The sequence below is a fragment of the Ostrinia nubilalis genome, chromosome 7 (assembly GCF_963855985.1).
Source record: "Ostrinia nubilalis chromosome 7, ilOstNubi1.1, whole genome shotgun sequence".
Taxonomy (NCBI): Eukaryota; Metazoa; Arthropoda; class Insecta; order Lepidoptera; family Crambidae; genus Ostrinia; species Ostrinia nubilalis.
The window spans coordinates 15,817,364-15,961,542 of NC_087094.1; the positions used below are offsets into that span (position 1 = coordinate 15,817,364).

General features: G+C 36.3%; 2 protein-coding genes across 4 annotated transcripts in view; both read left to right on the top strand.

Moving 5' to 3' along the window:
• The first annotated feature begins 1,587 nt into the window (after window positions 1-1,587).
• LOC135073399 (proton-coupled amino acid transporter-like protein pathetic) lies at window positions 1,588-61,311 on the top strand. The gene is made up of 10 exons (XM_063967578.1): window positions 1,588-1,780; window positions 42,563-42,629; window positions 43,878-43,994; window positions 49,213-49,363; window positions 53,472-53,593; window positions 54,622-54,706; window positions 56,539-56,783; window positions 60,053-60,265; window positions 60,394-60,563; window positions 60,827-61,311. Exons 2-10 carry the CDS (start codon window positions 42,577-42,579, stop codon window positions 61,132-61,134), a joined length of 1,464 nt encoding a protein of 487 aa, XP_063823648.1. The 5' UTR covers window positions 1,588-1,780; window positions 42,563-42,576; the 3' UTR covers window positions 61,135-61,311.
• A 25,143-nt stretch (window positions 61,312-86,454) lies between these two features.
• Window positions 86,455-144,179, top strand: part of LOC135073405 (proton-coupled amino acid transporter-like protein CG1139) — a 64,751-nt gene continuing 7,026 nt past the window's right edge. The window contains exons 1-4 of one of the 3 annotated variants that reach the window (XM_063967584.1): window positions 86,455-86,567; window positions 118,958-119,109; window positions 129,863-129,946; window positions 133,392-133,542. In XM_063967584.1, coding sequence (XP_063823654.1) covers window positions 119,051-119,109; window positions 129,863-129,946; window positions 133,392-133,542 — 294 coding nt within the window. In that variant the 5' untranslated portion in view covers window positions 86,455-86,567; window positions 118,958-119,050. Of the gene's footprint in view, window positions 86,568-111,206; window positions 111,423-112,535; window positions 112,663-118,957; window positions 119,110-129,862; window positions 129,947-133,391; window positions 133,543-144,179 lie in introns of those variants that run through there. The other 2 variants (XM_063967585.1, XM_063967586.1) reach the window with 2 other exon arrangements.

Here is a 144,179-nt window from a genome sequence, read left to right on the forward strand (position 1 = left end):
ATTGTATGTTCCCAGCCTTTAATAACAACATGCCCTAGCTGGAAAACCCGCTTCAGGCATGTTGAAATACCATGTTAACCACAAACGGCATTTAGTCAAACCTTGTTACCATTTTAAGAATAATTATTGTACCTACTCGTACATCGTTAAAGAGTACCCTTGCTCCACATTTTCTCTCGAGTGTTAGAACAGTGATTTTAAAATGGTGTCGAGAAATCTCAACACTTGTTTTGTTTGGGAAAAACTGACATTTAACTAGTCTGCTAGTCGTGTAATGGACAAAAGGGACGGTCGACAGCACATTAAAATAAACCATGTTGTTTAGTTTAACCAAAAATTTCAAGTTCGATGCCGCAATGCGTTGGTACTCGTACCTACATGTTACGGTATTTAAGGAAATATTTATTTTTCCTTATCTAAAGGTAGCAAGATTTAGCATATACTTAAATGTTGTCACAAAAATATTTGTGGTATTGAATGAACTACGAATTTTTAATTGCAGGTTCTCATTTCATTGATAATTCATATAAACTATTGTTAAGGTTAATGAAGTAACTAAACAATAATACCTACTTTAACATGACAGCTCATTTATGTAAATAAAAAGGGAACAGCAGTGTAAAGACAAACATGATTAAAATTTACACAGCTGTAACTCATGCCAGTTGACCAAACTAACTTATTTAACCGATAGTTCAATTTCCTGTTAAACAATGAATTTTATAAGTAGTACATTTACATAATGGCCAATTATTCCGTCAATCAAATACTAATAAGGAATTGTTTTTGCTGTTAGGTTGCTAACCTGATTGTAATACTTATTGCAAATTATCTTTTATCTTGCAAACGAAATGCTTTAATTGGTACTTTACTAGGGAACTGCATAACCGAGCCATTGTACGGTTATTTATCGGAATTTAAGTATTTAGATCAAGTTGCTCATTAGTTTCCTCTTTACAACACTCTTATACCGCTTTATATCGTATCGGAGAGCCATCAAACCCTAGACAGACTGTCGAAACACCGCTCATACAGGCTGATAATTACCTTTAATGACCCGCGGGCCGTATGGAATGATATGGACCATTCGGCTTGAGCTCTGAAGCGCACAGTGAAGTCAAATTGTTGGCATAGTCAAAGAAAACATTAAGTTATATTTTCTACAAAGCAGTAAAAGAATAATTCATCTTACTAAAGTAATTACCAAACAGAGTAAGAGTCAACAACTTAAAAATTTCGATATAAATATGAAATGTAATAAAATTACCGGTATGAAAATAACTAATAACCATTTCACTTTTGTTCAGTCATTGATTTAAAATAGTTTTAAAATTTAAATAATGTATTGTCAATTTGCATGCTCATTATATATTATCATAGTTTAATCACATTTTATTAATTATTGTATGAAATATATTTGCAGTACTTATGTTTTACAAAGTTGATGCATTGGATAAGTGAACCGAAGGGAAAAATCAAGGCATTCGCAAGAAGATGACATACCATTCAACTTGACTATGACGCCAACAAGCCAAATTGCTTGCTTCTGTGAAAATGCAAGGGTCATTCGTGACTGGCGTGCTGCGTGCGCGCAGTGTTTCTTTCGCAAGCCCAGCAGTGTTGTGCTGGCCGTCGGAACCGACGCACGCGTGTTGCACCCGCGACTGACAGTTTACGCAACGGTTCGAAAGTGATGTGGCGGTAGGAAGGGCTCAGTGGCGGTACTCCGAGGCATATTGCCTCACAGTGTAAACAAACTTTTGAATTATTCACGAACATCGTAAGTACTCATTCTGAATTGTTGTAATGTTTGTCAACAAACGATTGTTGCGCACTACACGTGTCCTCTAGCTCGTTAAGCCGTGTGATTTTTAATAGTTTATTGCTTTGGGATCAAAGTAGACTAATTATACTAATTAATATCTGAGGAATATTTTCACATATATTATAATTTTTTCTCATGGAATTTCTCTGTGCCCGTAATTAAAGCAGTTCTTTGAGGTCTAATTAATTCTAATGAAAAGCATACATGAACATGCATGTATGCGTTATACGTAAAATTGTTATATTTTTAACTTTTAACTAAGTATGAAATTAATAGGAGCTATATTATTATCCTCTAATAGACTGTAAAACGAAAAACACATTTACTGGAAATAAAGATAGATACACCTTTAATATTTCGGCATTGAATCTCATCTCTGAAATCTAAATATGCGAAGTTGAACAATGTAGATTTGACCTTGACCTATCGTAATACTTACTTGTCTTTACCTCACAACAATGCAAATATGTAAATTGCCAAGCAAATATTTACTATAGTAAGAAAAAGAACAGAAAAAAAGAAACAGAATGTCGCTTGTCGCTTTTGTCCAAAGATTATAATTCTATTGTCTGCCTTAAGTCTTAAAAAAACAAAACAAGATTAAGATAGAAAGAAAGTTTTGCAAATATTGTTAATGCACTGTTAAATTAACAATGCACTAAGACCAAGTAAATTAACTTTAAATGTTATCTTTAAAATATTAAGAAGTAAATAAATACCTATATTTTTGTCTAAATGCATAAAACGTGACTATCTAAAACGGGGGACTATGAGGATGGATTCACCTTAAAAGAGAGTATTGTTAATTAAATCCATTTTTATTATTTATTTATTTATTTAAACATCTTACAAGCTAACAGAATATATTCCAAAGCGCTTTAAGATAAACTGTATGCAAATGCATGCTTCATTTATTCAGAAACTAGCTTTTTCCCGCAGCTTCACCCGCGTGAAATTTAGTTTGTCACAGATCGTTATAAATTATGGCCTTTAATATGTTATTCTGGGTTACAAAGAATAATACTGTAAAATTTCATCAAAATCCGTTTAGTAGTTTTTGCGTGAAAGAGTAACAAACATCCATCCAGACATCCAAACTTTTGCATTTATAATATTAGTAGGATGTAAACATACCTATTTTTGGTAATTATTTAAAAATAAAGTCTTTTTAGTATTTCAATAAGGTCATTCTACTTCAACTCGACTGAAAGATGCATAAAGACTTACTCTTTATGATGGAAGTTCAAAACTTCTTGTTTCTTCCTTTGATATGGAAAACCACGGGATTTCGGTGGAAATCGTTACATTTTTTTAAATCTAATTAACTCCTCTCAGCCTCAATTAAATCGTACGTCCATCGGCCGTCGATTTTTTGTATTCAGTACCATGCTGCCGCGTTCCGTCCTGAATGCCTTCAGTTCTTACGTGAGAAAAGCATACTTATCGTAAAACATTTTCAGGTCTACAGGTAATATTGAACCTTCGTTCGTTCGTTCGTTTCAGCCAAATGACGTCCACTGCTGGACAAAGGCCTCCTCCAAGGTTTTCCACAATGCACGGTCCTGCGCAAGTGGCAGTGGGCGGGGCACATAGCTCGTAGAGACGATGGCCGTTGGGGCAGAAAAGTTCTCGAGTGGCGACCACGGGCTGGAAGACGTAGCGTGGGCAGGCCTCCTACTAGGTGGACCGACGATCTCGTAAAGGTCGCGGGAAGAGCCTGGATTGAACCTTACTACAAAGTAATAGTGGTTAGTATTAGTCAAATTACACATTAAGCTGTTAAGTAAATAAAGGCGTTAAACGATCGATAGCAATCAGTGATAACACCAAATATTCTGTAACGCTTGCTTAAGCAAACTCTGCTTGCACAATTGTCCCAAATATATTACGGTCAGCAAAACCGCCAATCGGCTTAATACTACTTTTATCTTTATTACTTTTGTCAGCACTTTCCATTACCCCGAAAACTGTGCCAAGTAATAACATTGTAGTTTCTGTTAGACCCTAGTGTAAGCAGTAAGAAACTTAGGTCATTCCCTAAATCTTAGTACTATTTTACTACGTGCTTCTGTCATGTCATAACATCCTTTTACAACAAGGTGGGAATGTGACTTTACTTAAGAGCTTTACTTGTTTTATTCTTTTCCATGTTATCCAATCTCTAAAAACCAACATTACATTGGTGTGCCATATACTCGTAAGTATGTTTTTTGTAGTATTGTAATACGAACGGACAAAAAATGACCCCAATTTTAGATTTACCTTAACATGCTGTTGATACAAATGACAATGTTGTTATCTATATATATAAAAGAAAGTCGTGTTAGTTACTCCACTTATAACTCAAGAACGGCTGAACCGATTTAGCTGAAAATTGTCAGGGAGGTAGTTTAGAGCCAGGAGAAGGACATAGGATACTTTTTATCCCGTTCGAAATTAAAAAAAAGTCTGCTTAATTATTGCCATTAAGGCGGAACAAAGTCCGCCGGGTCAGCTAGTAGGACATAAAACATTATTTTGAACTTCCTGAATGCATAAAGTTTTCCTTAACAAAGTACCTATAATTGGGTAATTTTCATTTTTTTATAAGCACAAAGCATTACACTTTTGCATAAGTTAACTAATTGTTTTTAAACCTGTCACGAATATTACAACAAATCTATGTATGTATCTCCTCTTTGGCACTATTACTCGTACCAAAATAGAGTCCAAATTATTAGTCAGTGCACAGACAAGAATTCAGGCCTTGTGGTGACTCACAGTTATGTTACCTTGATTTTTTCTCAGTGATTGCTGTGCTAACCGTACTTTGGTGAGTCATCCAATTAGCTATGTACCTGGCACCCAGGTTTACAAGGCTGGATGGTACCATGTGCATATAAAATGCAGTTTGAAAGGTCGTCTTCGTCGAGTGAAGTCAGCAGATTTCCCGGTTTTGGATGGTGGATCCGATAACGGAGTTTGTGGATTTTTATGTGTACCATTTACGATGTTAAGGAGTTTTTTATTAAGTATTTTTATGATCTGGCTGTATAAAACCGGTTTAGTCTTAGGTATTACGAAGAATAAGACCTCAGCCAATGATCTCATTTCAGAATATACCTAGCCATGAACGAACAATGTGCTTAACGTGTGACCTGTGTGTTTACACTTTTGGGACTGAAAAATGCTCTGTCTGTCTGTTTTTATTTTTTGGTAAAAAAAAGGCTGTTGACTGGATACCACATACGGGCAAATGCAGTATGGAGGACATTCCAATAAGCCCGATCGGTACAAGGCTCATCAAAGTGCCTTTCGTAGTGAGTAGCGACCCGCTTTGTCAAAAAGGCCCGTCCACACGGCATTCCAGTCTCTTGCAAAGGGTCTGTTATTGTAACATTCACAATATTGTAGTATCCATTATTCTTTGTTACCTTTGTGAAGAGAAAATAAACATTTTTTTTAAATTTTATTCATATTGTAAATGAAAGAGTAGTCATGTCTAACTCTCTCTTGATTGTTATTTTTTCTTAACTAAACAAATTCAGGTAAATCGTCCACTCGTCAGATCCACATCGGTACTTTAATTCAAAATAGAGCTATTTAATATAGAAACCTGAGCAACTTGAAAAGCTCCCAATGATTAAGTTATTTATTTACAAGATACAAACCCCAGGAAGACCCGTGGCCGACAGCGGGTCGGTTATGGGTTTAGGGGAACCTCCTTATTTATAAGGGGCATTTTGGGCACGCACGAAAAAGATTGCCTTTCTATACATAAACTATTGTTATGACCAAGTATGGGAATTGGTAGAGTGCCTTCAGTACATTTTGTTGTATACTGGGTTCTTTAGTTTCCAAAATCAATAGATTTATCTTATACCTACTTCTTTTCGTGTGAAAAGTCAACTTTTTTCAAGTCAATAACAACCCAACGATTCTGACGTCACACTGACCTTTTGCAATACGATCAACTTGTTCTGATCTTGGGTGTACACTGTACAACCTTGTAAAGACACGGTTTTGAATTGCAATTGGTTTTCCTCAAAATATCCTGTTACTTTGTGTTTGAGCCCTCAAAGTAAAAAAGATAAGATTATGGTTACAAGGAAACGAGTGACCCAATTGATCTTTCCATTTGGGAATGGAAACTACATTTCCGGGATAACAAATATCCAATATAATATTATGACGTAACCTTATAATTTGTCATAAGCCAGGCCTCTTCTTCAAGGTGAGGATGAATAGACATTAACTCGTACCTACTGAGCACGTCTATACACTTTAGACTGCATCTCAATAACAGATATTGGCGATTACGGCCAAAAATCTGCCTTATTCTGCATAAAAAATTGGGTGATGTACTCGTAATCTGTCATAGAAAAAATAAATAATGCAGATTTTTACTGAATGGTTGAAATCAATTTTTCCTGCAGCAAGCATGGACCCGGAATGTCGTGACCGTTGCGAATTCAAAACCGACGTTAAATCTTAATTTCTCGTAGATTAGTTATGCCAATTCTTCAAGGTGTTAGACATAAGTTTTTTTTTATATCCACAATGAGGAAGCTCATGGCCTGTATCTCACCTGATGGATATTGATGATCAGGTGGAAGCGAACTTCAGCGGAATTCTCAATCACAAAGGAACTGTCTATCTTACCGTCCAGTATTGAATAGATAAAAAGCTTCTTGTCGCGGATATGTGTGTTTGTTTATAAATATTATCGGTGTCTAGTAGGTGATTAATAAATAAATAATTAATGGCAAAACTATAAAGAGGCTAAATGTAGACCTAACAACAGACATCAAGATTAAAGTGGATTCCAAAAGTGGAGCAATTTATTACTTAGCTTTGAGTCGAACTACTTCTGAGAATATTTTTGAGTAATTATATTTTTGACTCCGTTGCTATAAGCCTACTAATAATACTTACTTATAAAATACAGAAAACTTAAATTAGGTAAATAATGAGCATACTAAATACAATACTTAAGACACAAGTATTGTATTAAGTTTGCTCATTAATATTGTTTTATGTACTAGTTGTATAGTTAGTACGTGGCTAGCTTTACGGCAGCAAACATTCGCTTAATATTATTTGGAATATCTTCCAAAATGTTTTATGAAATGTAAAGCTTTATTCTGTCACTCTAAGTGTTATTACTTGAAGTACTAACCTGGGCAGCCCTCGACGGATTTAACGATCCATCCGAGATATCGACGGCATAATAATATACCTTTGATATCGATGGCAGATATTACTCACTCGCCCGAGCTATTGGATCTCCCTATGAAAGGAAGTAAAGTGCCTGGACATCCATTATAACGATCCTGTTGAAAATAACGATGTAGATTGTAGGTGATGGGCTCGATAAACTTGTATACTGGAAGAAGCTGTTAGAGAATTTAGGTTATAGGTTTTTTACAGCACTTGCCTTAAATAAAACGGTAAATGGGACTGATGGTTTTCGTTATGGACTAGTAGGTATGCCAGATCGCGGGGTCGATCCCAACGCAATACAATCAGTGACTTACATTACATTCTATTTATAAAAGATAAAATATGAAATTCGGTACAAAGTTATAACCTTTCAATTCCATAAATATCTTTACACGTGAATTACCTACAAATGAATGGTCACGTTTTTCATTTGAAAATTGGTTGTCTTGTCAATTGAGATAAATAGGTGATTGGATATTTGACACTTTCCAAGGTAGAAAGCGATTCGAGTGGGTGTTATCGATATTCAGATTAAAGAGAGTTCAATAAAATATACATCTTCACGTGGCATACTTCAATATGACATTCCATTAAGTACCGACTACTGATCTTTATTTAGGTTGGATATTTATATGTGACAGAATATTGAAATTGTACGAGTTATTCCGAAAACTGACCCTTTTAATTATTTTTGGGTAACATGACTTAATTAACTTACATGATATTAAAACTACTTAAAGAGCATCCAAAAAAGTCTATACTTATGCTGTTTATCCTTACTATTGCTTAGTTTGTTATTTAAAAACAAATGGGTGCTTCTGGGTTTCCCATGATTCTTGTGCCATTCAAATAATATTGAAACAGATAAAACAAAGCATTCCTTATTACACTTTTTTCCGAGTGAAAATCACCTTTCGCACTTCACGCGACTTGCTGATTATTCAAAACTATGGCCTTCGACAAAAGGTCGAATCGAATCCAATTTATGAAAAACTATCTAAGTACCTAGTATGTGATTCAGAATCATTCTAGTAACTAATAAATAACTGATCGATGGAGTGAAGCCGATTGAATCGATGTCATTCATCTGGGGGCACGGCAGTGCCCCCACCAAGTCGAGCAAAAAAGCGGCACGGCCGTACCATCCTTTTCTCGAAGCAATTCAGGCCATTTTCGACCGCCTGTAACTTCGTTGTGGATAAAACTAGAAGGCTTAATTTTCATTAGCTATGCAGGCATTGTAAAGACACGGTATATTTCAAATTTCATTCAATTTGAACCAGTAGTTTAAGAATTATAACGGGTCAAAGTTTCTTAATTTTGTCACTCACTGACTGACTGACTGACTGACTCACCAATCATCAAAATTCTAAGGCACTTCTAGCAGACCTAGAAGCTTCAAATTTGGAATATAAGTAGTGTTTGGTGTATGAATCAAGGAAAAACTAAAATATTTGGGGGCACGGTAGTGCAACCGCCAAGTCGAGTAAAATTTTTCAATTTCGGTCCAGTTTTCTAGATACATAACTGCTGTCTACAAAATACAAAAAGAAATGAGATCCCATCAAAAACAATACTTGTCAAAAAAACCAAGTCTCGCAACTCAGTTGTTCTACGGTAAAAAGTTGTGAGATCCATGTAATACCAAGTCCAGGCCAGGAAATCTTTAACGTTTTACATAAATATATTGACTTGGCCATCGCATGAAAACACGTGTAAATTAAATTATTTAGTGCGATGGCCAAGTCAATAATTTATGTAAAACGTTAAAAATTTCCTGGCCTGGACTTGGTATTACATGGATCTCACAACTTTTTACCGTAGAACAACTGAGTTGCGAGACTTGATTTTTTTGACAAGTATTGTTTTTGATGGGATATTATTTACCGAATTATACAACTGTTTTGTCTTAAGGTTCTGAACTGCTCGATTCGATTGCCTTTAAAAAAGGTATTATTAAATTGACGTGCATGAAAATGACGGGAAATCATTACGTGATGCGGAATGTGTGACAAGGTTCATCTGAACATTGCCAATTAACTCGATTGCTAGTGTGAATACAGTTGAACACCTTTTGGCCGCGAATTCAAATTCAAATTGGTTTATTTGTGCGCAAACGACTAAATTTGTGGAAAAACTATTTAATGTTTAACGATGACTTTACAGTTGACATTTATGAGTGATGACTATTATTATGAATAGTACTTATTAATGACTTTTTATAGCCCATTTTTTACATTTTAAATTTAGTACTATTACAACTAAATACTTAAAATACCGCAGTAACTAGCTTGATGTGACGTCGTTTTTCGTCTGTGCTATTGAACTGAGAGACTTACACGGTGAGCTTTGTTGGTTCCTTTAGAATTTCCAACATACCGAAACTCAACAGCGGAAAGGAGTAATGGAGGAGTCCATTCAGACCATTTTTATCCGTTTTCCTATTTCATGTCACTTGGGGGATGTTGTTTATCTTAGTTGTTTATACAAATAACAAACAGGTTGACTAATTTTAGCGGCTTCGTAAATAAGTCACCCACAGAGCAGCCTCGAGACCAAGGTGAGCTTGTCCACGTGTAATGTGAAAATGTTTTGCTGTGGCGCTAAAAAAACAATACCAAGAAGTCGTTTTTAGGGTTCCGTACCCAAAGGGCTACCAATGTGGACATCCTTAGTAGAGGCCTTTGTCCAGTAGTGGGCCTAAAGAGTGACAACTAGACGCCAATGCTTTGAAGATCAAACAAACAAATAACAAAATATCTCACTGTCAGCAGTACCTAGGTATCTAATGAACCATGATAAGTAAAATTTTCGAAATACTGTTTATTTTATTTAGTGTGATGGTACACAGATTCACATATTAATTAATTAATATTTCTATTGTGCGATTTTTGTTAAAAAAAAGTTATATTCTGCGTTTATGTTATTTTCGATTTACGAAAGTAGCACATTATTGTTTATTGTTTGACATTTATTCTTATAAAGAGAAATTATGCCACTTACATAGAACACAAGGTAACACTTACATAGTAAAAAACTAGGATAATAATGAGGGTTTTCGCGAATGAAAGATCCGCTAGATGGCGGGACGTAGATGTGGGGTCTGACTGCTGCGTGATTGGTGGATTTTGACATTATCTGTCAATGTCATGTCAAAAATAATGCAGCATTCATGCAGCATTTGGACTAATCAAGCAATCATGCAGCATTTGGACCTCGCGTCTACGTATTGCCATCTGGCGGATTTTTCATTCGCGAAAACCCTCATTGTTGTCGTACATAAAAGAAATAACAAATATAAAAGTAAAAATATACTCATCACTCACTCATAGACCCAGATTTAGAAGCGACTAGCGTAGCACAGTCTCAAATTCGCTAACGCAAGTATTCGCGAGTAAGCGTGCCTCGCTACTTCGCTAGCCTCCTCTTAAATACATTGAACAAGTCAATATTTTTAACATTAACAAAATAATGGTTTTTAATGTTATATGATACGGAACCCACAGGTCTGACTCACTTTTGGTCGGTTTGGTTTACTAATAAGTCGATTAATCAGGGCGGATTCTTTGAATCCTGGTCTAAATGTCAGACGAAGATCTTTACGAGGAAAGTCATTGGTCAAGGGCTTTGGAAACTAGCTTCTGTGGAAACTAACTTAATATACTATTTTTAGAATTATTTCAAAAATACCTATTAACAGGTTCATTTGTTAATCATTTAGATCTTAGGAAGGCAAGTTAATCAGCCTGTTCGATTAATGCCCGTTTTCACCATCGATCCCTCAATTTTTAGGGAACCCTATAAAAACAAAATTCCTGTTATTTGTTACCATAGGGGTCACTTAAAAATTAGAGGTTGATGGTGAAAACGGGCATAAGCCAAGTGAGACTATTATATCGGCTCATGAGGTCCAGAGGGTACCAGGGACACGTAATAAATAAATGTAATCACGCAAAACTTATCTAATAAGGTCATTTGCAAAAAAGATCTATTTATTTTTAAAACGTTATTTAAACATGAATTAAATCGGCCATTTAGTTATCCAACCTGCTTTGTCTACATATAACGGTCTAGTGAATCATTACGTTAATTGCACATGTTACAGTACTAATTAGTAGAAAATACCTATTATCTACTAATTTCTATTTTAAAAAGTGAATGAATGTAAGTACCACGTGATTAGCCGGTGTGTGTCGATTGATAATAGATGGTTAATGATAAGTACTCGATGACGATCAGCCGTCATTAGTTCAAATTAGCAAAGGTTTCTCTCATCTACTGATAGGTTTAACCCTTAAATATTTCTTCCATATTTTATTTAATACTGTTTTTAGCGAATTTAGATCAACAATTATTTTTCTTTAACAGAATTTGTTTGTTTTTTACCGTTTAAACCTTCCCTTATCTCTCACAATTTCAAGACAAAAATTTGCCAAATCGGTCCAGCTGCTCTCGAGATTTATTGAGACAAACGAACAGTAATTCATCTTTATGTTTTAGGAGGAAGATAAGTGCATTTATGCACGTGCAGTTATATGATGCCAGCAATAAAAAATAAAAACCAAATTAATAAAACGTGGTATATTTACGAGCAGTTGCTACGTGGCTGCACTTTAGTCTATAGACAATATCTTTATTGCATCATGTTGGTACATAATAAAGATCTTAAATAATCATTTTTAATCTTTTGCCAACTAAAGCTCGGTTATACTTACCACACATGGTTATATGGCTGCAATATTATGTATTTTGACAGTAAAAAAATATCTCTTCGAAACAAGCAATATTTTTATTGCATTAAAACCTTTTTCGCGGCCTCGCCATCTTGAATATCAGTTTATCACCGAAAGACTGTATCACCCTTTCAAAAAACTATAGGTATAATTCATGGTTTCCATTCAACATGGGTCTCAAATTATCTCTATACTAAATTTTATCAAAATCAGTGCAGTGTTTTCAAAGTGAAAGAGTAAAACTTCCATTAATCCACTCTCACTCACGTACGTTTACATTTATAGACATTAGTAGAATGTGGCTGCACTTTTTGAAGCAATACTTACTTACTTTATGAAATGAAGCGTACTTATGTACAACTTTAGCATTAAACGGGTCTTTATGTAAGGAAATGTATGTACAATGCAATGTAAATGTTAAAGTTGTTAAATAAACTTTTATTACTTTTTACTTTTACTTTTTACTTCTAATGTTGCACTGTGTTGCAGCCTCATATAGCAGAATATATTGACCGCTGTGAAGGTATGAGTACGGATTATCATAGGTATAAACAAAGTTGCCAAATCATACATGACCATTATAAACAGGGAAAATCCACCTTATTTATTGCAAAGTATGTACCTACCTAAATAATTTCGTTTTTCTTTTGCCATGCCGAAAAGACTTGTTTATTCTTTTGCCATACCAAAAAATAGTCGTAATTGGTAATACGTAAATATGAACGTGTACCCCAACGTGACACTTCATGCCGAATTGCAACAGAAACCTTTCTCAGTTCACTGAACCTCCAAGTTGTGCTCCAAGGCTGAACGTGTACAATGGGAAAGGTATTCGGTAGGACCAATCCATAAATAGTGTATGACATGATACATGATGATAATGGGTTCGTGTCTGACAATCATACCTACAGTTAGGGCAAAAACTTATTCATTGTAAAACCACAACTCCAAATGAGATTTTACTCATGTAAAAAGGTTACTTTTTTAGTGAAATCTTGTTATCATAAACAGCATGCAGAATTTACTTTCTAAATGTTAAACTAAAAAAATCAATTTTGAGTTCAGAACAACAAGTTCTGAACTTAAAATGGATTTTTAGTTGGATTCCTTTTAGTATAAAAAACCGCAATCCAAGATACATTTTATTACCCTTTTTAAGCATAATACGTCAAATATTTCGATTTAAGAACTGTTTCATCGGTCCCTTTAAAGAGGCGAATATGCTAGTGGCAGTATTACTATTTCTATGACATTAATCACATTAAGGCTGAGTTGCACCAACTTAACTTTCAGAATAACCGGTGCTTTTTGTATGGAGTTTGACAGATTTTTGACGTTTGTTAAAGTCAAAATAAGATGGTGCAACTCAGCCTAAGACAAATCCGTGTGAATATGAACGTGAAAAAGAAACAATCAAAATTAAATGACGGCGAATCTACTGAGTTCATTTACTGTGCGTACACGCAGTTGCACAATGCAGCACAATCAGCGCTTGATACTCCCGACTTTTAGCTTGAACAGCGCAATTACTATCTGCACTACGGCTTCGGATTACTATGATTATTTTACAATAACATTATGTCACATGTTTAGAACATATGCATTAGAGTGACCGTAATATTTTTTTGTAAGTGGAGGATATAAAAAGATGATGTAATATTATTACAAAGGTGTCATTAATATTTTCAAAAATAAAGTTTTTTTTTTAATTTGTTTTAGATTTTCGTTCGGTAGAAAAACATCGTCTCCAACAGATCATAGATCAAGCACCTACTTAGTTACATCTACATGCCTATCATTATTTTTCAAGTTGACATGTAATTTTTAAAATAATAGGTAGGTAACAAAAAACAATTTCCTCCGGAACTGTCCGAAACTATTCAATTGTCAATGTCATTGAATAGGCCAAAGTCGTTCGTGCGTCAAAAATCAGTTCAACTAATAAGTAATTAGTAATTCACGGCACCAACCACTTGACAACCGTCTTCATTCACAACGACAAAGACGACCGATACTAATGGAATAGACAATACAGCAATTTATATTTAATTGCTTATTGTATCCAAATTCCCATCAAACCGACTGATTTATCTATGTCTCTTGGCTTTTGAATAGTTAAGTGAAATTCTGCTGAAACAGAAGTCTAAACACCTTAGAAAGGTCTCAATAACTCAAATCTAAAGCAGATTCACAAATGATGTTCTGTTAGGTTGGAAATGACACTATTTACTTCAATATGTTAGGCTGAGATACGGGTCTCCTCAATGGACGGACAGTGCGAATAAATCCTTGCGCGGCACAGTGATCAATAATCAGAATTTAGGATGACAAAAATATTTTAATCTGAAATTACAATTATCTAATAATGTTATTGAAAATATCATTTAGTAAATAAATATTTCTTTATTAAAAAAATGAATTTGAGACTACAATCTTAAAAAACCGGCCAAGTGCGAGTCGGACTCGCGCACCGAGGGTTCCGTACACACCTGTAGGTATATAATATAACTTTGATTTTGTTACAGCTTAAAGGTACTATGGACCTGATTATTTGATATGAATTTCAATTAAATACCTCTACGCGTTCATGAGGAAAGTAGTAGTAACTTTAAAATTCTCATTTTATCACTTTGGAAGAATCTCTCGCGCAAACTATTCAGTTTAGAAAAAAATGATATTAGAAACCTCAATATCATTTTTGAAGACCTATCCAGAGATACCCCACACGTATGGGTTTGATGAAAAACATATTTTTGAGTTTCAGTTCTAGTACCCCCTGATGCCCTTAGTTCAATATATTAAAGAAGAGTTAATTTCAATTGGGTAAAAAGTACTAGTGCCTATTTTGTCGAATACGAAATATCATTCTGTAGACTGCCTCGTGACTTAACAGTAAATTCAGGAGATGATGATGAAATGTTATGAAGTGCTGAGTCAGCCCTACGTTTTCCGACTGAATGAAGTTTCATCTCGGCTGCTAAGCACAACTATTCTTCACTTCTGGATGATACTTCGTCTTTTAATCTACTACGCTTAGTTCTGTCACCTAAATCCATGAAAGACTTTTTCAGGCGTCCTCTACCTACAGACCCTGAAGTTGAAGGCTGTTCAATAATGATCTCCAGATGTTATTATGCATTTACACAACTAATTCTCTTTTTTTTTTTCAAATTGAGAGATATCTTTGCCGATTTTAATCAATTTCTGGAAGCTGACAAACAAAAGCTATTTTTTTAATTTCGTAACTCATTTCGCTCTTGTGTTATCAAATCTGATACTCTAATGACCTCATAGACATAGTTTAATAATATATCTTTAGATTGCTTAGTTGCAGGTTTAATTAGAGGAAGTTTTTTGAGGTTTTTAAATAAATTTGAATTTCTAACTGTACTTTCGTTTCCTACAAAAATGAAAAGTTTGTTCAGGCAGGGGTAGTTCGGGGTAATTTTTTTTATTGAATACCATAATACAGATTTCCAGCTATCTACCAGTACCAAAATTTCCATGTTCTAATATGTTCCTTGTAAGATACAGGCTTTAAAATAAAATAAAATACCTAAAATTTTAAGCTAAGTTTTGAATATTTTTTCTAAATTACTATAACAATTAACAGTTACTAAGTGTTATAGAAAATGAAGTACATACCTTCATTAATGTACACCATATTTCATAATACGCAATAATGCACTGTATAAGTCACACCAAACAGATAACTGTGCGCGAAAACAGGAAGTAAATAGAACAAATCAGTACAAATTAGCGAGAGCACTGCATTTACTAGCTGGTATCTCAGTAATGACTTACCTTTAACCGTTCATATTAAACAAGAATATGAGGTAAGTACCCCCAATCACATCGCGATGATTTGTTTTAACTACCCTCACAATGTCAAATTTGAATATTATCCACCTAATATCTCATTATTGATCACTGTGCGCGGGCGGGCGTATTACGTACCTACAATAGATGTATTACACTGGCCTACAGCCATTTTGGTGCCGGGGATTTAAGACCTGATTTTAAGTATGTCTTACATGGCGATATCAAAAATGTAATCAGTTTTTCTCTATCAGCTCTAGTTCCCGAGATAAGTGAAAAACAATTTTCACAATTAATATTTATTTTTATTAGCATTAAACATCAAGAAATTGTCTTTTGAGTGATTTTTTCGAATGAAACTTACTTGGGCAATCTCGCATGATTCCCCAACAGTAGTCGACCATCATATAAGTGTCCCATCTTCCTTGGTATCTACTCTCCATTGTTTTTATATCTTGGTGAAAACGTTTTCCTTGTTCTTCGCTTAGTTCTCCTAAATTTTGTTGGAGTGGATCTGGGTTACTGTTGAGATAGTTTAATTTTATACCCATATAACAGCCTAAATATTTGAATTGAACTAGTACATCCTTATCCTACTCTACATAGTTGTCAGCCTTATGCTTTCCGAGGAAATTTTGTAGAACTGGTACAAAAGTTATCCACGCAAGCCAATCCACATAATTCATAGAAATCTCAAATTTAGTGGTGTCTTTTATTAATAGACTTATTTTAAGTCCATTAAAACTACCTTCTTTTAGTTTTTCAGTACTTAAACCACGAAAATAATCTGTGAAATTAACTGCAAAAATTGACTATTTTTGCCATATCATAGGCACTCCAAGCTTCAAAAACTTACGTGTGCCTTTCTCCCATCGTCGCAGATGTTCAACGCATATTTTACATACAATATGAAGCAGCTACACTTAATTTTTGTGCCGAATTTCAATACCAAAGTGAGCAAAATACAAACGATTTACCGTGTTTTTAATGGTTTGACGCTGATCTTTCAGTAGTATTCACCACAAACTTATCAAAATGAATCAGGATCGTTAACACAACATCTGGACGTACTAGCCATATTAAAATAGTAACATAAAGTTTATCGATATTAATGTAATAATGACTATTTTCTAACAAGGCGGGAAAAAAATTAAAATGAGGGTAGTCGACAAACTAGAGCTGATGAGTTGAAATGAAGTATGTGAATATATTGTCCATTACCCATGTTATCGACCGTATAAACAAAAAGAGCTGCACCAAACAAAAATATTTTTTTTGCAGGCCTGTGTTATCGCTTTCAAGTTGCGATGGAATTTGAGTTAGCTCTATGGCTAACTTAGTATCATTATGTGGCTTTTATTACTACATAAATTGATAACCTTACGCCTATTTGATGACAGCGAAACGGCCATGTCACATATTTTGACTAAGTTGTAGTAGTCCAGTCAATGAATGCTTTAACGACGGTGTAGAGAGAAATCCGTGGAACACAATTTCTGACCTCGGGACTTTATTTAGACTAGTTAGGAGGTGAACATAGCAAAAGTCCCCGCCCTTAGCCCTTGAGCCGGCGGGGTGAGGGGAGTTTAAAGGTACCACTTTTCGGTTTTTCGCTTAATCCTCGGAAACTATGCGTTCTAGTGACATGACTACTATGAACCAAAAAAAGCTTATTCAATTTGCTACAGGTGAGATAGTCAAGTTTTTCTATATCTTGTATAGTTTTCGCGGCATCTGCTCTCGAAGGTCTGTAATATTGGAAATTTTATTTTTGTCTTACATATTCCCAACAGGAGAAAATCGACTAAATCAATATTGAGCAAACATTCTAGACATGCGGGAGTATGTTAAGTCTAGTTTCAGGGAGGAGACTGCACCGTGCGAATATTTAGACGAACCACTTTTGACTCCTCATCACTCAAAAACTACTGTGCATTAACACTTCAAATTTGGCACATGAGTTGAGACTTGCAAGATAAATATCAGCTTCAAATTTCATAAATATACCTCAAACGGTTATTTAGATATTAACGTTCAAAAATCGAAATTCAGTACACTAAAATCTATCTATCACCTGTGAAATGTTAAAATTTACTGGTTTTTTATTTGTTCCTTTGTATTTACACATCTACTTATCTGGATGCCAAATATGAACCTTCAAGGTCCTCTGGAAGTGGTTAGAATTTGATCTATAGGTCAGACATGTAGATTTTTGGACGTCAATACCTAAAGAACCGTTTGAGATATATTTATGAAATTTGAAGCTAAAGTTTATCTTGCAAGTCTCAACACATGTGCCAAATGTAAGGTGTTAATGCACAGTAGTTTTTGAGTGATGAGGAGTCAAAAGTGGCTCCAAGTGGTTCGTCTAAATATTCGCACGGTGCAGTCCCCTCCCTGAAACTAGGCTTAACATGCTCCCGCATGTCTAGAATGTTTGCTCAACATTGATTTAGTCGATTTTCTCCTGATGGGAACATTGTAAGACAAAAATTTAATTTCCAATATTACAGACCTTCTAGAGCAGATGCCGCGAAAACTATACAAGATATAGAAAAAATTTACCATCTCACCTGTAGCAAATTGAATAACATTTTTTTGGTTCATAGTAGTCATGTCACTAGGACACATAGTTTCTGAGGATTAAGCGAAAAACCGAAAAGTGGTACCTTTAAACCCCCCTCTCCCCGCCGGCTCAAGGGCTAAGGGCGGGGACTTTTGCTATGTTCACCTCCTAACTAGTCTAAATAAAGTCCCGAAGTCAAAAATTGTGTTCCACGGTTTTCCATCTATAATGCTTTATTGACTGGACTATAGAGTTAGAAGCTTGGCTCTACATGAGATCTGATAACGTTTTCAAAGTGCGAGCTATACGGCTCGTCTTGGCAACATTTAACATGAAGTTTTTTTTTTATTATGTACTCACCTATAACATTACTTTTGTTGTCAAAAAGGGGGACTTACTTGTAAATACAACTTTAATGCCTTTAACTTTACGGGATACAACCCTGACTGACGGAGACGAATGTCATCGTTACCTTGTCTACGGCCCAACCGTATAGAAAGTACCTTTTTGTTTATGGCTTAATCTACATTTCTCTAGGGATGTAGCCTAGTTCCTAACCAAAATCTCTAACTTTTATCAGTACCTAGTACTAAATTATATTCCCAGTAGATAGACTGTTAAATCTGTTGAGTTTCGTCCAATAACTGGAAATTAAGCAAACTTGATTACAACTTCAAGTTAGGTACATATTATAAGCAATCTTTGTTAATTTTTCAACTTACTGATGTCTGACATTAAATACTAGACATAGCCCATTGTCTGACATGTCCTCTGAAACAGAAATCATACTTTTTTCGGACTCTTTGAATGTCTGACAGCAAACTTCCAGTAATTACAACCAGTCATCACCATCATCATCATTTCACTCTTTAAAAGTCCACTATCCTACTAATATTATAAATGCGAAAGTTTGGATGTCTGGATGTCTGTTACTCTTTCACGCAAAAACTACTGAACGGATTTCGTTGAAACTTAACAGTATTATTGTTTGTAACCCAGAGTAACATAATATAGGCTATAATTTATGCCGATCTGTGATACTAAATTTCACGCAGGTGAAGCTGCGGGCAAAAGCTAGTTGGAAGTAAGCCATAAGTAGCGTCACAAATAACGATCTCCCACTTAACTCTATTTTACTTTACTTTCCATGTAACTATGAATTGTATGTTACAGTCAAAACTCATAACCGGTTAAAACCACTTTTGACTGCAAAAATCATGAATTATCCTGATGTTGTGTAGAAATATTATACGCGTAAAATGTATGCAAATTTGTCTCTACACACAAACGAATACACGCGAAAAGTCAAGCACCTACCAAGTACCTATTCACAGTTAAAGTGTTTGAACCCTGGTGGTCAGACTCCAGACTGCAATCTATTACTGGCGACCATTAATCATGTCGTTCCTTTTAATTTAAATACGTGATTTTGGGAGCCTCTAAAAAGTCACACGTCCGACAAACTTAGGCTGAGTTGCACCACCTAACTTTGACCGTAACTATAACGATAACGGGTGTTTTTGTATGGAGTTTGACAGATTTTTGACGTTTGTCAAAGTTAAAGTAAGATGGTGCAACCCAGCCTTAATGTTTTAAATTTTATTTAGCTACAGTAAATGAAAAACGATTTCTGTCGGTGCTTACGTGTCTCTCATCTAAGATAAGATCGGGATTCAATGGAGGGCATTATACAAATTAATTAATGTAGACATTAGGATCGCAAAGAAAAAGGGTCTAAATCTTCGAAAGTACCTGAAATAGCCTTTTGAAACAAAACATCTAATGTCAAGTTGCTTTTTTCACTCAAAACCAATGTTAAATAAATGAAACAAGCCGTTCCATAAGGAACATACTAAGGTTCAGTTGCACCAACTTACTTGACCGGTAACAATAACAATAACCGGTGTTTTTATGGAGTTTGACAGATTTTTGATGTTTGTCAAAGTTAAAGTAAGATGGTGCAACTCAGCCTAACTGTTCCTGTTACCGGAACTGTGACAACAGCAGTCGCGTCGCGGAATAAATAATAACTGCACGTCACCCGGACTCAAGTGATACTATCGACACGTGCAGTAAACTCACAGGCATTAAAATGTACTTTACAGCGTTATGATAGGATTTAATTTACACTGAAGTTTATAACATTTTTGCCCGTGATTATGTCGATTTCGTAAACACTAGCGTACCTAAATGCGGCCAGGAGGTAATGATTACCTATGCTGTAATAAAATGCTGTTATTTTTAATTGAAATAAAATAATCTTATCGAAAGAGCAGGATACCCGAACAAATATGAACAATAAATTCGAAGTGAGTAAATAAACCTGGTTAAAAATCACGTTATTTTCGCACATTAATGCTACTTCAATAAATAAAGTTATATTCTGTTCTTGCACTAACAATTTCGTTCATTTCTCAATTCGAGTATGAGCCTTAAAGTCAACATGGTGCGACTGATATACTATTTTCTATACTTAAGACGGCTGGCTAAGCATTATAATACCTTATGTAGTTATAACAGACGATGCTATATTGCATAAATTGTATAACTTAATATGCTGGCGCCTGTATTTCAGCAGCTAGAAATGGAAACATTAAAGGAAAAAACTCGTCGTATTAAGTACATTTTTAGGGAGAATATAATATACAGAAATCTTGGGGCCGAGATATTAGGCTTTTTATGTTTTTAATATGAAAAATATTCAAAGCATACGGAGTAAAAAATGGGGCTCACTTAACAAACAAAATGTAGGTACTAGCACAAAATATCATGTACCTATAGTATATATGTTACGGTCAAAGTGATAAATGTGAAAATTATGAATAATCGCCGGTTATTATGAATAATTACCGCATGATTTGGTAAATGTGATTAATATGAGGTCATTTATGTGTGTATAAAACTAAATAGGCGGCTTAGGGGTGGCCCAAGGGCCACCCCCGCCGCACCTTAACCTATTTTTCACTTTAAATCAAAACATTATGTTATAGGCATCATGGAAAAGTAATATTATGCAAGAAATATTCCAAACTCATTATGCCAAATTATATTAATATATGATATCAAAACGTTCAAAAGTTTGGCTGTACACGAACACGTACACAAGATGTTGTTCTCTTTTATGAAATTTGTTAGTACTAAGGTTGAATTATTAAATAATCACTGTTAAATGTGATTAATTTATCACTTTCACCGCGACTGTCGGGAATTATTCATAATAACCGGTTATTATTAATAATTTTCAATTTATCACATTAACCGTAACATATACACAATAATGTGAACTATAGATAAGTACTATTTGGCCGCCTTGTTGTGCATCATCTTGGTATCCTTGAACGTATGATTAGTAAATTAAGTCTAAACGGTTAATCGGCTGAATTAAAGATGCAAATTAAAAAATGAACTGCGCAATTGCCTTCTAATTAGATCATCGTCAAAAAATAGGTAGAGTCGGCCAATACTTTGATAACTTTTTACAAGATATTGAAAAAACAACGGAAACAGTTGAACTGAGTTCGACGCTGCCTGGCTTATAAGTCATAGCATAATACACTTAAGGCTGGTGTCGCGGAAGTCTAAGGCTACGGCCACAGAATAAGTAATAGTACACCCCCACTCGGGCGATGACGGAACGCCGCGGAGGTTTTAGTGGGTACACCCCGTCCTTTTCAGGACGGAGCAGCGCCCTTTTCAGGGCGCCGGGAGTACTCCGTCAGTGGTGACGGTGCGCAAGGCATTTCCTACGCGACAAAAAAAGCCGATTGAGTTTTATATGTTAGAATTGATATAGCTTAATTGTCTCAGTTATCCGAACATTTTTTCACAATGCAAAGGTCAATTTCAGTCCACGTTAATGACCGCGTGAATGCAAGCAAATTAATTGGGGTGGACTGTGCTCGTAGTAAACGTTTCGTCAAAATTGACATTCAGTTTGGCAAATTGACATTGAGTTTGGCAATGTCAAGTACATTGGCGGCACAGGCACGCACGACAATGTGTATAGTTACAGATAACAAGTACAGCAGAAATTGTTGCAAAACGGCATAATTATTACAAGTAACTGCAGTGTTTAGCTTAATGTGCCTTTTATACTTGTATTTTACTTACAAATGGCAATAATAATAACTAAGAGCTAGGGTCACCAAGTGTCCGAATAAGGCCAGACTAATATGATTAGGCATTTAAATACCTAAGTGGACAATAGAGCTTAGAAACACGATTTTGTCAGACAAATGTACAGCTATATTTTAAGGCCTGAAATCCCCAAACCCTACCAAATCCTGACCACGATATAATTTTAATATTACCAGAGGCAAACAGTGAGTGACATAACCATGTTATTGAATTTTAACTAAGGATAAAATTTCATCGGAAAATAGTTTTCCCGTTTCAAAATGTTTATTTTGTACATAACGTATATCACAGTATGAATATTCACTCTGAATTGGTCACTGTTTTTTTACTACAATGGACGCAGAGATTTATAAAAATGAGGTAAATATAAAAGTTTTATCATAAAAATAATGCTTTATTTTTTACCTTATTTTTTACTACCTGTGCCTACGACTTTGTACGCCTGAAAATTGTTTCAATATTTTCCCGTTTTCGCAACATTTTTCATTGATTCTCTGCTCCTATTGGTCGCAGTGTGATGGCATATAGCCTACAGTTTTTCTCGATAAATGTGCTATCCAAAACCAAAATATTTTTTAAAATTTGACCAGTAGTTCCTGAGATTAGCCCATTCAATCAAACAAACACACAAACTCTTCAGCTTTAAAATATTAGTAAGTACCTATAGATATTGTATTACTTATTATCACCTCTTAAACTTACACGAAACTATAGGTATTCACACGAAATTTTTGTCAATATTGGCTCTGTAAGCTTACAAGTGTTTTGTACTAATAACTAATTAAAAAAATGTTTTTGATTTCCAATTTTGTCATAAGCTGAAAATCATGTTATTATTTAAGTGTGTTTATTTTCTAAATAGGACTTAGAGCACAATCACACTGTAGAGTAAGAATGCACAAACGGAAAAGTGATTCCGGCGATAACATTATCTACGCTTTCGATTTCAACCGCTCGGAATTGACCGATTAGAACGCGATCGGTAACGAACCAACTTTTCAGGGTTCCGTGAGATGTTCGAAAACGAAACGTGTCTGAAATATCACATTTTATTTTAAAATAATTCAATCTTTAGAATTTATTGCATAGAAGCAAATATCTATGATGTCACAAATCATAAACCCAATAAAGGTTTAATTTAATTTGCACGTAATCCATTTTAGTTCAAAAATCATGAAAAATCCAACAAGATTTCACACACGAAGCAGTAATATCCAAGTAAAAAACAAGAAATAAAAATACAAAATAACTCTACCCGTAAGCACAATAAGTGTCTAAAACTGATGACTGGACTAAAGATTAGTACCTACTTACTTAGCTATAATTAATCCGTAATTAATTTGTGCACGTTTAGTAACATACCCGGCAATTTTCCCCAAGAATTTCCTTGGAAATATTGCTCCGGGTAACCACCCATTCCTAACGTCCGATGGGCCAACACTTCTGACCAAGTTTTTCCGAGAATTCAAAGCTAACACCATTCAGTCGCTCACTTCCATCTATGAATTATTCAGGGAGTCGATTTCATCGCGCAATTTTCAATCAAGCGCATCGAATGGCCAATTTTTATTATCTCGGGGTCACTAAAAAAGTAGATAATTTCCTTCTTGTAAGATACACGACATTTACTTATATCTGTCGTTACCTTACTTATATTAATATTTATTAGTTCGTTCGTTCGTTCGTTTCAGCCAAATGACGTCCACTGCTGGACAAAGGCCTCCTCCAAGGTTTTCCACAATGCACGGGCACGGTCCTGCGCTGCCCGCATCCAGGCTCTTCCCGCGACCTTTACTAAATCGTCGGTCCACCTATTAGGAGTTATTAGTACCGCTTACCTATTTGTTGCAAAGTTAAAGAGGAGAAGGATGTCATATATTATTATTAAATGTATCCTTTGCACTCATGTTTCAGTAAAAGAAAAGACTGCAACATTCTTTCACTTTGTTCGCATATCACTATTGGCATGGGCATTTTGTGTCAATATCAGTCGGACATATTTGTTTTCAATATTGCTAAAGTTTATTGGCTCGGACTATACGAGCCATACTACTCTTAGGTCTTGAATCCTATAACCAAATTGACAAATACTTCAAAGTGGTGATACTTTACAATACAAATATTGAAATGCGATAAATGTTTGGATGATTATGGATACGATTATTATGGATTTGAAGAATACTATACTCGTAAATGCGATAGTAACACCGTCTGGCTTTGTTTCTTATCCTTCAATCACACCGACGCGTGCAGAACGCCATAGCCGGCGCGATCACGCGCGATCATGGCCAATGACAGGTCGCGCGAACTGTCATGGGTCGCTCGACCTGTCATTGGCCTTTGATCGCGCCGGCGATGGCGATCTGCACGCGTTGGTGTGGTTGAAGCTTTACATCATCACCACCTTTGAGAAAGACAATCGTTGAAAATATTTAAAAAATAGTTATTTGAACAACATAACGTGCGTCACATAATTTGTCACATGCTTCAGCTTGTGTAACAAATATGACATATACTTGTGCGAGCATTTCGAATTGATATCTATAGCGAATTTACATTGACTGCAGACGAAGTTAAGTGCATTTAAGTATAAGGTAACAAACGTCTAGCATGAATTCCGAAAACTTTTGTTCTGCGGTTAAAGTTGCTTTACCTACGTTCTCTTGGCGCAGTCGTGATAGTTGAAGGCCATTCAACAAGCACATAGATAATTGTAGCGTAAACATAAACTGCTATTGCAAATCATTAAACACCTGTGTCATAGACTTTATGTCATACTCTTTTCATTGACTATAACATGGACACCTCCACTATCGATGGTAGGCAGTCGGTATACAACACTCAGGTGTACAAATAATCTTAGTCAAGTTGGTCTTTGTCTTACTTGAGTGTTTCTGCCGTATTGGCTGAAATCTCAATACTCTTGAGATCAGATTTTTTATTGTATTCCGAAACTGAATCTACTTCGAAAAACAATGTCGACATTTCATTCTCGACTCTATACATCTCTCTCACGCATGGAAGCATCTTACGGAGGTTACTGAGACAGATAGAGATGAAAAAGTGAGGTATCCTGGAATAGACCCGGTATTTTATCAATGCTCCAGGGTATAAAAACAAGAAAAATAAATAGCGAATGAAAATAGCTTTTGCGTCCTCATTCTTATTCCATCGATATTACTTTGTTGTTGGATATCTTAAAGGTGTTGTTATACGAAATTTTCATTTTGTTTATAGATTTTATATGTGATCTAAAGCAGTCTACACAACAAGCCCGCCGATACGGGTCGTTGACTTTTGACATATCGTCAAAAATCATAGTCGTCAACGTGCTTCTTTTACCAAGCCGGGCTTGGTGTGTAGAGTCCTTAAGAAACCAGCTTGTAAACTCTTTATTTGGTTTAAGCCTACTGACCTATTTGAATCCAACACAATATTATATTCAAATTAACCCTTTTAGAGATTAAAACAAAAGCCATCAATTTAACTTGGTCAAACACAGGTCCATTTTGACGTAAAATTTGAATAATGTTCGTTAGGTTATAGGGCAGATGGAAGGTAATTTTTTCTTCTAAAATAGGTCAAGTATAAAAAGTTCACGTTGGCCAAAAGGCTAAAGAGACCTCAGAAATTATTTACGAGAGCTTCAATATCAAACCAAACAGAAGAACTAGAATAGTTTTTAAACAAAAACTTTGTGAAAGCTTTTCACCAAGATGTTTATTTTTTATTTACGTTTGAAAATTATGTATTAGATAAAAATAGAATAGACAGATATAGATAGATAATGCTACCACAAATCAATTATACTCCGTTACCTACTATTTTAAGTGGTATACGGTCTATATTGGGTATCGGAGTCACGTTCAGCAAACATTACCTATCAGACTGGCAATATCAGATCATAGCAGACTCCCCGTTATCTCCAGACCAATGCAGGAAACGTGTCTAAAAGCAATAATTTGTATCTTGAACGATGAGATTCATCAGATAATGTCTTCATTCGTAATAGCAATCTTTAAGAATAACAGACGGATCTAAACAATTTGTAAAAAAAAAATTTTTACTGTCTACAGTAAAACAAAAATGTTTAATGTAGGTAAGCACCTCAAAATGAGTTGAATGGTAGGCCGATACAGCAATATAACACTGCGGAATATTAAGTCGTTGTAAATAAAACCATGCTTTTTATAAACAAAGACTTGATCCATTTCCGAAGTAGTTTGGTGGATTAAAACGGTAGAGTAAATGATACACCATGTAAGATAACAATCTTAAACTTAAGGGCGAAATAAGAGAGCCTTTTGTATTGCAGCTGTTACATTTAATGTGCGGAACTTTATAGTGAACATCTGGCTTGCTTGCAATTTTGGTGTATTCAATATCTTGGAGTAATTTGGCGAGATGTAAAAAAGACAAAAGTTTATCTTTTTGGTCATAGTGAGATGCAAAGTAAGGGTTAAGAAAAAATCTTTGATTGTTACTTTATCCCAACAGAGGGGAAAATAGCTTTGTCCGACCTTACGCGTTGAAAACCATTGTGAAATGTTACGCATCTCACCCCGGGGCATAATACGACGATCCCGTTGATAAAAGTGTTGGATACTTTACTGTAGAAATATAACAAATGTAGCTAGTTATATTTGGGGCATGTATTAAGTGCCCTGAAAAGGATCTACATATTTATAAAGAATTGGAATTTGAATAACAGGCAGGTTGATTAAAGTATTTGAATACAATAATGTTGTTCAAATCACGGGCTTGTGCCGTAAAAAATATTATCGAACACGATTGAAGATGACAAACTTCACTATTAGATAAATAAAGTGAAAATTATACTGGTTAATGGCAATAAACATCATTAAACGAAATCAATTCAAATACATAATTGAGTTCAATTTAAAAACGCAAGTTCTCCACTATTGGTTGAATGAACTGAAAATTATAAATATTAGTTAATGGTAATAAACCTGCAATGGAAGATGTAATTGAAACATTCATGCAAAACGTGCTATTGCTATTAGATAAATATACTGAAAATAATATTACCTACTTAATAGACTTAATAGACAAATAAATATTATCTATTATAACGGAAATAATTGAAATACTCATGAATAATGTAATCAAATAGTAACATAACATAGCAACAATATTCTCGTAGATCCTAATAAATATGGATGCCGTGAATGCCACATTCATTGATATTACATTAACTTCCTACATAGTTTCAATTAACTATAGGAAAAATCTTATTCTTAGTATACTACTTAGTGATTATTACAATGCTAGTACCAGTACATTTCTGAGTATAGCTTACTCGTATTATTGACAATAAATTCACAGTATTTTTGTGTTATTTTGAATATGTACTCTTTTACTAAGCTATGAAAGGGATTTCATAAAATCGTATTCTTAAAAAAAAATTACAACATTGAATTTGTCACAATTTTCAACTCAACCACATGTTATTTAAAAACTTATTTTCCCATATGAACAAATCTATTGTTTTTGGTATTCATTAGCTGTAATACTAATAAAAACGCGACCTTAATAGGCCATTGTTTAAAGTATTTAAAAAGTTTTGACGATCTAATTCAAAGTCTGTGATGGCCGAAATGTAAAAAATCGTAGCAATCATGAAGGTATTAAAATGCTGCCATACCAAGCTTGCAAAATTCTTAGCATCAGGGATTTTAAAGTGTATACTTTAAATTAAATAAATTAGTACGGGCCCGCCCTCTCAACATGAATATGCGGTAAATTGCCTGGAAACAGTGGCGATATTTCATTAACGAAACTCTTTGATGCCTTTAATAGCTCTTTCCGTCCCAACGTTTGACTCTAATAAAACTTTAATTTTAAAATAAACGAGAGTCAAAGACCTCGTCTTGAATATTTTCTGTGTCTTTAGTCTTTTTGCACCACCAATGATTTGGACTGTGGTTCAAAATCCAAATCGTGAAACTACAGAGCACTATTGCAGAGCTTGTACCAAGTGTCCAGTCAAAGGGTATATAATCGTATTTAAATACTTTTTGTAAATACATTTAGATAACTGAATCCCACAAAAACATTTTCATGTTGACAAGGCGAGTTGGTTGGGTTGCATTGTAAATAAGTTATTAGATCTCTCGCAGAGCCAAGCTTCTATCTCTACACGCCATGACTCTACAAATCCTTACCAAATAGGTATACTTTACACCTTTCTTAGTAAAAATATGTGGCAGAAAGAGCTACCTAAATAAAGTCATAAAAAACAAGAATTTTGAGCAACGAAACTTTTAAAACGCGCTGTTAATTTAATAAAATGTTAGACCTACACAAATTATATCACTTTAAAACAATATTACTCATTGCTTGCAGAGCGACATTTTAGTCCCCACCTTGTGATTACGTCATTGCACAAGATCTTCATCCGTGATCCGTGAACGACAAAAAACAAGGTGCTTTTATTACTCAGAGCTGATTTGTAAGTATTTACTTTGTAGACATTGAGTTAAAGTTGCAAAAAGTTAATGCCAGTTGTTAGGTAATTCAACGTAAGTACCGACGATTTAGGCGGTGGAAAACTTATGATAAATGGAAATGTCGTAGGTAGTCTGGAAAAGTTCTCTGTGGTATCGAGTTCTTTCCCAAGTAAATGTAAAAGTGCCTTGTGATTTTGATTAAGTAGGTAAGGAGAGGACGTTGCTTAGAGAAATAAGTATTTTTAACTTAATTATACTTATAAATAAACAAAAAACAAAGTTTTATGTATAAATCAAATATGATATTACTTAACTTCAATGACAAATTAACAATCTCAGCATCATTAAAATAATATCGTAATTGAAATGCCCATTTTCCTACGTTTTTTCGATTTCCATGTTTTACCTATAATTCCTGTGTTTAGCTTGCCTTTTAATACTATTTTCAAAACCTCGGTTTCTATATAACAACAGAAATATACACAAATAACAGGTTACCACGAATATCTATTAATATTCCAGCCTTGTTTCATGGAACTGAAAATAATATAAAACATTCTAATTTCCAATATAATATACCTATCTATTATTGTTTTTTCGCGAAAAAAACTGTTGTAAGTTTTCGTCATGTATTCCTTAAATGAAAAATTTCATTTACCCTTGGGTGTCTAGACGTCAAATGAACCATCTGTCTTCGGTCGTCGATCTGAAGATATTGATACACTGTGAATTTCATGAAAAGACTTATGACGCGCCTTGTGAACTATTTACATCAGCCATTGACGGATTGAAACACTTGTGTCTTGTTGACAATCCTGTCTGTTCCTATAAAATATGTCATTCAATATATTGTACAAGACGTAGGCGTATACTATACCTAGTTATTAGTCTAAGTAGTGCCTACATTTTTGGACTTCACAGGAGCTTCTTCATCTTCTTTTCGAATAACTTAACGAATCATAAAAGTTTAAAGGCCTTCAAGCAAAAAACGAAAGAATGATCTGTGTTACAGGAACAAGCATCTTATTAGCTAGCTCACTCTACAATAGATTGCATCTGTACCCCTAGTGTGAAAAGAAACCACCATAGACCACACAGCATGTAGGATAAGGATTTGTAGAGTAATATTTCATTGCTTTTCGACATACAAATAAGTGAATTAGGTTCAAATTATGGTTACATTATATTATAATTCCCTAGGGCCCTATAAAGCCTGACGCGACGGTTTAACGTGGCTTCCCTCGACCTAGGTCATCGGAATTAGGTGGGAGGCTTATTTATATTAATTAACAACATCAAATACATTAAGTGTTTAACGTAGGCATTGATTAAACGTAGCCAGTCAGATGTCGGTAGGGAATAATTAGATTGTGACGAAGCGACGGTGTAGGTAATAATTCTAACGTGGCATGCCACAAAATTTCGACAAAATAAAACAAAAAACTAAAATGGTAACAGCTTTTTAGTCACTCCCGGATGCGGTTTTGTTCGAAAATACTTGTGTTACACAAATGTTTGTTGGGTAACATTTGCTTTTGCTAACGAGTATTATGATTGAGTTTGTGCTGAAGAAATTTAAAAAAATTGCGATAGGTTTGATTTTATTGAATAATAATTTTCAATAAAGGGTTCACTAATCTGGGGGCACGGCAGTGCCCCCACCAAGTCGAGCAAAAAAGCGGCACGGCCGTACCATCCTTTTCTCGAAGCAATTCAGGCCATTTTCGACCCCCTGTATCATCGTTGTAGATAAAACTAGAAGACTGAATTTTCAGTATCCATGCAGGCATTGTAAAGACACGGTATATTTTAAAGGATGATGGGCACAAATGTATGGAAAGTGGTACCCGCTCCAATAGCCATAACCAATATATATTTTAAAAGGCCTTTAGATGTAGGAAAATGTCTGCTATGGGGCCAGTTCTAATTCACGTTTTGAAAGCAGTAATTCCACTAAGTATTATAATGAAAGTATAACACAATCATCCATGTATACGAGTATGTATTATGACTACATTCTATTAATATAACTAAAAGAAGCATTGAAAAGGAAAGGATTATACCTACGATGAACTATCCAAGCTATTAGCCCTTTATTCGCTTTCATCATCATCATCATGATCATTTTAGCCATAGGACGTCCAGTTGAACATAGGCCTCCCCCAATGATTTCCACAATGGCCGGTCGGTGGCGGCCTGCATCCAGCGCCTTCCCGCTACCATTATGAGGTCGTCGGTCCATCTTGTGGGTGGACTTATTGGGTCTTGTGGGTTTATTCGCTTTAGCAACCCATAATAAAACCCTTAAGAAGTAATAAAACTTCAACCCCTTTATACACACCAGGTACACCCTAGTTGAACTCTGGCTTAAATTGTCATTTGGTATGGAAATGTCATTTTAATCCAAGGTTCTTCCTAGGTGTAACTTTTTATTAATAAGGGGGTAGTACTTCTTTAAATAAAAATATTTATTTCACAACTATCCCCATCAATAATATAATTATAGAGTTAAGGAAGGATGCTGGAGCAGTAAACCCTTCCTGCCTCGCATAACCTAAGTACCATACGATGGACACGTATGATACTTCTTCTTCTTCTTCCTCGGTCCCTCACTGATGAGGATCGCTACCACAGATAGTGTTCCTCCACAGACTGCGGTCATAAGCTGTGTGGACCGCACGATGCAAACTCCCGCCCACCGTCTTCCTCACCGCGTCCGACCATCTCGTCGGTGCCCTGCCCCGAGCGCGTCCCCCTTCATACTGTATGATACTTATCTAGGTTACACAAAAATATCTTTATCTTCGAACGCAACCAGATCTGGGGCTGGTGGCCATAGTAAATGTTGTTCGTCTTGGTAAGACCTTTCAAATGACACTACAAACATAACTATTGGAGCCGGGTACCATTCTGCAAAAAAGTATGTATATCTTCGTACACAACCAGATCTGAGGCTGGTGGTCATAGTAAAAGTTGTTCATCTTGGTAAGACCTTTCAAACGATACTAGACACATATCTATTGGAGCCGGGTACCATTTTGCCCATTGTCCTTTCATTCAATTTGAACCAGTAGTTTAAGAATTATAACGGGTCAAAGTTTCTTAATTTTGTCACTCACTGACTGACTGACTGACTGACTGACTCACCGATCATCAAAATTATTCTAAGGCACTTCTAGCAGACCTAGAAGCTTCAAATTTGGAATATATGTAGTGTTTGGTGTATGAATCAAGGAAAAACTAAAAAATTTGGGGGCACGGTAGTGCAACCGCTAAGTCTAGCAAAATTTTTCAATTTCGGTTCAGCTTTATAAATATTTAACTACTTACTTAAATAACTTTGTAATACCATATAAATATAAAGGCGCACGGTAGTGTCCCCGCCAAGTCGAGTAAAATTTTTCAATTTTGGTCCAGTTTCCTAGATACATAACTGCTGTCTACAAAATACAAAAAGAAACGAGATCCCATCAAAAACAATACTTGTCAAAAAAACCAAGTCTCGCAACTCAGTTGTTCTACGGTAAAAAGTTGTGAGATCCATGTAATACCAAGTCCAGGCCAGGAAATCTTTAACGTTTTACATAAATATAATATTGACTTGGCCATCGCATGAAAACACGTGTAAATTAAATTATTTGGTGCGATGGCCAAGTCAATAATTTATGTAAAACGTTAAAGATTTCCTGGCCTGGACTTGGTATTACATGGATCTCACAACTTTTTACCGTAGAACAACTGAGTTGCGAGACTTGGTTTTTTTGACAAGTATTGTTTTTGATGGGATTACCTTTTTTATTGAGATAATTGACTCTTTCTAAATAAATATTTCGGTAGGGTAAAATGTGCATTATAATGAAAGTACTGATACCCATTTAGCCCCAATCTATTTTGGATTTTTGGACCATATCTTTTTCATCACCAATTTTTCTCCACACTTTTTATTACAGCTCGTCTACAAGTCGCAAGACTGTGGCAACCAAATCACAGTCACGTCTAGCGGTGGAATTACAGAACAATCGCGAGTCCTATTTATCCCCAGTCAATCTCATGCAATTGGCAGACATGTAGGTATACTAAGATAAATGTAGTCTCTACCAAACATAGGTAACGGTTGTTTGTAGTTATCGAGGTCAGTTATTATAACCTAAGTTATTCCTATCGTACTAATTTCAGCGTATTTAATTCCAAGTTTGTGTCTTTGTGTGACTTGTAGTGCATTCCTGGGACATCCAGTTAAGAATTAGACATTTAAAAATAACTTTAGGTCACAATGAACCTCTTCAAAGCTTTGGAGACGTAAGAATCCAAGAATTTTATTGTTTCTATTTATTACAATATCTTATTTAATTAATAAATTTCTTGCTTGATATTCAAAAGCCTAAATTCAAAATTTCAAGACAGACATTATTTATTAATAATTAATCTCATTTATATCAAAACATTATCCTTATCAACACCATTTCCTAATTAGCGGCCGCGTTGAACAATAATGAGGAAAATCAAGGAAATTCGTGTACCTACTTAAATTTTGGCCTTGAGCGCTGAACAAATAACAGGCACTTAGTTAAACAAGCTGTTCAAAATTAAAAAAGGTCGGCATTTTTAGTAATAAAAAGCAAGACTTTTTGTTCTGGCTTGCAGAGGGTTCTGTACATTTTAAACGCATTTCATATTAATCAAATGTACTCACGGCCACACTGTAAACTATCCATTTCCGTTTTTGCTCTCGCTCTCATCAAATGGTGATTCTTTGCGATAGAACGAGAAGACATGACAGGCAATGGATAGTTAAAACAGCAATATCTTCTAAACTTTTCTTTCTTTATAGTTGTCTCTTAAACATTATAAGAACCGCATTTAATAGTATTTTACGGCTTCGGGGTCGGTGTTTTACAATTACAATCATAAAAACCCACGAAACCTCCCACAGACAGAACTCATTTAAAAAAATATCTATGGAAATCTCATTTTGCATTTCAAAACTCTCTCTCAAAATTGGAATTTTGCACTCGGGTATTTTCCCATCAACACCGAAATTCGTAACGAAGCTTAAAACAGAAAACTTTTGTTCGATTTTTAACGGGACTATTCCCACTTCTCGTTCCCACCTTTATCAGAATTCAGTGCCGTATTTTTAGGGCCTTCGCCCACGGCGACTTTTTGTAGCGATGCAGTCGCGCTGCTGGCGCGTTGGCATTACTTCTGTAGTGCGTTGCAAATGCGATCAACGCGCGTTAGTAGTTAAAAGTCGCCATGGGCGAGGGCCCTAAGCATGCAACTTTTAGTGTGAACCTTGCGTTATGGCCGCCACATATTTTCACTTTTATGACTTTCAACACCACACTATTCGTAGCCATTTGGGCGTGCCTGATAATCGCTAAAGTAGACCAAATGTTATAGCCTGTAATGACTGGTCAGCTCGAAATATAGCAGAAAATGACAGCTTCGCGACTTGGTACTGGATATTAATGTTTCAATAATCTGGTCGCTATACGAGTTATAGGTCTAGCCACAGAATACATAATAGTAGCAACAGAAATTGCACTCCTTTGTGTAGGATCAGATGCCTACATTTTAACGGTAATAATAATAATGCAAAATATCCAACGGACATGGTGCATTCGAAATCGCACCTTACTACTACGCTCACAAGAGCGCAAAGGACAATGTTCGTTCTCCATACATTGTTCGCCTAAGAACCAACAATTTTGACATATTACTACCCGAAAGCGAAATAATACGATTCTGTGTGTAAGAACAATGATTCCTGATGGACACTTGCCATAAAATTAATGATTAAGAATATTAAATCACAGCGATTTTATAATATGTCGTTTATGATAACATGGCGTCTAATGTATTGTGTGAATGTATGAACACCGATTCGCGAAAAATGTTTTGTATTGTCATCACGCCGAGTCGCAGCCAAATTGTATAAAATAATAGAACAAGTTTTAGAAATACAACTCGGCATTCCACTTTTATAATATGCCCACATATTGCACGTAAATAAACAACATGAATCGTAGGTTGTTTCCACCCTTGTCATCTGACACATGAAATAAACTCCTATTGTATTATAGATATCGAAGCCGAATCGTATATAATAATATAATGGGTTTTGGAGATCACTCGGGGTTCCACTTTTATAAAATACCTACATATTGCATAAAAATAACACGCATCATGAGTTTTCTTTTCACCATTTACATCTGACACGAGATAACAAACTCCTATCTCCATGACTACCGTCGTAGTCTATGCCAAAGACTACAATATTTTAAGCAAGAAGTTTCAAACCTTAGCGGCTACAGTAACCCCTGGGCCACATACATCGTGATAACATTCGGTCGACACCGGAACGAAGTCTTGCGATTATGCAAAAAAGCACCGTATTCTAGTGCGGCTATATCACGTTCAACCGGGGTTTTAATTCGACTAAAGTCCTGACTAAAGACTGGAAGAAAATACGCCGCATTGTATGAGCACTTCGTGTTCGTTAAAGCGGCTTCAGATCTAGAGCCTACATAGTTTTCTTTCCAATAATATCAGAAAGTAGCGCTGCATGATCTTTACAACAAAAACGGCAATAGTTATTAAGGTGCCAAAATTATATCATTACTTTGACACGGTATTATACACGTTCGAAGATTTGTCATTTTCATTCATTTCATCATCATCATCATTTCATCCACAGGACGTCCACTACTGAACATAGGCCTCCCCCAATGACTTCCACATCGCACGGTTGGTAGCGGCCTGCATCTAGCGCCTTCCCGCTACCTTTATCAGGTCGTCGGTCCACCTTGTGGGTGGACGTCCCACGCTGCGTTTTCATTCATTTATTATTTTCTTAAAGTGCCGGAAAAAAAATAGTTTCTAGCTGTCCCAGCAACTTCGTCAATAAAAAGTTGTCTTGTCTTATCTTTAAAATCGTAATATTAATTTCTGAACGTATCCTGTTTGACACCTAATAATATTATTTGACATAGCTGGCTCGGCGAATTTCAGCAAATTAATTTTGACATTGCAGAATATGACTTTTGATAGGTTTATCATAGAATTCGGCGGGGATATCCTCACGGAGGAAGTTCGAAAAATAGCGGAACAAGATCTTATAATAATGCAAGGCCGAAGCTGTAACGCGCGTGCCGAAGCTGTAATGTCTGGTAAATACTGGTAATACGTATCGTTCGTTCGTTCGTTTCAGCCGAAAAGACGTCCACTGCTGGACAAAGGCCTCCCCCAAGGATTTCCACGAAGACCGATCCTGCACCGCTCGCATACAGGCACCTCCCGCGACCTTCACCAGATCGTCGGTCCACCTAGTGGGAGGCCTGCCCACGCTACGTCTTTCGGCTCGTGGTCGCCACTCATGAACTTTCCTGCCCCAGCGGCCATCAGCTCTACGAGCTATGTGCCCCGCCCCGTCTATGTCTATATGCGCTACGATTACAGGGTATCATTTTGCATAGTCGCAAGACTTCACTCCGCTGCTGTCAAATCAATGTCGCATAATGTTATCGCAATGAACTTTCCTGCCCCAGCGAAAGTGTGTGGCCCTTGGCCAAATCACAGAAGCCTATGCGAAGAAAGAGCACTTGAATGACAATGAAAATCAGGGTTACCATTTTATAAGATCTCCTCACTATTGAGGGTAACAAAGTAACCTTAATAATCTAGCCATTAATTACATTTATTACCTATACGAGAAAGTAAAGCAACATGCGGTTTTATTTTAATTTGTAAAATATTTGTAACAGTTTGTTCTAAGTTTAGTTTTACAACAGTATTGCTGTGAAGCTTTGGGAAAATAAATAAATAGAAAAAATATTAACATAAATATTTATTTAAGTTTTTATGTTCATTATCATAATATGCCAAGTTACACTGTGTGACAGTCTTTGACACTAAACAAACTCTTCAGCTTAATAATACCTACCTACAGGGCGTTTTTATAGTTACTCTTGCTGATGAAACAAGAAGGGTGATTCTACTACTGAAATACAACTACTTTTCTTACAGGACCAATATCAAATTCTCAAAAAAATTCACATCCTCGTGATGGTGATAATTTCTATGGAGAGGTTTTTTTTTTAATATTCGGTCTCTTGGGATAAGTTATTCCATTTGAGCAGTAGCATTAATCCTTTTTATTTGATCACATACAAAAATAACACAAGTGTTTAGGAAAACTTCTTCTTTGGTATGGTATCACCACGGAGTTATAATGGCGGCAACTCTGTATCACTGACTTGTAACTTTCAAACAGTATGAATAATTAGGGCACCACATTGGTTTTCTTTCTGAAAAAAGGCGTTCACTTTTAGTACTAACCCTTTAGCACTATTTCATTGAAATAAAAATACATTAAGCACAGAAGACTGAAATTGAGTCAACTGACGTGACATTTATAATTTGTTGACATTATGACAGTTTGACAAGACTAGGGATTGAAAAAGTTTTAATTGAAAAAGTAAAATGACAATTTATTAAAACGATTCACAAGGATATAATCGATTAAAAATATTTATAAAATGTTCTGATACTTGCCTGTAGCGATTATCCAATCCTGGTTTCTACTGAAAAACTACCTCGTGGCAAGATTTTAATAAAATAATAAAATCTTTATCTTCTCTTTCACAGTCTATAAAAGTTCATTTGGTCTATTATTATACATGTGCTATGAATGAGGGTTTTCGCGATTGAAATATCCGCGAGATGGCAATACGTAGACGCGAGGTCCAAATGCTGCATGATTGGTGGATTTTGACATATCTGTCAATGTCATGTCAAAAATAACCAATCATGCAGCATTTGGACCTCACGTCTACGTATTGCCATCTGGCGGATTTTTCAATCGCGAAAACCCTCATTGGCATAGATTATGAGAGACTGGCAACTATACTAGGTTGATATATGTTTCTCTCACTTCAACTGGCATTGGATTCAACATCGGATTCTGACACTTTTACAGTTATGATACCATGAATATCAGTTTATGGTCCTAATTATTTTTATTTTATTTACGACCTTCGACCAGTTGGACACTTTAGATAGCTTCTTGTAATAGTGTCAATATCTTTTTAGCTTTTATAGCAAATCTAGTCTTCAAAGCAGTTTAATCGATTTATTTTATTTTCAAAATCGATATTTTATTGTCTATGATGGCCGCAGGAACATCACTATACATGGACTCCCAGCAATAAAGTACGCTAATGCCTCGTACAGATTTTATCGGCAAAAATTATGGAACTTGATAGGTTTTAGACCATGCCACGCACCAAAACGTCCGGAAGTTGTAATAGTATTATAGAATAAACGTTAAAAGACTTATTTATTTAATTTTTCAATGCTTAAGTGTCCATTAGAATGAATGGGTGCTTAATGTATTAAAAAAAATAGAAAATAATTATGATGGGTTAATGTTTTTGGGCGGTTTTTAGGCGGTTTCTGACAATGTCCTTTTTTGTGTTCAGAATTGATCTACCTCGCAGCTCAAGCGTCAGGGTTGTATAAGCAAAGTAAAATAAATAATAACTTAATTTTAAGAAGCATTTATTGTATTTACGATTGGTAATCTTTAATCTAGTGGTGTTTGTATAATCGTACCATCTCTAAAGTACCTATTAATAAACTTCAGTGTTGCAATAATTCGAAATTGGACAAATAGTTTTAAAAGGTGTAGTGTCGGAAAATAGACACGGTGAAGTAAGTTAATGTTTATATTAGCTACAATAATTTTTTTGCTACAGTTTTTTGTCATAAGTATTTCAAAATTATTTAAAAAGTGTAGTTTTTTTTAATTATTTAAATTAGTACAGTTAATTATTATTCCTAAATACTACGATTTTACATTAAAGAAGGATAACAGTGCTGTTGGAACAATAAACCTTGATTGTGACGATGATCGACCGAGCGTGTTAGAAATACGCGTGTGCTCACAGGCGCGTGGCTGCCCTGACTGATTTGCAACTTGAAGTTGTCGCGCGCTGTAGGTAATTATCTCGGCCGGCATAGGCGAGTGACGGAGGCCTGGTCTAGCGCTTAACTCAGTCAGTCCCTGAGGTATGGGAGCGGCACCGAAGGGTGCTTTTGAGACGTCAAACGTCAGTGACACTTCAGATAAGCTTCAGATTTGTATGGTCTGTCACTTCATAATAATGGGGCACACTGAAAACCAGCGTCGTGCCCTCCCTCACCGGGGGCCACGGCATATGCTGAGTGGGGTCCCATTGCGATGGGCATCGCTGTGCGACAGGGTGGCACTGCTTAGTTTACTTGCTCTTTCATTGCATGTTTTATGTCACCTCTGTCTTATTTGCTTTTTTTTTATTTTACCTCTTTTGTCTTTTGTGATGTCCATGGCAATAAATGTTTCTTTCTTTCTTTCTTTATTTCTAATATGTCAATGTCATCCCTCCCGTGCCACTGCCATACCTCAGGTACTGACTGACTTGTAGTTTTCATACGTGTTGCCTGAGGTGACTACGAGATACTTAGCCTTACTTAAAATAGTCGTTTAGATGAATTTATTTGCCATACTCTTACAAAAAGATGAATCTATTTATTTATACTTTGGCCTTGTTCAAATTCAAATGGCGTATAAAGGTGTAGCTTTCATAAATAGACTTCGTGATAGGTACTAAAGTCACAATACCTATTTATAATAATTATCAATGTTATTATCAATTATAATAATACTTCTTTTGTAGTTATATGACATACCGTACGAATATAATTCACTAGCTTTTGCCCGCGGCTTCACCCGCGTAAAATTTAGTTTGTCATAGATCGTCATAAACTACAGCCTGTATGTTATTCTGGGTTATAAACAATAATACTGTAAGGTTTCATCATAATCCGTTTAGTAGTTTTTGCGTGAAAGAGTAACAAACATGTTCACATCCAGACATCCATACAAACTTTCGCATTTATAATTAGTAGGATACACGAGTTGTTGGAAAGCATTCATACAATTCCAAAGATCAATTGAACCGTATTTGTTTCAAGTTTGTAACGAGCTTGGAATTTGTAAAGGTCTATAATTACTCAAAATAATTGGAAAGTCAGTCTTTATAGGAGTGCCTAATTTATAGGTCCTTTGTTTAAAAGCTATACGGCATGTAGACAGTCGTTGTGGTAAATAGAAAAGTTTGATTATTAATTAAATACAACTCGTAGTAGGGGAGACCGAGGTGAGTTGTATCAGAGGAGAGTTGTGACATTGACGATTTTTTGGAACTTATTAAGTACTAGTAAGCACGTACCTAACAGTGCGCTTCAAGTTTCGAGCTAACAAATGCGCGCTGTTGGGTGCTCGCTGATTGTTTGCATTTTTACCAGTATTTAAGTTTGAGAAATGGCACATGTAAAAAAAAACAAACAAAACCCGCAATCAACAACCTTTTATCGCATACTACACAGTTTAAAAAATCAGAAATATTGGATGTAGCTCTACGGGCTAGAGGTAGTAACGAAACTATGATTTCATATACGAAAAATCTCATCGTGATTCAAATCATGTTTTCATATTAAGTATTTAATTACCAAAACCTTGAAAACTGGCCATATCCGTAAAATCTATTGACATCACTAATTAGACAAACACTGCATATATTTATTTAGATTATATTAATTAAGCATAGCTGCCTAACATATTATTTGTTTTAAATGTCAACAAGCGAGTTTTTTATAATAGGATGTAGGATAAGTTCATTAGTCGATTTTTTCGTAGAATCAGTTCTTAAATTATAGGTTTAAAAAAAGTTATGTAATATGATTCTAATATTATTCCGTTGAGATCCTAGAAGATATCATCTTCAAGGGACAACAACAGTAGGTACATTGTAACTAAATAAGTTACGCAATAAAAATATTTTCATTTTCTTACGTCTTACAAATCTTTACAAGCAACGTTAATGCAGTTTTTTCATCTTTTCCTATAAATATATTTGCTTTAGTATTAATTACTATTATTAGTTCTAAGCATGACGCAGACATAGCTCATGGAACAGAACTAACAAAAAAAAATGACAACCTAAATTAAATATACAAACGAAACGGAGTAAAAGAGTCATAATACCCAAAAATGTAAACCATTTTAATAAAGTGAACATTAAAAACATAAATTATAAATTTTACGAGCCACGCTAAAACCATAATACTTTCATAGTCCCTTTAAAACGTAAGCCAATTTCCAGAGGCAATAAAAAATTACACGTTCGCGTCAAAATTGGCCAAGTTAAATCTGTCTTTGACTTTTTATTAGCAGCCGAAACGAGATAAACCGGTTTTGCATTAAAACTCCGAAATGACGTTGTTTTAGTGCTGCCATTTATTGTTATCGATAAATTCATTCGGGACGTTGGAAGACAATTGGAACAAAATATCTATAAAAGGGAGTAACTCTAAATTACAGTCTATCAATATCAACAGTAAAATAAAATTAAGCAATAATGTGCCATTGAAACGGACCTTGGAAAGGCAGCAGGAAAACTTATTAGCTTGTTCTATAAAATGACCTAGTTAACTTTATTTTCCTAAATATTGTAGGTCTTAGCTAAGCGTGTTGTATTTTATTGCAAAGTAGATAGTATAGAACTTAATTTTCCACAAAGCCACATTATGTAACTTTTAATTAATTAATTGTAGTGACATAAGTGTCATAAGTGCCACTTGTGGTCTAAATTGAATAAATAATTTTGATTTTGATTTTTGTAGATTGGCAAGGAAATACTAAAAAAATTACGCTTTCAGCCAGAAATCTACGATTTTCAAGGTCAACCATATCGATATCCATCGATAGGTTCGTTACATCACTAGTTTGTTGTGAAACGTTTATTGCCAAAAAAGTGCGACCTCATTTATCACCTTAGGCTGTTGAACGGAAGAGATGTACTTTTTACTGGATGTGCCATCTTTTTAGTGCCACAATAAAAAGGACAAATTCTAATTTGTTTAACAAACCTAGACCGTCATTTGGGTAGGAGCCTAGTGCTACATAATCTCATAAAAACAAATTTTCTATCTGAAAGATGCAAAAACTAGTAAAATACAAGTATTAACATTTCGGTGAAGAAAAGACAATGCTAACAACTTTCCCTTGAATTCTCTGAACTATCTGAAAATCAGTGAGTGATCAATGACAAAAATAAGAGAGATATTTCGGTTCCGAGTATTAAAATGTGTGCAGATCCCTTTCCAAAGAGATGCTAATTTTTAAAGTTTATTTAATAAAATAATTAACTTTAAAAAAAAATAAAACCGACTTCAAATGCGTGAACACAAAAAAAAACTAAAAATTTAAAATATCGCGTATAAAAAAGTTCATCCCCAATTTTCCACCCTTGGGGGTGAAATATTTTCTTCAAATTCGCATGAAACCACCCTTTTGATAATACCTATTCAACAAAAAAATAATCGTTCAAATTGATTTATAATCGGCGGAGATATTGCGTATAAAAAAGTTCATCCCCAATTTTCCACCCTTGGGGGTTGTTTTTTCTATTATTAAATTTAAATGGGACCACCCTTGAGGTATTACCTATACGCCGAAAAAAGATTTGTTCAAATCGGTTCATAATTGGCGGAGTTATCGCGTAACAAACATAGAAAAAAAAAAAAAAACATACGGGTCGAATTGAGAACCTCCTCCTTTTTTGAAGTCGGTTGAAAAACATACGGGTCGAATTGAGAACCTCCTCCTTTTTTGAAGTCGGTTGAAAACATAAATAATAAACGCAACAAACTCATTACTACAACCCAAACGAACGCCATTTCAACATTCTCTATATCTTTGTTTCAGAATAACCTGCCAAAATGGGGAAGGATGAGAAAAAAGGGACACTTGTCCTCGACAACTTTAACTCCACGTAAGTACCCGCAAAAACTCTACCGATCCCTTTGGGCGCGCGCCGCCTGAAGTTCGCTATGTGAATACAAACTTGTCGAACTGTATTTATTTATTGACATAAATACCTACGGTATGCAATTCGTTGCGTTTTCACTAAAGTGTATATAAATTGTAGTTCACTTTAACCCTAAGTGGACGACTGAAACCGCAGTAACAATATTGATTTCTATTGTGTCTCGATTCCTTGATACTTGAAGGGTTAAAATAATTTGCTTTGTCCTTAATCAAAATTACCTTAAGGTAAGAATTAGGTATTTTACAGGCACACTAAATTCCAACAATTTAAAACATAGCAGTATGCCGTATTTGTAATATGAGACCGCCACGGGGAAATTTCATCTAACTTGCTCCGAGCAGTCTACGTGCTATGAGTAGGTACGTGATTTATCTAGCTCACTTATTTAAGGCGCCAAGACAATCAATCGTGGAAGTAGGATATTTATTATAATAAGTTTTGCCACTAACTTAATAAAATAAATATTTTATGCTGTAATTAGCAGAAAGAGGGAACGGAGACCGTGTGTTTAGTAATATTATTATTTATTTTGATTGCATATGTTTTAATTAAATTGAGTATTTGAATGATTTATTGTTTTTGATGTTAATAAGTATTTCATAATACCGTTATTGGGACTCACAGTTTATTCCTGCTTAACAAGTCAAACTGCAATAAAATTGTTAGCAGTTAAGTTATTATAAATACAACCAAACATCAAATCATTCATTTCTTGTTGCCAACTTAATAATGAGTGATTAATGCATGAGTATATTAACTGTTATGTTTTTTGTACTTAGTAATTGATATAAATATCTAGTGAGTACACTTAGTAATTGTAGTCTACAATATTTAGTGAGTTTACCAAAAAATATTCCTTGCTTGAGGAGGCCCTAATGAAGGTAACATATTATGTTAACGGAATATTTTTTGTGATATTGAGCCAAAAATTATAACATTATCATTATAATACGTACTTAATGATGATATGTGTTTATTTTATCCACAAAAAGTTAGATAGGAATATTTATTCGAAATAAAATAAATTACAATCACACAAGACGTATGTTATGTCAGAAGCTTTATAGTATAAAATAAAATAATTTATTACTGGTGAAAATATAAAAGATCGACAATTTTTTCTGTTAATGGTTCGCTAGTGGAATAACACAGATGCGTATACTTTAATAATCTTGCATGTATTAATTTCAGGGCTAATCTAGCATCAAACCCTGGCTTCCAGTCGACTCTCAGCCTGGGTTCGAAAGAGGTCATCAATGAGAAAGCCTACAACCCCTTCGAGCACAGAAATGTAGAGCATCCGAACTCGTAAGTATTTATGTACCATCGGCAACAGTGTTAACTATCCATTGCCTGTCATGTCATCTCGTTCTATCGCAAAGAATTACCATTTGATGAGAGCGAGAGCAAAAACGGAAATGGATATTTAACAGTGTGGCCGTGTTGTACTTACCTACATTTTACTTACTACAGTAACCCGCAGAAATAAGAATCACACATTTCAAATTGCAAGAACTTTTAAGTATACCAGAGATATTTACGTAATAATAAATCTTTCTTTGGACAATTTCACACAGCGCCAGCTAGCCCCAAAGTAAGCAACTCAATGCTTGTGTTATGGGTGCTAGCTTAACGGATATATGTACTACTTATATACTTTTTTTTAAATACATACATATTATACATAGTAACACCCAGACTCGTCACAGAAATTAAAATTCATCATTTCAATTTCTGTCCGGCCGGGAATCGAACCCGGGACCTCTCGGAATAGTAGTCCGCTCTGAACCACTACACCAAACGGCCGACTGATAATGTAATAAAAAGTACTTGATACAAAGTTTCAAAGAAAGCTGATAAAATTTGTTAAAAAAATATTTTAAATCTCTAACTTCTATAGTTAAGAAAAAAATTAAATTTTAAAAGTGTAATACTTAGTTTTGCAGGTCAGTATATTTGAGTACAGCTGCACCCGTAACGTCACCGTCAACGACAAACGTCAACAGTTACCTTATATTTCAACCGCATTGCTCACAGTATATCCCTTATATGGTTTACCAATTTAACAGTACAAGGAAAATATAAAACTGTAACTTTTGAACTATCTTCCTTGTTAACTAACATTTTATGTATTGCACAATTAATTATAGGTACCATTAATGCTCGTATTTAATATTTACATGTTTTGTCTAAAGAGCAAAACATTAGCACAGCACATCTTATAAAATTAGCCTGTAATGTTGCCTATACCATGTTTTATGCAAAAACAATTAATTAATTTTATTTGATTAATCGGTCTAATATTTTTTTACAGTAGCCCAAACTCCTAATAACGTTACTAGGCTAAAGTTATCTGGGGGCACGGCAGTGCCCCCACCAAGTCGAGCAAAAAAGCGGCACGGCCGTACCATCCTTTTCTCGAAGCAATTCAGGCCATTTTCGACCGCCTGTAACTTCGTTGTGGATAAAACTAGAAGGCTGAATTTTCATTAGCTATGCAGGCATTGTAAAGACGTGTCATTGACTTGGCCATCGCACTAAATAATTTAATTTACACGTGTTTTCATGCGATGGCCAAGTCAATATATTTATGTAAAACGTTAAAGATTTCCTGGCCTGGACTTGGTATTACATGGATCTCACAACTTTTTACCGTAGAACAACTGAGTTGCGAGACTTGGTTTTTTTGACAAGTATTGTTTTTGATGGGATCTTGTTTTCTAAAATGTCAGTCAGGCGGTCATCAAAAGCCTAAAGCTCTCGCTAAGTAATTTTGTATTAACCACAATATTGAAATGTTCGAGACCACATTTTTTCCGTTCTGAAGCATACTTTCCTTTCATTTTTAAATTGGTTATCCGGACCGGATACGGAAAAGAAAATTTTCTGCTTTGGTTTGCATGACAAAACCCGTAAAAGGCATTGTCCTTTGAAGGCTTGAGCGCCGTTGTGAGCTCGGAATCTTTTTTCAGTTATACATTGTTAATGTAATATTCGCCAGACATGCCGATGGTTCTGTATATTTTCATCGTAATATTCATACAAAAATACATTTTTCATTTCTTCCAAGTTTGTTATACCTACTTGTTATATTTTTACAGAGTTCGCGATATCTTTAGGATCTAAAGGGTTCCTCGTGGAACTCACTGCGGTACTCTAAAAATGAGCAACCGCGTGGCTTAAACGCTTTCATCGTCATCTTATTAGACTAACCTAATCACAAGTCCACCGCTGATAACACTTCATTAGTTTTAACACGTATTTCATTAATCTACTATATAAAAATAAGTCAGGTTTTCCTTCCTGACGCTATAACTCCAGAACGCACAAACCGATTTCCACGGTTTTGTATTCGTTGGAAAGGTCTCGGGCTCCGTGAGGTTTATAGCAAAAAAAATTCAGGAAATTTTGACAAACGAAATTCCACGCGGGCGAAGCCGCGGGCGGAAAGCTAGTTACAAATAAAAGTGACCTAGAAAACACAATGATTAAAAAGTACTTATTAAGTGCATTGTACACACGACGGCACATCTCTTTCTGTATACATAATTACATATACGTATGTCTTGCCTGCTTGTATACCTTTCTTTCAAATAAAAACTATTCTATTCTATTCTAGAGTAAAATCTGTATCTTATACAGTAAATAGATGTTATTGTGCAACGTTACAAGTCCGATGTGCGGTCGACTGTACATAAGTAACAAGAAATAATCTACAACTAACCTTTTTGAGGTATCAGCATCAGTACCTGTAGACAATAAAGCATTCATTCATTATTTTGAAATCTGTAAATTACAAAGTTTTAAGTAATAAAATTATTAAGCTTAAAGTTTTAATTAGTAATTAACTAATAAGATCGTGCTGCTTTGATTTATAAATAGTTAATGAAGCTGCCAAACGCGTAATAACAAAAATTAGATTTTCAAAGACTTTTAGACCTTATGCAAAGTTCATTAGTGATTGGTAGAGTCAAAAAGGCACTCAATTTAAGCCTATTTCTTTAAAATAGTGCCACTAAGAGCCAAAACACACAATGCGTTAGGGCGCTGCACCGCTCGATGTCCGCCCTTGCACAGGCATTTTTATGTAAGACACCGCTTCGGTGTCGCACTGGCGTTGCAACACATCGTGTGCTTTGGCTCTAACAATGTGACGTCATTTTCGTTAGCGTATATCGTTTCAGTAGGCATTTAAACGTTCGTTTGTCGTGTACTACATCCAAAACCGGTTTACAAAGTTGATTGCCTAGACCTACCGTAACATCATTCGAAGTTAATTCACATTTACCTTATTACTGTATCTTCAAGGTGGATTGATATAAATGCCATATTTATAGAACCAGTACCGTTTATCAGATATGACCTGGTGTACTTACATTAATTCTCGTAATAGAATTCACTAAAATCAAGTCTTAATGTAATCTCGTTAAAATAAATGTCAGTAAAATCCCTGTGTACACTTCAAACGATAAATAAGCAGTTATGTTTGAACTCTCAGCAGCTAGGAAGAGCAATGGAGAGCAAGGTAGTACTGTTTTTCAAAGCATCATTGAAACTGTTAAAAAAGGTATATCATAATCACCGACATTTATATTGCAATCACCATGGCAAAATCGTTCGCAAATATGTATTCCAACAGAAAATAAAAAAAGAAAACAAAGAGGCAATGAATTTCGTGTCAAAAGTCGCCAGCTTATCATTAATCAAAACACACAGCGTGTCCCGACTGTGATTTTCAGCGGCTGCCCTCAGCCTTAAATAATTTGTCTTAAATGCTGCGACTGTTGCTAACCAGTATAATACTCACTATGGAGGCGACTATAGTCCTGAAGGCGAAAATACCTCAAAGTTTCTTAAAATAATAGCTCAAATTCCCAAAGGCATTGCCGTTTCTATTTTAGAGTAACTTTAGTTCGATCCCCGTCGACCAGTGGATTTTGGTGAATCCACTCAACACACAAGCATTTATTTAACTTATCAGGAATCGTCCAAAGTTTCTAAAATTATCTCAAAGGTCCAGAAGCACTTCTATTTCGATCCCCATCGACCGATAAACATTGTGGTGAACCCACTCCTGACATACACTAATACTAGCTGTGCCCGAGACTTCTTACGCGTTAAAATAATTTTAATAATTAATTTTTTTTCCCATTTTTGCAACATTTTCCTTTACTGCTTCGCTCCTATTGGCTAATATTATATAGCCTAAATACTTCCTCGATAAATGGGCTATCCGACACGAAATGAATTTTCCAAATCAGACCCGTAGTTACTGACATTAGCATGTTCAAGCAAACATCCAAAAAAACTCTTCAGCTTCATAATAATAATAAGTATAGATTAGCTTATCATGAATCGCCTACCACAGCTGACCAACACTAGTCCCCATTGGGAATGTTGTGTTGTTAATTAGAAAACTTTGACTTCAGAAAACTAAGGCCAAAGCTCGCCACATTCGTGATTTTAATGTTAATTAAGTCAACGACTAAATGGCGTTGATCCGACTACAGCTTAGTAGACTAGAAAGGCCATTAAAGTTTACGTGTTTACTATTTACTCTATAACCTATACCGTGTCTGAAAGTAAATAAATGATTTGATTAACTTATTTAGGAAAAGCTGGTTTGATTTTTTCTATTTGTTAGGAAATTGTTGCCATTGTGAAAAATAACGATTGCCGCTTGGTCTAGCGGTTTTCGAGTCCGAATTTCCATTCCCGACGGAGATAAATGTCATTATGGTAAGCATATCCAAGTCCAGGTATAAGACTTGGATACGTTATGTTTATGTATGTTCATCAATATGTACGAGTATCTATTTATGCGCAATGTATTAGTATCTAGTCAGCTGCTTAGTTCGTGACTAAATAATTAGTGAAATAATCAGAACAAGTAAAGCAATAGGAAGCTAAAGTAGCCATAGTATTAAACCCCACTCCATGACAGAAAAAAGTCACTTACAAAAATCTACTGAAATCAGTTTAGAGAATATTATGGGATGACCCCGCGCACCTAGATATCCAAGCAGATCAGATTTATATCTATAAAAGCGAAAGGTCACTGACTGACTGACTCACTGACTCATCACGAAATCTCAGAAACTACAAGTGCTAGGTAGGAGTCTCAAATTTTGCATGGGGGTTCCTTTTAGAACGTAGGTGCTCACTAAAACGGGATTTTGCAAATTCAACCCCTAAGGGGGTAAAACGGGATCCACGCGTACGAATTTGCGGGCGGGTGCTAGTCTATATAATAAAAGAAAGTCGTGTTAGTTACTCCACTTATAACTCAAGAACGGCTGAACCGATTTAGCTGAAAATTGTCAGGGAGGTAGTTTAGAGCCAGGAAAAGGACATAGGATACTTTTTATCCCGTTCGAAATAAAAAAAAAAGTCTGTTTATTTATTGCCATTAAGGCGGAACAAAGTTCGCCGGGTCAGCTAGTTTATTATAAAATAGCACTTAAGATGCGACAGTGGAGAGCCTGATGTGCTTTAATCCATAACTTAAATAAATTTCATTTTCCAGAACAATCGGTTCGCTGGTGCATCTCTTGAAGTCCTCACTCGGGTCGGGCATCCTGGCCATGCCGGCTGCCTTCAAGAACGCAGGATTGGCTTTCGGAGCCATCGGGACCATGGTCGTGGGATTCATCTGCACGCACTGTGTTTATATTTTGGTAAGTTCATTCGCTTTCAACATCAATCATCAACGTGTCAAAGCTGTATGTTTTGTCCCGCGTTCCTGACTTATATGATTCATATAAGATTTTAAACTATCGCGTCCCATTTCAACTAAAATAGTTAGACACGGGTCTTAACGCGACGTTTATTAATGAGTTACATTATGTACTCACGGCTTGACGTTTTAGCTGCTATGCTGCAGCCGTGGTCACAAGTAGACTGGCGGTTCGCGGCGTCGTCTGTTCGGGCGGGCTTGAAAATTTTCAACTACCCTCATATTGTCATTTGTTACACTACCACTAGTGATTAATAAACGTCGCGTTAAGACCCGTGTCTTACTATTTTGTACGATCATGGCGGACACCGTCAGGTTTTAAGTGGTTATGCCCTGCCACTCTGGTAGGTAGAGCCCCACATAACCCACTAGTTGCCCCTGCGGCTGGTATGTTATGTTTGTTTTATAAACCACAGAATTAGGTGTCAAATCATCTTCTTCGAAAAAAGTGATGAAGGATTACCTACAAAGATTTTTACAAAAAATATATTAGTACAAGAGGTAAAACATTACGCCAGCTAGTAAAACGTGGGTTAACTTGACATCCCATTTGATCCGGAGTAAGCAGTAAGACGAGACAATAAAATCATATTCTTGCTATGAAACACCATTGTAAGTACGTGTTTATATGGTCGCTTTAAACATGCCATTGAAATTAAAGGCGTGGCTTCTCTAAGTGTGTAAAGATCACTAGTCAGCCTTGTAGCATACCAGTCGTTAACAACTTGAGGTCGAAAACCCCAAAAAGAATTTAAAATGTTAAAATTCATTTCGGGCAGAGCTGATACGTACAAATCAATATAGTTTGTATTATTAATGGGAAAGTTGTATGTTTGGTGTTTGTTTTTAATTAGTCTACACGGTTCTAGTGAATTTAGGTATGGAGTTAAGATAAAATGTACCTTGTAGAGTAGATGCACTTGAGTTTCTTTTTGACAAAATAAAAACTTGGCTCTTACTAATTTACTTTAGTAATTTGTACTCGAATCATAGTTGTATTAGTTACTAATGAAGTAGTTGTGAGTCACTTTCATATAATGTTACGGCAGTTACATAGCTATTTCCCTGAGGATATACGAGTAATTACACCAAGGCCGAAACCATTTTATAAAAAATATAATGAAAGATAATTCCATCATAAGAAAGCGATCTAAGGTCAAACCAATATCAATTCAAGTAACAACACATTCATATTTCCTTGAATTGACAGAATGTATTCATTACCTACCTGGGGTTTTCCTTGGCTTTGTTTGCACTGCTTAGTTACCTACCTACTTAGTAAAATATTATTAGGAAACTCAAAATTGTTTAAATAATTATCAAAACTGGAGTTCATTCAGATGATCATTAATGTTATTTGAAATGAAATATAAAATAGGCATCGGTGTTACCCGTATTCCAATATTTAATGTGAAATTAAATAGTTGTGATAGGTTTCATTTTGTTACGAATATGTATTGCCATAATAGTTGAGTAAGCTTCATCATTTCTATTCAAAATGAAAATGAAAGATTATATCTGAAAATCCATATTTTGGGAAATTCGGTCATTTTTGGTATCTTTAATGCGCTGTCAACTGTAAGTATGTGTCAACTGTAAAGACAAACGTGGAAACACAATAGCCATAGAGGAGAAGAAAAAGAAGAAAAAAAGATTAACCCTAAATGAAGGCAATGGTAAAGGTAACGATGAAAACGTTGTATTTGAGCTAAAGAGATGACCAAATAAAATACAAACAGATCGTTTTATAAAGCTATATTCGTCTTTTACCATATGAGTACAACCAAGGTCGCCAACCATTAAGCTCACATTATTTTATAGATAATCGTAATTGATTTCTGCAATCATTTTGTAAGCTTCGGTAACCATAGTAACCCCCTCACGATACTTCGCGGTCTTTTGGGGAAGCCTTTGATTAAAGATGGCAAATTCTTTTCAAGACCACATTTTTTTTTGTATTCAAACGATACATAATAAGGAGTTCAAAAATCTAATGAGCACCTTTCTTTGCAAATAACAAGGGTTAATGAAAATGAAACATCATAAAATGCTACTAACCACATCACTATTACTACTGAAAATTAAACAGTATACCTATTTTGTATAGGTGGTTAGCTTGATCTCTCTATTAACTACATTTTCAGAACGCACAAATAAAAGAATGCTGCCTACTAAGATATATTTTTACAAAAAACTATAAAAATATCATGTTGTTAATGACTGACTTTACCATAATTAGGTATACAGTGCCCGGTTTCGCCAGACTTTCAGTGCTTTCAGCCTTTGTTTCATCCGTAATACAAGTCCACTGAAGTTACTCTACAACTTTAACTTTTAGCGTAAAACAAACTAAACAAGCGAAACCTTATCCATCGGGTTGTTTATAATAATATTATATTTAGTATGAAATAAACCTAAACATAATTAAGTATTTACATGTCTTATGCTACGGACGAGGGATTAATAAAACGAAAAGGAACATTTAATATACAAGGTGGAATTTTGAAATTCCACCTAGAGGGAAAGTACTCTTAATACTGTAGATAAAAAATACTCAAAGAAAACATGGCTTTATTTTTGAAAAGAAGGAGAACTGCAATCAAACATTTCCAATTTTTTTCGAAAATTCACCACTAATACCATACAATTTTCTGTAAAGACTTACAATAATTTAAGATCCCATCAAAAACAATACTTGTCAAAAAAACCAAGTCTCGCAACTCAGCTGTTCTACGGTAAAAAGTTGTGAGATCCATGTAATACCAAGTCCAGGCCAGGAAATCTTTAACGTTTTACATAAATTATTGACTTGGCCATCGCACTAAATAATTTAATTTACACGTGTTTTCATGCGATGGCCAAGTCAATATATTAAAGATTTCCTGGCCTGGACTTGGTATTACATGGATCTCACAACTTTTTACCGTAGAACAACTGAGTTGCGAGACTTGGTTTTTTTGACAAGTATTGTTTTTGATGGGATCTCATTTCTTTTTGTATTTTGTAGACAGCAGTTATGTAGAAACGCAACTCAGCAACTCAGCTGTTCTACGGTAAAAAGTTGTGAGATCCATGTAATACCAAGTCCAGGCCAGGAAATCTTTAACGTTTTACATAAATTATTGACTTGGCCATCGCACTAAATAATTTAATTTACACGTGTTTTCATGCGATGGCCAAGTCAATATATTAAAGATTTCCTGGCCTGGACTTGGTATTACATGGATCTCACAACTTTTTACCGTAGAACAACTGAGTTGCGAGACTTGGTTTTTTTGACAAGTATTGTTTTTGATGGGATCTCATTTCTTTTTGTATTTTGTAGACAGCAGTTATCTAGAAAACTGGAACGAAATTGAAAAATTTTACTCGACTTGGCGGTTGCACTACCGTGCCCCCAAATATCATTTCTTTTTGTATTTTGTAGACAGCAGTTATGTATCTAGAAAACTGGACCGAAATTGAAAAATTTTACTCGACTTGGCGGTTGCACTACCGTGCCCCCAAATATTTTAGTTTTTCCTTGATTCATACACCAAACACTACTTATATTCCAAATTTGAAGCTTCTAGGTCTGCTAGAAGTGCCTTAGAGTTTTGATGATCGGTGAGTCAGTGAGTCAGTCAGTGAGTGACAAAATTAAGTAACTTTGACCCGTTATAATTCTTAAACTACTGGTTCAAATTGAATGAAATTTTAAATATACCGTGTCTTTACAATGCCTGCATAGCTAATGAAAATTCAGCCTTCTAGTTTTATCCACAACGAAGTTACAGGCGGTCGAAAATGGCCTGAATTGCTTCGAGAAAAGGATGGTACGGCCGTGCCGCTTTTTTGCTCGACTTGGTGGGGGCACTGCCGTGCCCCCAGATTTCATGGTTTTTCTTTAATTTGATTTATTAAGTTTGTTAGTGAGATTGCATCCTTATCAATCCCTAAAAATCGATACAATAAAAATACAGGGTGTAATTTTTATATTTTTTTTAATGCAGTTCTATTTCTTATTTAGATAAACAGAGCTTTTATCTATAAACATGGTGTTATTTTAGGTAAAGACGTCGCAAGAAGTATGCGTGGACGCCAAGAAGCCGTCGATGGGTTTCGCGGAGACCTGCGGAGCTGCCTTCGAGTTCGGCCCGAAGAGGCTCAGGCCGTGGGCTAACTTCGCCAGGTATAGCACTTTTGTTTTAAGACTGTATTCTGAATCTCAAGTATGAGCTGACGTTAGAACGTTGTTACATAGTTCGTTCGTTTCAGCCAAATGACGTCCAAAAGCCTACTCCAAGAATTTCCAAAACGACTCTTACTGCGCAGCCCGCGACATTTACCACCTATTGGTCTGGCAGAATTATCGTCTTCCAGCTTTTTAATCATGAATTTTAGCGTAACCTCAGCGGTAATCAGAGTCGTCGCATCTTCGTGTCTTCGGTCGCGAATAGTCGTGCGCTTGTTTCTTTACAGTCCCGCAAATCCCGCGGGATCCCGCACCCGTAATCCCGCAGCACGCGGGACTAAAAAATGATGCGGGTTCCCGGAATACCGAGATCTCGGTATTGCGGGATTGGAAGCCCTAGTCTGCCCACGGTACGTCTGCCTGCTCTGGGTCACCACTCGAGAACTTTTCTGCATCATAAATGTTACATAGAGCTAATTTTTTTAACCAATACGAGGAATATATTGGTCTACATCACCTTTGATTAATAGAAAACTTAAGAAAGCAACCTCAGGAATGAAGAGTTTATTCCGAAAATTTAACCCCCAAATAAAATATCGCATTAAAAGGAGAGTTGTTCCCTTAAGAAATGAAGTAAACTTTGGATGTTCTGTGTGTATACTTGCAAAATTGATTAACTTTTTGTTTTGCTCGCTAAACAAGATTTTATTGTTTAATTTTGTACCATCGCTGTTCAAAGTACTTTCAGTTTAAAATTAGAAAAGTTCCTACTCAAATTATGATCTGTGATATACTTATTTTAAACGTATAACACCATGCTTTAGACAAGATTTAAAAACAGGACAAAAATTAAGTTAAGTTCTGGAAAAAACAGGACATTATGCGACGTGATACTCGTAGTATTCTTACGATTAGATAAATTAAAATGTATCTAAATGTACAGATGAAATTCCAAAAACATAGAGCACCCCCTATTGTTTTTAACCAGGTGGCAACTGTTTTTCATCGTTTTCCTTTTTTCACAGAACGTTCACAGACTACGCCTTAACGTGCACATATCTGGCGGCACTGTGCGTCTACATCGTGTTCATAGCTGAAAACTTTAAAGAGGTAAATAATACTTTTACGTTATGCACAATTTAAGATAATTAAACTTTATGTAATTCCAAACTTTCAGGAAAATAGTAAATGGCAATGAATTAAAAAGTCAATTATCTGAACTACGTTTAGGGGCAGCGATATTACTCAAGGATAGTAAAAATGTCCACATCATGTCTTTAGTGCATTTTGTCAAAGAAGATACACCGTAATATCGCTTTTATGTTACTTAAAAAGGTATTGTAAGGGCTTTATCTCCAGGAAAACATATTTTACCTAAAAGGAAGTTTTAAAAACATGTTTATGTAAATGTGACTGTTATGCGTGAAATAAAGGCTGTATTATTATTAAGAAGTTCAACATGTCTTTTCACTTGAAAAAACGCAAAATCACGGATCCAAATTTTCACTTAAAGTAGTCGATCATTTCAAGTGAGAAAATATGTTCTGCTGATAAATATTGAAAGAAAAGCTAATAGGTATCTTACATAAAAATCTACATTTATTTTTAAGCAGCTTCATTTTTGAATATTTCATATTCTCTATCAGCACGTCTATTCCATAGGTATTCTAATTTTATTGGATTTATTTGCAGCACTTTAGGGTCAACATTTATATTACTTGCACTGAATATAAATCAGTGAAAAGCAATATTCTTTTACCAATGTGTGTGCTTCGCACACTGACCTTAATTTAAGTGAATCTAAATGTATCTAGGCTAAGTTTTATTAAGTAACTAGCTTACCGCCCGCGGCTTCGCCCGCGTGGAATTTTGTCTGTCACGGAAAAACTTTATGAATTTTGTCTCTTTCAAAAACCGGGATAAAAACTATCCTAAGTCCTGTCCCGGGACTCTCTCTATGCCAAAGGATGATGGGCACTTTTCTATGGAATCTGGGCGTAAAACCAACAGAAATGTAACTACTATTATTTGTTAGGACTTAATATCAGAAATATATTTTCATATAAATAACTACCAAAAACTCCCGGGTTTGCTTAGAAATTGACATAATGTGTAATAGTAATAGGTGCTTTATTGCGCAAACAAAAAATATTGTTAATTATTATAACTACTTATCTACTTACATTTTAAATACATCAAGTTATTTATCCATTATTATGTCCAACAGTTCAGGAGTGGGGCCAACAAATGGTATATTTAAACCATGTTCTACATTATAAGCGTAGGACCATACCTAGGTACCGTTTAGAGAAACGACATGAACACAGTCATGTTTCAATGGGATTTCTACCAGTTAAGTTGTAGTGTTGTCGCATAATCGATTCTTAATCGATATGGCCAAATAACGATTTATCGATTAAAAATTCTATTAATCGATTTTATTGATTACCATCATTACTATCATTTGATTGTTAATTCAATTCCTTATTTTCAGCAATATAATCGATTATTGCAATCGAATAATCGATTATGATTTATTCGGTATACATACTTTACTAAATCGATAGAATCGATGGTAAGATATGATACAATACTCTCAATATGATCGATAAAAGCAATCTAATTGACCTAATACTATTTTTATTACCCTAATGTGATGTGAAATACTATGGAAACTTTGCATATTCAACGACCTCTATCTCCGTATCCCCGCGTATTTCAGGATTGTTGTCATAGTAGGAAATGAAGTACTAGTATTAAGCTTTAATTTAGTATACATAGCTTTAATATAGTATAAAACTGGTAAAATCGTCGAATGGTCGTGTTTAGCAATGAAAACTTTGACCTTTAACAATTTCTTGTCTCTTTTGTAAAAAGACAAAAGCTTTTTCGAAAAACCATCTGACTTGGCCAGCACTAAAATGTTATTCTAATCTCCACAGGTACTGGACGAGTACATGCCAAACTACAAGCTATCAGTTGAAACATACTGCGCTCTCACCCTAGTGCCCCTCGTGCTCATCTGCCAGATTAGGAACCTCAAGTGGCTGGTGCCATTTTCGGCCATCGCCAACGTTCTGCTGGTCATATGCTTCTCCATCACCATGTACTACATCTTCAGCGATCTCCCCAACCCCAAGGACAGGGAGATGGTGGCCAGTGTTACGCAATGGCCGTTGTTCATCAGGTAATTTGTCTCGTGATCGTTGCAGCTTTTACGTCTTTTTAGAAAATAATGTAACAGAAAATATGAATATTATTCATGAACTAAAACGGTTTAAAAATTCTACTTACATGATTATAAGGAGGATTATAATATAGAAAGGACTATAATGTATATCCCGCTGCTTCTTATTTACTGCATCCATTGCTATAATAGAAATACACTGGTCTTAAACTCAGCCTTAAATGTCGCTTTAAGACCCGTGTTTTTTTATTTTAGTTTGAAATGGAACGCGAAAATAAATAATAAATAAATAAATCTTTATTTTACTCACACAAAAAAATCGAACAGAATTACATAGTGAATGTATAAGATACGTTTGATGTTCATTCTTGTGTGAGTCTGATGCCTATGCTAGGTATTTAGTATAAGGTAAACGGCTACTAGTTCGTGATAGTACGTAAGTTCGTAAGTTTTTTTTCTAGCTCAAATAATAAGCAAATGGAATATTATTTATAAAAACTATTCATTACTACAAAATCTCTATTATTTAAGCTATCTAAAAAACCAAGTACCAACATTGTGGCGCCAAAAATGAGAGCAATACGAAGCTTCAAACTCTCAGAGAGCCAAAAACATCCGTGCGGCTTGCAAAGGTTGCTCTCACCGTAAGGTTAGCGCTCCAACTTCTTAAGCTTATAAAAAGGCGAAGGAACGTCCATTTAAATAAAACTTGTAATAGTGGTTTCATGTGTTCCTTGACAATTGATTTGGCTTAGAAAAAAGTTATATGAAAACGTAGAATTCCTTTAAAATTGCGATTAATTGACTCACGAAATAGCGTACATATTATTTTTCGGGTGTCCCCTATTTCGTGACACTACCGATTCAAGGATATTATGGATAACATTTTGATGCTTGGTTTTTAAATAGTTATTTATGATAAATTAAATGTAAGTTATGAAACAAATAATGCATTTATTTAAGTTTCTCATGACCTAAATTCGGTATATGTTTCGTTCACTAGAATTTATATGACACGAGTCTGAAGTTCACATAAATAACCAATTTTAAGATAAATTAGCATAAGTAGTACCAGCATAATTTTGGTTTTATTTCGATTTATTTTATTTATCTTTGTTTATTTGTATTGTATATGGGATAGATAATAGTTAACTGACACATTTTGACAATAATCCATGAATTTTACTTGGGGAATTTGGAATAATCAGTATCACGAAACGAGGAACCGTATTATTGTTAGTTTTTTCCAAGTTCGTGATATATAAATGTATGGTGTTAGGTACTTTTATGACACATACCATCAAAATAAATCGACATATTTTTTAGTTTTTAATACTTACCTACCTAAGAAATTAATTAATTACTTACTTTTTATTATGAGTCATTGGCGTATCTGGGGTTATTTTCAGGGGGGGGGGGGGGGGCTACGCTCACTTGAAACAACTCCAGGGGTGGGAATATGGGGAGAAGGGGGGGAGGGGGTTAGTCCCCCCTTATCCCCATAATCCCACCCCTGGCATCTAATGGCTTGTGTAAATATTTTCACATACTTATCGTTACAAATAACCAAATCAAAATTGTATGGGTACGAAGAGGGGGGGGGGGGGGTAAGGCCCCCCACATTTCTAATGGTTAAATAAATATTTTCACATATCGCTAGAAATTACAAATCAAAAATTTATGGGTACGAAGGGGGGGGGGGGGGTAAATTTCCTCCCCCCCCTACATTTCTAATGGTTATATAAATATTTTCACATATTGTTAGAATTAACAAATCAAAATATTATACGTAGGTACGTACCTAGCTAGACTAACATTATTTCTTATGAATATTTCAGGTAAGTAATATCGTCAATTTCACATAATAATAATTTTAAATTTATTAAACCCTTAATCATTATTAAAATATCCTAACTGGATGCATAAAACCTTATCCCGAAATAGGGGACATGAGTTCACGAACTTAGAAACAGAGCAAAATTTTGTCACGAAACAGGATCCAAACAAGAGGTCCACAGAACAATTAATATAAAAAAAAGTTCAAACTATATAACTATAAATTATGTATTAACTTACTGTCAAAAGACCAAAGTTTAGCATAAAAAAGTTTTCATACTGATATCATGCTTGGTTATTTTTAAATAAAATGTTAAAGTCGTAAGAGTCTTAATATACCGAAGTAGGGGGCACTTACCTTACCTGTATTACAGGTCATCAGGCTCCCACCACCTCAGGTCACTAATAAGCTTTTATTTTACACTTTAATATTAACTTACTCGTATCAGAATTACAAGAAATACAAGAAATATGTGTGTGTGTGTGTGTGTGTGTGTGTGTGTGTGTGTGTGTGTGTGTGTGTGTGTGTGTGTGTGTGTGTGTGTGTGTGTGTGTGTGTGTGTGTGTGTGTGCGTGAATGTGAGTGCTTCTTTAGAGAATGTTAAGTAAATAATATATTAACCTATACTACCATAATAATAATAATTTCCTATTTGTTTTGGTATTTATGTTAACACTGTTATCAGCTTTTCGGTTTCATCATAGCTCAAGTCCATGAGCCACTCTGAAACTTTCTTTTTACACTCACGATGCAGAAGAGGGTAGATGGCTACCCTCACCATCTATTTTAGCATTATTGTTGTAGAGTCGGTTTCCCAGAAAACAAAAGAATCTGTGGGCAAATTTTGTTTGGAATTGGACGGTGGAGCATACAGTACCCTTCCTGCGCTTGTCAGCGTTAAGAAGCGGGTTATATGGGAAGAGGGCGTGTTTGCGAAGTATGACAGCAAGTACAAACAGTTGTCGGACAGTTAACACTTTCCAATGTTTATATACCTCTGTTGTGGGATGTAGAATGGGTAAGAATGCACCAACCTTGAGCACCGCTCTCTGCGCCCTCTCCACTCTCAATAAATGAGTTTTTGCAGCACCACCCCAAGAGGAGATACAGTACCCTAGGAGGGATTGGCAAAGAGACAAATAGATTGTCCTTATGACCTTATAGCCAGCAACATGGCGTAATGTTTTAAATATATATATTAGTTTCCTTATCCTGGAAGCAAGAAGATTTAAGTGGGGTTGGAAGTTGAGGCAGCAGTCAATCATGACACCCAAATACTTCACAGAGTCAGTAACTAAAGTTAAAATCATTCATTGCTATGTTTGAAACTTTCATAATATCTTACTAACTTAGCAAAAATGAACTTTCCAACATCCAATCTTTCCTTATTATCAGACGATGGCAATAAAATCGTAATCATTTTCCCTAACAGCACAGTAATCTTCGCCATGGAAGGCATCGGGGTGGTGATGCCTGTTGAGAACGAGATGGCCAAGCCCCAGCAGTTCCTTGGCTGTCCCGGCGTGTTGAACGTGGCCATGACCATAGTCATCTCGCTGTACGGCATTGTCGGGTTCTTCGGATACTTCAAGTATGGCGACGAGGTCCGAGGCAGCGTCACGCTGAACCTCCCACAAGATGAAGTGTGAGTTGATTTTATTCCTTTGAACTTATTTGGCTTTAGGTATGATAGTTTCTGTGGGACTGAACATGTAGTAAAAACCTTTCAAAAGTAGTATAACATTTAACCAATTTAAAATTATTATATTTCAGACTCGCCCAAAGTGCCAAGATCCTCATGGCTCTCGCGATCCTGTTCACATACAGCCTCCAGTTCTACGTGCCCATGGAGATGATCTGGCGTCAGCTTCACACCAAGATCGCTGTGAGATACCACAACATTACCCAGATCTCTATCAGGACCGCTGCTGTGGTTGGATCAGGTAAATACTTAAAGCTTTTCAACAAAGTGAATCTTACTTTAAAAACTTTACATGCGTATCTTTCGAAGGTGATGTAGTAAAACCAAAAGTAATTCTTGCATTTAAAGGGTACAGCAGCACTTAAAGCAAGACAACCTTAGGCATTCTATAATACCTGAAATTTTGCAACATGTATGTGAAGTAATGATGGCCCTCATCATGTCTAATCCATGTCATCTATGTCAGTTTTTTTTAAACCAATGACGATATGTTTTTTATTCCAGTCGCTCTGGCAGCAGCGTTCCCCGACCTGGAGTTATTCATCAGCTTATGCGGAGCCATCTTCCTCTCAACCCTGGGACTCCTGACTCCCGCCATCGTTGACACCGTCCACAACTGGGAACGCGGTCTCGGTTTCTTGTACTGGAAGTTATGGAAGAACATCCTGATCGGATTCATCTCTCTGATAGCCCTTTTCGCTGGATCCTACGTATCGATCAGGAGTATGGTTGAAAAATTCGGTCACTCAGAAAAAATTGTGCCAACGGAAATACTGCCAGCAATTTCTGTTTTCAATGACACAAGTGTGTGAGTTGCTTTCCATGACAGTTGGTTGTGAAGTATTATTTTGACTGGATAGAGATTGTCGTTGACTTATTACATTCCACTAATATAGAAGGCCTCGCTAAAAGCTCTACGTTGTCCAGTGCTATAGAATACAACACCTTTTTAAATTGCCTAAAATATCGTGCTATTTATTGTACGATATTTCTCTGACAATGGCCATCTAAAGGTAGGTATGAATTGAATAAAATAGTAATTATATTTTTTATAGTACATGCCTTTGTGTTGAATAGGGCTGGAATCATCTCTAGATGAGTTTGACACTCACTTTAACAACAGACCTTTTTTAAATAAGTATAACTTACCCTTATTTTTTATGACAAATAAGACATTTTTAATAACTATTTTGTAAGTGCATGTCATGTTACTTAGACATAAAATAGACTCCAGGTTGTGAATAAACAAAGTTTCTGGTTGTGTATTTATTTGAATGACTCAAATCGTTTTCAAATATAAAAAGAAAGGAATACTTATTCTGTGAATTGATAAATTATGTACTGTCATCAAAATTGTATACAATTATAATACCTAATTAGTTAGTATAAGTAATATCTAAATTGGAACGTTGTATTGGCTCAAGTTTAAAAAACTCAATACAAATTCCAAATTTTAATCCTCGCTTATTTAGTTCCATATTAAAGATTTTATGTAATATGACATAATTTAGTCTATGAGACAAATTAGTTAAGCTGGAGTATATTTAAGTTAAGTTAGTTTTAAGTGTAACCTGAACATTTTACGACGAACAAGTAATTTTAGGACTTTTATTCTGAATCGAGTCAAAATCAATCCATTCCAATCTTCAATTGGTTGTAATGTTGCATGTAACGATAACTACCTATGTCTTGACATTATTTTTCAGTTTGTTTTGTTGTAACATATTTTTATTTGTTCATTGTTCAACTCTTATATTCACATATTTTCAGTACAATTTAAAATAGTTACCAAACCACATTTTACATTTTCATTGATTTTAAACTATAATATTATAGTGGGGCGAACTTGAGTGTAATCTCTGTAAAATTTATATGACCCTAAAGGGCCCACGCCTATTTGAAAAAATTTACTTTACGTTAAAGTTTGACACATTGACAGTTTTTGTATTTGAAATATATTTGAATCGACATTCTCGCAAAACATTAATTTCAAAGTTATTTGATGATTGAAAAGACGGGCCGTCACATTAATAAGTGGGTTTGTAACATTAAAATTGTTAAAAACATAAGTATAATTTTATAATAACTTTGTATTGAAATGTGATATAATAATGAATTTGTGATCCGTCCAAATAATGCCATTTCAAAATATTTGAGACGTTATCAAGTACAATAATGTTTTTATAATAATAAAATCCTGTTGAAAAGTAATAAAAACGAAATGTGATACTTAGTTTTTTTAGTATTTAGATTGTAACGCTTTAGTAACTATAATAAAAATATTATGAAGCAACTTTTTGTTTAATTTAAAATATTCCTAATACCTTATCGCAGCGCCACCTTCTGGGTACATTATGAATCCAAGCTTGCCAAGAATCTGAAAATGTATGAAAATCGCACTTAAGCACGAACTCGTGCTATACACGTGTTTCACGGAACTCCGTGATTTACACGTGGAATTTGGGATCCATGTTAATATCCAGAAATTTTAATGGGTGCTAAGCTCATAAGATATGGCTCTGGAAAGTAATCTCTGGATCTTAATGCTTTAAGTAATATAACATACTTCTGCTGCCTCGCCGCGTTTTCTCGGCTTGAAAATTACTTGGCACGATTCTACGTACTCCGCAACTAATAGTCCCTTTAACCCTTTGTGGTAAGCTAAATATTTACGCTTATGTTACGAGTGGGTTCACAACAATAGTCCAGCGCGGCGGGTTTCAAACCGACGTTCCTCAAATCTCCAGTCAGGCAGTCCGACGTATTGTCGCATCTGATCTTTAATACATTTATTAGTTAACCATTGAGTATAACGTCAATCATTATTAGCATTATAATCTCATCAACCTTTGTCGGGTAAATACTGTTTTGTTTTAACATTTTGAGCGGCGCCTAATCTGGATGGTCGATTAAAATGGATGAATTCACCAGCTGGGCGGAACAAAGCGAAACTAATGAGCGACCCTTGTTCAGTTTGTTTACAATAACTGTTTACATTATGTAAAGGGAAAATTATACAGCGGCGAGATTAAGGAAGCTGTATGAATGAATCAATCAATCAAGGGTTAATAATGTCGATTGTGAATATAAATAGTTTATGTAACTAATAATAGTAATTTAAATTCAAGTTGTTTGTTAAAGAGGTATTATATTACGTCACGTAGGGTTGACAAAACTGTCGTCAAATCAAATCGTCAAAACAAAGATGTCGTCTGCGGTGTTTCCGGACGGATACGACCTGCAAGCTTTCAAGAGGAGAGCGTATCTTCACCTTAAAGGCCGGCAACGCACCTGTAACGCCCCTGGGACTGCGGGTGTCTATGGACGACGGTAATCACTTACCATCAGGTGATCCGTCTGCTCGTTTGCCTCCTGCCACATTAAAAAAAAACTGATATAAGGTATGAATTACCTGAGAGTTTGACATCACTCATGTAATTTACACCGCGATCGTGAGGTACCTAATCCTGCTTGGATTTAATATCTTATGCATCAAAATCAGAAACGCTAAAGAGCTGGAAAAAGGATACCTAAGTATGCACCGTTACGTCTCTACATATTATGTTAATATAGCGATAACCATTTTTATCGTGAAATCTTTCTATTAAATCTGGTTAGATATTTAACGTTGAATACAGACAAGTCGCTTACACAATTAAACCCCTTAATATATTACATTTCCCAAATAAACCTTACATCTAAAACCAACCCACGCATTCAATTCAGAGTTTCTTAACAAATCTTACAAAAACTTATTTAATTTATTGCTTGACAAAGGCGCGCATGAATGGGGCAAATTTAATTTTCGAAAAAAGCCTACACAATATTCAGATGATATTTCGAAGTATTTTTGTTGCTAAGAGACAAGAACAGCCAGTCCCAAGCCGAATTCTGGGTAGTTTGATTGTGTTAGGAAACGCGAAAACTTCATATTCGCGGATGGAGGGTAATAATATAATCAATGAAGCCAAAAATATCTCGAGGGTAAAAGCGAAAATGGCTGAGAACTTATTGGTTATTGGTACCAATCATCGGAAAATTTTGCTATAATATACGTAATGAGAATAGAAATGGATCAGCATGTGTTTCGTAATTACAATAAATATTATCTGATCTGTAATCGAGATATCCAGATGAAAATCTAGATCGTAACTCGGTCGGAAAAGCTTAATGCTTTGTCGAAATCTTTACTTCGTTTCTTAATCATATAGAACTCTCAGTTCTCAACGTCGCTCGTTCCGCACAAGAAATGTAGAACTGAACATTGAAATCCTTGGGTCTAAAATTCATAATAGGTTCAGCATTAGACGTAATTTGAATGAAATGATGATGATTGCTATTTGTGCTAAATTTAGTTTTAATGAAAATAAGAATTATGGAAATGGAAATCCTTGGTAGAGGCCTTTGTCCAGCAGTGGACGTCATTTGGCTGAAACGAACAAACGAAGAATTAAGGTAAACGGCTACTAGTTCGTGATAGTACGTAAGTTCGTAAGTTTTGTTTCTAGCTCAAATAATAAGCAAATGGAATATTATTTATAAAAATTCTTCATTACTACAAAAACTCTATTATTTAAGCTATCTAAAAAACCAAGTACCAACATTGTGGCGCCAAAAATGAGAGCAATACGACGCTTCAAACTCTCAGAGAGCCAAAAACAGCCGTGCGGCGTGCAAAGGTTGCTCTCACTGTAAGGTTAGCGCTCCAACTTCTTAAGCTTATAAAAAGGCGAAGGAACGTCCATTTAAATAAAACTTTTAATAGTGGTTTCATGTGTTCCTTGACAATTGTATTGGCTTAGAAAAAAGTTATATGAAAACGTAGAATTCCTTTAAAATTGCGATTAATTGACTCACGAAATAGCGTACATATTATTTTTCGGGTGTCTCCTATTTCGTGACACTACCGATTCAAGGATATTATGGATAACATTTTGATGCTTGGTTTTTAAATAATTATTTATGATTATTTAAATGTAAGTTATGAAACAAATAATGCATTTATTTAAGTTTCTCATGACCTAAATTCGGTATATGTTTCGTTCACTAGAATTTATATGACACGAGTTTGAAGTTCACATATATGACCAATTTTAAGATAAATTAGCATAAGTAGTACCAGCATAATTTTGGTTTTATTTCGATTTGTTTTATTTATCTTTGTTTATTTGTATTGTATATGGGATAGATAATAGTTAATTGATACATTTTGACAATAATCCATGAATTTTACTTGGGGAATTTGGAATAATCAGTATCACGAAACAAGGAACCGTATTATTGTTACTTTTTTCCAAGTTCGTGATATATAAATGTATGGTGTTAGGTACTTTTATGACACATACCATCAAATAAATCGACATATTTTTTAGTTTTTAATACTTACCTACTTAAGTAATTAATTAATTACTTACTTTTTATTATGAGTCATTGGCGTATCTGGGATTATTTTCAGGGGGGGGGGGGGGGCTACCCTCACTTGAAACAGCTCTAGGGGTGGGATTATGGGGAGAAGGGGGGGGTAAGTCCCCCCACATTTCTAATGGTTATATAAATATTTTCACATATCGCTAGAAATAACAAATCAAAATTTTATGGGTAAGAGGGGGGGGGGGGTTAAGTTCCCCCCCCCCCTCTACATTTCGAATGGTTATATAAATATTTTCACATATTGTTAGAAATAACAAATCAAAATATTATACTAGACTTACATTAATTCTTATGAATATTTCAGGTAACTAATATCGTAAAGGAGAATGGGCAAAAAAAACCCAGGCCCGGCGCCAGTCGAATGTATCTCAAAAAATAGACAATATTGAGGACATCATTAATCCATAGTAGCTTATCCAAAAATCGATGGCTAAATGTGAGATATTGCTATTTTTTTCCACAGGAGTAGTTATGGATTTTTGCAATGGATCTTTGTGGACCTGGCAATGCTTTTTGTCTTTAAAACTTGTATGCCTCAAGTTGAAGAGCTTGTACGAAAACGCTACAATGTCAGTCCGCCTCCAGGATCAGAACTCGAAACCCATCCAGCTGCAGCGAGGGGTGAGACAGGGAAATGTCATATCTCCGAAACTGTTCACCACCGCCCTGGAAGATGTTTTCAAGCTTCTGGACTGAAGCGGATTCGGCATAAATATCAACGGCGAGTATATCACCCACCTTCGATTCACGGACGATATCGTATTCATGGCCATGGAGGATCTAAGCACAATGCTCGATGGCCTAAGTAGTGTCTTTCAACAAGTGGGTCTTAAAATGAACATAAACGAGACAAAAATTATGTCAAACATTCGTGTTGTACCCACTCCTCTGAAGCAATATCTCACTTTTAGCCATCGATTTTTGGATAAGCTACTATGGATTAATTATGTCCTCAATATTGTCTATTTTTTGAGATACATTCGACTTGCGCCGGGCCTGGGTTTTTTTTGTATGGACTGCGCCCATTCTCCTTTCACATAATTATTTTATTCTAAATTTTTATTATGGTTTTTAAATTTATTAAACCCTTAATCATTATTAAAATATCCTAACTGGATGCATAAAACCTTATCCCGAAATAGGGGACATGAGTTCACGAACTTAGAAACAGAGCAAAAGGACAATGACCAAAAGTGGTCCAAATGTCCACCACTAATGAGACCTATATTGGCTTATAGTCCATTAAATAGAGATTAACTTTCAGTATGGGACGAAAAAAAAATAAGCTGTCAGTAAAAAGTTATGACCGTATGAAAAATTGTAGTAGTTTACGCGTTAATCTCAGGAACTACTGGTCCGATTTGAAAAAATATTTTTGTTATGGATAGCCCATTTATCAAGGATGGTTTTAGGTTATATAACATCACCCTACAACCAATAGGGGCGGAGCAGCGACCACCCGACCATAATTCCAATATTGTTGTCTTTCTTCTGAGCTTATGTTTTTTTCTTTTAGCGAGAATCTAACACGGCACACTAAGCGACATGACATAACATGCATAGATTAATCCAAAATGTGCGATGGATAGAACGATATCAAGAACATTTTTCGGATGAAAAGGTAAAAAACATGACTTTTCATTCAGTCATAACTTTTTACTGACAGCATATTTTTGATTGCCGTTTGGTTATAATGAATCAGTATTTAGTAGACTATTTTACTACATAGGTCTCGTTAGTGGTGGACATTTGGACCACACTCCATACATTTTTGGTCATTGTCCTTTTGTCACGAAACAGGATCCAAACTAGAGGTCCGCAGAACAATTAATATAAAAAAAAGTTCAAACAATATAACTGTTCCGAACGGCCTCTTTTGATAGTTTATGGTTTATACTTTTATATTTTTCTATATGTCACTTGTCATCTTTCTGTCTCTTCTTTATCCCTGTATTCCTGTATCTTCCCTTAATCCTTTCATTATAGCGCTTTCCTTTCCTTGAGCCTGGGTATCATTTATCCCTTTTCTATCCCGATTCCTAACATTTTTGGTCCTTCTTCCGGCAAAATTTATAAAAAAAAAATTCAAAATTTATTCCCTTAATTTTTTCGCTTACCAGCCATGATCACTCGGGCTCAAAGAAAAGCGCAAAGCCAGTCGGGTATGGCCGAGGCTACGCAGCCCATACGGGGCTCCCCTCACGCTGCCGCACCCGACCCCGCACCAGTCGCGACCGCCCCCGCGGCGGCCGCCGACGCGGCATCTGTTACAGGATCGTCATCTTGTTCATCGGCCACCGTTCGAGCACGCATCCTCGCCGTGCAAGCTAAGTTCGCTCGCAGAGCTGCCGATGCAGAGCGAGCGCGCGTGGAAGCTGAACGCGTGCGTGCCGCTGAAGAAAGAGCGCGGTTAGAAGCTGCCGAAGCCGTGGCGAGTGAGCTTGAGCTGCAAGCGGAACTCGCCCATATAGAAGCCAGCTTCAGCCGATCTCGCTCCAGTCGTCACAGCAGCCGCAACTTTACGGAGTGGTTGGAGGATACGGCGCCTTCAAATCAGGCATCGTCTACCAGCAGGTTTGCCTCTCCGGGTGCGCCTATCTCTGCGTGCCCAGGTAAATCTGCCCTTGTTAACGTGCCTATTTTAGGACTACCTGGAGCTGCCACCGGGGATGCGCCTACCTCTGCGCATCCCGGCCGTTCCGTTTCTATGGTTCCCGCGCCCCTTGACCCAACCCTCCTGCTCGCCGGTCCCAGTGTCCCGCAGGAACACGTGTTACCTGTCCGCACTTTATCTGAACGGCCCATAAACAAATCGTTGTGCACCACAGCCATCGGTTCTTCGCCATCTGTAAATAATCATCCATCACAATCTGTAATTATTATACCAAATTGTAATTATTGTCAACAACAACATTTGATTGACAACTGTCATAAATTTCGTCATCTAGACATTATGTCAAAATTCAATTGGGTCCGTAAGGAAAAAGTTTGCACTCGGTGCTTGAAAAAAGGTTTTCACACTTATAAGTCGTATAATCCAAATACTTTATGTCAAGTCTCCGGTTGTAAATACAGACATCGACATCGATATCATGAAAAATTACGCGCAGTCGACGTCCCTTGTGCTCCTTCCAGTCTTAATTCTCCTCCATTATCTGGCCCAGGTCTGCTGTCTTCGTACGATGTTTTAATTTTCCGAGTTCGAGAGGATAGAGATTCCTGTTCAATTGCCATCAAGGAGATTAAGATTGGATCCCAATACAAGGACGTACGACACTTCCCATGTTGCGATCTTTCCTATTTGCCGTTTCGATCATCTTTAGTGCTGCATGAGGTGCAAAAGCCAGTGCATTTTAAAGATTTTTGGTTTTCGACTATTCCAGAGGCACCCGCTCTTGTGCCTTCTGAGCTCAAGTTTGTAGATAGTAAATAAGTAGATAGTTTTTGGGTTTATCCGGTATCCCATACCTAATCAGTAGGATTTCAATATTTCTCTTTGGTTACTAAGGTCAACCAACACATTATCCCACTTCCAATTTAATTTCGTGTATGTGTTATGGCTTAGTACACTTGTTTCCATTAATATTAGAAACATTGTTATTTTTTGTTTCATTTAGAAAGACATTAAAGAATTAGTCTTCATATTTATTTAGTTCTCACTTTTTTGTTGGAAGTCGAAGAGGTTTCGCCATTAGCAACTTCCATTTGTATATTATCGGTATTTAAACCATTCATTTCCATTATCTCACCTATATTATTTTTGTGTGTACGGATCCGTGCCGTTTCAGCCAATGGTTGCATTTTTTCGTTTCAATAACGATCGCGCATCAGTTCATCAGGCGCTTGTAAGGTAGAGCTAATGTGTGTAAACCTTGCACGCTCCTAGCATTTCAAACTGTGCAATCCTAAGTTTAAATTTATTTTTAATCTTTAACTTTGGCTACTCTAGTTTTTTTATTTGTCTTAACTTTTGCAAAGTAAAATTTCGACGTGTGGTTCTGATTTAATACCAAGATGGTTATTGTGGCTCTCGGTAGTATCTAACTGCTTTTGAAAATTGGATGGACCCTTCTGTCGTCTTGAGTCGGAAGTCTTGGGTGGAACGCATCGAGCTAGTGGATTGCAGACGTGTCATGACCACCAACGCCTTGCTCACGGCATACCAATATGGTCGTTGATGGGATTATTGGATACTGAAGCTCCATCGGATTTACGGCTCGCCATCTTCAATTTCGTCGTATCCAGAAAGGGACCGTTCGTAGCCAGTTGATGCCAATGGTAGCCGCTGCAGCGTTGACACTCCGAAATGGTTGGAGAATACGGCGCCTTCAAGTCGGGCATCACATATCTACAGCTCTGCCTCTCTGGGCGCGCCTATCTCTGCGGGCCCAGGTAGAGCTGCCGCAGGTTTCCCTCTCCGGGCACGCCTATCTCTGCGTGCCCAGGTAGACCTGCTACTTCAAGTGTACCCGATTTGCAATCTGGAGCTGCTACCGGGGATGCGCCTACCTCTGTGCATCCCGGCCGTTCCTTATCTAAGGTTGCTGCGCCTCTTCCTTCAACTCTGCTGGACGCTGCTTTATTTACGGTTGCCACGCCTCTTCCTTTCTGCACGACGCCTCATCTGTTCACCTGACTGCAAGACTCCACCACCCCCTGACCCGAAGCCAGCACATTTCCCCCTGACTCGAAGCCATCACATTTTGAACCACCACGTCACGTCATACGTCGTTAAATGAACTTTTAACTCTTTTGGTAGCCCACTTTAAGGCCGGTCGTATCAATCTCTCCCGCTCTCTCTCTTTTTTCTTGATATTCGTATTCTATCATTGTTGAGAGAGAGGGAGAGATGTTACGAACGGCCTCTTTTGATAGTTTATGGTTTATACTTTTATATTTTTCTATATGTCACTTGTCATCTTTCTGTCTCTTCTTTATCCCTGTATTCCTGTATCTTCCCTTAATCCTTTCATTATAGCGCTTTCCTTTCCTTGAGCCTGGGTATCATTTATCCCTTTTCTATCCCGATTCCTAACAATAACTATAAATTATGTATTAACTTACTGTCAAAAGACCAAAGTTTAGCATACAAAAGCTTTCATACTGATATCATGCTTGGTTATTTTTAAATAAAATGTTAAAGTCGTAAGAGCCTTAATATACCGAAGTAGGGGGCACTTACCTTACTATACTTATGACGATCAGCATGAGACCTCATCAAGCCTTTGATTGAGAAGCAATTTCAATTTGGGATTTAGTTGAAATCAGTCACTGTTTGGTTAGCTATTCGTAGGTACGTACTGCGTGTTTTGCTAAATTTTATATGTACCTAGATGGCTTCATTTGAAATGTCCAAATAAGTTATTATTTTTAATGAATTATCGAACGTGCGAGTATTCTTACAGCAGTTTTTATAGAGCAGCTGGGCTGGAATAACATTTTAGATAATGCCATTGCATGGTTTACAATACCAGTGACCGACTCGACAATACGATATTTGTATTTTCGTCTATTTCTATCATGCTCACTCATCATAAGGTCCTCATATGAGTAAAAGTGACAGATATAACTTAAAAAATATGAACATCGTTGTACAGAGTACCCCGCAGGATGAATATTCAATCACGAGACTTTTCGGTTCCATTATTACTCGTATATTTTCACATAAGATTAATTTCTTTTCACACCTGCTGCGACACTGTAAGAGGTATTCCAGCGCACCGTCTCTATTGTGTAATTTTAAACTTCTCTACAACTCTATATTCGCGAAATTTTAATCACAGCTAAGTAAAGCTGCTTAAAGTGTAGCATGTAGTATGCATTATTTTTTAAGTAGGCTTTTGCAAAAATTAAAAATAAGTAATTTCTATTATAATAATTCGTTTCGTCTTATAATTTCGTAAACGACCAATGCAACGGTGTATTATATTTCAATCGATGTTTTATAGATATTTTCAGTACATAGTATCAGATAAATATAAAGTTAATTTGTTTGACAATGGTAAAATCAAACTTATTTGCCACTCAAAAAGGAGCAAGACTGGAAACTTAATAATTGTAAAGAGTTTAGATGGCAACTTTTTAATGGAATCCCATTCGCAAACTCCATCCCACGGAAAGCGATTGCGTTACACAATATGAGAGCTGAATGATATTAGCGATAGCGAGTTATTATTTTATCCCCTACGCATTGGTTCTAGTAATCCATTACCCGCGGGCTTTTTCCCAAAAGCTTATATTATAAGGCTTTCTCAGAACAGTGACATATCGAGGAACAATAAGATTTATTTTATTACTAGCGGCCGCCCGCGACTTCGTACGCGTGGATCCCGTTTTACCCCCTTCATCTATCTTACGCGGTTAAGATTTTTTCATACAAATGTTTTTTCCCGCTAACTCCCGTTCCCGTGGGAATTTTGCAATATCCTGTTGTAACTAAGCTTTAGGTTTACTAAGGTACTTGCATGCCAAATTTCAAGCATCTAACTTAAGCGGTTTAGATTTTTCATACAACGTGATTTTCCCGCTAATTCCCGTTCCCGTGGGAATTCCTAAGTATACTATAACCTGCCCAGGAGTATGAAGAATAATTGTACCAAGTTTCATAAAATCCGTCGAGTAGTTTTTGTTTCTATAAGGAACATACAGACAGACAGACATACAGACAGACAGACAGACATACAGACAGACAGACATACAGACAGACAGACATACAGACAGACAGACAGACAAAAATTTTACTGATTGCATTTTTGGCATCAGTATCGACCACTAATCAGCCCCTCATAGTTATTTTGAAAATATATTTCATGTACAGAATTGACCTCTCTACAGATTTATTATAAGTAGGTATAGATTAATCTTTAACCCATATATGCCCAAAGGCACGAAAACGACCCAATGGTACATGTTCTCTTGCGATGCTAATTAAAAAAAAACTGTACGTTTGTTTTCTGTTTTAATGCCACAAATATAATCTTGAAAGAACTTCCTATTCAAATATAACATTTAATAAGTTCATTCGCCTCCAGTTTTTTTCGAATTTGACATTGAACTTCAAAGATTTTTTTGTTGTTGAAATTAGTGCACCCAGTCTCACAAAACTGTAAGTATTCTTTTATGTATTCTGTTTTGAACGATTATTGCGATTGAAATAATGAAATGAATATATTTCCAAGGTAAATAAGTAAGAAGTGTTGTGAAAATATAAATATGTGCTTTGTTATTTGTTACAAAAGTTCTGTTGGTCGAAAACGACCGCATGGGCATATATGAGACCAGAATGTAGGTTTTCGTAGTATAAAGTATTTCAAATAAAAGTAGTGTTTATTATATAATTAGTTTATAATTTCATCAAATTATGGCAAATAGTGTAAAATAATGATATTTGGTTAATTTAGGAACTTGTATAATTACACAGTTAGTACAATTTAGCCATGAAATGCTGCAAAACACTTGTTTGTTTTTGCACACTGCACAATTTCTACGAATCTGACCGGTGAGGATCAAATGCTAAGCACACATACCGCCTTTTAGTGGTATATTAGAGGGCATTGTGCGTGTTGAAGGTCCAGGCTGAGTTCGAGGAGATCCATTTGTTAGAAGCAAATTTCTAGCACTTTACCTTCGAATCTCTAAAGTGTTTACAAATGCTCCAGGTGATCTCGCTATTATGGCAGAGTTATTGATGAGAAGGAAAAAAACGGTTTACGGTATTCTCACATGGTTGATTGATGTCACCGTCAATAATAACTCTGGAGTTTCGAAGGTAAATTGCTAGAAATTTGCTTCCAAAATATGGATCTCCTTGAACTCAGCCTGGACCTTCAACACGCCCAGTGCCGTCTAATATACCACTAAGTGTAAGGAGGTATGATGCTGAGCATTTGATCCTCACCGGTGAGATTCGTAGAAATTATGCAGTATGCAAAAACATTACTGTGAAGAAATGCAGTAAGTGCGGTATGAATTTCCATGAAAAATGTTTTGTAGCCTAAATTGTACTAACTGCATTATTATTCAAGTTCCTAAATAAACCAAATATGATTATTATACACTATTTGCTATAATCTGTTCAAATTTGTGAACGAATTCTATGATGAATACGACTATTATTTGAAAATACACTATACCACGAACATCTATACAGTGTGAGTCACGTTAAAGTGTACATATGAAAATAGATGAAACTAGACCTATTTTTATCGATAGAAAAGAGGTCAAAATTTTTTTTAGATTTTTTTTAAATTTTTTATAGAATTTTTTTTCTTCCAATTACTTATTGTAAAGAAAACGTAATAACTTTTAAACTAAGCGGTATATCCTGATAAAATAAAAACTGTAATAATGCTAAATAACAGGCAATACTAAAAAATACATAAAATATACAAAAAAGGCCAACAAATAATAAAAAATGATACATTTTAAAAAAAAACTGCTTTTAAATTCGTGTTTTTTTGGTTATTTGATCAATTTCTCCGAAAAATGCCCCTATAACTGGTGGTTATTATTACTTTGTATTATTCTCTATCGTATTACCTTCGTAAAACCAACAATCGCATGTCTCTATCCCTATCACAACGTTTGCAATGATCGTTTGAACTAAGCCTCTCCGGGCGCGCCATTCAACGCTTCGTTAACAACGAAACTGAAAATGGCTCTAGATTTGTAATTTTGATAAAGACAAGTTAGATTTCAAATAAAAACAAAAGATTTCGAAGTAAAATAAGCATTTTAGTTAAAATTAAATTTGTCTCTACCTGTAGCGGAGAATAATGTTGTGGCAGGCCTTTGTTCAAACGATCATAGCAAATGTTGTGATAGGGATTAGAGACAAGCGATTTTTGGTTTTACAAAGATAATACGATAGAGAATAATACAAAGTAATAAAAACCACCTGTTATAGGGGCATTTTTTGGAAAAATTGATCAAATAACCAAAAAAACACGAATTTAAAAGCAATTTTTTTTTCAAAAAGTATCATTTTTTATTATTTGTTGGCATTTTTTGTGTATTTTGTGTATTTTTTAGTATCGCCTGTTATTAAGCATTATTACTGTTTTTATTTTATCAGGATATACCGCTTAGTTTAAAAGTTATTACGTTTTCTTTACAATAAGTAATTGGAATAAAAAAAAATCTATAATTTTTTTAAAAAGTCTCAAAAATTTTTTGACCTCTTTTTTGTCGATAAAAATAGGTCTAGTTTCATCTATTTTCATATGTACACTTTAACGTGACTCACACTGTATTCTAGTCTCATATATGCCCAGGCGGTCGTTTTCGACCAACTGAAAAAAAAATAGTTTTAAGTACTGAAATCCAAAAACTCATCGTGGTTCATGATTAGGGGCCTATATAGAGTAAATATACCAAATTACATAAAAATCTGGGACCTAAATAGTTCTGGGCATATACAGGGTGTTTGGCGCATCGTGTGCCAAAATGATTTGGCGGATAGAATGGGCCATTTCCTATATTTTCAGCCCCCATAACACGTTCCATGCCAGGCGGCTACTTTTAAATTAATTTTTTTAGTAATTTCACCAAAATACCCAAATCGCATCATTTAATTTCGATTTAAAAAAAAAACTACTAGGCGTAGCCGCAAAGTAAATATTTTGTTTTGACGTGCATTAATGTAGGGTTACATCAAATCTAAATTTACTGGCAAATATCTTCTAGTTTTTTTTTAATTCAGCTTTGAAATTTTCCGAAAAGTTAAAAGTGGACTGAACATTTAAGTTTACATGGCTATAAAAAAAAAAATTAAAAGAGATAGCGATCTTCGGAGTTTATCAAAACTTCTCCAGTCTCTCCCCATTCAAACGGTATACTAATCTTGTTTAAATAATAACAACAACTTCACAAATTCCTTAAATTAGTGCATTGCCTCTACTCGGACTGATTTGCGAAATTTGTGTTTATAGCCCCTTTTTGTGTGAATAGCACGTTAAACACCTAACAGGTAAAAAATAATTATCTTATGCAATGTAAAAACCTTTTCCCTATCGTTTTTCAATGTGGATTTCTTGAAATTATAGACGAAAATAATTATTTTGATCGTTTATTAATTATTACAAATATTGTTCAAAATGTCCGCCTCGGCAACGTATAGATACACTCACGACATCTTCTTCTAATTTCGACTGTTGTCGTATGCAGCCACATTTCTCTTTTTATTACTACAAAGGCGTTTTCTATTCGTTGTTGTAGTTCTTCTATTGTTTGAATCCGTTACGTACACCAGTTCTTTAGTTTGTCCCCAGACGTAAAAATCTAACGGAGTTAGGTCTGGGGAACGTGCAGGCCACTGTATAGGGCCATCTCTTCCAATCCACGAATAGAAAACGCCTTTGTAGTAATAAAAAGAGAAATGTGGTTGCATACGACAACAGTCGAAATTAGTATACGTTGCCGAGGCGGACATTTTGAACAAAATTTGTGATAATTAATAAACGATCAAAATAATAATTTTCGTCTTTAATTTCAAGAAATCCACATTGAAAAACGATAGGGAAAAGGTTTTTACATTGCATAAGATAAATAATTTTTACCTGTTAGGTGTTTAACGTGCTATTCACACAAAAAGGGGCTAAAAACACAAATTTCGCAAATCAGTCCGAGTAGAGTCAATGCACTAATTTAAGAAATTTGTGAAGTTGTTGTTATTATTTCAACAAGGTTAGTATACCGTTTGAATGGGGATAGACTACAGAAGTTTTGATAAAATCCAAGGATCGCTATCTCTTTTAAAAAAAAAATTATAGCCATGTTAACTTAAATGTACAGTCCATTTTTAACTTTTCGAAAAACTTTAAAGCTGAATTAAAAAAAAAACTAGATGATATTTGCCCGTAAATTTAAATTTGATGCAACCCTACATCAATGCAGATTCTTCTAATTCGAAATTGAAGATGGCGTGACGGTCGGACGCTTTTGAATCAGCTCCGCATAAATAAATTCATAACGCAATCAATAACGTCAAATTCAAAACATAAGTGTGCAGTAATTGTTCGAAAGACTTTTTGTGATGCGCGTGTGCAAAAATCAACTATAAACTATAAAGTGTTACTGAAGAATAACTCCTAAAACCCAGTGTCAGTGCGGTAGTTCGTTTGAGTGCAAAAATATTATTAACCGATTGGTGGTCAGTCTCAAAACTATTACAAACAATCATCTTACTACTCATACAACCGTCCCAAACAGTGTCAGTTATTCACTCAATGACGTAATGAGCATACTGGTCTTGTGGCTGTGAGCGCGGTGCGTATCCGCTGTGACCCGAGTTCAAGACCCGATACCCGATGACTTTTTGGGTTGATATTTTTCTGTGAATTTGTTTCTTCGGTTTAATAAAATAAATAAATAAATATGCGATGCAAAGCGTGTCAGAAGGTATTAAAAAATACCGACTTGAAATCTTGTTCACATTGCGAGGGCACTTACCATTATTTGTGCTTGGGTATTACGGCCGCCGCTTATGCAAAGGAATTAAAACAGTCAACAAAGGTTGTATGGAAATGTCCGGATTGCAAAGCATCAGAAAAACGGGGTGACAACACTCACACTCCGATAAGAGCACAACAAGCGGAATCCCCCAAATCGGCATCCTCCGGTAATAGTTGCCAGTTGTTGACTAGTAACACGCTGATTGAAGAGCTTAAATCGTACATCGACGAGAAATTGAAGGAAGCAACTACTAAAATCCTATCTGACGTGAGGGCCGCATTGTCATCTGAGATAAAGACTGTGAACGGGAAAATCGAAGAGCTAAAGACAAGCGTGTCTTTCTTAAGCGCTCAGTACGAAGACCTCAACAAGTTGGTGTCCGATAAATCTAAAATCATCGATAATCTACAAAACGAAAACTGCAAACTAACTGTGGAAATTAATGACATTAAAAATAAATTAGCTACCATAGACCTACAATCAAGAGCATGTAATGTAGAAATTCAGTGTATTCCTGAAAACAAGAACGAGGACATATTGACTTTTACAAAACAACTCTCCAAAGTTGTTTCATTCCCACTGGCTGAATCCGATATAATTAACTACTACAGAATACCTAAACTGAACCAGGAATCGACTCGCCCCCGCAGCATCTTGGTTAAGTTCGCAAATCCCAGGATAAAAGACGGAATATTAGCAGCGGTCAAAAAGTTCAACAAGTCTCGTGGGACAGATAGACTGAATACTGCGCATATCGGAATACCTGGAAAAAAGCAACCATTCTATGTAACAGAGCATCTTTCGCCTGAAAATAAGAAACTGCACGCGGCAACCAGGAAGTTTGCCAAGGAAAATAAGTACGAATTTGTGTGGGTTCGCAGCGGACGCATATTTATGCGTAAAGACTCTATATCAAAAATCCACCGTATAACGAGTGACGTTGTGTTGAACTCTCTTTTATAAGTTCATTTTAGATACTTCTTTCTTTGTTTTTGTTAATTTAGGCTGAGGCTTTAATTGTAATATTCAATATTAAGATCTACTATCAAAATGTAAGAGGCCTTAGAACCAAAGTTGAGGAGTTGTATGCCGCTGTGCTGCACTGTAATTACGATGTTATTGTTTTGTCTGAAACTTGGTTGAATTGTACTGTCTTTGATTATGAATTGTTGGATCAGCGATACAACGTATTTAGACGTGACAGATCTACAACTGCTTCTAAAAAACGAGAGGGTGGCGGCGTGATGATTGCTGTCCTGAGGGAGCATGAGGTAATCCGTAACTTAATATGGGAGACTGAATGTGAGGACTTGTGGTTGTCGTTGAGGGTTGATGGAAACTTTAAGGTTCACATCTGCGGTGTGTACATCCCCCCTCCAGTAAGACTTGATGAAATTGATGTATTTCTTACAAACACTACTGATATAATTCAAAATAAAATAAATGCCTCTTCGAATGTCATAATAATAGGGGACTTCAATCTTCCTAATATTAATTGGCTCCACGATTCCGAACCAGGCTACTCTTCGGCTGGGTCGTCACTTAGCACTACAGAAGGAAGTTTTGTGGACGCGCTATCTTTTAACGACTTACGTCAGTGTAATTACATCCAAAACGAAAATGGAAAAATTCTAGATCTGGTACTCTTCAATAATCCCGCATTAATATCCGTGTGCAGGGCTGAACCTGCTATAGTTCCAATAGATCCCCACCATCCCGGTATCATTATTCGGTTGGGAAGGCCCACCAGGGCTTTTGTTAGGCCCAAAATGGTTGAAAGTCTCAACTTCCACATGTCCAATTACGATGAAATAAACAAAGATCTATGTAGGGTTGATTGGAGTCCCGTTTTGTTCGCTGAAAACATTGAAACTGCCGTAGATCTATTCTATGGCTTAACAATGCCCATTATAGAAAAACACACACCTTTGCGTGCAAAAAGTAACACGAAATACCCAGTATGGTTCAGTGTTCCGCTAATAAAAGCACTCAAGGAAAAGAAGAAGTACCATAAGAGATTCAAGAAATATGGCAACCCCTTGGACAAACTGACATTCTCACTCCTACGTAAACGCTGCGACGCAATGATAAAGTATTGTTACAATACTTTTAAAAAACGGGCCGACGAACATATGAGATCTTGTCCTAAATACTTTTGGAGATATGTGAAGGAGAGGAAATCTAATTGCACTTCCATTCCAAATGAGATGCGCCTCGATGAAGTTGTGGCAAAAGGTGGACAAGGAGTGGCAGATCTTTTCTCTCACTACTTTCAATCTGTGTATGGAACCATAACAAAACACAACAATTTACCCACTCATCCCATCATTGCTGATCAAGAGCTGAAGAATAATTGCCCTCTCCTTCTTAGTAAATGCATCATAACTGAGGACGAGGTTCTGAAGTCTCTGCAGAATTTAGACTGCAATAAGGGCCCTGGGCCAGATCTTCTACCTCCAATTTTCCTCAAAAATTGTGCAGACAACCTATGCAAGCCTCTAACAAGACTCTTTCAACAGTCCTTAGAGACTGGGGTTTTTCCAAGTAAATGGAAGCTAGCCCACCTTACTCCCATTCACAAGTCTGGAGACCAGAATAGTGTCAGAAATTACCGTCCCATTTCTATACTCTCCATAAGCGGTAAAATTTTGGAATCAATAGTGTACAAACAGATATTGCCTCACGTCCAGAGACAGATAAATCCCAATCAACATGGATTTCTCCCACGTAAATCAACTTCCACCAACTTGGTCGAATATATTACCGATGTTTCGCAGGCTCTTGACAATCAGGAGGAAGTGCATGCGATATACACAGACTTTCAGAAGGCGTTTGATCTAGTTAACCACGATCTATTACTTACGAAACTCGCCAATATGGGTATACATGGCTCCTTGTTGCGTTGGTGTGAGTCGTACTTATTAAATCGATCACAGCTGGTGGCTTTTCTTGGTTTTTCGTCGAAGGCTTCACCTGTACCGTCGGGGGTGCCCCAGGGTTCTCACTTGGGGCCACTTTTCTTCTTAATTTTCATCAACGACCTCTGTACTCGAATACAGAGCAATTTTAAAATGTTTGCAGACGATCTTAAACTGTACCGAATAATCTCGGATCAACATGACGTTACTATATTGCAAAACGATATAAATGTCATAATGGATTGGTGCGAAGCTAACGACATGCGTCTTAACCCTACCAAATGTTTCTTTTTAAGACTTACTAGAAGAAAAATACCGAAAATCGCGTCATACACAATTGGAAGTGTTCAACTAGAAGAGGTTTCGGTTATTCGAGATTTAGGTGTTATGGTTGATAGCTCGCTTAGTTTTCGAAATCAATTAGATCATATAATCGCCAAATCGTCTCGACTCTCTGGATTTGTCAATCGTCAGATGAAGTTGTTCAACCAGCCTTCTCTGACGATTAAGATATTCGTCGCCCTGATACGAGGTATTCTTGAATATTGCAGTGTTGTCTGGAGCCCCTGTTATCAAGTCCATATTGATCGATTGGAAAGAGTTCAAAGACGTTTTCTATACCACCTTGCGTATTCTGACAACAAATGCCGTAATTTAACGTCCTACACTCAACGCCTTTCGCACTATAAATTGGAGCCACTGTACATTCGACGTAAGAAGTCTGACGTAGTTTTTGCCTGCAAGTTGCTTCGTGGATCTTTGGAGTCTTCTTGCACCCTCGAGCGACTGTCACTCTCCGTCCCACGCCCAAGCAGCCGCCTACTGAATCGGAAAACTTTCGAAAATCCTCTATGCAAAACCAATCTCGGTCAGCATTCACCACTCTATCGCATTGCGTCGGGCTGTAATTCTGTCCGCACCGAAGTTGATATTTTTCACGGTTCTATCGCCTCTATCAAAAACAACCTAAGTAAATTTTATTGCTGCTCTGATGTTAAATGAAACTTTAAGTACATAGGCTAATAACTTTAACATTTTCTGTTTACACAATATTATTGTATGCATGCGGTGTTTGCATCTAGGAGGTTTTACATTATTAATGCCAACTAAGTTAAGTTTATTTTATGTATGTAACTTTGTAAAACCAGTTTTGCAGACCTAATAAAAAAAAAAAAAAAAAAAAAAAAAAAATGCACGTCAAAACAAAATATTTTCTTTGAGGCTACGCCTAGTAGTTTTTTTTTAAATCGAAATTAAATGATGCGATTTGGGTATTTTGGTGAAATTATTAAAAAAAATAATATAAAAGTAGCCGCCTGGCATGGAACGTGTTATGGGGGCTGAAAATATAGGAAATGACCCATTCTATACGCCAAATCATTTTGGCACACGATGCGCCAAACACCCTGTATAGGTTAAAGTCTCAAAGTGAACTTCGTGGTAACAAATTGATATTAACGTGTGGCAATCTAATGAATCCAAAAGGTAGGTAATCCTCTTGGATAGTATGATTGGTTTTTATTTTTTTATATTTGCCAACTTTTAATTAAACTCTTTATTACGTCCTTTGACCTTCATTTTTACATCAATTTATATTCTCATTACTTACACAGACTTTTGTACTCATTTGAGCCTTCGTTAAAAATCTAATTACGAGTTTAATTATTTTGTTTTGTGATATAGAGCCTTGTAACTGTTGTTGTCGTTAGAAAAATAGTTACTTATTTAAATAAGGTACTCAATTTATACCTATACCTACGTGTAAGTCACCACTGTTTAAAAGTAATCGCCTGATAAACGTTGTACAGCAATGTTTCTTCTGTGCGTTTTTATGCTCGTACTAAAAAAAAATATGGGTAAGTACTGTAAATGTCTCTGTCTCACTGATTAGATAGGTATTGGATTTAACAGCCAATGTAGTTCCTTCATAACAGTTGGGTAAAACACCACTGTTCATTTGGTGCACACTAGGGATGTTAAGGATATGTAGTTTCGGTTATGCCTAAACTAACTGCCTACATCCGAAACTTTTAAATCGGTTACGGTTTCGGATATTTTTTTTATTTCGGATATCCGAAAATTTCGGTTACGGTTACGGATATCCATAACTTCACTGGTGCACACCAATCATGCGCAACGCTATTCGCTGACAGATTTTAATGGGTAGCAATAACTAATATGGATTTCAAAACAACTAAAATCTAATTTTATACTTAACAAGCTGACCCGGCGAACTTTGTTCCGCCTTAATGGCAATAAATAAGCAGACTTTTTTTTTAATTTCGAACGGGATAAAAAGTATCCTATGTCCTTCTCCTGGCTCTAAACTACCTCCCTGACAATTTTCAGCTAAATCAGTTCAGCCGTTCTTGAGTTATAAGTGAAGTAACTAACACGACTTTCTTTTATAATATAGATATAGATTTGAAACATATTGAGGTTTCAGGACTAAATAAATTAAGTTTAATTTGAAAAAGTATGCCTTACAATGATTATACTTATTACAAAACTTTACGAAGTAGATGCAATTCAAAATAGAACACAACAAAGCCCACTTCAGCCAACGGAAGGTACTATGCAAGGCTCACCGAAGGCCGTCGAAAGGCACCGCAACTACCTACAAAACGAACTACAAATCGTCTGTCTGTACGCACAGTGACGCAATGTGGAATGGCGTATTAATTTGTATGACGAAACTCGCTTTGAAATGAAAACAAATGTGTCGCTTGAATAGCTGAGATGTAATAGCTGCTATTGCAGCAGTACAGTTAGTGCGAAAATCTGCTTAGTATAGCCTTCGCCGTTCAACAGTAGAGCTGCGCATGCTCAAGACCGACCATTCATTGATGATAAAGCTTGACATAGTGTACCTAGGTACTGCCTAATGTGCTCATTTACTGATGTTACGTGAAAATCAAAATGGAGTTCACAGAATTTACAAGGACCATGAGCCTATTTCAGAGAAAACACACTTTATATCATATTATTATTATAGCCTATGAAATCAGCCTTGAATTTTTCATTAGGTTTTCCCCAAGAAAAATTTCGTCACTAACGATTTCCATAAATAGATTAGCACAGCTGAAAATAGTCATTTAAAAATTACGACAAAAACCGTCCTAAATGAATATCATATTTTTCTACCCAAAATGTAAGAACAGAAAAGTGTATAAAAGATTTTGCGCGTGACTGTACTAATTTCTTAATACCGGATGAATTTTATCCGCATAAAGGCAATAAAATGAGAGCAGGTGTAAAGGAAGGTACTTTTAACTCTGGGGATTACATAAAATGTATGGTGTGTGGTACCCTTGAACAAGATGGAGCGACGTATTACATGGTAATCCGCAGGTGGTAGTGGTTGAGGAGAAAACCTGAGGATGGGAATTAGTAGCATTCATTAGAGGAGACCATGACCAAAAGTGGATCGAGTTTGGCTGATAATGATGTAAGGTTACAAACAAGAATAAAGTTCAAAATATATTTACCAACCAACCAACTTATTTATATGCATACCAACTAATTAACAAAAAGTTACACGCATATTGAATAGTAGTTTAAAAAGTCATTTCGATACGAAAGATGGTTAGTGTTTCTATTATAACACTCTTAATTTAATTCAGCAAAACTTACTTTTACAGTACTTACCTACTTACTTATTTATTATTCTGTGCTTTTACTAGATCGCATCGATCGGGTAGTTTGTTGCTGTAATAAAGGCATCAATCACTTTTACATAAATATGTATGCAAATAGACTTGATTAAATTCTCCTTTCATAGCCAGGCTTTTAAGCTGTCCAGTAAAAAAACTTACTTGCCTTTTTATCCATGCTGCGCGACGCAACGGATGCTAATGTTTACCAGCCTATTATGTACGTTTATTCCTATTTAAATTCTTATGTAACGAACTCGACACTTCTAGAAGAGTTATACATAATTTATTGGCAAGTTCAATTCCTGCATTGCCTGCGTGCCTACACAAAGGTGACGGCACTTCAAGCCAAACACTGGAGTATCTTATGTAGTTATAATAGAAGTCATTTTGTAAGAAAAACGTATGATCTAATGTGGTTTTGACTAGCTAGACAAAGCAATTGTCTTAGTCGCCTGTGTACAATTTATTATGTAAAACTGATCTACATCTAAGACTGGTGTTATTGTGACCTGACAATCATTTTAGAACGTGATGATATTATTAATAGTTATAATAATTTTAGTTTCAACAATGGTAATAAAATTGAGCATCATAACTATCATTAATACGCTGTCACTATTCAATTATGTTTGTTATTATTTCGGCCTATAAGTATAAAACTAACTTTACTATCCAAAGTTTACATAAGCCCTTCTCTCTTAACTAAGTCTAGGGAACGTAGCTCTTATAAAGCCTTATACATGTATTGAAAATTGAAATACACATTTTTTGCTTGTTTATTAGCATCTTTTAGTGTCTCAGATGTTTTAAATTTCAGTGGCTTGCTACTATTTGCCAAGCAGGCATAATAAACATTGAAACGCTGACTAAATCTATTTAAAGATATCAAGTTCGTTTTCTTCGCCGTAATAGCAAACAACAACAAAGGTTTGATAGAACCATAATATTACTCTTCTAAGAATAAAATCGTATTTCAGACTGTCAAGTTTATTCAAGCTTGATCACTGACCTAAAAACACCGGAAACAATTTTATTAAATCGCATCACGAACTTCAGCCCAGGATTTTCTGATCTCTCTCTTATTTCGAACTGTCTAACACCCGTATTCACAAACGATGTTTGATTAAGTGAAGCAACAAAACGAGCACATAGCGTTGAATAGAGCTCTGTGATTGGTTTGTGTGTCATCCTGTGCGTCCACGCGCACTGAGAGACCTCATTTGTGAATACGGGCGTATCTACTAGACTACGGACAAGTTTTAGGTAAAAGGGGCCTGGGAACGTTTGTATGTGATTCCTGACTCAATTTTTAAAATCGAATCTTACATTACATGGGAGTGCTCCTAGTTAAGCAGCAGCACATTTATAAGAATACTTCAATCACGGTAGCTAGTTATTGGGAGGTTGTAATAGTTGCTAATATTCTTTTATTATCATAAGCCGTTACTGACATTACACATGCCGCCAAAGGCCGGAACGAGATTATGTAACGTGAATGTAACGCAAAAACTACGTGTAAATGGTACTATAACTGACATAGAGGGCAAAGCTCGCGCCGATCCATATACGATTGGCTTTTGGCACGAACACAAAGGCTCGACACAAAAGAACAACTCGAACACGATTTGAAAAGAGTTCGTAAGTGACTTCGACATGTGCACTACCTTCACGATGGATTGTGTTACACGTTACACATCTGTGGATCTGGAATAAAGTTACAACAGGCCCCACTGGAATCGTAGCGACTAAAGCCCGCAACGCCTTGTGGTAACTACCTATAGTCCACTGTTACAGATATCTTTTGAGTATCATTGGCTTAGAAGTTAGATTTTTTTCACAGCTCCAAAGGATAGTAAACCTGAGTATTTGATAAGAATTTCAGCTTGTTCCTGAGAAAAAGACATCTCTAAAAAGAGACTGTCGCAGTTGTTGAACTTCGCAATCAAGGATTTGCTATCAAATTACTAGGGAATTTAAAAGCGCGGGGTCAATTTTAATCGAATTTATTGGTGTGCAGGATTGCCAAAGACTATTAACGCATAGCAAACATAGTTTTTATCCACTGACTATAATCTACGCGTGTACCAAGGCCAGCGGGCAAATAGACTGCGACAACCTTTACTAGAAGTGGATCTTACAGTTGTTTGCCTTCTTCTGTGGTAAAAAAGCAAAGCAACTGGAAAAAATATTCCATTGGACAACTCCCGTACTACGAGAAGCAAGTAAAAGTTATTTCGTTCTCGTAGTTCGTGGCTTTATGTACTAATAAATATTTCAAAATAACTGGACTGCTCCTAGGAGAGACAACGTAGTGAAAACACTTCACTGTGTATTTTTTGAAAATTGATTGATTAAAGTAAATAATTAAGGTGAACTTTAAGCTAAACTTTAAGTTAAATTTGAACTACGTGCGACATCTAAAATGCCTCATAGAGACTTGAAGAAATATCTTTCTACGTGTAGGCTTCTGTAGCATAGCTATCTCTAAAACTCTCCCTTTCACATACCCAAAAACAAAATTACGTAATTTTGAAAAGAAAGTTGACTTTGTTTTCGAAAAAGCATTCTAAACTTCAAAGAAAACATTTTGATGAATAGCCCAACATTAACCAGCCAGCATCCAATCCAAAAATCGAATATTTACGATTGTCTTTCGTCTCAATGTTTATTAACGCGACGGCGCGAGCGCACGCGTCCGTTAAAAAATCTTCCGCGGCGCGAATTTGTTTTATTTTTTCTGACAAAAAAGCCAAGGGATTCAGATTTCGTGCATAATAAAGGAAGAGGAAAGTGAGTGATTTATCGATTAAGCTTGTTTTGTGGGTAGAATATTTGAATAAGTTTTGTTTTGTTTTGTTTTGTTTTGGGTGCGCGAATAAAATAAGCATTAAGTTGTGTCATTAACCGTGAAATAAAGTATAAACAGGGAAAATACAAAAGTTCTAAATTAATTGGGCTATCAATAATATTTATGTGTTTTGATACTGTATACGGGTAATTTTATCTTCAGTTGTTTTTTAGTTACGAGTAAGTGCACCGCAGATTAATTGCTAATGAAAAATTCTCATAATATTCTGGCATAAAAATATTTTGTTTGTTTATCCTAAACGCAGAATTATGGTAGCTTTTTTTCGGGCATGATTGTAGATTTTAAACCTCAAAATTAGTATTTGTACAAAAATAATGTTTTTTTAAATATTTCACACGTATTTTAAATTCGACAAACGAAATTCAATTAAATCACTGCTTAAATAAGAGTTCATTAAAATTCTCAAATTAAGTAAACTAAGTAGGTATGCATAGTAAGTACTAATACAATAACCTAAGATAGTTTTCATTTTCCTGTGAAGTTACTAATTTTGACTCACGTAATTTTTATTTTACGAGATGAGATCTCATTGATGATTTAATCAATAAAAATATATTTTTAGTCTCTCAGTTTATAAAGAAAAATTACCTGGTTTCTTTTTAATCGATTTCTAATTGCCTGGTAATCGACCACGCGACTCTACCGTGGCCTTTACGCCACCGATCCATCGAGGGTTAATCACGCGTTATCAGTGAAGTCAATTAGTGCGAAATTCACTCGACAGTTAAAATTCTTAATTAAGATTTAATTGTCGATTCAGAACCCGCATGCAATTAAAGGCATTGTAAAGGGTTTTAAGAAAAACGTTTAAAGTAATTTTGTGTTTTTGACACAATTTTGTCGTCTGCAGCCTAGCGGTTAACGCACTTAACCACGTAAGCTACCGTTGCGGGTTTGAATTCCGTTGTTGAACTTAATTAAGACAAAAAATCACTAAAACGATCGTAATCTTATTACGGAAATAAAATAAAATGTTTCGTTTGGAAAGTGCCAAAGGCTGATAGGATATAATAATATACACTGACGGACAACTATAAATAATGCAGTAAATAAAATAGAAAATTGCAACAATTTTCATTGAGTTATCGATGTCGGTCCCATACAAAAACTTATTTTATTTAAGCCTGAACCGTCTTCAGTTTAGACAGGTTTTTAAAACTTGTGTTAAGGTTGAATAAATAATTAATCTTTGTAATTTTAAACGGCAGTGGGTGGACCGATGATTAATTTTAAAACATTGCAGCAAGGCTGCAGTGAGTAATATTGTAAAATGCAAGTCCGTATTCAACACGAGCGCTTACTCAAGGGCTTCCGAGTTCGACAGGCATTCCGTATTGTATTACGGAACTTTACGTTTATTAACACGTTGAACGCCAGTTTAAAAATTTAGTGTTTCCATATAAACCATGGAGCTCACCGGTGAGCCTTCCCCTATTGAACCGTTCAGGCCACGAGGGTCACCGATCCGTGGGTAAGGTTCAACAAAAACGCTTCTCTAATTGAAGATATTCCAATAATACACATTTAATTTTGTCCTTGATTTATCCTAATAACTGACAGGTTGAAAACTTGAAGCTATCAGAAAAAACAATTGAAGGCCAAACTAAAACTTTTTTGCTTTTTAATCGAAGGTCACAAGTTTTTTGTAGGATATCTTACGAGATACAACTTACAAAAAACCGCACCTTCTGGCCGACCTTGTAGGGTCAGAAATGTGTTTTTATATCGCAATGATGATGAGGATGGATGAGAGGGAAGGATGGGTTGCCCGCACAAACTTTTATCCCCAATTTACTTCCATTGAGATTTATTCTAGCGACAAAAGGTAGCTTTATTTATATCCTCCTCTTAGATATATGGGAGTATATTAACAAAATTGGTTGAGCATTTGAGACTTGGAAACTTTTCGCATTAATAAAACTAATGGTCCTACCTTTTTAATTTCAGTGCACTGATCATCATCATTATCATCGTTTCACCCATAGTACTGATGAACATAGGCCTCCCCCAATGATTTCCACAATGGCCGGTTGGTAGCGGCCTACATCCAGCTCCTTGCTGCTGTATATTCACCTTTATCAGTATGTAAGAGCACTATTAAAATCTTTTTATAAATCACACGTGAGAACAAATATCTGCAGGCCGCTACCAATCGATCAACGTGGAAAGCATTGGGGGAGTTCTATGTTCAGCAGTGGCCGTCCTATGGCTGAAATGATGATGATGATGATGACAAATATTTGACTCATATTCGTCTTTTGCGACTACGACAGGAAGAGTGGAGGTGACCCTATCTTATCAAATTCAATTCACCCAATGCAAGTACTTGAGTTTGAATTCCGTTTTGAACGTCGTTTCATAACACATGTAACTTCCAGTTACATAAGGAACACATTAGCTATCGATACAATGACAAGGCTTATTACCTACGTAACAAAAATGAACTTTCCCGACTAGCGTTATGTGCATTTAAGATCTGAATATCTAGCACATGTGCAATCGTTTTAACTATTTCCTTCGTTATTTAAATTTAAAATCAATTTCTTATTACATAAAACTAATAATAAGTACCCATTTAATTTATTACTTATTTTATTTCACGAAGGAAGTACTAACTTACAACCTATTTCTACTTAACTACTCAATAAAAGTTTCACTAATGTCTACAGTTGATTATCTGGTAGTATCAATTTAACGACAGCCTAATATTTAACACATACTATAACACCAGTCACACTGTTATAATAATCATGCCCAAAACCATTCAACGACGACGAATACTAGTTCCTAACCTAGATCCAAGAAACCTAAATTAATCTATCTGACCCCAACTATCTATTGTCACTTACAAGGGTACGTGGGACCAAATATGCCACAAATGTTACAACCTCGGGTACAACGAACCAACATTAATCATTAATTACCTTCGAACCAAAACTAGCATGAGTCAAGCAACTATGCCAAAATAATCGATCGAAGGTCAGCGAACAATCGGCTCATCTCGAAACAATAGGTCAATATCATCTTCGGAGTCCATAAACATAAGCAAAACTCTCTATTGTTAATAGATTTTCGTAAATAAACAATATGGGAGACGGATTTTTGAAGCATTCGAATTCCTTTCGTATATTACGCCTCTGTGCAAATTGTATAGGATTATTTCGTATAAAGTGTCGCTTTAAGTATGGGTCAAAGTAAAGAATTGATTCTACTGTTCAAAATAAACGGAAAGCTACAGAGAAACAATATCCAGACCCCCAAAAAAAGAAATTGACGTCCCCGTACTAATTAGCTGATTTGATTACAGATGAAAATCTGTATGGGTAGGTTTTTTGTAAGATTTAAAGGCGTGTTGCATCAGAGCGGTAGAATTAATGTTTTGTCTAACCGATACTTAAAAGTGACACCCTGTATGTTTTGAGTTTAAAAAGCACTTCAAAAGTATATCTCCGATAAAGTACATAATATAGTACCAGCGAGACTGAATCACAACACCTATTACATTCTATTCATAGCTGGAAAATGTCAAGGTGGCTTATGATTACGTTGTTATCACGCTTAGTGAACATTACTGTATTGTAATTTAAAGGTTCACACAGAATACTCGAATTTAACAAATAACTTTACGTGAATTTATAGAAATAACTGCTTCATAACATAACATAACATCAACCCACCATACCTCTTATGATACTTATTCGGAAAACGCTATGACTTGCAGTAAGATTTTTGGCCTTTCTAAGATAGCGTAAAACCTATGTAAAATTATTGTAATATTTTCCAAATATCGTAGAGTCATCTTAACAGAACGTTAAGAACCACTGCCGATGAGTTGCAAACTATCGAACAAAACATTTTACCGATAAATGGAAACATTCGTTTGAACAAACAACCACTCACTCTTAACGCGTCGAGGATGAAAATACATTAGAATTTTATGTTTATTGTTTGTAACCAATCAAAACTTGCGTTGCTATTCGGTTCATGTGACAATATTTGGCTCAAACTTTATTTAATTCATTATTCATCTTAATGTGACGTTTAAAAAGCCTAAATATAGCATTTTATCAGACAAACATTGTAGATGCACGTGTTTCTGCATTAAATATCGTTTAAGGTAGTTAACTTTATCTGCCACTGGTGACTTGCTGCTGCTAGAGTTGCTGCATCATTTAAGTATATTTTATTGCAACTATAGAACTTCAAAATCACAATTTTGAAAGAGTTACATGATTATTTTTAAAAGTACAAATAAAAAAGTTATACAGGGTGGAAACGATAAGTGATCTCACTCGATTATTTCTTAACTATACAAAATATCAATAAACTAGTTACTGATCCTGAAAGTGCTTCATGAGCTCTATCAAACGGTATTAATAATAGGTTACAGAATAAACTGGATCTATCCGAAAATTCAATGTTTCCAGCTTCCATACATTTGGTAAAGTCACTTTATTTTAAAAACTACACATGATATCGTAAAACTGATTACTGATTCTAAAAGTGCTTCACAAGCTCTATCCAATGGTATCAATAATAGGTTACAGAATAAACTGAGTCTATCCGAAAATTCAATGTTTCCTTCTTCCATACATTTTATAGTACCACATTCATGACACTCATCTCTTGACAATATTATAGCAAGTAAAGCCTAAATCCAATGTTTTCCATTAATAATTTAAAATAAGAATACAATTTACGAGTTTATTTTAAGAGTTTATTATTAAATAAAAAAAATACACTTCCAATATTGTGTGTCTGGCATACATTTAGTATGGAAGCTGGAAACATTGAATTTTCAGATAGATCCAGTTTATTCTGTAACCTATTATTGGTACCGTTTGAAAGAGCTCTTGAAGCACTGTAAGGATCAGTAACCAGTTTTTCAATATCTTGTATAGTTTAGAAATAATCGAGTGAGATCACTTAACGTTTCCACCCTGTATACTTTATGTTATTTCAATTATACTTTATCTCAGATAATGATGAAAAAAATACGATTAAATAATATTGAAGACTGTTAAAATCGTTCAAAGATTAAATTTTAAAGTAAATGCTTTAAACTGCTTTTGTATTCTCATTTCTCATTGTCATTTAAATAACTTTAGAAGAACACAAGTCCAACTTAGACTAATATTACAGAATGCGAAAAGTAGAGTCGCTTGACCTTGATCTTAATAGAAAAACGTAGGTAGATCGTTAAATAATTTCGATAGCCACTCTTATGCAAATAAAAACATTTCCAAAAAAGAATCCATTAAAATAATGTCAATTATTTTTTGGTGTCGAGTATGATACAAATCAAACACGTTAGTTATTTTGATTGTACTACATAAAGGTCATATTACCTAAATAAGGACATTGACATATCATTTTTTGCGTCGGGAAATGCTATATATATTAAAAACCTATCTTTTTGTTTTATACAATGAAAATAAACAAAATACCCTCATATTTATACAAGGAAAACCCTAAGTAATTCAAAATAATGTCTTTACACGTTCAGTGATATAGATCTCTGATGAAAATCTATGATCACGACATAAACCGCACATTGTCTTACGAATAATGATTCCAAGTATTGGAAAACTTAACTGACTATTGTGAAGTATGATGACTTAAGTATGATTGATTTTCTTTTGTTTCTTCATTGTAGGTACCTATCGTAATTTGGAAAATCATCATGTGAAAATTACTTACTTCTGTACGTAACTACACTGATATTGCCGTACTCGTATACAGTATGTCTCCTTTATCTATTTATTTATCTATATCTATAAAAGCGAAAGGTCACTGACTCACTCACTCACTCATAACGAAATCTCAGAAACTACAAGTGAGACTCCTAGTCTCAAATTTTGCATGGGGGTTCCTTTTAGAACGTAGGTACTCACTAGCATGGGATTTTGCAAAATTCATCCCCTAAGGGGGTAAAACGGATCCACGCGTACGATCTCGCGGGCGGCCGCTAGTTATAAATAAAACTCAAATCTCGTTAGAGTAAGATAAGTTTCTATGGAAACGTCACGCCGTCGTTACGTGACGCTGTACCTAGTCACTTCGTTTGTATGCCTAGTAATTACGATTTGATTAAATTCTCGCGATTTTTATTCCAAAACAAATAGAAACAAGAGATAAGTAGAAACAAAGGAATCACGACATTAAAACGAGATTTAATTACGATAAGACGACATCTAACATGCCAGCTTGTTCTCTTAAAAAACCCCAAAAGCTGCAATCTCTTTTAATACGGAATACGGATTTATACCGTCTCATTTATTTGGGAAAATTAACATTCAGAAAACGATTAAAACATCTCAACATGTTGATATTTGTTTTCGTAATAGGCAATAATTAAATATCCCGGTCACGTCTAAATGCAGCGACCTCCGGATATGGTACAAGGCTCACGGCACTCGCGCATTCTCGGTGGAAAAACCGTAGTTAGGCTGTGGTATGATGAGATGGCAATGAAAATTAAGTCTTATAGTCCGTTGACATATGGCTTAGTATTGTATGTGGTATAAGCATAATTTAAAGTTATCTGGCATTTTGTAGAGATGCGCCACTATTTTACATTATTTACCAACAAAAGAAATCTACACTAATATTACAAAGAGTTTGTAAGTTTATTTATTTGTAGGAAGTAATCTCCGAAACTAAAGTTCTTTTATCAGTAAAAAGCATTATGTTATTCCTTAGTGAGATATTATTATGTTACGGAAATTCACATGAAATTCTATAAACACAAACAGTATAATAATATAGGATCTTATAGAAATGGATAAAAAAAACGTTTGGTTGTCCTTTGAAAAAGATCAAACAATATTCCGTACGTAATCTGACCTCCCTGTCTTTATCATTTTTTCCTTTACACCCTGAAAAAACTTGTTAAAGACCGGATCAGTCGTCGACCTCTAACAATATCCAAGCTGATACCAACCAAAGCCCACAGGCGGTCGAAATCCACGCGAAATTGAGAGTCAAATTTTTCAATAAGGAACTACAATCGGCGTCAAATAAATCGCACCTCCCGCGACAATTACTTCAAGATTTTTTTAACCCAAACATGGTTCACCATCAATATCGGTATCATTTGAAAGCCCAATAAATAAACTTAAAGAAAAACCCATTTTATTACTTAATAAACGGTTAACATGCACCATAAATGTGACTTGAAGAGGCCAATGTTGTGCCTCAGCAAGACCAACATTTTTGTGGTTATAAAACAAAAAAATGATCTCACGTGTCCTCTTTAACAGGTGAATAGTGATTAATCCCAATTTAAAAGTTTTATAACCATACCTGTCGCTTTAAGAAGAGTTTGTCGAGGGAGGTGCGATTTATTCGACGCGAGTGTAATATAAACCTTAACTTAAAACAAAATGAGTCTATCCAGATCTTTTCATTAGAGGCTGATGAACTGGCTGTATTGGCTTAGGTTGATAAATAAACTAAACACCGTCTTAAGTTTCACATTACTTCGAAGTGCACCCAGCACCCTTGTTATTATTGTTTCGAATAACAAAGACGTCGCATGTTCGTTACACTTGTTTGTTACATTATTTGTGCTTTGTAGATCATTTCTATGTAGGTATATCAAGTTTAGGTCTATAGTACAAGAATTCGTGGATATGGAATTATTGACACAAGTTTCTTTTTTATTCTTGGTATATTATTAGTGAACCAACGAGGTACCTATAATGCACCTTAAGGAAATTCGTTTTTATTTTATGCAGTCGAATACTTCGTGAGATGTTTTATTATACCTTTGAAGATAAAGTGAACGACCCCTTGTACCAACCAAAAAAAAACATATTTCGGAGCTGGCCTGAACTGGTCGCGTACGTATGTTACATTATACCAGACTTAGGCCCAGTTTTATGATTCATAGTTAAAAGAACTAATTGTTGAATTTTGCTACTAATGGTTAAATATTAACAAACTGTAAAGTAATGGTTAAAAAATGTACTAAAAGTCAAACTAACCATTGTTCGAAAAACATTTTTTTCTGATATTTAACCACTTGTCACTTGATTGGTTGTTTTAACTACGAATCAAAAAACTGGGCCTTAGTTGCAAAAACGCTTTTAAAAATACTATTATAAGACATCACAGTATATGGCTAGATATACCGGGATAAGCCATGACATCCAACACAAGGCTGACAAGGGACTCTACTCCTTATAAGAAATTATAAACAGATGACAGGAACAAGCATTCGGTCCCAAAAATTAAGTTCAGCCATCTTTGGTCATGACCTTACAATAAAAGGTCAACACCAAACCTCCAACCTGAATATGATCGTCTTCCGATGTCATTGGGGACAGCCTTAAGGATAAATGCCATAATAAGGATGTTTACATGATAACATAACATCACATAATTATTGTTCTTTTGTACTTACTACATTTTTTTTTTTTTTCAATATTTGCATGACTAATAATTAAGTCCACATGTGGACATGACAATTGTAATAATAATATCTTGTAAAACCATGTAAAAGCAAATAAATATTTCTGATTTCTGATTGTAATAATGATAATATTGCCTACTAGCTGGCCCGGCTAACTACGTACCGCCTGTGTTCATCATAAAGTGAAAGAATTTTTCAACCCGGTCCAGTAATTTCGAAGCCTATTCAATACAAATAATCTAATCTTCCTATTACTAGTAGAAGTAGACAACAAAAGATAATATTTGGCTTACATTTTATAACTTTACCTGAGGTGGAAGTATCTCAAAAGGTTGGAATGTAACCTAAAGGTACCTACTACTTACATTCCAACCTAAAAGGTTACAGTTTAAGAATTCGCAAACAGAGCGGGCGAATAACTTCGTTAAGAGAGGGACTCGAGAGTCGAGACTACAAAATGCAAATGCGAATCTTTAATACTTTACAAAACGTGTTCGGTCATCGACCTCAATCTCCGAGACAATATCTGAAACCAATGTTTTGAGTAATTTATTATTTTGAGACTTAATTAGATGTTGTTAGACGACATTTTCCTTGTTTTCATTTTTGAAATGACTAATGGCTGGAAGAAAATATGAAAGCCTGGAACACTGAAAAAAAAAAAAAGTTTTGCGAAGATACAAAACACTCTGAAGAAGCCTATGCCTTTGCCTAATGAGGGCTATCGTTTTAGCGCTTTCCAGTTAGCGCCACTGTAGAGTAAGGTCCTGTCACTTGCTAGTAGCGAAGACAGTGGCACCAACTGGTGAGCGCTAAAGTGGTAAGAGGACTATTCTGTCCTGTCAATCGCCAGGGTTGCCAACTGTTAAGTATAAAAACGATAGCCCTCATTGGAATGAAGGAAAAGAAAAAACTTGTTATTTAGCATTCAGAACGTGTTACAGTTCATTGCGTATTACCATTGAACCCCATGGCCTTAATCTAGTTACCCACCTCGAAGAAAATTACCTGATGTTGTCAGTGCTCATATCACCAACACCTATCTTTATACCATTGAACAAAACTATTGAAGAAACCGAACAATTCAACCGGTTGCCAATTTATGTAAATTTTTATGGCAAACGAGTTTTATGGCTATTAAATTATTTGATACGGTTACATAACAGGTTAATTTTAATTATTTCTAATCGGTTAATGTTACAAAGCCTTTAAATTTTTTGCATGGATACCAAATCGCTTCGGCATAGTAACTAATACCTACTGAGAAAATTCTCAGAATCGGAAGGAACATTTATTACGCAAAATACGATTAACTTTATTATGGGTATATTGATGTAGGTAATCGGAAATTAAATAAGGTACTTGTCAGTATGTAATTACAATACTTTGTAAGAAGGATACCAGGAAGCCCTATTAAATAAATATTCTACTACATACTTGGAAAAGCAAAAGCCTAAAATAACACGATGGCTACATTTACTACCTACTACATTATAGTAGATATAGCACTAAATGGAATGCTATGTTGAGATCTACTGTTAAAGATCCCAGATCTAGCACTTCTTGAAATATTCTGTCAGATTCAAAACCGCATTGAATAGCGGCGAATCCTTGACTAAGTACGGTCGCTTTGGTCAACTTGTAGGGACCAAGTACAACTAGACTAGTGAGGTACAGAAATCAGTGCTGAATTACTCCATAAGCAAATTAAGCAATTGCTTAGGGTATCATGTTTTGGGAAGCCCAAAACACTTATTTTCCGTCGCGAATTTAAGACCCGTAACGTCGCATTTCAATTTGTAATAAGTAAATTCTTTATTAAAGACCGATACTACCCTACAAGTAGTCTTAATGCCGGCACTGGCAGTAATGTCTAGCATATCGTTTGTACGACAGCCCGTATGTTGCCCACCTTGAAGACCAAACAGATGCAACACTGGCATTGAAGAGTGTCGTCAATTGAACTTATTCACGAGCGAGGCTGATCAAGACACCTGTGCAAGTACGATTCACAATGTATTTATTAGCAGAAAGTTACATTTTAGATTGACATTGACATGATGATGATCGCTTAATAAATAATTTTTGGCTCTTGGTAAAAATTAAGTAATTTATATTAACCTCCTAGGCCGAGATCCATGTGAAACCATCAAAAACGATGTTTGTAATAATTTAAAAAATCGAATTAAAAATGTAATAAAAACAAAGAAAACTGTTTGGCATAAGGTTTTGTCGATATTTTCGATAGCTTTAAACTGGTAAGCATTGCGGAAAACCCCAGGATGTATGCAATTCTGGACCGGAAGTTGTGGAAACCCTTAGGGAAGGCCTTTGTGCAGTAGACGTATTTATATTGAAACGAAAGGAAGGAATATCTATACAAGTATTACTATCAATATGCTCGGAAAATTTACGATATTCGGGCAATTCTGCATCCGATAGTGACACGGCTATGTTTCTTACTTAATTAATTACTTTGTTCGCTATTACATATATGTTTGATTATGATTACATAATGTTTTGGAATTGAACATAATACCCATGATATAACCACCTTTTATACCAAAATTAAAAGACGTTACAACTCAATATGAAGGAAAAATATTTAGTCAAGACACGTAATTTGTAGCAGCTGTGAAAATTCGTAACGGCAGTAGACATTGTCAACTAAAACAGTACTATAAATGAGCACTTAATTTTAAATGTAACATTAACGTAAATGTACATAACATACCTAATTTTCTTTTAACGTTTTTTTTTCCAGTAATTTGTATTAACACGTTAATAGTTGGTAGAGATCCCCATATGTCGGTCAGGGTCGTTGTTTACTATTGCGCCTCGGTTGTTAACCGGTTAATGAGCATAGTGTATTTTTGCAAGGACACAATTATAGTAACGTAACTGCGTTTATTAGAGATTGCTAGGGATACTTTGTGTATGTCTGTCTAAGGCCCAATTTGACCAAACTTTTTTCCGAGAATAACTCCTGGTATAACTGGCACATCGACAGTTTCAGTATGTAAAATATGTCAAAATGTCGAATTAGGAAACCCTTAGGAAAGTTAGAAAACCCAATGTATCAGGAGAAGAATAATACATGGGCATTCTATTCTTTACATTATTTTTAAATGTATGCAATGCAAAATAAAAGTAAGTAATTCAGAAGTGTTTGGACTTGGCAAGATATTATACGTATCTACGTCATAAGTATAACGAACTGTCGTATTGTTTTCTGAATTTAATTGTCATGGTAATATACTCGTAGTTTGTATGCGCATCTTTGCATACTACTTTAAAATTCCACTCTAAGTTTATTTAAAATCATAGTCAAATCATTAGTTCAGCCAATCTACAGCTGGACATAAATCTCCCCTAAAGAAGTGCGATCCTCCGCTTCGGTCAACATTGGAGACATCAGTAAATTTTATTATTTTCAGGATAATGGCCGAGAGAATAGCTTGCTCAAAACATGAAATCCTTAACTTTCTGCCAGTCAATTTATAGCAGCCAGTGAAGTGTTTTCACCAGCACGTACATTTTACTAGTCCGTTTACGTTTTCATTTCTTCCATTAATGTTCATAGCCACAAAATTCAATCGTGTAAATCTTGTAAATTTATTGTTCATAGAAACAAAGTGCATCGTGTATTTTTTAAAGTAACTTGAAAAAGTCGAACTGCCTAAGGTGGGAATCTAACCCACGACCTTTCGTTTGCCGGGCGACTGCTCTTCCATCTGAGACACTTAGAAATTTTCGAGTATAATACCAGCCACAAGGTGAACCGACGACATCATAAAGGCCGCTACCAACCGGGCAACATGGAAAGAATTGGGGAGGCCTATGTTCCGCAGTGGACGTCCTATGGTTGAGATGATGATGATGATGATGAATACCAGCCAGCGACTCTTAACGCTAGATTTTTTTTAATAACTATGCATCGTTTAAGCTTGTACACAACCACAACGCCAATGGTTAATTAACTAAAAGGGGCAATGGCACGCGAAAATCACGCTACAATTTAAACCATTCTCAAATAATGACACACACTCATGTTGTAATCACGCGACAATGAATGACGTATGCCAATAACCTCCGTTAATAATATAGACAAATATTATACTGTTAGCTGAGAAATGCGTCTGAGGAGGCGGGGTTTGGCTGTGACGTCACATGGCGTGATCGTGGCCTGTTCGGAGGGGCGCGCACGCCGCTGGGAGCGAGCGGGCTGGCGGAGCTCACTTTTGCTGCTGCTCTCGGATCGGACGGACGTTCACACCCTTGCTATTTAATTGTGTCGATTTATTAATTATTCTTTTCGGTTATTTTTCCTTTGTTGTAAATTAAACATTTTTGATTGTTGGAAGTTAGTTTTTTTTAAATAATAGCTGTCTAAAACGCTAATTTCAGAAGTGGGATAGTAACCACGTCTGTGTTGGTTTCCTAGACTGTTCGTAGCGCAGTTTAACGGTATTTTTATAATATGAACGTTTTTAAATAACAACGGCGCGCGATGTCTAAAGAGGGTAGTAAATCTCGGAAACGTGGACGTTCTTCCGTTCCAAATATCGACGAGCAGCTTCAAACGATTATTTCTCGTTTGACCGCTTTGGAAGATACTTCCAGGAAGCCCTTGAGTGAGGCCAACGCGTGCGTTGGTTCACCCGCGCGCTCACACACGCCACCACCGCCGCCGCCCCTGCTCGATTTATCGAGTGAGTCGACCACTTTGGTGGCCGCTCGCGGTGATGCGCGTGGCGGGGAACGTGTCGGGACGTGTGCGGACGCGCCGGTGCCCAGCGTGGCTTCGGGGATGGCTAGCGTAGCTGCATCACTGCCGTCGAGTGCTCCGGCTTCGAGCGCTGAAACCATCATGAGTGAGGTAGCAGACAAGCTTGTCACCGCCATCAATGCCATAAACCCGGTAAGATCCAACCATAATATTTATATTTCGTGTTTCGACCCGTCGTTTAATGATTTTATTGTGTGGTGTGACGAAGTTGATCATTTGCGTAATATTCACGGATGGGACGACCGCGAATGTTTAGCACGAATAGGTAATTGTTTGAGAGGCGATGCCCGCGTGTGGCTCAATGAGTGGACAACCAAAGATCGTTCTTGGTCCAATTTTAAGCGTAATTTTCAGGCCTTATGCCCACGTAGGGTAGATATCGCAAATATTTTATTTGATGTGATGCAAACTAGCTCAGATCGCTATACTACATACGCAGAATACGCTAGGCGTTCGTTGTTGCGGTTGCGCATTGTCAGTGGGTTGAGTGAAGAATTAATTTCTGCAATTATTATTCGCGGAATAACTGACCCGCAGATTCGCGCGGCTGCGACTAATGCCAATTTACTACCCGGTGATTTAGTTGGTTTCTTATCAATTTATATCAAACCCACTCGCAATGTTCCACCAGTTCGTACACGGCCGCGTGGTGCTCCCAATAATGACTTCTACGATAATAATTTAAGTAACAGGGAATACCCTGGTACGAAACCCACATGCTTTAGGTGTAATAGTTTTGGCCACAAACAGTATCACTGTCCCAAACGCGTAAAATCGAATGATTCTTGCGATAAGAACGTAGCCTTGACTTCAAACTCGCCTGTTTCAAATACCGCCCTGCATAAATCTGATCCATGTAGTTTTTGTAAGAAAACTGGGCATAGACTTGAGGACTGCTTCGCAAAACAGCGCAGTGAGTCACGCGGGAAGTTGAATGCTAACTTTTGCCGTGAAAAATAAAATTAATAGACAGAATGACATAGCCGCAGCGGTTATTCAAGGGGTACCCGTAGATATTGTGATAAATAGTGGCTCGCAAAATGTTTTCTTTAATTGCTGAATTGGTCGTAAAGCATTTTCAGTATACCCTTAACGCCGTCTTTTTGTACATTACGCGGATCTATGTGGCATAGGTAGTCAAAAGTTCGAGTTGAAACTCGTGAGTTCCCCGAGATTTCTCTCGAAGTCGATTGTCGATATTTAAATACGCCCGTCATACTAGGTACAGATGTAGGTACTCAATAGAGGTGCTATGATGGACTCTGAACACTGCTGGTTTTTCTATTGACTTATGAAATGTACATTTATTTTCTGGCACTAGAAGTAGAATGCTTAGGACGAATGATCAGTTACGGTCAGGTAAAGCCGAGCAAACACAAAATAGAATTATTGGTCAGAGCTCGAACGTAAACGCTTTAATTGTAAACGCTTTTACTGTTATGTTGTTACGCTAGTAATGTTGTTTTTAATTGTAAACGCTTTTACTAAATATTGTTTGCTAGCTCCGATTTTTAGACAAGACACTATTGAGTTAAAAACGCATTTTTGAGAACGCTCTTACGCTATTTGGTACGCTATTTCGCTATTTAGTACGCTATTCTGCTATTTGGTGCGCCTCGCTTAATTGTAGCTGATCGAGGACGAATGTATGAGAGCTCTTGGTTTAGAAATTGGATGAAGGACTTGGGATGTGAAATTCACTTACTGCAGAAATGCACCAAAGTAATGGTCAGGTTGAGCGGTATTGTTGCACTGTTATGAATATGATTCGCGTAGAACAAACTTCCGCCAAGAAAGTTGGTCTAAAATTATTTGGAAATTGCAGCTCAACCTGAACATCACAGTGCAAAGACCTACTCAATGTTAACCTTGGAATTTGTTAATTGACAGCAATGGTGTGACGCCTGTCATACGATCCGTGGTTCGCGACATCGCGATGGATGCAGCCAGCCCCAACCGAGAGTCCTTGCGTGAGCTGGCGCGACAGCGCGCTAGTGAGCTGTTGGACGAGAACCGAGTGCGCCAGGATGCTCGTGTGAATGAGCGTCGCCGAGCACCCCGGTCGTTTCAACTCAACGACTTGGTTGTCGTGCGCAAGACAAGCCAGTCCACGGGGCAAGTCAGGCTCCGATTGGTCACTGGGTCGCATGGCAAAACTACACAAGCCGTGGCCGCATGGTTTTGTGGCGAGAAGAATGGACCCCCGACGTGTGTATAGCATTCTTCGACCGTGAGTATGTGGTTGAGAAGTGCATGGCGCGCATCCCGAGGGCTCTGTGCGAGTGTTGAGTAATAACCTGAGGGCTCTGTTATTCCACTGTTGTCTGGTACACCCATGCATTAGGCATCCTGAGGGCTCTGCCTATGGTACATCCTGAGGGCTCTGTACATGTGTTGTTGACTGTTGTGGCACCCTGAGGGCTCTGCCAATTGTATACATCCTGAGGGCTCTGTATATTGTGTTGTTGCGGTAACCTGAGGGCTCTGCCGTTCGTACACCCTGAGGTAGAGATTGCAATCCGGATTATTCGAAATTCGAAAATATCTGAAAAATCCGGATTTTGAGGCTATAAAAAAATCCGGATTTTTACTTTGAAATCCGGTTTTTTCGAATATTTTTACCCCAAAAATTTTATCATAAAATCATAAACCAAAATATCTATTGAATGCAACATGGATGCAAAACAAGCGAAGTTTTGATTGAAAGCACCCGCACTTCGTCGCACAACACTCACACCTGCACTGTGCCTGCACAATGACGCGTCATGCCGCATGCGTAAGTGAATTCGCTAGTCGGCCAGTGAGTTTTATACGAGACGCTGATTCTGAAACACCATATCGCTGAGTTTTAAAGAGCAGCTAAATCGGCAAATATCCCTTGCAAGTGTAAGTCATCATCATCATCATCATCATCATCATCTCAGCCATAGGACGTCAACTGCTGAACATAGGCCCCCCAATGCTTTCCATGTTACCTGGTTGGTAGCGACCTGCGTCCAGCGCCTTCCTGCTACCTTTATGATGTTATCGGTCCACCTTGTGTGGGTGGACATCCCACGCTGCGTTTTCCGGTACGCGGCCTCCACTTCAAATTCAAATTATTTATTGCATGTCACTCCAGAACCTTGCTGCCCCATCGGCCGTCAGTTCTGCGTACTATGTGCCCTGCCCATTGCCAATTCAGCTTGTATCCGTCGGGCTAGTATGTCAGCGACTTTAGTTCGTTTACGGATCTCCTCATTTCTGATTCGATCTTGTAAAGAAACACCGAGCATAGCCCTCTCCATAACACGCTGTGCAATTTGAGCTTCTGTATAAGGCCTATAGTGAGAGGCCACGTTTCCGAACCATAAGTCATCACTGGTAACACACATTGGCTGTAGACCTTAGTCTTCAGGCACTGAGGTATTTTGGATGAAAAGATGTTGCGTCGTTTCCCAAACGCTGCCCAGCCGAGTTGGATTCGACGATTCACCTCTTTCTCGAAATTGGACCTACCCAGCTTAATCGTTTGTCCGAGGTAGACATGCTTGTCAACAATCTCGAGAATTGAGCTCCTAACCGAAACTGGGTAGGGCGCAACATGGACATTGGACATAAGCTATGTTTTCTCCATATTCATCCGCAGGCCATGTGTAAGTAGAGATCTTCAACCTCGCCCATCAAATTCACCCAACGGATCCGATTTGCTTACATTAATTCATCTCGAAATGTTATTGTATGAGAATGGGGGTGATTGTGGAGAAATCCTTAAAAGAGTTCTAAACAGGTTGTTGGCTATACCGCCAACCATTTAGCTGGGTTGATGATGGAGTCAAGAGGTGACCATAGGAACTCTTAAACGAAACGGCGGAATCGCATCGAACTTGGGTTTGTTGGATTTGTCTTTTCGAGCACTTTAGTGCTAGATGATGCCCAGGGTCCTGATGATGGATTCTGGAGGTGGCCATAGGAACTCCTAAACGAAACGGTGGAAACTCATCGAATTTGGGTTTGTTGGATTTGTCTTTTCAAGCACTTAAGTGCTAGATGATGTTCAGGGTCCTGATGATTAAGTCAGGAGGTGGCCATAGGAACTCCTAACCGAAACGGCAGAAACTTATAGAGTTTGAGTTCGTTGGATTCGTCTTCCCGAGCACTTTGATCGTAAATAATTACCAGGGCCCTGAGATTGAAATTAAATACAACTTAAAAGTGTAAAATAAAATTATAATAAAAAAATTAGCTCCCCTGGCCTACCTGGAAATCTTTATAGACTTCGGACAGGTCTGCCGTAGTAAGGACAATCTGTTCAGGTGTCAGGTAGGGATTCTTAGATCGATCAAACTTGGAGTGCAAGTGTGGTTTTGTTCCCTAGTCGACGAAGCATATGATGTCGTGCCCTGCGTGCCCAAACAACTGCAAGCAGGAAGATTTAATGAAGGCTACTGACAACGCCACTCTTGTGGCGGAGTTTTGGGCTGACGCTGTGTAGGTTTGTTGTCGACACGACAAGAAGAAGAATAAAAAAATATTTTATAGGTACAAGCAAGTTTTTATTCTGAAATGCAGTTGTACTAAAACGAAAAAAATAATGCAAGGTTCAAATAATTTCGAAAGCTTGTAGCGCAAACCGAAAAAAAGAGGGATAATTTCCATGCGCGATAATAAAATAAAACGCTTTTCTTCAAATACTTACATCTTTTTGAAAAAAAACTAAGTTTTATTTAAATTAAATTGATGGTTTAAAAAATTTACCCAATATTCGAAAAATCCGGATAATCCGGATTTGTACGTAACACAAATCCTGAAAACCGGATTTAAGAAAAATCCGGATTTTGCAATCTCTACCCTGAGGGCTCTGTACGGTGACTAGTATCCTGAGGGCTCTGCTAGTTAGGTGGATATTTTTGTGTTTGGCATCCCGGGCAATGTCTTACATAAAAATAAACACAATTTGTTGTTTTATGAGACGTGATGTCTTATTTTTGGATGTTGCTCTATAGTGTTGAATGTACTCTAATGCAAACAATATCGTTTATAGGTAACGATGAGGAGGCACATGACAGTGCCTCTGACACCGAAGATGAGACAACGGGAGGTCTCCAAGAAGTCGAAGCGGAGGTCCATGCTCAGCCACCAAGATCACGCCGCACGTCCACCCAGCCAACGCCACCAGACCCTGATGATGATGCGGTCGAGGACGCCCCGCTGTCAGGAACGGCCGTGTTAGCTGAGAAATGCGTCTGAGGAGGCGGGGTTTGGCTGTGACGTCACATGGCGTGATCGTGGCCTGTTCGGAGGGGCGCGCACGCCGCTGGGAGCGAGCGGGCTGGCGGAGCTCACTTTTGCTGCTGCTCTCGGATCGGACGGACGTTCACACCCTTGCTATTTAATTGTGTCGATTTATTAATTATTCTTTTCGGTTATTTTTCCTTTGTTGTAAATTAAACATTTTTGATTGTTGGAAGTTAGTTTTTTTTAAATAATAGCTGTCTAAAACGCTAATTATACATTTTCCTTAAATGTGTTACAATTATTTGAAGTGCGGTTTGCAATAGACAAATTACACGCAAACATGTGACGGTTTGCGGTTTAGTAATTTACCTTGCGATTGTAATATTGAAACGTATATGACAATTACAGTCATAATACCATGCAAAAGCAATATCAACCTGTGCCTGTGTAAATGCAGATCGAGTTGCGGTTTTAAGTAGTAAATTTTAATGTGATGAGCACCTACGCTAATACAATATTCATTCATATTTAATGAAAAACTATGATACTGCCTTAATCCTCATTTGTACAGTCGCGGAATGAAAAGGTTCGTCACCTTAGTGTCGGTTTTCGCTTGCACTAGGTACTGTAAGAGTCAAACCTGAGAACATAACCGTGCAAGAAACAGTGCTGCTAACATTTAAATAAATATGACGTTTGCTAACGAATAAGGTTTTGCTTGTTTATTTTTCTATCCCATCAGTGCAATGTTACAAAATGTAGTTTTTTTTATTTAATAGATAATGGCAGGTTGAACCAACAAGAAGGTTTTAGTTTATCAATCATAATAATCTTCTTGACAAGTTAAATCGTCAAACAACTTTGATCTGAATAATTTTGAACTTTACTGACGAACAGTTAAAGATTATTTTCTCTAACTCGAGACTATTCTGTAACATAGTTTCAAAAGGTAATATGTGCTCGCGATTCGTTGAAGGAATCAATTTGAAAACTGACGAACCTTTTCATTCCGTGACTGTACATAAAATATCACGGTTAATTTTTTTGAGCATCATTTACGTATAATTAATACACCTAACAACACAATAAACACCGATTTCAAAGGTGAGGTGAGATAACTAGGTATTTTAGTTTTGTTGAGTACAAAACTAAAAAATACCCAGTTATCTCACCACCTACAACAATCTAAACAACTTTGATATTCTCAGCGATATCAACATAGCAACCACTCGGAATCATTAAATTATATTTAATTATTCTATCAACGGCGAACCGAATAAAAACTGGTTCAGATTTTGCGATAACTTTTTGCTATAGGCCTTCGTTAATGTATTGTTAGTTCCAACCGTCTCTAACGGCCGGCATCAGGTAAAATAGAGTATCGTAATTATGATCTTTATGTTTTTAACAGTTGTATTGTATTCAGCGTTATATCTTAGTTACAAGAACTACACTCGTCGTCAAATAAATCGCACCTCCCGCGACAAGCACTTTTAAACGTATGCATCCCCACTTCCCACCAATATTGGCACCATTCAAAAGCCTAGTTCTAAACTTCATTTCATTAAAGGAAAGGTTTTTACCCTAAAATGTGTCTTTAGAAGGATCCAGAGTCACTTCTTCAAAAAATAGGTAGTTACGTTTGAGCCAACTTTTATGGCCATAAAACTGTTAAGTTGGGATTAATCGCTATCCATCTGTTAAAGAGGACACGTGAGATCATTATTTGGTTTTATACCCATAAAATTTGGCCTAATTGATCCCAGAGGTGAGACAAAAGTGAGGTCTTCTTTCAAGTCACATTTATGGTATATGTAATCTTTTATTAAGAAATTAAATATGTTTTTCTTTAAGGATATTTATTGGGCTTTCAAATAACACCAATAATGTCGGGGTACCATGATTGTGTCAGAAGAAAATCTTTAAAGTTCGCGTCGCGGAAGGTGCGGTTTATTTGATGTTGAGTGTATTTCACCTTACACAATGTGACGATACGGCCACGCCACATTTATTTTGACTAAGGTGTAGAGTTTGTGAAGTAATTGCGAGTAGAGTTAGATCCATCGATCGCTAATAAAGTTTAAATCTGATAACTTTTTCACGGTTCAAACCATATTAGCAACGTTTCATAATAAAATATTTTAGTTGAGATTTCATACTCTCTACAACTGACTGTTGTCTCGTAATGAAGCGTTTGGATTCAACGTTTGTCTCGTAATGAAACGTTTGGCTTAAGTGTTTACTCCGAACACCGTAATCTGTCACTGTCACTCATGCAGGCACTTAAATAAGACAACGAGGAAGGAATGGATTATTCTGAAAGGAAACGGCTTTAGGGGTAACATGTATAAGTATGTATATGTATACATATGTGCACGCCACCAATTAGTTACTTAATCGACGCTAATATTATAAAGAAGAAAGATTAGTTTGTTTGTGTAAGCCTAGGCGCAGACCACCGACTTTTAGTTGGCCGATAGTAGGGTCGGACTGTTAATCAGTATGGAGATGTATGAAAGTGCGCACATTACACCGATTTAGTATCGGCCGATTCTTCATACAAATTAAAATCGGGCCCAACTATCGGCCAACTAAAAGTCAGTGGTCTAGGCTGTAAGTACTGATTTGAAAAAATATTTTACTATTACAATTCTACATCATCCTTGACGAACATAGGAGAATATGGATGGATAAAGACATTAGACCGAAATTAACGCCGGCTAGTAATTACAACGCCCTGTGGCACTGTGATATTGAATTCCTCCCCAACCCGTCTGGCCAGCTCCCAGTAATTATGTTCCTTGTTGGCCAGCAAGCATACAGCGTGGGGACCATAATCTTCTGGTCGACTTTGGTATATTAAGACTGCAAGACTTGATGATGATGATGAATTATTGGGAGAGCACAACACTTATACTGCATGAAACCTTTTTTAAATTTCAACCTTCAGTTATTTGAGTTCATTTCATTCCATTAGATATTATGGTAATAGACACTTGCACACAAAATTACTACTGATAAAATATCTATCACATTTCCTTTCAAAACATATTTCGACTGCTAAGATACTAGGCCTACTGACACATATCCACATATCCTTACCTACAAATCGAAAATTTGCCATACCTAATAACATTAACTATAGGTAATTAGGTATGTCATAGACCGGTAATCCCAATATTCCGAGAAATTATTTAAATGACAGCTCATAAAACGTGGATCAACAGGCTTGAGCCTACATCTCTATTTAATTACAATTGTTTTCGATACTGGCATTACCCAGCTCCAATTTTAATTACTTTGGCTTTCAAGGCCTCACGAGGGACTGGACTTCCCAATTCGCTAAGAGCGCGGTGAATAATTTTAGGTAAATATATAAGGTATGCTCTTGTCGAAAATAAATTAACCGTGTTTACTGAAGTAGACATGACACACACACAGATCACTAGGTACTATTATTATGTTTAGTTCAATTCCGGGCTATGTAATGAATGAGCTACCGAGTGAAATTACCTCACCTTCTAAGTAACTTAACTAAGATTTATCAGCTAAACGTGTAAATGGATGATTTTCAGATTCAATTAAATCCAATTACAGTCAAGCCCCAAAGTTTAAAATTCATAACAACTATTTATTGACTGAAAATACTAAACTAAACCCTAAAAATCAGCAAAATAGAGAAACTCTGGTCTCAACTGCTAGCATAGCAGCCGAAACATCAAGCCGTGAGTACATTATGTAGCTCATATAAAAAATGTCCCGTCTCTATTTTAGTTGAAACATCAACAACATGCATAAATTACCGATGTAATAGACAAATGTTTTAAGAAACACCAGTTTATTGTAATTCGTGCAATAATACATAGACCAAATCTCTTACCAACAACCTAGATTATTCTCAGTTTAACTATTCCACAACCACTTCCATAAATCATTACGTATTTAGGCTACTAGTTTTGTAGCTTTGAACTATAACAGAATTCCTTCATAATAGTTTGTAACAAACCTCTCACAATACCTTCTACAGGTGTACAGTCGCCAGCACATCAGACTCTACATTTTCGTTGTAAAATACCCTGTATTACTACGAGATAAAAACTGTATTGTGTTTAGCTTGATTTGCTGCCGTCCGTAAATTTTGAAGGCACTCTATTGATCCATTCCCATCAATTTGCTCTGAGATTAACGACCTGCCATTTTGAGGATTTTTTGCAATATCTTTGATCATACTTTGCAAAACAGATTTGATAAATTGACTCTGTCCGTCTCCCTCAATGCCCTCAAACCAGCTTTAGGAAGAACTAGCGGCCGCCCGCGACTTCGTACGCGTGGATCCCGTTTTACCCCCTTCATCTATTTTACGCGGTTTAGATTTTTCATACAAATATTTTTTCCCACTAACTCCCGTTCCCGTAGGAATTTTGCAATATCCTGTTGTAACTAAGCTTTAAGTTTACTAAGGTACTTGTATGGCAAATTTCAAGCGTCTAACTTAAGCGGTTTAGATTTTTCATACAAAAGGCTTTTCCCGCTAATTCCCGTTCCCGTGGGAATTTCGGGAATTCCTTTCTTAGTGCACCTCTACGGTACCTAAGCTACGTCCCTTCCAAATTTCAAGTGCCTACGTTTAGCCGTTTAGGCTGTGCGTTTGTTGATATGTCAGTGAGTCAGTTTCTCCTTTTATATATTTAGATTTGAGTGTAGTAGTACCTAATCATAATTTTTGATGTCCTGTCGATTTTAATTAAAACATTATAGGTCTATTAATGTTTTTTATATTCATTTCTAAGGTCACATTGACTTACTTGACTTATGGTCCTATGTCCCCTAGATGGGGCAGAGGGCGTCATATCGGTCCGGTTTCTTGTTGTGTACGTTTCGTTAATCGAGTATTTTCGGGCAAGTGGGTGATTAACCCGCTGTACCCTAGTCCGGTGGTGGGGCTGCCACCTCAGAGCTTCTGGACTAGCTCGGTTTTTTTCGGGTATCCTCCCTAGTGATGAGATTCTGTTTTCAGGCGCAGAATACTCGCCTTTCGCCCTGCATCCTCAGCTCAGCTGCAAGTCTAGGTAGTGGGCACGCAAAGCGTGGCTGCAGCAGGTCCCAGGGTGGACGACGAGGACGTGGATGACGCGGACTGGCCGGGGTTCTGCTACATCGGTGTTCCACTACTTAACACAGCAGAGGGCTTCTTGGCATTTTGTAGGCAATGCTGACCTCACTACGTCAGCGATTACCACCAAGACCATGCCCCGGCTTCCCCCCCCCCCCTTTCAGGTCACATTAAATTGGACATAATGTTTTTATGAAGTATACTCGTATTATGTCGAATTGCCATTCATTTACAGCCGCCATTAAAATAAAGTACACCCGGCTTTCTCCAATGTCTCTGAGGTACTTTACAAGGTTTTACAGATCTAATTCATGATACTATGGTTATAAGAAAAGTATGGTTTTGAAGTAATTTCAATTTAACTTCAACTGGTTTTGGTACTTCCCTTGGAGTCGGTTACCACTTTCCTTAAAGTGTTTGTTTTAGAAAGACAACAAACAAATAAAACGGACCCGTACTAACAACAGCAATGCAATTTTCCAGATGTTTACGATGATGTGAGATAACGAAATGTTAGGAAAGATACACATTTATTGTTCGAGTGTTGGAATCCGATATACGAGTATTCCTCCATTCTTTTTTCTTTAATTACACTATTCTTATAATTACAAAATGATGACTAGATTAGAAATATACGTCAAGAGGCAGAGATAAACGCATACCTACTATTATTATTCATGGAACATACAATTTAGTCGTGTTGTTTAATAAGATTTTACCTACTTTGGCTACATTAGTAACTAATCTAACTTTTATACTATGATTTCACCCAGTCGAAATAGGCATATAATTTTAAATGGACACATCACAGAAATATTTAAAGTGCTTTGAAATATTTAACTGTCTTCAATATTTCAATAAATAATGTAAATTAAATTATGTTTATGGGTTTCTCACAATGACGATGTGAAGACTATTTCTGATTCACTGCGTCCAGGGGAAATAGGTAGAAAAGGAAAACTAAATTCCCAGTCTCGGTATATGAGTACGGATCAAAGTATTCGGCATCATCCTGTAAAGTCTTTCATTGAGCGCTCGCTACTCGGCGAGCCGCAACCAAGAGGTGCGCACGAGTCGATGTAGAAGATAGAAAATAATAGTTTTGAGTGAAGAAAAAACATTGTAGCTGATATAAATAAAATTGAGTGACTTTTAACGTGAATTTAAGTCAGTGACATCAAGGATTCTGTGGAAAATAGTGTATTTTAGAATAGTATTTCAAACATAATAACGCTGACGTGGTAAGCTATTTTTATTATTTTTATTTAATAAAAACAAGAGATTTTTTGTTTAAGGATTAAACGCAGGCCTTAATTAAGGAAAAGATTAACTTGTCGGCTTATCTTGAGTACAAAATTTCACAACGAATGGTTTCCAACCGTAAGCAAAAAGAGGATGTCGGAAGAACAGGAAAGGCTTATTGTTAATGGGATAATATATTGCTTCTGTGCAGAACAATAAAGGAAAAACAATAAAGTATTAATAACTTATTTTTAGGGCCTGAAATTGTTTTAAATTACTTTTGGACCCAAAAGTGGACCCCAATTCTTTGTAACCTACAAGGTGCAATTTTTGTCGCTCCGGCATGATTCTATTTGCTTGTTACGAGTGTATTTACCACAATAGTCCAGTGCACGACGGGTTTGAACTAGTGTTTCTGGAATCTGGAAACGGTCATTCCGACACCGACCTCGATGATCCCGATGAGCTATTGTCGCCTCAATCTAAATATCTAAATATATAAAAGGAGAAACTAACTGTCTTAGTGATATATCAACGCACAGCCTAAACGGCTAAACGTAGGCACTTGAAATTTAGACGGGACGTAGCTTAGGTACCGTAGAGGTGCACTAAGAAAGGAATTCCCGAAATTCCCACGGGAACGGGAATTAGCGGGAAAATCCTTTTGTATGAAAAATCTAAACCGCTTAAGTTAGACGCTTGAAATTTGGCATGCAGGTACCTTAGAAAACTTAAAGCTTAGTTACAACAGGATATTGCAAAATTCCCACGGGAACGGGAGTTAGCGGGAAAAAATATTTGTATGAAAAAATCTAAACCGCGTAAGATAGATGAAGGGGGTAAAACGGGATCCACGCGTACGAAGTAGCGAGCGGCCGCTAGTTATGTATTAAATGAACAACCCTTACACTTGGTAACAGTACAAAAGCTATTTTAATCTAACATTTCTTTTTAAAGTCCAGCTTTCCCTGCTTATCCTCTTGAGCGAAAGAGATGGCCAGATCTAAAAAATATAGACGTCTCGTTCAAGTAGACGCTCTTTGTTGAATCCCAATATCACTGCTGATGCGCACGAGTCGATTACTGATAACAGATAACGGATGCATCTCACAGATAACACTAACGTGCTACAGTGAGTGGTGTGCCTAGTTAACCGTGTAGTAATTAATTTGTGTTGTTAATTAATTTCCTATGTGGATTTCGACGTATTAGTTTGTATCGAGAAACTGTTGTTTTCGTGTAAGTCCCTGAATTAAACATAGTTTGACATACTTAACTACTGATATAGTTAATTTGTTATCTGATTAATAAGCTAGATTTCAACTGACTGAATTCTATTAAGTTTTTTGAAACAAATGGACTGTCAAATCTGTTACAAAAGATTTGCTTTAATTACATTTTGTTCAACTACGAGTATAACAAGATTATTATTGGAATGGCGGTGTTTAATAGAGACAATGATCTGTAAATTAAACTGACGGACACGTGGCATGGTGGTTTGCATACCGGACTAAAGAGGAAATTTTAATATAAGAGGCTGGTTCAAATCCCTCTAAGTGCAAGTTTAATATAATGAGACCATCATTATAATTTATAATGATACGTGCTATGCATAAAATATGTCATAATTATGTTTATACGCTAGCTATTCGTAATTATATAAGTTTAGGGCTAGATAATTGGGGTATCAGGTTAACATGGTCAAGTAGATTAATCGTTAAAATTCGATTTTTTTGTATGCTAGACAAGGCAGGTATTTGACCGCAATCGCACCTGGTGTTAAGTGAGATGCAGTCTAGGATGGTACATATCTGCCCTGTAAGTGCCTATTCACTCTCGCCTTCGAATATCATTTAGAAATCAAAGAATTCTCCAACTAAATGTACATACTTGAACCAAGAACTTATTGAAAACGTATCATGCGATACCTAAGTACTTGTTATAAAATATTAAATGATTTTATAATATATCTAAACCTTTATTCCTATTTGACGAACCATCCACAGCGACAATAGTCCACTTCATATTTCAATGAATGTGTTCAGCAAACAAAAGAAGAAATAATAAAATACGTGTTAGATAAGAAGTGTCATAAATTCTAATTGTTATGATAAGGTGTATGTAAGATTTAATTTGAAATCTTTACAAACGCTTTGGAAAATTACGACTGAAATTTAATTACTTGACTATTTTTCCATTCAGAGATCCGTTTCTCATTTTGTTAAGAGTCAATATCTATTGGCGATGATATCATTGAACATTAGGTATTAAAAGAATTTCGATATGTTGAATTACTTCTAAATATACATATTGGAGCAAATTAGCAACTAGGATACTACTTTACCTTGCTAATTATCTTATCTTTTCATAAATTAAAAACCTGAAAATTAAACCAGACATATTCAACGGCCTTGGCTTCACATAAAACTCAAATACCTCAACAATATTTACCGTTTCATAAAATTGAGCACATTTAAATGGCGCTAGTATAAATAACATAATGACTGTGAAATACTTTAATCTCCACTAATCCGATGTCTGTACTTAGAGCACTTAATTTTACTGCATTATGTATACAGGGTGTAAAGGACAAATTGGCAAAAAGTAATTAAACACTACGGCACGTTATACAGTTGTTTAAGAGCGAGTTTGCAGCAAGCAAACATGTATAATGTACGTCGTCTATGCACAGACTACTCCCTGTAATCACTGGAAAAACACTACCAGTAAAATTATAAAAACCTGGAACTCTTATAGAAAAGTACTGTAAGAGCTCTACTTACAACACTATGGCTTAGGTGACTGCGTACATTATTTATCCACCGCATAACGATGTAAGATAAGATACATTCTTATTTTGTTTTACGAAAGTTAAAACAAAAGTAATCTCATTATTAGTCTAAATGTATTTTTAGCCTTCAGTTTTCATACACCCTGTAGAAGTATTCACGTTTTCACTATTTTAGTTACGTGGATTTAAAAGATCTCTACATAAGGATGTAGAGATCTTTTAAATCCACGCATTTTACGACCTAAGTTTATGGCTGCGCTAAGCCTCTATTTACATTGTTTTTACCATGTCACTATAAAGGTAAACATGAAAACGTAAGTAAGTATGGAATTTACACGCAGTTTCTGAAGTAAAAATAAAAAAGCAACATAATTTTTCATAAGAATTGCAGGTTTATACATCTAAAGGGCTTAGTCAAAGGATCTTAAAAAGAATTATCAATATTCAAGGGGATCGAAATAGACAACATTAAGTATTTTATCACAAACGAAATCATAAAAGCAATAAATCAATACAGTAGTTAACACTTTAACTGTTATTTAAAACTTCATTAAATGTCAGTGATCATTTTCATGAGCCGTCATCCGTACTTAACGTGCGAAATCAAAGCAAAAGATAAAATTTACCTTTGAGAAAAGTTATTTTATTTGTGAACACAAAGCTATATTAAAGGACTCTCAATTAAGATTATTGATAAGTAGTCCACTTGGAAAACAAAGTTCTTTTGACGCAATCGCTTTTCTCAATATCGACTTCGAAAAAAACATTTCCGATATTAAAGAATCCAGGATGGAGTAAAAGCAGGAATAGGTATTACATATTTTCGCCGACTTATTACTTGTCCTTAAGAATAATATTGCAAGAAGTTAACTCTCGTATCAAGGGGAAATTTCTGCAGCAGATATTTTCAAAATATTTCACAATTAAAAATTTCCTAGTCCGACAGAATATTAGTCAAGGATTTTTTTTCGGACCTGTTTTTTAACAACGTCTTTAAAAACGACGACTGATAAATGGTCTAGGCTTCTTTCATTGCTTATTTTTTTGAAATAAGTCCTGAAAGTCTTTACAGTTTCATTATTGCCCCAATAGCGAACACGCCACAAGTCTCTTCATCAAATTCAAAGTGTATGACTGTCGTAGTCACTGATCTTCTAATTTTTGATTATACAAGATCAATCACCGATTTATTATGTATTTATAAAACTAGCGACCCGCCCCCGCTTCGCACAGGTACAATTTAAACCTTTCTCTTGAATTACTCTATCTACAAAAAACCGGCCAAGTGCGAGTCGGACTCGCGCACCGAGGGTTCCGTACCATTGATTTATGAAATTAAAATTATATTTTTTTATTTAAGTTATTAGTATGAAAAATTACGCGGTAATAAGCGGTTTACGATTTACGAGGTATTAAAAAAAACTACTTACTAGATCTCGTTCAAAACAATTTTCGTTGGTAGTTTTTATAGTAATGTACATCATATGTTTTTTTTAGATTTTTCATTTTCTTATTTTAGAAGTTAGGGGGGGGGACCAACTTTTTTCCACTTTGGAAGCGTCTGTCACGCACACTATTCGGTTTAGAAAAAAAGTATTTTAGAAACCTCGATATCATTTTTGAAGACCTATCCATAGATACCCCACACGTATGTGTTTGACGAAAAAAAAATTGTTGAGTTTCAGTTCTAAGTATGGGGATGGGGAGCCCCCAATATTTATTATTATTTTTTTATTTTTGCATCAAAATCTTAATGCGGTTCACAGAATACATCTACTTACCAAGTTTCAACAGTATAGCTCTTATAGTTTCGGAAAAAAATGGCTGTGACATACGGACGGACAGACGGACGGACGGACGGACAGACAGACAGACAGACATGACGAATCTATAAGGGTTCCGTTTTTGGCCATTTGGCTACGGAACCCTAAAAAAACGCATCAAAAGCCGTTGCGTAGTTTTAAAGATCTAACCATACATAGGGAGAAACAGATAGGAAAGCGACTTTGTTTATACCTAATATGTAGTGAAGCTTACAGAAATTTTAAAGCGCTAACTATTAATCAGTATACACTTCCTTGTATAATTTTATTACCAATATACTATATTATGAACACAACAGTATGCTATTAGCCAAAGCACTCCTCGAGAAGTTGAAGTTCTCTAGCATCCCGCTCGCAAACATTTACTCATACTTCAGTTACAAACTACCCACAAACAGCCCCTCTCATATCCGAGTCAGTTTCAATATGTAGGTTACACAAACAAGTTTATACTTTACACTATACAGGATATGGTCGTGAAAGACTTAGGCTGGGTTGCACCATCTTATTTTAACTTTGACAAACGTCAAAAATCTGTCAAAGTCCATACAAAAAGCACCGGTTATCGTCAAAGTTACCGTTAAAGTTAGGTGGTGCAACTCAGCCTTAATAAAATTAATTGTAGGCAACCTTCCTTGCGGATCACGAGATATGCTATTCATACAATTATTTATCCGACGGATTAAAAGATGAAATGACAGTGAAGATATGTGTGCAATTTGCAACAAAGTAAATTGGCCTTAAAAATAAAATCTTTATAATCCAGTGAAAGTAACAAGTAATTTAAATAGCGCAAACAATTAAATGATCCTTTGTAAGGATAATCACGTGCAACGTCACGTGCTATGAGAGTGACTTATCACTAAAAGTACAGAACTATAATTCTCTCAAGTGTCACTTTTCATTTATCTATATATATAAAAGAAAGTCGTGTTAGTTACTCCACTTATAACTCAAGAACGGCAGAACCGATTTAGCTGAAAATTGTCAGGGAGGTAGTTTAGAGCCAGGAGAAGGACATAGGATACTTTTTATCCCGTTCGAAATTAAAAAAAAGTCTGCTTATTTATTGCCATTAAGGCGGAACAAAGTTCGCCGGGTCAGCTAGTAACTGATAAAATACGTTTTAATTTGTAAGGATTGTTACAAAAATATTTTGATAAATCAGTAATAGTTAACATTAATCATTTGTTACGATGTCGTCGGTCCACCTTGTAGGTGGACGTACCACGCTGCGTTTTCCGGTACGGTATTGCGGTCCAGGGAAGCGCTGGACGCAGGCCGCTACCAATCGATCAACGTGGAAAGCATTGGGGGAGGCCTATGTTCAGCAGTGGACGTCCTATGGCTGAAATGATGATGATGAATCATTTGTTAAAAAATCAAACGCATATGACGTATAGTTAATGTGAAGCAAATACGCATTAATATGTGATTTTATTACAAACAACTAAAGTATTTGACATTGAATGAAATTGGCGTGCCTTTGAAAGGATAATAGTCTCAATTTTTCTATTTACACCATTCAGTTACGTGCGTGTGTCTCTAAATTAATCAATGAGTCGATTTGTCTTCGGAGAACAATACGTGTTGGTACTCGGAGCAATCGCTTGTCAATGGTTTGCAATTGTGTTTGACGCAAACTTATGAGGCCAATAAAAAAGAACGACGTTTTTAACAGTCTAGACAGCTGCATCGAAAGTGGGAAAAGCCTCTTAGAATAATATGAATGAAAAGCTAAAGAAAAACTGTTGGGAAATGTTTTTGGAATGCAAAGTACTGAAAAACAAAAACAAATCTGTTGAAGCATGCTATCAAGGGCTTAGCTCAAAAAGAAAAGTGCCGGCTACTTTGCTTTTAAAAAGTTCTTATTTACCTAAATAGTTTTTTTGTTTCTTTTTCGATTTCAAAGAAGGAGGTTCTTAAAAAAATAAAAGCTGAAGGTGGATCCACTCACCGTATAGCTTCATTAAGGTTTACTAGTTTTCAAAGTGCTTTACTTGCTCTTTAGTGTGAAATGAGTTGATACAGCGAAGTTGTACCTCGATAAATCATTTAAACTTTTATGTAATTCCATTCCATCATGTCGTAATCAACCGTACTCTGCAGGGTTTAATACATCATCGGAAGACTGTCATAAATTTAAAAGTCCAACAGCGGGTATTGCGCTTATTGAGGTCCGATCTCGATTACAAAATGGCATGTTTATTATTTACACGTGCCTTCTTACATTTAACACGTAATATCCATGATTCAGTGTATTCTCACGGCTTGATAGCCGTGTAAGAGTTACTCGTATTTCGTAATGAGATATCGTTCCGACCATAATAAGTGGCATTTATTGCAATCTCCGTGTTTCGGATGGAAGTAAAAGCTAAGTTGCTATAATTCTTTAGACTGGCAAGGCGCCAGAAGATTGACGTCTTGATAACACTGACAGTAAGGTTTGGGGTTGTATAATATAGAGAGTAGCATTTGTGGCAGATTTAATTTCCTGATCGCTGCGCTACGTCTCTACAGTGCAAGATTTATAAATATCTTTTAAAATATCCTTGGTCATTTACCCAGCGGCAACGTACCGTCTAGCGTTGAACTAAGAAAAACCTAATTATAATACAGTGATGCCCGTTTTCACCATAAACCCCTTATTTTTAAGTGACCGCTATGAAAACAAAATTGCTGTTAGGGGTCACTTAAAAATTAGGGAATGATGGTGAAAACGGGCATATAACACTTAAAATTCTAGACACAAGTACCTACTCTCCAATTAGTTTTAACATCTAATTAATCTCTAGGGTAGAAGTTTCGCCATCGTTTTCCCCATCTGCATTTGGCCAACGGGTCCTATATTACACTGTTTTTAACCACAAACGGAGCTCTATCCTTCAATGTTTATGTAAATGAAATATTTTGTTCACAGGTAAAACCAATCCAGCTGGTGGTCATGTACGGATGAAGTCAACACAAAATAACACATATTAGAAAGTAAAGCGGGACAGGAAAATATTAAGAAATGGAAAAGGAAAAGCCCACAGCCCCGCCACTAAGAGATGTGGACGCCTACAGTTCCAAGTAAGTACTTTGGAAGAACTTATAGAGCCGCTTTGCGATAAGACAAGAACTTACATGCGCTGCCGACAGCATATCAGAAATAATTATAATATAATATTGACTTTGTATTGTGTTTATTCTACATCTATGACATTAATGAAACATTTTTTTTACTAATCTATTATATTTAAATGTAATTTAGAATTTTTTTTCCGCGATTTATCTGACATTATATTCTTCTTTAACTAAATGAAAATTTATAAGTTTAATTTATAATTTTGCATGCCAAAAGGTGGAAGATTGAGATACTAAAATACCTATAACACCTACTTTTAATACCCATGTTCGCAAATTAAATATATTTGATTTGATTTGAATATTTTTGTTGCGAAACAGCACATATTAAAACTACACAAAATGTAACTACGAAAAAAACTTTACTGTATGTCAAAAGATTTATAATAAAATATATCGTTATTTTCCATCGTTAGATATCATTGTTTTTATTAAAATTATGCTTTCTTTACCGCAATAATTAACAATCATAAATTTTCAAGCAACAAATTGGCAATTATACCTTGGATAATGCCTATTTCAGAACAATAAATAGCTTTCGCCCTTAATTTAACTTCATTTCTCTAAATGCGTTCGTGCTTTACAACGTTAATTTGAAACAATCTAAGTTATTGCTTTATTTTAATAATTAGCAACCATTTTCTATTAGTCTAGTTAAAGATTCTAGAGAAAAGTTTCCATTAAAGTTGTGTCCTGTTTGTATGCCCTTTTTAATTATCTATACAGTGTGAGTCACGTTAAAGTGTACATATGAAAATAGATGAAACTAGACCTATTTTTATCGACAAAAAAGATGTCAAAAAATTTTTGAGATTTTTTTTTAATTTTTTATAGAATTTATTTTCTTCGAATTACTTATTGTAAAGAAAACGTAATAACTTTTAAACTAAGCGGTATATCCTGATAAAATAAAAACAGTAATAATGCTAAATAACAGGCAATATTAAAAAAATACATAAAATACATAAAAAAGGCCAACAAATAATAAAAAATGATACTTTTTGAAAAAAATCTGCTTTTAAATTCGTGTTTTTTTTGGTTATTTGATAAATTTCTCCAAAAAATGCCCCTATAACCGGTGGTTTTTATTACATTGTATTATTTTTTATCGTATTACCTTCGTAAAACCAAAAATCGCATGTCTCTATCCCTATCACAACATTTGCTATGATCGTTTGAACTAAGCCTCTCCGGGCGCGCCATTCAACGCTTCGTTAACAACGAAACTGAAAATGGCTCTAGATTTGTAATTTTGATAAAGACAAGTTAGATTTCAAGTAAAATCAAAAGATTTCGAAGTAAAATAAGCATTTTAGTTAAAATTAAAATTGTCCCTACCTGTAGAGGAGAATAATGTTGTGGTAGGCCTTTGTTCAAACTATCATAGCAAATGTTGTGATAGGGATAGAGACATGCAATTTTTGGTTTTACTAAGGTAATACGATAGAGAATAATACACAATAATAAAAACTACCTGTTATAGGGGCATTTTTTGGAGAAATTTATCAAATAACCAAAAAAACACGAATTTTTAAGCAGATTTTTTTCAAAAAGTATCATTTTTTATTACTTGTGGGCATTTTTTGTGTATTGTATGTATTTTTTTAGTATCGCCTGTTATTTAGCATTATTACAGTTTTTATTTTATCAGGATATACCGCCTAGTTTAAAAGTTATTACGTTTTCTTTACAATAAGTAATTGGAAGAAAAAAAAATCTATAAAAAATAAAAAAAAAATCTCAAAAAATTTTTGACCTCTTTTTTGTCGATAAAAATAGGTCTAGTTTCATCTATTTTCATATGTACACTTTAACGTGACTCACACTGTATACAGGGTGTTTCTTGTAAGGTGTCAAGCCGAAGGCAGGTGATAGGTGAGGACTAGACCTATCGATTTCACCCCCATGTCGATGGCTCCTACGTATAAGGGCGAAACTGCCGCTTACGCCTTTTTCCAATTATTTAAGCAATGATTTCACTTTGCTCTAATCTATAACATCAGTAAGAAAAAAAAATTTTTTTTCCATTAGATACAAAATAAAATTTTAGGCAAATAGGCGTATGTGCAAAACTACGCCACGTATAAAGCCCAATCATACGATTCGTCAATCTATACGAGTAGTTGCTTACATAAACATATATTTTTTATAATCCAAATCTTAAATAAAGCCATGAAAATATTTAGCAAATTGTTTTATTTATAAATTATGACACATTATATAGTTATTTAATTTTTAGCGTTAAGAGTCGCATCTCAAACTAATTTGAAAATTATAAATAACTTGAAAAAATCGAACTGCCTAAGGCATCGTGGGTTCAATTCCCGCCTTAGGCAATTCGATTTTTTCAAGTTATTTATATTTTTTAAAAATATGACACATTATGTTAAAAGACCTAACTAAATCTCGAGCACAGTATATGGGCGTATTTGCGTTAAAACGTAAAACGGTACATTAAACGACTTTTTCTAACTGATTTATTATTGATATAGCACATGATAACAATTAAAATAATTACATGCATAAATAATGAGAGTAATCGCTTAAAATATTATATTTACGTTGTCATTTAAGTCTCTTTACGTTGAATAATATACATGAAATTATAGAAATACGCCGACGTAAAAGGGCAATGCGTAAAATCTCAAAATATATAAGAAAAATATAAAAATTGATAACAGCAGTAGCAAAAGCATTACATGTTAAGGCTAAATGTGAAATTTCATTAAATTCGTTTTAGTAGGTCAGAAGATATGACCCAAAAATATGGTTCTGGCCACTAAAATGGCTCTCCTGTAAAATTTACTTTTTTCACTTACGCCAGTATACGTAGGAGCCATCGATGTATGTTCTACGATTTTTCATAGTTTAGAAGTTATCGTTAATTTTGTGATTTTTTCAAATTGTATGACCCAGTAGGCATTAAATTTTTTTATCTTTTTTTTGGGTCGACTTTTCTCAGATTTCTTTTTTTTGACAGATTCCCTATTAATTGCAGATTTTTGAAAAAAATAATCAACTTCCTATCTTTGATGCAAGATACAAACTTTTTGCTAGAAACATAAAAAAATATGCTTTTAGCGGAACATCCTAAAATTTTCAACTTAAAGGTTTGAAAAAAATAAAAGAAATTCCGTAGGTCCAAAATAATTTTAAAAACTGCGCAGTTTTCTGAACTTTCATAATAATACAAAAAAACATGTACTTAATAGGCCATTATTTTCTGTAATCGCTCCACTAAAGTGGTAAGTCGGAGATTCCGTTACATGTTTTTGACTTTCTTAGGACTAACTAATGTTTGCAATTCTCTAAGTTTACGTTACGTAGAACACATTTAAAGACAATAACTGAACAGAACATTTTTTTATCCACAACGAGGAATCTCTTGCCATTCATCTGACCTGATGGAAACTGATGGATGATCAGCGAGCTTCACTCGGAATCCTAAACCACAGAGGAATTGGCTGTCCTAAATAGGTGGCCTTACCACTAGACCACAGTGGTGGTTGTTACTTTACGATTAAATTCGATATACCTACATATCATTAGAGTGTGAGAGAAAGGGAAAGAGTTTGTGTGTATGTGTGTGTGTGTGTGTGTGTGTGTGTGTGTGTGTGTGTGTGTGTGTGTGTGTGTGTGTGTGTGTGAGAGAGAGAGAGAGAGAAGGGTGTAATGATTTAATTTAAAGTAAATGTTCAAAATGTCCGCCGTTGACCTGAATGCACATTCGACAACGACGCAAAAAAATTATTTGTAAAACCTTCTTCTTCATTTTAATTTGGTTTTGTGCTTCAGTCAGCTTTGTCCGCAGTTCATCAATATTTTCATATTTCCTATTGTATACCAGATGAAGGGCAAGAGCTTCCTCGTTGTGGATAATAAATGTTCTTTTCAGATATTGTCTCTAAATGTGTTCTACATAACGTAAACTTAAGGGATTGCAAACATTACTTAGTCCTAAGAAAGTCAAAAACATGTAACGGAATCTCCAACTTGCCACTTGAGTGGAGCGATTACAGAAAATAATGGCCTATTAAGTACATGTTTTTTTGTGTTATTATGAAAGTTCAGAAAACTGCGCAGTTTTTAAAATTATTTTGGACCTATGGAAGTTCTTTTTTTTTTCAAACCTTTAAGTTGAAAATTTTAGAATGTTCCGCTAAAAGCATATTTTTTATGTTTCTAGCAAAAATTTTGTATCTTGCATCAAATATAGGAAGTTGATTATTTTTTTCAAAAATCTGCAATTAATAGGGAATCTGTCAAAAAAAAGAAATCTGAGAAAAGGCGACCCAAAAAAAAGATAAAAAAATTTAAAGCCTACTGGGTCATACAATTTGAAAAAATCACAAAATTAACGATAACTTCTAAACTATGAAAAATCGTAGAACATACATGGGGGTGAAATCGATAGGTCTAGTCCTCACCTATCACCTGCCTTCGGCTTGACACCTTACAAGAAACACCCTGTATAAAAGAAAGTCGTGTTAGTTACACCACTTATAACTCAAGAACGGCTGAACCGATTTAGCTGAAAATTGTCAGGGAGGTAGTTTAGAACCAGGAGAAGGACATAGGATACTTTTTATCCCGTTCGAAATAAAAAAAAAGTCTGCTTATTTATTGCCATTAAGGCGGAACAAAGTTCGCCGGGTCAGCTAGTTAGTTATAAAGAAAGAAAGAAAAGTCAGAAAATAACTTTATTTGGCAACAAAAGACATACACATATACAGTGACTTTGTTATCAGTATCCAAATTTTTTTAATAAGCTCGTTAGAACAATTTGACAATACAACTTTATCGTAATTATTTTTGTGGTATTTTTCGCAAAAAAAAATTGAAAGTCTAATTCGCGGGTGCCCATATCTTAAGTTTTAAAGGTTATTGCTTATTTTCGCTCACCATTATGTCTATTGAGCTTTGCAGTTAACTGTGTGTACATTTTTTTCCATGAACGAAGCAAATTTTCCACGTGAGTCAATTTGGAAACCGCGCGCAGCGGATGAAAATATTTAAATATGGAGAAAAAAGTTTTGTTTTCTTTACGTAAATCAATTAAGTTACTGATTCTGAGTCGATCCTGAAAGTTTGGATACTGATACAAAAATCACTCTGTATAATTTAAAAAATAAATGAAACGATATACCTATGTAGTAGCCAAAAACCACTCAGTACCATCTTGATAGTGTAACTGCCAAGACACTGATTTTCAGTGGGTGCCTTTTGTCAGGCCTGGCTCACTCCGCGCGGTACATCCGATAATTACCTACAGCGAAGCGCCCCGCCGGCGGGTATTATATCAGTCGAGTGTCACGCGCGCGAAGCCCACACTCGGCCTCGTCGGCACGCGCACCGACGATCGCCAAACGGCTAGAGTACCTTCTGTACTCGCCACTCTGCCCGGTGAAGTTGGAAAAGCTCTTCAAGCTACCAGCGCGCGTCCCGTCAAAAAAAAAAAAAGCGCCCGACGCTGGCGTGCCTTGTAGTACCTAATTCTATGATCGAAGTATTACATATTTAAAAATAGACATAAAGAGAAAGAAATATTGTGCGGCGTTCGGGTGTTTAAATTCGAAAAGAAATCTACCGGATTTATCTTTTTTTTCGCTTCCCAAAGATGCTGAAAGGTATGTTAGCCATGTAGGTAATCAATAATTCTTAGGATAGTATAGGAACCTAACCTACCATGACTACTGCTCAGAATGCGTTCGTTCGTTTCAGCCAAATGACGTCCACTGCTGGACAAAGGCCTCTCCCAAGGTTTTCCATAATGAATGCGTACTTACATACATACGTGTCATGAGGTACGTACCTCATGACATATAAGTAGATTAATTATTTTTTTCACTAGACAGCAACCCTAACAGCGTAAGAAGAGTTCAGAGGCACGCGATAGAAAGAGACAAAACTTGTAGGTGAGTAAAATTGTAGGTACGTAGTGCTGTGCGAGCTGAATTCTACTGTATCGCGTCGCAGCAAGTCTCGCATTTATTTAATTCGTCTTGCGGAGTAGGTAATCCTTCTGTACCTGTACTATTACTTATTCTGTGCTTTTGTGCAGGGGTTTACAATAATTAAGTACAAAAATAACAATGAAATATCAATTAATAAGCAAATGAATCTGTCTCGTTAGGATAGAGGAATCTTAGTTTTGCGATTGTTTGTGATGTAGTGAGATACTAAGGTGGAGATTACAAGAGGTTGTTAACCTTTTTTATTGAGTTATCGAATGTTAAGCTTGTTGCCAAGTCGTGGGTGTTGTGCGTGAGGTCAATGCTTTTTCGTCACCATAACATCATATTTTAAGGATATGTTAAAGGAAATGTAATAATAGAATATTGGGTTTATTGAGTTTACTCGGGTTCGCATCGTTTGAATCTGAATAGAAACAAATCAGAAGCGCTTTTGTGGCCTTTCAAACGTTTTAAAAATAAAACGTTTGAAACCCAAACCGTTATTTGTACGCTTGTACAGTCGAGTTCATAAATATATTGGCAGTGCCAATGTTTCAAAATATTTTTAGCGTTAATTATTCAAAATATTTAACTATTCATAAACATGTTGCGGTAGCGCAGTATTAACTGTGCTACAATATTTTGAAATATTGGCACTTCCAACATATTTATGCAATCGACTGTACCTAAGTATGTTATTTTCCATTTCAATAATGGCAAATAGTAGTGCGACTTCCACTTGGCCAGGTTTTTATTTCCAAGTTATGTAAAAGATATCGACACTCAAACAAAATGTTCTCGGGATAATGTCGTAAGCGAATATCATTTGCGTATACGACAACACACCATATCTATGTCTTGATCTGTTTTAATTATACCAGTTTCTCTCCATTTTATGCTTGAAAATTACAACAGTCAGGATGGGGTTTCACTTTTAATTGCTAATTATGAATATTTTTTTACGTCCACTTACTATAATGTGCTGATTAGCTCCAAGTGTCTTACTCCATTTGAATATTAAGTGAGGAACTTGCGATCGATACCCTGTATCAACTGCACTAGTTTTCGAGTCGATTCCAGCTGATGTGGTTAGTTAGTGCAGTAAGTAGTTTCTGCGGTTTTTGCATACGAGTCATAGAATTCCAAATGAGATGAGGCTCAAAATATACATCACTACATAGGGTAAACCGACAGTCATTGGACGCTGCCAGTCATTGGACAAAACAACCCTTAAATTTTCTTAAAATGAATATTCCTTCAAATACAATGATAATTCCTTCAAAAAACGCCCTTTTATCTCCATCAGTCGGAATCTCTGTTGTTGAAATAGAAATGCTATTTTTAATTCAGTAAAGAACTGTCCAATAACTTTCTTAAGTGTCCAATGACTGGCAGTTTACCCTAGTATAAAACAAAGTTGCTTTCTGCTGTCTGTCCCTATGTATCCTTAGATCTTTAAAACTACGCAATGGATTTTGATCCGATTTTTTTAATAGACAGAGTGATTCAAGAGGATGGTTTATATGTATACTTAGCACCCGTGCGAAGCCGGGGCGGGTCACTAGTTTCATTATCTTTGTCTGCGAAATTGTTAAATACGCTCTAGTAGGTATTTAAGTCATCTCATTCACAAGTCTATTTATTATTTATTTGTCATAATCAACGCAGCTTACTACGACATACCTATCATGAGCATTTCTCTTAAGGCTTATGGTATTACGAAACGATGCTAAATACTCTAGTCAATCTCAACCATTACTTTAAGCAATGAAAAATATTTAGTACACAATACCTATGCTTGCTTTTGAATTAAGAGTAGGCGCACACCGTTGATTTTTAGTTGGCCGATAGTTGTGCCCGATTTCAAATTGTATGAAGAATCGGCCAAATCGAATCGGCGTAGTGTGCGCACTCTCATACATGCCCATACTGATCAAAAGCCCGACTAAACTATCGGCCGACGAAAAATCAACGGTGTGCGCCTACTCTTTTAATCGAATGAGTGTAATGTTGTAACAGTATTATTAACGTAAGATCAACGAAGTCATCATTCTCGGTAATAAACACCCATCTGAGCAGTTACCATGACTGTTAATCTGATGGCAAATTTCCACAATCGTAATAATGGAGAGAACTTCATAATGGAAGGAGATCGAGTAGGCTTTATTGTGTACTTTCAGGAAAGGTACAAAAACATAGTTATTTAATTTTTAGCGTTAAGAGTCGCATCTCAAACTAATTTGAAAATTATAAATAACTTGAAAAAAATCGAACTGCCTAAGGCGGGAATTGAACCCACGACCTTCCGCTTGCCGGGCGACTGCTCTTCCAACTGAGCTACTTAGACACTGGATGAAACCGTCGAAATTTTCATGGTCGTGGGTTCAATTCCCGCCTTAGGCAGTTCGATTTTTTCAAGTTATTTATAATTTTCAAGATACAAAAACAGTTGTGAAAATCTCTCTCGTGCTGAAACTTTAGCACAAATCAATGAGGTTAATGAACCCAAAAAATCTGACATAACGTAACCTCGCAGGGTTACTTACTCTATTAAGCTTCATTCTATCCTGTGTACTCGTTATTTGAAATAGTATCTCAGTCGAGTCAGTCGACACTCGGCATACCTACCTACGGTGTCTTTCTGGTGAAGGGAAGCACCTAGATGCGGGCAGCGTAGGACCAGTCATTGTGGAAATCCTTAGGGGAGGCCTTTGACCAGCAATTGACGTCATTAGCATAAAACATACGAACTACCTATACCTACTTTATACATTTCTATTGCGGCAAGATAAACGGACGTAAACAAAACCACAAAATTGCCATCAACTGGGCCATTACCCACGGTGGCATGTTGCAGCCATGATAGGCATGCGATGCACGCCATTCTGAAACATTCAACCACGCAATAAATAAAATAAACGCGTCGTCTGTGTGTCCGAAGCTCAATTATAAATGTAGTTTATTTACAACAATTTAACACAGACAAACAATGGGAAAATCAGCACTCGTGCTGATGATCGAATGCTGTCATAAGAAATACATAATCATAAATTGATATATTTACTGAAATAGCTTCGTGAAAATAATAACAACGAACATTACTAATGAAGCTAACCCGTAAAAATATCACTTTACTTTTCACTTTTACATAAACAAACTCATAAAACAAAACAAAGCAAATTGAATAATAATAACATCTAATTCCATCCGTAGAAACTCTTTACAACGGTATAATATTATGTTAAATCTCGTAGTCAAACTCACCATTGTGAAAATTATATTACAGATTTATTCATAGAGAGAACTAAAATTAGAGAGATGATTTAATTATAATGTGTAAACACAAGGTAACAGGCTGAACTCGGGAGCTATAGGATGTTCAAAATACGAAAATTATAATTTTATTCAAACCAGCTTTTCATTATTATAGAAACTCAGTCGCGTCATGTTTCTATGTCTGTTTAGGACATAGTAGGTTTCGGTGAACCGGGGTGGAAATGACAAATAAACGCCAAATGAACTGTTTGTTTGTTTAGTTTTCACGCCTGAAGCACTTAAGCGATTTGGACGAATTTTGGACACACAACCCATTTGAGGTCTTTGCAAAAAAGCTTGCGTGGGAGATGAAACATTTTAAAATTTTTGACTTATTACATAAATACTGACTAAAAGAGCTTTGGAATTCACGTACAAAAAGTTTGGAATTCACGTATTCGTTACAAAAAGCTCCTTTTTGTATCGAATTCTTGCTATTTATATTAAAACCTTTAACTGGATTCCACCACGCTTAGAATACAAGATTTATTCAAATTTTCACGCGCAACTCTTCAGAATTAAATCAGCAAAGCTACTTACTGCATATTACCGATCAATTTACATGTCAATGTGTCATTGAATGATGCAATAAAAAATACACATGTCATCACATGGATCGATTGGGGTCAAATCGAAGACACTTCAGACCAGCGGGAGAGGACAAGTGGTATAACCTATATGTGATCAATAGCAACATAGTAAGCACTTGAACGGTCCGTATTAAAGGAGACATCAAATCAATTCACTGTCAGAATCGAAGCTCAGTCATTCGATTATGTAGGTAAAGACGTAAAGTTTTTGAAAAAGTAGAGTCGTCCTTACCCTTAAAATTAAATAAAACAGCCCAGACTGGGATTATTTACGGCGACGATAAGTTTAAAGTATTATAACAACAATAGGACCGCAATCACACTTGACATGATAAGTGATAAGGTCTTTGTGGAAATCCTTGGAGGAGGCCTTTGTCCAGCAGTGGACGTCTTTCGGCTGAAACGAACGATGATAAGTGTAGATGAAGCTTAGCGTCTGCCCAGTAAATTCTATTCATACTTGACTAAAAGAGGCCAAAATATTATAGTTTGAAGTTGTCAGACATGTCAAAACCACCAAACTATGATTATCCCTGCAGTCGTCAAGCCATCTAAATTATTTAACAAACTTTTTACAGACAGTCTGAGTGATAAGCAGGATTTGCTTATGATCTTAACTAAACATTGTCGTGCACACTTTAATACAGCTCAGACACGTGTTAATATTACGTAAATCCACTTTGTAGATACCAAAACCTTTTATTTTAATGCACATGTTATCACATAATTGACATATCTGAATCTGGTAACGTGTTAGCGGGATTACACGATGGACCTGTCTTGTCTAGATATAAGATTAACAATGTATTTTCGTTCTAATTGAATATTATTCCGTTTCAGGGTAGAATTGGCGTACAATGGATCGAGAGAAGACTTGGACCCATATGTACCCTCCGACCACAGACCCCTCAGCTCGAGTACATCGTAAGTTTCAATTTAACTTTTATTTAAAAATAGCACCCAAAATTGGAAACCTTAAGCACATTCATTGGATTGAGATGAATAGATCAGTAGGATTTAATTTTTACGCAAATCACAGACTTCAATCGATGCAAACTTGATAAAGTTAATTCTTTAATCCTTCAACTTCGTACTCCTATGTTCTTCTAATTTCTTTGTGGGTCCAATGACAGTTTAACTCTCCCCCGGGACAAACTTGACCTTCACTGGTAGGGTTTTCATTTGCGGTCAAGCTGTTGATTCTAGCTACACAGGAGTTGCAGCGATGGGAACAAGAGGTGGGAATAGTCCCGTGACTAAATAAATAAATAAAACATTAATTATATTTACTTACATTAACCCTGCGTAATGTGTCTTAATTAAGTGTGGAGCCAGTTATTGTAATTATCACACCGATTACCTTACGCCAAATTGAACACCTGGGCGAAAACAGTCTGTACATTTTTTCTTGCAATGAAAGTATTAATTAAAACGAGAAAATAAAGTGGATGCTAAATCTTTTCCGAAATTGATTGCTAACCCGAAAATCCAAACCAAAGTGGATGCTAAATCTTCTCCGAAATGATTCTGAAATTGATCCCATTGGATTTAACACACAAGTAACAAAATACAATACAAACGTGTACTCTTTTTCAGTGATTCATCAGAGATCTTTAAAACAAATTAGAAAACGTAGGCTAGGTCGCACCATCTTACTTTAACTTTAACCCACGTCAAAAATCTGTCAAACTCCATACAAAAAACACCGGTTATCGTTAAAGTTACGGTCAAAATTAGGTGGTGCAACTCAGCCTAAAGTTTAAAAAGTGTTTTTAACGAAGTCAGAAGTCTAAACGTAGAATTGAGTGAAAATTTTGTTACGTACCTATACGGTACAATGACTCGTGTAGTCTATTAATAATTTAAATTCAAGTAACACATGCTCACTCTATGTGGTATATTTTGATTCCTGTTTGTAACAATTTAACTGATAGAGTATGTTTTATCTCGCAACATTCATTTCATATTTTACTATCGTATCATTTTATAAAGGATGTGGACAATCTGTTCTATGTTCTTTCATCATTTTATTTGTCCATGCCATCATTTCAGAGTGTGTAAAAGGAAAGGCTATAGCTAAATATACTTCGAGTTCGTTCCCTTAACGTCGCGGCGCCGCGTCGTCCATTGAAATATCTGTGGGGTGAGAACCCCTACAAGCACGTTGCGGAGGGGTGTCTAGTGAAATTCGCATTCACCGATAGATGGCGTTGTGCTGACTTAGCTCGCGATATCGAAGAATTTTTTGGGATCTTGAATTGGAGTACCTCATATTTTAACGTCACTCCCAATACCGACGACCTAGGCATGTCCTAGACGACCCGGACGATCCTATTACCGAATTTTTGAACACAGACATCACTGCCTTAAGCACGCCAACTACTCCACAACACAGTAGCTCGTTACACCGTACTCGCCGGCGAGTACGAGGCCCTGCTTTCCATTTCGGACGGTACAGACACGTACCGGGCCGGTTCTCCCCTATCCGTCCCCCGGACACGGCCTGAGTCGAGGTCCGAGCCTACCGTGGCGCCCTCAGGCCGCGTCCGTAGTCCCCTCGATCGGGCCCACTAGAGTGAGCCCGCCGTAGGCTGGACTTTGGTCCAACACCGCGGTGGGCAACCCTCTAGTTGGGTTCGCCACTGATCGGGCGCCTTATGCGCTCGATACGGCCCGATCGCGAACGTCGGTCTGCGACCGACGCGGACGAGCCTGGGCTTCGCTTCGCGAAGCCCACACTCGGCCTCGTCGGCATGCGCACCGACGATCGCCAAACGGCTAGAGTACCTTCTGTACTCGCCACTCTGCCCGGTGAAGCTGGAAAAGCTCCTCAAGCTACCAGCGCGCGTCAAAAAAAAAAAAAAAAAAAAAAAAAAAAAAATTAACGTCACTTAGAATAAGAGGTAGTGGTTTTTCGATAATGCTTGGTAGTTACTTATAAACATGTAGGCCTTTTGATCTTTAGGTAGGGTTTTTAGTCTTAAGGTAGGATTTTAGTCTTAAGAGTAGGCTTTATCTTAAGAGTAGGCTTTTATCTTTATTTATTTATTTATTTATTTTATTTATTTATTTATTCATGAATAGAACGGTAGTACCAATTACACTATTCAAACAAGACGTAACAAAGCTCAGAATAACATTTAAGTAATTAAAAACAATTTAACTTAATTTAATTTAGGAAAAGTACATAAATCAGATGCGATTATTTTCACAGTAACCCAAACATTCTGCTAGTAACGTACTCCACCCCTCTGCAAATACGTCACATTTTGGGTTTTGGTCCAGGAAACGATTGAGAGCACTTAATGTACGTGGTATAAGTGATTTCGATCTTGAAACCGTGCGACACGGAGGAACAGCAAACAATGCATGCCTTCGACTACGATAATAGTTGTTCGGTGCGAACAGCCTCAGTAATTCATTGAGTAAGCCAGTAGTAATTTATAAATGACGCAATTTCAATGCATAATTGATTAATCGTACCTGCATAAACTATTTTTGGAAGCTGCTTCGAAATCCTTCCGTAAAGGATGTCGAAGTGGCTTAATATATTAACAACGCTCCATGGGTCCATTGTGCCCGTGGTGAAAGAGTGGAATTCATTGATTCCTAAAAAGACATTAAATGAATCTTTGAGTGAATGATAAGAATAAGAAATTTATTTATAATGTTCATTACATGTCGAATTTTCAAATACATTTTCTTATTAATAATAGTTAAGTTCTACAAGTTGATAGTTCCGAGACTTTAACGATAAAGTAAACACTAATTCTTTACTTTTGCTTTCTATTGTCGTATTAGACTGTTTTGTAATAAACACTTTACACAGTACTAATTAAAAATTAATTAATGAAAGCATATACGAATGCTTATTGTATGCTCTGACTAAAATCTGAATATTTCAATAATTACAGGGTCTTAATCTATATATATAAAAGAAAGTCGTGTTAGTTACTCCACTTATAACTCAAGAACGGCTGAACCGATTTAGCTGAAAATTGTCAGGGAGGTAGTTTAGAGCCAGGAGAAGGACATAGGATACTTTGTGTGTGATTGTGTGTTTTTTCTTAGATATTGTGTATTAGAAAGAAAGTAAGAAAGATACATGTATTACAATGGACATCACACAAATACAGATAATTACATAGACGTGGCACATAATAATGGAAGAAGAAAAAAATAAAAACAAGAGTAAACTGAGCAGTGCCACCCATTTACCAACAAGATGCCCACTGCAACGGGACCCCACTCAGCATATGCCGTGGCCCACGGTGACGAAGGCCACGGCGCTGGTTTTCAGTGTGCCCCATGCCGAGTGAGGGTCACGGACCATCGGTAAAGTATTAATTGTTATTTCTTTGTTTTCCAGGAGTTTCGGCGCGTTGGCCCATCTCTTAAAAGCCTCCCTGGGGTCGGGAGTGCTGGCCATGCCGCTGGCCTTCAAGAACGCGGGGCTCGTGGTGGGCTCCGTGGGCACCATCGTCATCGGATTCATTTGCGCACACGTCGTACATATACTGGTAAGATTACAGAATTGTTTGGACCGATTTCACTTTAATAGCGTGAAAATTAGTTGACGATGCCAAATTACGTCTATGTTTGGTAAGGTTACTGAATTTTTGTGATCGATCTATTGTGGTGAAAATTAAGTTCCTAAGGCCTGATTTTATTCGATAATAACTCCTGGTATAACTTACACATTGACAGTTTCAGTATGGGAAATATGTCAAAACTGACGATTTATTCTGAGATTAATATTTACTCTTGTTTAGTCGAATCCACCCTAAATGTATTTGTATGATAAAATAATAATTGGTTTAAGCAGTTTTCTTTTGACTCGGATTGTTAAAAATTACATTATAAATATACGCCTTAATTGAACCTTTGAATAATTTTGATGTAGAGACATAAGAGAAAGACAATAACAATCATTAGGGGGATGAAATAGAAGATGAAAGCTCGTATGGGGACCTGAACATTTTTATGAAATTTTAGGGTAAGAAAAAAATATGTTTTAGAAAAGGTAACATGTTATAACCGCGTTTCGTCTTGTGCGTGATAAATACTCGATATTGACGCGAACAAAGCTGCAAACAGTAGCTTATAATAATTTCATTGCTTATAAATATATTCGGTAGAGATACCATCATCATTATTTATTAGGTCGAGATATCTACCATCATTATAATGAATTATTTATTATGAACCACATAATGGAAATAGCAGCAGTTGAATGCACACTTAATAAGTGTAAGAGCATAATATTCCTGTCCACAAAAATGAGCATCCTGTATGTGACAGTAGATAACATTTTTAGTATATTAGATCTTTGATAACGTGTCACTGACATTTCAGTCGGCACAATCCAATAAACGCTATTCCTGAATTTGTCAGCTCCAAATGTTTAATTTGATTATTGTTACAGAGTTTGTTGTAATTCACTTAGGACTAAATAAGAATTTTTAAAGTACTGAAACTACAAAGACTAATTTCTTAAAGTCAGGCTTCTCATTGACGTAGAACGTGACTCAAGTAAAATCATCATTAACACAGACTCTAATTAAGATCGAGAATTATCCAAAGTAAATCAAATAAGGCCGGCAAAACCCCTCATAATAATAAAGCCTTGTTTGCTAGACAAAATTTATCTGCAACGCGAACGTCATTTGCATTAAATATTATCGTAATAGAGTTCGAATCAGAGGGTTTAAAAAAATCCTGAAATAGAAACCCTTTTTCTTTATATAGTTTATATTCTCTAAGGTTCACGAACTGCACAAAGGTGTTCATAAGTAACTACGAGTAAGTCTTTTCTTAATATAATTTGAGTAATTCACTTCAAGGCGATTTTCAAGTAAACTTCTTTCAAATTTTGGTATGAAGAAGGAATGATGACGTTTCACAAAATTCATAAGGCAATTAGTCAAAAGACCATAGTAATAGATTGGAAAATAGAGACAGCAAGCAAAATATCCCTCGCAGAACCGATGAAAGGCAATCCCCATTAGCGAGTGGTTATGCGCAAAGTATGGACGTGTACAAGTGCCCTGGAAAAGGCCTGTACTGAATAAACTATTTGAATTTTGAATTTGAATTTCCCGGCGGAAAAAGGGTTCCTTTCTGAGCCTTCTGTAGAGTCATTTGATTATAAATACCGCAGAATTTACTCCACCAAATTAGGGCAAAATAAATCATGGGAAAGTGACAAGGATCGTGCCGCATGCCGTCGAAGGCTAGCAGGTGTGAACACAATGCCTGAGAATTTTCACGGCAATTCCAATTAGTCATGACATCGAAATTTAATGAAGAACTTGTACGACAGAACATACATTTGTAAATTATTTGGCCTACAATATACGCGTATTGTAGGAAGTAAAAAGTATTGTGTGATTAAATAAATAATTATAATACACGTGAACTTCTGTGGTAAATATTTACTTAAGACAAAACATTATGATTCAGAAAACTTACATACTTACACAGACACTGTTCTACGAGTAGTTTTACAACATTCATTCAGTTAAAATCCACGCTATCCTAACCGGTTACTACAAAAAAATCTATGATAAATGAATGAATCAGCAACATAAAGGTGCTAAACAATTTTACTAATAATGGTGAATTCAACGCGCTTCTATTATATTCACAAAGCCTAATTATTCTGTAATTAATTATACACCCGAGATAAAGACTAACGATACCTCCCAAGAAACAATGCCACAATGAAAACATAATTAAGGATAATAACTTTCGTAAAACACAACTTTGCGTTTAATAACTTTATGGGCAACCAAAACATTGTGATTGTAGACAATATAATGAATTAGGTATAGAGATGTTTCGTGATCGCTTTACCTTTTAATTTCACTAAATCTATCTATATAAATAAAAATGAATTGATGTTCGTTAGTCTGATTAAAACTTGAGAACGGCTGGGCCGATTGAGCTGATTTTGGTTTTAAAATGTTTGTCGTAGTCCAGGGTAGGTCTAAACGGTGAGCAAATACGCGCGCGATATTATTTTTCTGTGTCAGACAAAATAGCGGAAAGCTAGTTAAATATAAAATAGCAGGATAAAGGTATGAATTCAAATTCGAAAACATTTGTTTCGGCATAAAGTGACGTGTCACATGATTCGTAAAGCCAGGTCCAGATAGGTGTAACGCGTAATGGAATGTATCGTGTAATGTAATAGAAATAGTAAGGGCAGCAAAAGGGCAGCACATGTAATGCTCGTAGTGCCGTCCACACGTAGAATTAGAATTCGTTGTTACATTACACGGTGCATTACATTACACATTACACCCGTCTGGAGCTGGACCCTGCCTTAAAAGGTTGAGTAAACGCGTTATTCGTTACAAAACTAAAAATACAACCTGGGTCGTCCAGGTTGGAAATCCGCTCTACTGGACCTCAGGGAAAACCCTTAAATAAATATGCGACTGTAATAGTCTGTAAGCACCTTAAAAAGGCATTGTACTTTAATACATTTCAAGTTAGCAAAAACAGCGCGTGGGCATATAATAATTACGTCCATTGTTATGTTATTATAATAATGATGTAACAGCAAAATAGGAGATGTTACAAATTGAACTCGATACTACTCTTATTTCTCACAAATAAGACCTACTTTTGCAATGAAACTGTTACACTTGATGTGAAGTTATGTAGACAAAAGAATGTCAGTAAGTGCCGTTTGTTTCATGTCTACTTATCACATAATCGCTAATGTAAGAAATTTAAGACATATATTAACGTGATTATTTTAAATGATTTTCACTCACGTCATAAATTTTGAAACAGTAGATTCAGTATTAGTTTTCTCAATATTTGGAACCCGTTAACCCAACTTAATTAGCCTTGGATAATGACATGCCCTTATAAGAAGGTATACAAGTCGAAAGACCTAATAAACAAAAAGTAAATGTTATGTTCCAAATATAATATCACGACTTAGACGATTTAGCAGACCTTAAAATATTTACTCGGCAAAGTTCTTAGTTTTGTAGGCCCTAGGAGGTAATAACACAACGGAAACTTTCTAACTGCTGAAAAGTTACGTAAAGTTAATCGCTTCTATACCCATCCCGAAAGTTACTATCTGTTGACCTAGTTTTAGCGTAAAACTTGAAAATTAGGTCAGGTTTACCAACGTCTAAAGCTCAGCTGGTCAGAGCAGTCGCGTGACAATGGTGAGATTGTACGAGTATGTTTATATCCTACCCGAGGCAGTTAATTTTTTTAAGGGAAAACCGTATTTCGTTCGTTCGTTCATTTTAGCCAAGTGACAATCAAGGCCTCTTCCAAGGATTTCCACATGACCGATCCTGCGCTGCCCGCATGTAGGTCCATTTTACGACCTTCACTAGATTGTCGGTCCTCCTAGTGGGAGGCCTACCCATTGTAGTGTGGGTCCCACTTCCGGTACGTTTTGTATGAATATGAAACCATATTTGTTTTGGGACGAGATATTCCCTAATTACATGTCAGGGGCACATGTCTCTAAGGACACTAAAATAAATTATAATTCTTGACAACTTTCCACTTGCTTCTCAGATACCACTTTCGGTGGATATACTCGTACTTACCTTATTATCCCCTTGTAAATTAATATAATGAACCCGCGAAACGACAAGACACGAATTCCACAGTCCAAATAAGATTAAATATTTCACAGCTTTTGGAACTTGGAAAATGAGAATAATTATTATTAAGAAATTCACTTTCGTCTATTATCTTAACAGTTTCGTAAACGTTTCTCTACTTTTTCGTAAACTTTTGACAATTTAAACAGTGCATTATTTTTTAAGTATTTATTTTATTACTCAAAGCAGTATGGTTAATTAATAACCATTTAAATTTTGTTCTCTAAATCCAATGTTATGCAATAAACTTTTCATGATTAAATTACAAGAAGCTCTCTTTCAACTTTAATAACAACGCCACCGCCGTGGCAGCAATGAGGGCTATCGTTTTTATTATTACAAGCTTTATATTGACTTCACTTGTTAGTATGTGTGGGACAAATCTTGCAACTGAATTTAAGACCACTTCTCTTCAACCGATTGAGCTGAAATTTGGTATACTTATGTAAGTACGATGACAATGCAATGTTATGGTACCATTGAGCTGGTCTGATGATGGAGTCAGGAGGTGGCCATAGGAACTCCTAAACGAAACGGCGGAATCGCATCGAGTTTGGGTTCGTTGGATTTGTCTTTTCAAGCAGTTTAGTGCTAGATGATGTCCAGGGTCCTGATGATGGATTAGGGAGGTGGCCATAGGAACTCCTAAACGAAACGGCAGACACTCATCGAGTTTGGGTTCGTTGGATTTTTCTTTTCGAGCAGTTTAATGCTAGATGGTCTCCAGGGTCCTTATGATGGATTAGGGAGGTGGCCATAGGAACTCCTAAACGAAACGGCAGAAACTCATCGAGTTTGGGTTCGTTGGATTTGTCTTTTCGAGCAGTTTAGTGCTAGATGATGTCCAGGGTCCTGATGATGGAGTCAGGAGGTGGCCATAGGAACTCCTAAACGAAACGGCGGAATCGCATCGAGTTTGGGTTCGTTGGATTTGTCTTTTCGAGCAGTTTAATGCTAGATGATCTCCAGGGTCCTTATGATGGATTAGGGAGGTGGCCATAGGAACTCCTAAACGAAACGGCAGAAACTCATCGAGTTTGGGTTCGTTGGATTTGTCTTTTCGAGCAGTTTAGTGCTAGATGATGTCCAGGGTCCTGATGATGGATTTGGGAGGTGGCCATAGGAAATCCTAAACGAAAAGGCAGAAACTCATCGATTTTGGGTTCGTTGGATTTGTCTTTTCAAGCAGTTTAGTGCTAGATGATTTTTTTTAAGGGACGCGCGCTGGTAGCTTGAAGAGCTTTTCCAGTTTCACCGGGCAGAGTGGCGAGTACAGAAGGTACTCTAGCCGTTTGGCGATCGTCGGTGCGCGTGCCGACGAGGCCGAGTGTGGGCTCACTCTAGTGGGCCCGATCGAGGGGGACTACGGACGCGGCCTGAGGGCGCCACGGTAGGCTAGGACCTGGGCTCAGGCCGTGTCCGGGGGACGGATAGGGGAGAACCGGCCCGGTACATGTCTGTACCGTCCGAAATGATATGCAGGGCCTCGTACTCGCCGGCGAGTACGGTGTAACGAGCTACTGTGTTGTGGAGTAGTTGGCGTGCTTAAGGCAGTGATTTCTGTGTTCAGAAATTCGGTAATAGGATTGTCCGGGTCGTCTAGGACATGCCTAGGTCGTCGGTATTGGGCAGCGACATCTTTCTGGGGTGTGTACGAGGCGGCGCTAACGATAAGAGGGTTCTTGTGGTTGATCGCTTTATCAAAGTAGCGGTGAGAAGCTTTTTACAAGCTTTATATTGACTTCACTTGTTAGTATGTGTGGGACAAATCTTGCAACTGAATTTAAGACCACTTCTCTTCAACCGATTGAGCTGAAATTTGGTATACTTATGTAAGTACGATGACAATGCAATGTTATGGTACCATTGAGCTGGTCTGATGATGGAGTCAGGAGGTGGCCATAGGAACTCCTAAACGAAACGGCGGAATCGCATCGAGTTTGGGTTCGTTGGATTTGTCTTTTCAAGCAGTTTAGTGCTAGATGATGTCCAGGGTCCTGATGATGGATTAGGGAGGTGGCCATAGGAACTCCTAAACGAAACGGCAGACACTCATCGAGTTTGGGTTCGTTGGATTTTTCTTTTCGAGCAGTTTAATGCTAGATGGTCTCCAGGGTCCTTATGATGGATTAGGGAGGTGGCCATAGGAACTCCTAAACGAAACGGCAGAAACTCATCGAGTTTGGGTTCGTTGGATTTGTCTTTTCGAGCAGTTTAGTGCTAGATGATGTCCAGGGTCCTGATGATGGAGTCAGGAGGTGGCCATAGGAACTCCTAAACGAAACGGCGGAATCGCATCGAGTTTGGGTTCGTTGGATTTGTCTTTTCGAGCAGTTTAATGCTAGATGATCTCCAGGGTCCTTATGATGGATTAGGGAGGTGGCCATAGGAACTCCTAAACGAAACGGCAGAAACTCATCGAGTTTGGGTTCGTTGGATTTGTCTTTTCGAGCAGTTTAGTGCTAGATGATGTCCAGGGTCCTGATGATGGATTTGGGAGGTGGCCATAGGAAATCCTAAACGAAAAGGCAGAAACTCATCGATTTTGGGTTCGTTGGATTTGTCTTTTCAAGCAGTTTAGTGCTAGATGATTTTTTTTAAGGGACGCGCGCTGGTAGCTTGAAGAGCTTTTCCAGTTTCACCGGGCAGAGTGGCGAGTACAGAAGGTACTCTAGCCGTTTGGCGATCGTCGGTGCGCGTGCCGACGAGGCCGAGTGTGGGCTCACTCTAGTGGGCCCGATCGAGGGGGACTACGGACGCGGCCTGAGGGCGCCACGGTAGGCTAGGACCTGGGCTCAGGCCGTGTCCGGGGGACGGATAGGGGAGAACCGGCCCGGTACATGTCTGTACCGTCCGAAATGATATGCAGGGCCTCGTACTCGCCGGCGAGTACGGTGTAACGAGCTACTGTGTTGTGGAGTAGTTGGCGTGCTTAAGGCAGTGATTTCTGTGTTCAGAAATTCGGTAATAGGATTGTCCGGGTCGTCTAGGACATGCCTAGGTCGTCGGTATTGGGCAGCGACATCTTTCTGGGGTGTGTACGAGGCGGCGCTAACGATAAGAGGGTTCTTGTGGTTGATCGCTTTATCAAAGTAGCGGTGAGAAGCTTTTTTCATAAAGTGATCAATCGATGGGATCTCGAAATCTCTATGGAGATTCGTGTTACGCACGAACCACGGGGCATCCGTGGCTCGGCGTAAGAATTTGTTTTGGAGGGTCTGGAATTTCTTAAGGACTGTGCAGGAAGTGTGAGCAAACACCGGACTGGCGTAAGTCAACACTGGACGGATGCAGGTTTTGTAAATTGTCAACTTATTTCTAAGTGACAATTTACTTTTCCTTCCAACTAGGTGGTAGAGTCGGTGGGTGTAGTGGTTCGCACGGCTTAAGACGCGTCTGAGGCGCGGAGCGAACGATAATCTCTGGTCGAGGGTGACACCTAAGTACTTGACCTCACTCTTCCAAGAAATAGTTTGGTCAAAAAAGGTGAGAATGGGTGAGAACATGAGGACGAGTGCGAACCGGAGGACGTTTCGCAGACAAAGCCCTAGAAAAGTACACTGCTGCACTTTTTTCGGGATTCACCTCGATACGCCACTTCCTGAACCATTCGCCTAATTGTGTGACTGCGCGTTGGAGCGCCAAGATGACGTAATTCCGATTACGTCCGGACTTGTAGAGTGCGGTGTCGTCCGCAAAGAGGGCTAAATCTGGGGATGTCATTGACGTACAATGAAAAAAGAATGGGTGCTAGATGATGTCCAGAGTCCCGATGATGGAGTCGGGAGGTGGCCATAGGAACTCCTAAACGAAACGGTGCGGCGGAATCTTATCGAGTTTGGGTTCGTTGGATTCGACTTCTCGCGCACTTTGGTGCTAAATAATGACCCAGAGATTGAGATACAACTAAAAAGTATAAAATAAAATAATAATAAAAAAAACTTTTTTAAAAACAAGCTTTATCCTGAAATGCAGTTGTACTAAAACGAAAAAAATAATTGTATACTTGGTTCCAAGAATTTCAAAAGCTTGTAGCGCAAACAGAAAAAAAGAGGAATAAATTCCATGCGCGATACAAGCTTTTGAAATTCTTGGAACCAAGTATACAATTATTTTTTTCGTTTTAGTACAACTGCATTTCAGGATAAAGCTTGTTTTTAAAAAAGTTTTTTTTATTATTATTTTATTTCATAAAGTGATCAATCGATGGGATCTCGAAATCTCTATGGAGATTCGTGTTACGCACGAACCACGGGGCATCCGTGGCTCGGCGTAAGAATTTGTTTTGGAGGGTCTGGAATTTCTTAAGGACTGTGCAGGAAGTGTGAGCAAACACCGGACTGGCGTAAGTCAACACTGGACGGATGCAGGTTTTGTAAATTGTCAACTTATTTCTAAGTGACAATTTACTTTTCCTTCCAACTAGGTGGTAGAGTCGGTGGGTGTAGTGGTTCGCACGGCTTAAGACGCGTCTGAGGCGCGGAGCGAACGATAATCTCTGGTCGAGGGTGACACCTAAGTACTTGACCTCACTCTTCCAAGAAATAGTTTGGTCAAAAAAGGTGAGAATGGGTGAGAACATGAGGACGAGTGCGAACCGGAGGACGTTTCGCAGACAAAGCCCTAGAAAAGTACACTGCTGCACTTTTTTCGGGATTCACCTCGATACGCCACTTCCTGAACCATTCGCCTAATTGTGTGACTGCGCGTTGGAGCGCCAAGATGACGTAATTCCGATTACGTCCGGACTTGTAGAGTGCGGTGTCGTCCGCAAAGAGGGCTAAATCTGGGGATGTCATTGACGTACAATGAAAAAAGAATGGGTGCTAGATGATGTCCAGAGTCCCGATGATGGAGTCGGGAGGTGGCCATAGGAACTCCTAAACGAAACGGTGCGGCGGAATCTTATCGAGTTTGGGTTCGTTGGATTCGACTTCTCGCGCACTTTGGTGCTAAATAATGACCCAGAGATTGAGATACAACTAAAAAGTATAAAATAAAATAATAATAAAAAAAACTTTTTTAAAAACAAGCTTTATCCTGAAATGCAGTTGTACTAAAACGAAAAAAATAATTGTATACTTGGTTCCAAGAATTTCAAAAGCTTGTAGCGCAAACAGAAAAAAAGAGGAATAAATTCCATGCGCGATACAAGCTTTTGAAATTCTTGGAACCAAGTATACAATTATTTTTTTCGTTTTAGTACAACTGCATTTCAGGATAAAGCTTGTTTTTAAAAAAGTTTTTTTTATTATTATTTTATTATACTTAACAGTTGGCACCCCTGGCGATTGACAGGACCTTACTCTACAGTGGCGCCATCTTGATGAGTGCAAATGCGATAGTCCTCCTACCACTTTAGCGCTCACAAGTTGGCGCCACTGTCTTCGCTACTAGCAAGTGACAGGACCTTACTCTACAGTGGCGCTAACTGGTAAGCGCTAAAACGATAGCCCTTATTCGACTACATCAAGGGACTATTTTAAGTTAAGTTAGTTACCTACACTGGAGTATGCACTTTTCTAGAAGGATGTTTTTATGGTGTCTTGCAATGAAATACTAAAAAACACTTATCTTCGAGCAGCCTTTCCAATAAGCCTAGCCACATCCTATTTGGTTGTATAATGAAAACAAAACAATGAAGAATGTTCACTAATTTTGTTTTTTAGCTTTCTGTATTCTCTGTTAAAAATAAAAAATACACGTGAAAGAATTATTTCGATACGTCAATTAGTTTCCAAGATATTGAATTTTAAAAGTGCGGGAGGCGGCCAGCCCGCCATTTTATGCGCGTGACGTCATATTACAGTGACTGGCTTATATTTGTATGGGTGGAATCTTGCAAGCTGAATTAAGACCCACTTCCAGGCAACCGATTAAGCTGAAATTTCGCAAACACATGTGATTTGGATGACCATGCAATATTATGATGACATGGAGCTGATCTGATGATGGAGCTTGAAGGTGGCCATAGGAACTCTACGACGGCACAGTCTACAGCATCAGACTATACATTTTTATTGCAAAATCGCCTCTATCACAACTACATAAGTACACAGTATTTAGCTTGACTGTACTGTTCAACTTGATCCAAGCGTTTAATAAAACGACTTAAATCCATCGAGTTTGGGTTCGTTTGTTTTGTATTGACGAGTACTTTAATTTTATATAGTAATCAGGGTCTAATGATGGAGCTGGAAGGTAATTCGCAATAAAAGGACACAATCGCATCAAGTTTGGGTTTGGTTCAATTTTAATTTCTGTGATAGGTCTGGGTGTAAATATGTATAATAAGTTTGTATTTACAAAAAAAATGTATTTAAGTATGTTTATATCCGTTTTCTAGTGAGCGGATACTGTGAATGTACGTCACGCGGGGTCACGTGACCGTCGGCGGCACTCAATATTTAAGCGAACTTTGAATGCCTATAAAATCATAACTACTGGGTATTTTTGAATGAAATAAAAACTAATGTATTTGTAAATGTAAAAGCCTAACTGTAACATAGGTT

Bases quoted from the DNA above. Each gene is read 5' to 3' on its own strand.
- LOC135073399 (XM_063967578.1), top strand. From the start codon at position 42,577: ATGGGGAAGGATGAGAAAAAAGGGACACTTGTCCTCGACAACTTTAAC. The intron at 42,630-43,877 runs GTAAGTACCCGC...TATTAATTTCAG, and splicing joins CTCGACAACTTTAACTCCAC to GGCTAATCTAGCATCAAACC. The intron at 60,564-60,826 runs GTAAATACTTAA...TTTTTATTCCAG, and splicing joins CGCTGCTGTGGTTGGATCAG to TCGCTCTGGCAGCAGCGTTC.